This window comes from Natator depressus, chromosome 6 (assembly GCF_965152275.1).
Source record: "Natator depressus isolate rNatDep1 chromosome 6, rNatDep2.hap1, whole genome shotgun sequence".
In the NCBI taxonomy this organism is placed as follows: domain Eukaryota; kingdom Metazoa; phylum Chordata; order Testudines; family Cheloniidae; genus Natator; species Natator depressus.
The window spans coordinates 22,302,480-22,426,763 of NC_134239.1; the positions used below are offsets into that span (position 1 = coordinate 22,302,480).

Below are 124,284 nucleotides of genomic sequence, written 5' to 3' on the forward strand. Positions count from 1 at the left end.
TGTGCCATTTGTACGTGCCTTACTCCTTGAGTAGTTGGGACTTTTCAAAAAGAGTGAGGTACTAACTTGATATGGAAAAGAGTGCCCTGATTAGGCCCAGAGATGCTATTTATGCAGTTTATTTTTTCCAGTTGCCATGCAGTCCCATTCACAGGTGGTCAGATACCACATTGATGAATGCAGTAGAAGTGCCTAAACACAGAATTTTGTGCCTGGAAATCACACTGTTAGAAAAAGATCAATTCCACGCCTTGATAAACAGCTCCTCCAGGGGCTCTACGAAAGTGATCACTAGACCCTGGGACTGAGGTCCTGGTGGAAGTTATACTTCAATGCTTGGGCTCCTAAGTCTGATGCAGTAGCTGCTCTTTGGCCCTGGGTTCAGCATTTTTGTTTCTTTGCTCCATTCACAGCAAATCCTGAACAGCACCCTGGATGACATTGAGGTGTTTGTCGCTCGGCTTCAGAAAGCGGCAGAGGCATTCAAACAGCTGAACCAACGGAAGAAAGGGAAGAAGAACAAGAAGAAAGCGCCAGCAGGTATATTCCATCAACCAGCATAATAAGCAAGTGGGTAAACAAGAGGACTGAGTTAATGACTTGGGAGGAAATCTAAGCAGGAACAAATTGGTGTCTTCCTGAAGCCTTCAAGTTCAGGTTGAGTGACATAACAATACATTCAGCACCAGTCTATGACCCAGCTCAGTAAGCCCTTCCCTCTGGGAACCCATTCCTGGAGTACAGCAAAGATTGCAGCATAGAGAAAAGATGTTCGCATTGTCTTTATTATGTACGTGCTGCACTGCTAGGGCTCCTGAAATCCAATGGGCCAAATATCCCCTTGTCATTAAAGCCAATTCCTTTAATTCACTGGAAATTTGCAAGCATGCTTTGCTCAAATAATCTTTCTTCCCAACTTCTTTTCAGAGGGGGTACTGACTCTTAGAGCAAGACCTCCAACGGAGGCAGAGTTCATCGACTGCTTCCAGAAAATCAAGCTGGCTCTCAACCTCCTGGTAAGGTGCAAATGTATTTCATTCCCTTTCTGTGCTGCACGAAGAGTGCTGTAAACCTGTAAGACACAACTACTAGGCATGTACATTGGAAAAGAACTGTGATCTCTCAAAACCAACAGAAAATAATACTGAAGCACCTGCGTTATTTCCTCCTGGTTATTTTACTGCGGGGGTGGGGTGGGACATATTCGAGACTCCCACGTCATAGTCACTTGTTGACAAAATGCTGGTTAAGGCTTTTATATAATGTTTCCTGAGGCAGGTTTCTAAAGGTAAAAAGGTGGAAGGTCCAGGCACAAAAATATTGTTACCACTTTTGACCCGACCTTCTAGTCAAAGTTCAGCCCTGGAGGTTGTTCTGGTAGGGAGGAGAATTGAAGGATGGAGTCTGGTACCTTTGAGGCAATCGTGTTTATTTACATAGAATGCACAAAGTCTGGTTCCCTGAAAACAGTAGGAACCAAACAACAGGAGACAGTGTCCTTGCTCACAGCACCAGACTTCTTTCAGCTGGCACCCCCCCAACGGTGCCCTCGCTCTCTCTTGGCTTTTCCCAGGATTGTGCTACCAGCTGCTTGCTAGGCCGCTGTCTGTCTCGCTTCTCCATCCACACACACACCCCCTTACCCAAGGGCAATGACCTGTGGAGCCCACCGCCCAGATGGTCAGAGTTACTGAGCAGGCTCACGTACCCCCTTTAGTCTTAGGCAGGATGGCTCAGCTGTCTCTCAAAGCTATATTAAATGAGGGGTGGAGATCACAACAGTTTAAATGAGGTTTAACCCAGCTCTCATATTTGCAGGCCAACATTTGTGTGAGCACAATTATCACAGCTGTGCACGCAAATGGGCCATTAGACATCTAGATACTCATTTGGGCACAAGTCAGTATTTTTGCACATACACTTCCACTTGCTGCCTTTAAAAGAAATCTGACTAGTTATGCAATCTTTCTACTTCTCTGTTTCGATGGGGGGCAGGAAAGGAAAAAGGTTGTAAATAGGAAAGAAAGAACCATTGTGCTTGAACACGATTCACATCGGACACTTTATATACAGCGTTACTTTATATGAGCTCCTAAAATACTGGCCCACGTGAAGTCCATAGGTAAGTGAGCATGCCCATGCTTCTAATTCTTCCCCCCAAATGCTCTATATAGCTCTTACTTTCCATTTCTCCTCTGGATGAGTTGCCCTGTTACAAACAGTACAGCGAGGTACTACCAAGCGTGAAGATGTACCAAATGCTGTTGATTCTGCTTAACTATACATATTAGAAAAGCAGGGTAATGACTCTGTTTGAATGAGTTCTGTCATTTCACAGCACTCTAACCAAGCTTGCCCAATGAACCAGATCTAGCAAGATTCGTTTTAAGGAAGATAGTGGCAGAGAAACGACAGACTGTAAACAAGTCTAGGGCAACTAGCAGACCAACTCCAGACTTTTCTACTGCAACTGAATATTAACCCACCAGGAAATGAGCTGGCAGTGCCAGCAAACCCCACCACTCCTCCCCATAGTGACCATTACTCACAGGGAAGAGACCTGGGGCAAACTCTGATAGGATAACTACCACCAGAGGCCAGATTATGAACCCCACCACAAAGGCAGCATCCAGGGCGGCAAGAAGTGTCCTTAAAAACTGTCCTAAAGAGGTGGCCGAGGATTCACCTGGAGTGCAGGAATCCTTAGTTGGCATGGCTGGATTTACCCCAATCCTTCCTGATTCCCTCAGCCAACAGGGGCTGGGGAGGGGGCATGACCGGGGCAGAATTCTGTTCTAGCTGTCACAAGTTAAATCAGCCCCAAAGCTGCTGTTAACTTGATGCTGGAGGCCAGCCCACAATCAGGGGAGGTTTAGAGCCACCTTTGCTCCACCCCTGCCTATAGGATTAAACCACAAAGAGGAGGAGGAATTATGTAGTTTTCTCCAGAGGGTGAGGGTTCAGGTTAGGAAAATGGGATGTAATTAAGTGAAGCAAAATGTAGGCTGAATACCAGGGAAGAACACCAAGCTACAGGTTCTGTGAGACCGGGGAATGATCACCTAAGGGAAGTGGTGGAAGTACCATCTCTTGAGTCATTTTAAAAAGTGGTCTGGACTGGAGGATATTGTAGGGAACAGTCCTGCACCAGTTCTCTAGGAGTGACCTAGTAAGTCTTTCCCATTGCTAATTTTTCTGACTCTGATAGAAAGAATCACTCTGGCTCTTCAACTTTGCCTCGTTGGAGGAGAAGTGACACCAGAAGCACTGAGGTGTTCCAGTTAGAACGGAAACAGTTTGGGACCAGGGTCAGCTCTGTTAGGCATTTCTACAGTGCCTAGCACAGTGCGGCTAGAGTGTCTAGGTGTTACAGCACTACAAATAATTAATACTATAAAACCAACAGCTTTAAGACTAGAGCTGGCTGCGAGAGGATTTTTCCCTAAAAAAGTTTGTTTTCATCTAAACAAAAGGTTCATGTTAGCAACATTTCAGATTGTAATTAAAAAAACAAAACAAAAAATGTTTGGTTTGATAAATATGGGATTTTTGGCAAAAATTCCTATTTAATGGAAAAGCCTTTTTCTGTTGGAAAAAATTATTTCAGTGGAAGATTTACAACCAGCTTCTTTGGAAAGTTAATATGGTGACTTGCTTAGAACTTTGTCCTAGACAAAACTCAGCTGTTGCATGTTACAATTAGGAGTGGGGCACATTATTAATACATTCACACCGGGCCACATGAAAGTTTGAAATGTGTATGTAAAGGCGGCACAATGTTGATCTTAATTTCCCTTTAAATAGCTCTTGCCTCAGCATAAATCCATAAAGGCTGGGTCTACACACAGATTTTGTATGGGATAAACATGATAGGAGTGTGAATTTTAAAAAACCCAACAGAATGGTTATGCTGGTACAACTCACAGGATGGATGCAGTTATACCAGCATAAAGGTGCTGTCACAGATCAGGGCAGCTCTTCCTGTATTGCCCACTTGTGTTCCAGCCAGGGCACCCACTCCAGGGTCCTAGCTCTTCAGTCGTCACTTCTCTTGGGAGGACACCTGCATCTCTCGCCTCCTGACAGGGGTTTTTCCAGTCTACACAGTTCCCTGCCTAGACTGTGAATTCCCCAGCAAGTCAGACTGCCTAAGACAGCTTGGATCCATGCGTTGCGTTTTCCTCAGAGGCAATAAACAGAAATTGCCCACAATTATATGTTATGGCACAGCTCTTTCTAAGCAAGCCCAGTTATTCTTAAGGTGAAAGCATTACAGAGAAAACATATTATGGACAATAAAAACCCTACACATGTGCTAATAAACTTACCAGAGCTCACCCCCAATTCCAGCAAGGGCTCTGGTAGGTAATCAGTCCTTCAAACCCCTCATAGGAGTTTTTCTGTGGCTACAAGTTTGTAACAGCCTTTCGTGCAGAACAAGCACACATATGTATAGGTTTGCCTTTCCTGTATACAGTGTGGGTCTTTGATCTTCAGAGCCCATGAATAGCTAATCAGTCAGACAATGGCTCTCTCTTCAGGGAGTAGCTTCAAAAGGTTGAGTCTGGAGGTGGGAATTTTCATTCACCTCCCTCCAGGTGTTTTCTAGGAAACCCACTTAACTGTCTTTGTTCCAAAAATTCTTTCATTTCTTGATTGTTTAAAATAGTCCTTTGAAACTCATAACACTTCCCAGAGTTTACACTGGCCATGTCTGCCTCTTAGAGAAGTTGCATACAATCCCACATCCACATATAAATTTTGCATTTACAATACATTGGAGTCCAAATCTACTGAAACTTAATTCAATAAGATCTCCCAAAGATATTGAAGGAAATTGCCATCTCTGTCACAGGTGCCTTAAACCGGTAGAGCTTATTCCTCTTCCCATATGGGAATAGTTATACTGATATAAAAGTGCCTTTATACCGGTATAACTTCATCCACACTAGGGGGTTTGTACCACCTTAACTATACTGTCATGGTTAGTTCCATACATCTTGTGGGTTTAGATGAGCCCTTAGTCATAGACACAAACTGCTGCCCTGAGGGAACATAAAGGGGAAGTAGCAACGACAATATTAATAAATTAAACTAGCCCAACAGAAACACAGCATTTGCGGAATCCCAGGTTGTGTAACTGCACACACCTTAGGAGGGGTCACTTCACTTAGTAGGCTTATGTACATCAATTCTTTTTTACATTTTCTTCTCCACATTAATATTTAAAACACACACCATCAGCCCAACGTTACTTAGAACCTACGTAGCACTTCCCCAGCAGGAATCCGTCCTTGCATCACGCTTGGGAATTGGGCAGCTCCATTTTGCATATGGAATCACTGAAGCAGAGAGGTTAAGTGATTTACCCAAGACCACAGAGTGGGATTCGGTGCTAGAGCTGGGACTAAATGCAGCCAGCCGTTCCTGGCTCCTAGGGCTGTGCTCAGATGACCTCACCTGTCTCTCACAACAGGATGCATGCGGCGGAAATAATTAAGGCACAAAAATAAGGATTTTAGCACATGCAGAGCCGCAGTACCTTGTAGTTCCAGTGAGAGATCTAATTTTCCATTGTAGCAATGCCAACAATTTGTGACAGAGAGAGAAAATAAAGGAGGCATAGACTGAAGTGGTGTCACTACATCTCCCACTGATTGCTGTAAAAAATATACTTGATTATCATAATATAATCCGAGGCATTTGTTCTTCCTTTGCAACACAGCCCATTTCAAAAGGCAGAGCATTTAAGCCTTGACTATGCCTGGGATTCTGCAATCAGTGGCCAACAACTGCTCTAGATACATTGGTACAAACCCCCAAATATACACAAGGCCTTCGGCCCTGTCTACACTACAGTGGTGCAGCTGTGCCACTGTAGCATAGATGCTTCCCACATCGATGGAAGGGGTTTTTCCATCACTGTAGTAAATCCACCTCTCCAAGAAGAGGTAGCTAGGTTGATAGAAGAATTTTTTTCCGTCAAGTTAGCTGCATGTCTACAGTGGGATTTAGGTCAACTTAATGATGTCACACGCAGCCTTGAACAATGCAGCTAGGTCGACCTAAGTTTTAGGTGCAACCCAGGCCTCACTGAAGAATTTTCCCTGTTGGTAATATGCTGAATACATTTGCTGGGCACCTAGCTCACAATGGGGTCAATGTCTAAATACCCCTGAAGTTCTAGACCCTTCTCTCTACCCAGAGCTTTATGGTCCAGGTTTTCAAAAATGACCAATGCTTTTGGGTTCCCAACTCAAAACACCTTGAAAGGTTTTGATTTTCAGAGGGCAGATGCTTGGCACTTTCTGAAAAATCAGGCCTCTTTATCATGTCTCAAAATGGACACCAAAGGAAAAAAAGAAAAAAGAACTGAGACACCCAAAATCATTGTGTCACTTGGGCTAGGTCTCATGATTGGAAGCTAACCATTTATTTTTTTTAGTTCTCAGTCTCCTACCGTAAGGGAAAGTACCAGAAAACAGTAATCTCTCTGTATCACAGAAGACAGGAACCAAAAGCCAGGATTAATCTGGGATTCTTCTCTTTTCAGGCCAAACTGAGAAAGCATATCCAGAACCCAAGTGCTTCAGAACTAGTGCATTTCCTGTTTGGGCCCCTGGAACTGGTAACCCTTTAAATACAATTCTTATTTTTACTAATGTGCCTGTATAAAAGGCAGCACCAGCAGAGAATAAGAGAGACAGAAAGATACTGGACATGATCCAGCTAAGGGCAGGTGCTGTACAAGTGCAAGGTAAGAAGGGAGCACAGAAGCTGATCCTGCATTAGTGATCAGCATTGTAGCAACGCCAATCGTGGGCATGTAGCTCCCCAAATTATCCCAGAATACTAGCAGGTGCAACTGTAACCAATGTTTGGGGCATGTTGTGTGTTCCCCACAGTCTAGTACAGTTCCTGCTGACAAGATTTAGTCCTTTAGTTCAAACTGTAGAGTCTTGTGTTCTTAGCATTGGCAGTCCCTGATCATAACCAAGATGGCAGCCATTGCAGAAAGTCAGAGGGGCAGTACATAGCCAAGCACCTCACTTGTTAGATTAGGACAGCTCTGAAACCCCATTTCCTCAGACACCCACCACCTATTTTTATCCGGGGCACTTGCAGGGAGCATATGGGAATTCAGACTACTGTGCAAAACTGCACGACGAATTCACAGCCAAACCTTGAAACAGCGTAACACTCATCTGGGTTCAGGTTTAATTACAAACTTGAATGTGGCTCAAACTATTCACTAGGGTTGCAAGCCTTTTCAGACTTAGGGCCTACAGTAGTGAGAACAGGAGTACTTGTGGCACCTTAGAGACTAACCAATCTATTTGAGCATAAGCTTTCATGAGCTACAGCTCACTTCGTATGCATCCGATGAAGTGAGCTGTAGCTCACAAAAGCTTATGCTCAAATAAATTGGTTAGGTTCTAAGGTGCCACAAGTACTCCTTTTCTTTTTGTGAATACAGACTAACACGGCTGTTACTCTGAAAGTAGTGAGAACAAAATATGGTTTCAATTTGGAGTGGCCCTGGGCCCCAGTTTCAAGCAAATATTACTCAATATTTGCCCTGAAATACTATGAGAGATTCCCAGTTTCAATGAGAAGCTCAGAGAAATTGATTTTCAGTTTGAGATTGTGGGATTTGTTCATGAAGTGAAAGTTTGTAACTGGCATTGTGTGTATGTGACCTAGATCGTCCATAGCTGTGGAGGCCCTGAACTCGCAAGGTCTATCCTCAGCCCGCTTCTCTCTAAAGACACCATAGATTTCCTGAGAGGACACCTGACACCAAAAGAGATGACGCTCTGGGAGTCCATGGGCGAGACGTGGACCAGATCCAGGTGAGAGTTAGTCTGGGCAAAGGGACAATCAGCAGATTTCCAAGTTCTAAGAACAATTCAGAGCAGCATTTCACTTCTGTAGCCCGTTCAGGGGGGCTGAGCATGAGGGCAGGATTTCATCCAATAGGTTGAAAAACTAGGGGCCTGATTCACTGTTGTTCTGCACCTGTGTGGCTATTTATACCCTCTGCACGGATGTAAGAAATGTCAGCGGGTGCAGGACAATGGGGACTTGGGTCCTAGAAATGTATCATTTGAGGATCTCACTCTGCATATAATTTTTCCCTCCCATCTTCTAAGAGCGGAATGGCCTAGAGAGGCTGTTGTCCCAACCTACATCCCAAAGTTCCGCAATGGATGGGAGCCGCCCCAGGAAATCTTCCGCGGAGCCCCATGGGAAATAGACATTGGACATTTACAAGAAGAGGTAGGTCTCATGACGCAAGTCATCTTCCTTTTCTACCAACTTACTCGGCCAGCAGGCCAGATCCTCTGCTATCCCAGTTTACACCAGCTACAGATCTGGTCCTGTATTTCGAAGCTGTCAGGGACAAATGCCAGGTTCACAGCAAGAGCCTTGCTGTTTTTCCGCTGGGTTGATGCAGACGTGATATCTACTGACTTTCTTGAGATGAGGCAATGGGCTTTATTCTCCACTCCATTACTGCAGTGAAATGCCATTGAATTCAATGGAGTTCACCAGTTTTATGCTGGTGTGAGCGGGGAATCAGGTGCAAAGAGTCAGTGGGTTGGTTGGGTTAGAACCCAGGTTCCGAGCTCTCTGTTGCCAGTACTAAATCTCATAGGGCAGGTCTGCACTGCAAAAAAAACCTAACACCCAAAAACCTGCAGCAGTAAACCTCAGAGCCTGGCTCTATAGATTCAGGGTTACACTCTGGTGCTAAAACTGGCAGTGCAGATGTTCCAACTCGGGCTCCGAGACCCACCCTCATTGCTGGGTTTCAGAACTCAAGCAGGAACATCTAGTGCTATTTTTATAGCTGTAGTGCAAGCCTGAGTCTGTAGACCTGGGCTCTGAGATGCACAACAGTGGGTGTTTTTTTGCAGTGTAGACTTACCCATAGCATATACACTGTACAGAGCAGAGGCCAGAAATCCAGAAATCTAGTTACCATCTACAGCATCCTGGCCTCTTCAGCAGTAGCCCAAAAATCACACCATACTTCAGGGGTGGTGGTGCCATCAGGGGCTTCCCAAATATACAAAATATCCTTTGACCTAACTGAGCTACAATGGAGTTTGAGATGGAGTCTGAAATACAGTAAAGGGGTCGATCAAGAGCGGAATTTATGTTTACTAATCTGAAGAAACTATAGAAACTCGGAAACACATTCATGGATTTTAAGGCCAGAAGGGAACACTGTGATCAGCCAGCCTGACCTGTATGACACAGACTTTAGCATTTCACTCAGCAGAGGGAATTATTCTTCCCAATCCCTACAATGTAAGCAAGCCACAAACAAGCAAAATAACTTGTGCTTCAACTAGAGGATCTGTTTTTGAAAGACAGCCCATCTTGATTTAAAGACTCCAGGCGATGATAAGTTTACAACTACCACCTTCCTGTATCCGATGCAGATTTACGCTCTCTCAGTAACACTATGACTCCATTTTACCTTTCCAGCTGTCATCAGCCAATGGATATCCCTATCGTAACTCATCAATAAAACGTGGCCAGACGCCTGAACAAACACAAGCAGTGGATGCTTTTAAACAAGGTGTTACTCAACATGTAAATAGGTAATGTACTAGTCCCGGTGCTTAGCACAATGGAGCCGTGATCCTTGATTGGTGGCTCCAGGCATTATCACAATACAAAACTAAATACTAAGATATTTGTCCTCCCACCCCCCACCCCCCTTTGGTATGTCTTTGCTATCATTAATTCATGCTAGTTGTCTACATCCAGAGATGTCAAAGACCAGTCAAATAATTATTCATGCATGTACTGCCTGCCTGAAAAGCATTTTAATCAGCACATATGCAAGGAAATGGGTTACCTCCAAGTGTATTTCATCTTTGGAAGAATTATCAGCTGATTTTGTCAGTGTCAATATGCTTTTATTTTCAGACCATCATGCTGACATTAAGAAGTTGGTGGAGGTTCTGTTTCCCTGCAAATTATCCTGTGTTTGGGATACTCTGTTGCAATGTTTGTTCAAGTGGAACAGTTGTATGGCTACAGAAGTTAGGTTGCTCCTTTATGTTCATTCCCCCTAGTATTACATGTTTAGGGAAACACACTTTAAGGATAGAATACATGCTAAAACCTACAGCTGGTCAAGAGTTTTCTGCTGAGATTTTTGTTGTTGAACAATGCAGTATTTTGCAAAAAAAAAAGTGTGATTTCAACAACATTTTTGATTTTTAATGAAAAATTCTAAATAAAAAAATGTTTCGGTTTGTCAAAAAGCAAAATGAAAATTCCCATTTTAAACAAAATTGTTTCAGATTCCTCCTCCCTCCTCAACAAATTGAAACTTTCCCCAAAATATTCTAAATGAAGTAGTTTTGTTAAAAAAAAAAAAAAAATTCAACCAGCTCTATATAACAGCTAGGCATTTATCATTATTATTATTACCAAAACATCTTATTCTAGTATCTATTGTGATTTAAAAAACTGTCATGGAGATGAGGATGGGCCAACTCCAGAGCTGAAACCCCCAGATCCAAACTCCCGAAAGCTCAGACGTGAATCAGATCTAAACTTCAGGATTCAGAATTCTTTCTAATGAGCCAAAGCAGAAAGCCAGATGTGATATCCCCCTCTCCCTTCTCCTGTGCCCCCCCCCCAGCCCACACGCAGGAGTTTGGGAAAATTCAAATGCCATCAACTATGTTAGCCAGTTCCAGTTAACTGGAAATCAATGAACACATTATAAACTCTGGTGTAGACTGAGGCCAGGACTACACTGCAGATCTATATCAGTATAACTACCTCGCTCGGGGGTTTGAAAAATCCACATTCCCGAACAATGCAGTTATACCGAACTAGCCCCCCATGTACACAGCACTTATGTTGACGGGAAAGCTTCTCCCATCGACATTGCTACCGTCTCTCGAGGAGGTGGATTAACTACGCCAATGGGAGAAACTCTCCCATCACCATAGGAGCATCTTCTCGTAAGTGCTACAGCAGTGCAGCTGCACTGCTGTAGCACTGCGTATGAAGACAAGCCCATATTCTTGAAAAGCATGTGGCCCACTGCATTCCACCTTTGATAGCCAGAATGGGGAGTTCTTTGGTAGGAATTACAAATCAGTTAAGTATATGAATAATTTTTATTTTGCAGTGTTTTATCGATGTAACATCAATTTGCAGCAGCCACAGTTATAAAAGAAATCTCTCTCAAAAAGTTTTGGTGCATGAAGAATTTATTCTTACAGACATTTAGTTCTTTTATCAGTAAATTCCCACAAGCAGGTTTTGCTGTCCTTATGTTTCTCGTTTTACCAGCTTATCCACCTTTCAGATAGGATTATATTTAGCAGCATCCATGACACAGCTGTAGTCATACAGGCCTTGATTCCAGTTAAGCACATGCTTAAGTACTTTCCGGAATCAGGGCCAGGTCTACACTAAAAAGGGTTTGCTGGTATAATCCTCCTAGTGTAAACACAGCTTGTTCTGGCAAAAAAAGTTTTATGCAAATACCCTGAGCAAAATAAGCTATACAAGCAAAAGCACTACGGTTTTTGCTAGTATAAAAGTGTGTGCGTGTGTGTGTCACACACACACAAACACCACCCCTCTGCCTGCTTAGCTGGCACTGCTATACCAGCAAAAGTTCTAGTGTAGACCTGGTCTTAGTAATGGTGGGCAAAAAACCTGCTGCAGGTTCCTCTGCAGTTAAACTCCTCAAGTGCCAGCCCTTCCCCTGGTGACTCACTTTGCTGCTGGCATGCTACAAAAATACAATTCAGACATTCCTCCCTCTCCCTGCCTTCAGGGCAACTGCTGGGAAAGGTTACCACTCCCTTTCCTGTCTAGTAGATTCAGGCTGCCAGTGAATGGATTCCAAACCACAGCCAGCACCATAGACTTGCTATTGACGTACTGTACAAGGCTATAATTATTATGACAATTTATTGCCTGGAACACAAGTTCTCCCAAGCCAGGAAGACTAGAGGCAACATCTTATGGCAGACCTCACAGCTGGTTCTCTGTAGGCCACTGCTCACATAAAATGGAGCATATATTAATATATGTTTAAGAGCCATCATCTTTTGTACTTGGCATAGACCACCCAGTTGCCAGTTTTTGGGTGGGGAGAGGGTGGTTTAGGACATACTAGAATAATAAGAATTAAAAAAATCATGACACTGAGGATGTGTTTCCATAACAACGTGCTGGTTATAAGCCAATCAAAAGTTAGGATTGTGGGGGAAACACACCTTTTGGGGAAGAACTATTACTAGACACTCCAAAACCACACAATGTGCTGGGGGTCAATATCTAGACAAACAGCTCAAGAATGTGAGTGTGTGTATTCCAGGGATGCAAAGCTAAAATAATATTTGGACGACATTAGCAAGGTTGGGCCAGATTCTCAACTGGCATTCATCAATGGAGCTACACCTCCTTCACTATATATCAGCATAGCTCCACCAGAGGAGAATTTGGCCTGCTCATTTTACACTCGCTATAAAGACAGAAAGCTCCCAGCCATCTGCATTGCATAGCCACACAGACCTGAAGATCCATAGAGAAAACATCTCCCTGGTTCTAGTTTACACCATTTAAACATGGTAGCTTCCCCTTCCCCAAGATAAGGAGCCTGCTTCTCTCTTGAGAAGTCATTTACCCCGTGCAGAGTGGTAGTGTTTCACAACCATTTTGCACCTGCGTAAATGGCTACCCAGGGTGCCAAGGCACAATAGAATCAGGCCCATGAAGTCTGCTCAGATTTATGGCATGAACAGCTGACATGCTCTGGTTAGCTGGCTACTATAACTTTGTTTCAGTACAGTAAATTCAAGGGTTTTCTGTGTCTCACAAAATTGTCTTAGTCCTCATTTCAGCATAGAAACTACTAAATGGAGAACAAATCTGTCTTTTTGTATGGTCTGCTTACATCAACCTCACAGCTATGCTCTGGTCATTGGTTGAAGAGCCTGCACTTTGCATTTGTGTAGGACTTTTTACTGTAATGTGATGAAAATCTTTTCACTTCCTGGTCACAAGGAAAGGGGACTTGTCCAGGGCCTTTGCCCCATTAACAATCTGCAGTCTCTTTAGCTGCATGCTAACATAGTTACTACAAATACCAGTTCCTCCAGCACTGGCTTTACTGACATGGCTGTCAAAAGGAGCCCTGATTATAACCTCATTTTGTCTCTTGAAGGAATTTCGAGGCACAAGGGATGGCCCTGCCGAAGAAATATGCCAAAATCCGCTACGATTTCACTGCTCGAAATGCCAATGAACTCTCAGTGCTGAAGGATGAAATCCTGGAGGTAAATTAATAAACTCAGGAGCAAATCTTTGTAGTCCCTGCTTTCTAGAGAGGGAAAGATGATGCACCAAGAAAGAGACTGAAAAATCCCAAATAGTTTTCCTCTGGAAGTTCTGAATGGCAACATGAAATTTCATTCGGATAGTAAGCTTTAAATCTGAGTAAGAAAAGGAAGGCTGGTACTTTTCCAGTGCCTTAGCACATGGGCTAAGCTGAGATTCGAGACCACACTCTGGTTGAAAAAAATAGCAGCAAAGAAAACCATATTATAATACAGTGTCTGACAACATACTGAGCCCAATTTCCAAGCAGAGGGCTCAGTCTTGCAGCACTGAGCACTCTGGCCTGAATACAGCAAAGCACTTAAACCTTTGCTTAATATGCTCACCTTTAAGCATGTGAGTAGCCCCACTAAAATTCATTGTTTGGTGCAAGAAGGGTCTTTCTGCCTTAAATTTCAGTATGATGGTGAACTCGGGGACTATTTTCCACTAAAATGTGATACAGAATTTTTAACCAACACCAGTCTTTCTCATTGTAATACACTTTGCTGTCACAAAATACATGATATGACTTTAGTCTACATGTTAAGGCTACATTGGATTAAGAGACAGACTTCTGTTAAATATGTATCTGGAATAATTGTACGGTTGCATCACATTGGGTTCGCAAATCTGTAGAGTAGGAAACCTGACATTTGGTTTGTCAAATATAATTATATTAAAATCTTAATGCAAATAAACACTGAAGCCCAGGCATGTGTTTCCGAAATCTTTGGGTTAAGGACAGCTTTCACACACCATTTTTAATCGGAGTTCAAAATAGAAAAAGCCTGTAAGAAGAGACAGGTGATGATGCCAAGAGGAAGATATTCTGCTACCAATATACCATCTTTTCCATGTCCTGTTTATGGAATGGATGGGCTGTCATTAGGTTATATGAAAATCCTGCAAGCACTTTTTCCACCTCTGGCAGGATTCACTGTTGAAGAGTTTTGGGGGGTTTTTTTAAATGCAGAAGCAAGGCAAGCATTTCTAGACATGATCTCTCTCATCAACTAAAGCTTTAAAAAACAACATGCAAATTAAGCGAGAGCTAAGGGTTCCTAAGGACACTAGATACATTTTTCCTCAGAGCTGTTGCCCAATAGGCCACTATTACGATTGTTTTATCAATCCTTTTCAGGGAGTGTTTATTAAGGCGACATTGGAATGTAATGTTACACGAAGCTGTTGCAGTTTCCTTGCCTGCATTACAAAGCTCCCATATAATTGTGTGTTTTTTCCACTGCAAGCCCATGCAAAAATGTGAAATTTTTGTTACCTTGCACGTGTCATGAATGCCTGATGGGCTCAATGGCTGAATTACATTTTCTCCCTCACAGGTGTTGGAAGATAATAAGCAGTGGTGGAAACTGCTAAACCGGAGTGGGCAGGCTGGTTATGTCCCCTATAACATCCTGGACGTGGTGAAACTGGAAGATTATGAACAGCTCTATAGTCAGGTGATGTTTCATCGGTGATCAGCTGCGGTGCATAATCAGCCTCTGCTTATGGCCAGCTTCAGTAGGCATTAAAAAAAAGGGGTGGGGGGATACTTGTAGACCTTTTAAGACACCATCTCCCAGACTGTATAGATTTTCATGAGTTGTGCTGTCCTCACACCTAAGTGTTATTAGGGAGTCAATGCCCTACGTAGACACCTCACAGCTGGTGTAGGGGGTGGAGTGATGAAGTAAAGCTCCATAATGAAGACCCAATTAGGCTTTCAGCAGAAAGCTCTGTGAAAACAGCTGCTGGGCACTTGGAGGAGATACAGCTCCACACCCAGTTGCTAGAGGATAAGGTCATCGCTTGAGATGGGATTTTCTGCTTTATGTACAGTCCTGTAGTTTCTTTGTTTTCATAGATGTGCCCTACACCAGAGGTTCTCAGTCTTTTTCTTTCTAAGCTCCCCCTCCGCCCCAACATGCTATAAAAACTCCACAGCCCACCTGTGACACAATAAACTGGTTTTCTGCCTATAAAAGCCAGGGTCGGTGTTCAGGGGTAGCAAGCAGGTTATTTGCCTGCCCCCACAAAGCTACATGGCTCAGGCTTCAGCTTCCATCCTGGGTGGCGGGGCTCAGGGACCTGGGCTTCAGCCCCATGCGGTGGGGCTTCAGCTTTCTGCCCTGGGCCCCAGTGAGTCTAATGCTGGCCCTGCTTGGAGGCCCCCCATAAACCCCAGGCCCCTAGTTAAGAACCACTGCCCCACACCACCAAGAAAGACCTCAGAGAAGCCATACTTGCTTACCAAAAGGCCTGAGTCATCATTGCTCTGCGCTATGTTGTCACTGACTCCACTGCAATGCGGGAGTAAACACTACCAGCTCTGACTCATTGGCATTTCACAACCACTGTGCACTGGTTGAAATCCCTGTGCAAGCTGCAGGGCAATAGAAATCAGGCCTTTGGTTTTGTTCCTGAGCCAGCTAGCCCCCTCCACCAGCTTGCAGGCATTTGGCACATCTCTAGCCTTCCATTCAAGGATCTCAAAGTAATGTAGAGCTGTTAATGAACTAGCCCTTGTAGTGTTCCTGGGAGGGTGGGTCATTATCATGATCACCATAGGCATAATGACATATGAGGAAACAGGCACAAAACCCCAGATTCACAGAGGGATTTAGGCACCCAATCTCACTGAAATCGGTGGGAGTTAGGTGCCTAAATACCATTAAGGATCTGGGCCAAGGTGATTAAGGGTCTGATGTCACGGGGACTAAGACCCTGCAGCTCCCATTGATTTGACCTGGAGTGGTGGGTGCTCAGCACTTCTGAGAATCAGGTCTTAAGGCCCCAATCCTGCAAACACTTACGCAGGTGCTTAACTTTACTACTGTGAGTAGTCCCATGGAAAGGAAGAGGTCACTCACCAAGTCAGTGACAGAGCTGCAAATAACATCTAGCTCTCCAACGTCCTAGTCCTATGGTTTAACCATGAGATTACATCACCCCCGTCAAGATAGCCTCATGGTCATCTGTTCTCTTTTCTGTTATTACTAATTATGAATTAACTTTTATACTGTGGTAACCACTAGAAAGCAACCATGTCAGGGCTCCGTTGTGCTAGGCACTGTATAAATACATAGTAAAATGACAATCCCTGTCCCAAAGAGTTTACAACATTGAACAGGTGGGTGACACAAGCAAGCGAGTCAGGGTTGATGGAAATAGGATAATAAAGAGAATAGGAGACATGCAATTCTTAGCCAGTCGGTAGTCACAAATTGCCACCTGCCTACCTCATCTAATCGCATCTCTTACAAGTGGGTGGCAGTCGAATTTCACAATTTTAAGCATAATGACTTTTTGTTCTGTGATTATATGGCCAAGCCATTGAAAACTTCATGTACTGATGAAAGGCTCTTGCCAAGCTAGTGTAAATGACGAATTATTGATCTAAAATGGCAGTGAAACGTCACCTACAGGCAGGTAGGCAGAAAATAAATTCAGTATTGTCAGCCCCAGGTATTCAAAAACTCTGGAGTGCAAGAGGAGAAAGACTGGAGTGGAGTGAGATTGATTTAAAAAGTATGAGCCATTAAAGATATCATACAATTCCTTTGCCGTATGGATTCTGAGCCTTAGGGGCCACTCATGTCACATTTTCTGGCTTTTCAACACAGTCATAAGTGCAGGAGGCTAACCTTTCATTTAAAAAAACTGAGATCCTCACAAAACCACTTGACAGCTGGAGTGGGGACTTTCAGAAAATTCCTCATTACTGCAAAGTTCCTGATAAAATCCTGGGAGCTGGCAGTGCTGTAAATTAGTATCTTTTAAAAAGCCCTGTGGCAAGTCATTAAGCAATGAGCTTTGGACTTTGCAGGACCAACAGTGTATGATCACATTTAGCTTGGCATGATTTCAACAACACAACGGTGAGGCCTTCATGCAACCTGAGGTGGCAACAGCATGTGAATATTCATGCCTCAGCTAATGGAGACCCTTGATTCAATTTCACTGGATGGTGTAAAACACAGAATTAAATGGCAGCTGGTCAAGTACAGTTTCTCATCATTACATGTTAACTTCAGTAGAGCTAGACCAGTTTACAGAACAACTGAGGACGTGCCCCACTGCGCTCTAATCTACTACGGTTGTGGGGAGACAAATATTTAATAATGCTGAAAAAATATTTTACTTAATATAATCCCTTTTATTTTTTATTCTAACCAGAAGTACAAAGGAGACTTGAGTCCGAGAGGAATTGGCCCTGCCAGCCCTACTCACAGGATTCCTGGTAGCTATGCTGGTGATAAATGGGGAAGTGAAATGTTAGCCGGGAACTCTCCTCACAATGCCAAAGAACGTAGGTGCATAGTACCAGGGTTCTTACCGTTCACCACAACTCAGACATGCGATATTGTTTCACAATACACAGTCCAAAGAACTTGGCACTGCAGTTCTGGAACTTAGATTTAAACTGAGAAGCTTCTACTAGAGTGTTCTTTCCTTTGTTTGTATTGGGTGCTAGTGGATTTCTTCTTTATTTCCTTTTCTAAAAACTGTTCATCTGTTAGTTTCCTTAGTCACTGTGTATATGGGCCTAAATCTATGTACCTAAATCCATATTTAAGTACCTAAATATGACATAGGCAGCAGAAAAAGGGGAAAGATCTTCACCCCCCACTCAGGCCTCTTTATGCCATATAAAAGGGCCAGTGCAGCACACAGGGGCTGTAAGAACTGTGGTTCTGGCCAGGGGAGGATTCCCCCAGTGCAGTCACTATGGAAGACAGCCAGGAAGCTGCTTTCCGAGACTCCCTGTGCAAACCCTGGTCTAGGGGGCATGCCAGGGCTGGGGCCATAAGAGGCACAATGAGGCAGGGTCGCAGCACTGTTGAGATTCTGGGCTATGCTCCACAGAGCAGCCCTGAGGAAGCTGCTGCAACTTACACAGGCCCGCAGGACTGCGCAAACTGCATTGTGGGCCCCACAGCAGCCCAGAATCAGGAGCAGCTTAAAAACACCTTAACCTCTCCTCCCCATGAGCTGCAAGGTGTGTGCTGCACCAATCTCACTCCCCCTGTGTTTAGCTGCCTACTAAGTGGCTATTCAGGCACCTACTACTATATGTTGCAGCAACCATGTCTTCCCCCACAATTTTTTCTTTAGCTTTTCTTTTATCTATTCTCTACTGTACAAAACCTGTAGTACTCAGCACACTCCAATGCATTGTGTGGGTGGTTATTGCAAAATAAACAACCCCTTATCTTCTTTAATTGTCATATATTTATAATGTCTTCACTTTAGAAGTGTGCTAGACTTCTGGCTCCAAAAGAAATCACCCAGTTCTTTGGGTCACCAAGCACTTTTCAGTAATAGTTTCCCAACCAGCTCTGACTTTAGTAAAGATCCAGCCAGCTAAAAGTAAGGCGGTCTATAGGTATGTGTTCATTTTTCTCACACCTTACAAATCATGGTTTGGTTAATAGTGCCCCTTAGAATACACGTTTATTAAATGAAATTTAATCATGCCCCATAAAGTTTGCCGTTGTGCACCATGATAGAGAAGGGTTTCTTTACCAACTGGAAATTATACAGCTTTAATAGTTATAATCATCTTGTGAACTAGAAATCCCATTGCAACAATTCATTTCACTGAGAACTGAATACACAACCATTCAATCATTACCCCATGTAAAAAAAAAAAAAAAAAAGAGACAGATCCCTCAGATATTAGTTAGAGACAGGTAAGACACAGGAGGAGGGATTTACCCTGTGTCCATATGTCAGTACTGTCCAGTCCTGATATGGTGGCTAGTAACTACATAACACAATGCCGTCTCTGCTATCTGTCTCCTTGCTCTCAGGATCACCAACAACTATTCCAAGATTCTCCAATTAGCCCTGCAGGAGTTGCTTTAGAACTTAGGCTAGAATCTTGCATTGCAGGACTCAGGGACACAATACCTGCACCCAAGTGCACTCACTCATCTTAGGAGCAAGTCACCCCAGGACTGATTCTCACCTAGCTTTCTGAAAACTAAAATCAGCCTAAAACTCTGCTACAGGGACTTGTGTCTGGCTGTTATTTTGCATTCCCTCCATCGGAAGAGGTATTGTGGAAATACAGCATTTAAAAGCATGAAAGGAGGTTTTCAGACCTCAAAAGCTGAAAAAGGAATTTGAAAAGATGGGCGCTAGCTTTGGGGCCTGTGGGACATGAGAGAATCCTACAGTTTGTTCAGCATGTTGCTACTGAAGTGATGGCACATTAAATGTTTCCTTTACACTTTGTTCCTGAAGCAGGTTTCATGGTCAAAATGTCATGTCCCACCCATCCCGCAAAGCACTTAAGCACCATCTTTAAAGTTATCCAAATGATTAAGCTTCCCTGATTTCCTCTCGAGCGTGTTTTTTTACAGAGTTAATAGAGCTGCAGAGTCAAATTCTGCCTTTACTTACACCTTATGTAACCTCACTGATTTTCACTGGTTGTGACTTAAGACAGAATTTCATCTCCGGTCTCTAATTTGTCACCTGAAAGTGTGCTCCATTTTCCAGAACTTATCCATCATATGGATGAGGTGAACGATGAGCTGCTGAAGAAGATCACTAATATTAAAGTTCAGCCACCCCAGAGAAACTTTAAGGTGGAGAAGACTCAGCAAGTTGCTGTGCCCCTGATGTTTGAATCAAGCGCTGAAGAGGTCAAAGCGTGGCTGGAAGCAAATTCCTTCAGCAAAGGGTAAATCTGCACAGCTGCTATGTGAGATGCTGAACTTTCATTGAAACGGAGGCAGCTTTTGACATTTTTATTGGATTACAGGATGTTTATATTTGTTTAATTTATAAAACCTGTGAGCAGGTGACATTTCTACCCTGCTCTTAACACAGTATGCACAGCAAGTACAGAGTCCGAACTACTCCTAGGGCTTTTGGTTTACTGACAAAGAGACAATCAATGTAACACAAATACCAGCCGGTGTCTTCTCTCTAGGTGTGGCTACTCCTACAGTTCCTCCCTGAAGACTGTTCAATCTCTACACCACCTCTTGAGGGGAGCACTCCCACCTGCCTTATATCCAAGATAGAGCGAGCAAGCAGGACCCAGTGGTCAGCAGAACCCAGTTAGCATCTCCCAGTAGGATCAACCCTGGATGACAGGGTTAATTCACAGAAAAACACCTTACTGCTGAGAATCCCCAAGCACTTTGCAAAAGTAGTTATTTCACAGATGGGAACACTGGGGCACCGAAAGGCTAAGGGCCAGATTTTTAAAGGTGTTTAGATGCATAGAGACAGTGAGGCACCTGGTGGGATACTGAAAAAGTTCAGGTGCCTAACTCTGTTTAATATCAGTAGGAGTTGGTAGCTTAGGCACTTCTTGAAAATCTCACTAAATCCTATCTATATCTTTAGGCACCTAAGTACCTTTAAAAATCTGGCCCTAAGTGACTTGCTCAAGACTGCAGAGAGAGTCAATATGAGAATTAGGGTTAGAACTGGATCCCATGTCTGGGCTGTAATTCCTAAACACCTCTTACCTAGAGATTATAATTAAGTATAATAACTAAATATGGGCTGCTAACTTTTCTTAATAATATTAAATATATATGGAGACAGAGCCTAATCTCATATGTTGACTGCTCATTGAGTGGACACTGCCATAAGAGGGCAAACCTTCATAGACTTCTCACTCCATTTTTCTCCTTCTTCTGACCCATTTGTATCATATGCCTTTCATTACTTGTGTTTTTCTAGGACCGTGGAACATCTTGGCATACTTACAGGGGCCCAGCTTTTCTCTCTGAATAAGGAGGAATTGAAGAAAGTGTGTAACGAAGGAGCCAGGGTATACAGTAAAATTACAGTGCAAAAATCTCTCCTGGAGGTAAGAAGTTTTCACAAAATCCTATTAGTATGGAAGCCAGTAGCACAAAATACTAGCAAGCTCTATTAAACAGGCATTTTAAGAAACACAGTTATATTAACCATGATAAGAGTCCTGCTGAACACTTGTTTTAGCATAAAAACCAATAGAAATCTTGTGAAAACTACAATTTAGAAACATTGGGCCAGATCCTCAGCTGGTGCAAATCAACCTAGTTAATGGAAAGATCTGGCCTATTAACTTATTCCCTATCTCCTTGAAAGCAGCTCCACCTTGACAGCATTCTATATTGCTTATTTAGGTTAAACTGTAAGCAGTTTTGAAGTTCAAACTCTTTATGTTTTGTTGCCATTCCAGAAATGTGGAGGGGATTCAGAGCTTCAAGAAATTATGAAACGTCGCCATGAGAGGAGTGATTCTGCTCTTTAAAATTCTATCTGCTTTTTTCAACTATTTATCATAGTAGTGCAGAAAAAGGGAATAACAGCACCGATCCCCGATCAAAATGAAAGAGACTACAGAGACCATCACCTACCAGTGTAACTGCCATCAAACTGACAATTCCTGGAACACTGTTGATAAGGAGGATACTCATTCACCAATATGCTATCATGCTGAGAGAGAAGTTTTAGTATTGCATGAAATATTATTTTTATATCTATATATTTTATACAGAAATTTTATGTGTATGCAGTCCAGAGCATGAGCAGGATCTGAATTCATGGGATTCTAAATGTATGAGGCAAGGCTGGATTCAAGTTAAACCACACCCAGAACCTTATAATATACTGCTATATGGCTCTCCATTGATCTGATAAAGCTCTAAAAAGAAGGCTAGAAATAATTCTCCCAACAAAGGACTGCTTGAATTGCTTAGAGTTTCTGTACCATAAACACTAGAGCTTTTTCCCCCCTTGTTTCCTTCTTGTCTGTGACAGAGACACTAAGCAACAGTATCCTGGGTTTCCCTGTTCATGAAGGCCCAGCAGCAGTTAAGTTTCCTCTCTCTGTTCTACCCCTGGGCTCCTCCCAAGCCTTAAACATTTTAAAACAAGGGCTGGGCCTGTCTGTGCCTGAAGATGAAATTACAATAGTGTGTGTTTCAGAGTAACAGCCGTGTTAGTCTGTATTTGCAAAAAGAAAAGGGGTACTTGTGGCACCTTAGAGACTAACCAATTTATTTGAGCATAAGCTTTTGTGAGCTACAGTTCACTTCATCGGATGCATACTGTGGAAAGTACAGAAGATCTTTTTATACACACAAACCATGAAAAAAAAATGGGTGTTTACCACTACAAAAGCTGTTACCAACAGGAGAGTGGGTTTGTGGGGGTGGTGGGGAGAAAATCTGGATTTGTGCTGGAAATGGCCCAGCTTGATTATCATACACATTGTAAGGAGAGTGATCACTTTAGATAAGCTATTACCAGCAGGAGAGTGGGGTGGGGGGAGAGAAAACCTTTTGTAGTGGTAAACACCCATTTTTTTCATGGTTTGTGTGTATAAAAAGATCTTCTGTACTTTCCACAGTATGCATCCGATGAAGTGAGCTGTAGCACACGAAAGCTTATGCTCAAATAAATTGGTTAGTCTCTAAGGTGCCACAAGTACTCCTTTTCTTTTTACAATAGTGTGTGTAACAGATTTTAGGGTTGGAGCAACCTGTTTAAATATATATACAATGCTACTGCTTTCTTTGAGGGGCAGGGAGTGTTTTAATTAACCAATAAAGAGCAGTGAGTAATACCCTGAAATTATTTGAATTTGCCAATTGGGAAGCAATGTGCAGCTATATTCACCCACACAATGGCTACCAGTGGATGGGGCCTAGTGCGACTATGCAGCAGTTTGACTTGGCATTGATCCCGACTGGCAAACCACAGTATTGTCAAACCCAAGACTTCAACAATCAGAAGATAAACCCATAAAACTTACTCCCAATCTGAAACACACAAACACACAAGCAACCATTCCCTATGCATGTAGCCCTGGGCCCTGCTTTAATAATATAACAGTGTTGCAGCAGTTAGCAATCTGACACAAATAGTGAACATACAGGAAATTAAATGGAAATTGGGATGGCCATTTGACACACAATTAAAAAAAATCTTTGGAAAAAAGTCTGAAAAATTACTTACCGTAATTTAGCAAATACATTTATTAGTACTTTACTTCCTGTTTTTTCTAATGTTGTTAAATATCTAGATTGCACTGACAGGGTTCAAGATTATGTATATATAAATGATGAAGACAAGGTCCCTGCCCAAAGTAACATATAATCAAGTAATTGTGAAGTGATAATTTATTAACATATTTTTAAAATCAGAACAAGTATAAAATATATTTCCTGGATTTTAGCATGCACAGTGAAATTGGCACGTTTCCAGTGATTCCAGTGCCAACAGAACATATACACCTTTTCTTGACTTTTTCCACCAACCTTACAGAGTGCGAAGGACAAATAAATTTACAGGTACTGCTCATTGTCTGAGATGGTAGTAATAAAACTGGAGTAGCTTTGATCTGTTCTCTCCTTTATCCATGTTCACTTTGGTTAATGTCAATGGAAATTCTGGCCCTGATCTTGCAAAGACTTACTTGTGTTTACTTTACATGGAGTTTACACACATTGACTTCAGTGGGAGTACTCACTGTGCACTAAGTTAAGCACACGCATAAGCCTTTGGAGGAAGGGGGCCCAGGCTTGTATATTTAATCAAATATAGCATGATTCATCATACTGAACTGTATGCACCTGTAAATGGAGGAATAGGTGCGGGAGTTGGTTTCTATATTAAAAAATACCGATGCATTATTTGTTTTTTCTAAAACATCTCTGAATGGATGATTTTTTTAAAAATAAAGCCTTAGACAAGGCCATCATTAGCACCAGTGAAGCTAAAATGATGACTGAGCAACAGTTAGAGAAAATCATCAATGCAGACAAGGCACTAGACTGTGAGGATAATATTCTTTCCCACATCAGCACTTACTTACCAAGGTAGCTGGAATTTGAAAAGGGCACTGATTTGGCTCAGGGAGGAATGAAGGAGATCAATCTTCTGGAGAACCATCAGCTTTTGATTGGGGTAGAGTGAAATCAAGCATTAATACTGGAAAATGATAACAGTGGTACAAGGATGGCGGGTTAAACGAATTCTAAAAAAACAAAAATAAACCAAAAGATGAGCTAAGAAGCATAACACACCATTTTTGTCTTTATGTATAAAGGAAACAAAATCGCCCACGATTACGACTATTTGGATTTATATTAGCAGTCCATTCAACAGTTCTGTAAAGAATTGTTGCCAAAGCTGAGAGCATCTATTAAAATATACGCTTTACTAAACCACATCATAGGTTTAGTATCCATATGAATGAGCTATGCATCTGATATATTTGTACTGTCTGCAGATAAAACTATAATGTACATGAATGTGATTCAACTAAGGATAATGATATAACCATGCACTGTTTAAGATTTATTAAAATAGTTAAATTATAACACTTTCTTGCTCTTAATTGGATATGAGCGAAAACAAGAGAATTTGGGAGCAGGTGGCTGGTTTTTCAAATGTTTTGTTGCAGCGAGCCTGTCGATGTACAGCAACAGTAGAGCTTTAGGGAGCCTATTTCTTCTTGTTTGTCAGCAAGTAATGTTCAAAAGCGAGACCACTTCAGCATAATGATCATTCAAAATTAAAAATGGCGCAAAACCTAGTTCTGAAAGAGCCCAAACTCTGGGAAAATTAGGCTCTGGATCCAAACTTCGCATTCTTTGATACTTTGAGGGAGGAACCTCTTTCACCTCTGGAAGAGGCAATTTGGAGAGTATAGCTGTATTTGTAAGTGCAGAGCTTCAAATGTACTGCATTTCATACAAGCAGGCTGACACTAATGATGCCCAAACCTAGAGGAGCATGGCAGCCAACGGAGGTATCCCTGTACTGAGCCTGCAGATTCTGACAAAGAGGTTCTGGTCAATTAGGAGTATAAGTTTCCTACCAATAATCGTGAAATTTGAGAATCCCAAAACACTAATGTTTCTTTCACTAATGACAGGTTTCAGAGTAACAGCCGTGTTAGTCTGTACTCGCAAAAAGAAAAGGAGTACTTGTGGCACCTTAGAGACTAACCAATTTATTTGTATGCATCCGATGAAGTGAGCTGTAGCTCACGAAAGCTTATGCTCACATAAATTGGTTAGTCTCTAAGGTGCCACAAGTACTCCTTTTCTTTCACTAATGTTTTCTGTCTTGGACAAGGAGTGGGGGGTTTATGCAGCAGAGTATTCTGACACATCAAGCAGATTATGGGAAATCACTGTCACAGATGAGGCATTACAAGATAAAATCAAGGGAAAGGTATTATCAAAGTATCTAAGATAAGCTCCATAGCTGCATCCGATGAAGTGAGCTGTAGCTCACAAAAGCTTATGCTCAAATAAATTTGTTAGTCTCTAAGGTGCCACAAGTCCTCCTTTTCTTTTTGTGAATACAGACTAATATGGCTGCTACTCTGAAACCTCCATAGCTAAGGCTATGTTTTAGTCATGGGTATTTTGAGTAAAAGTCATGGACCGGTCACAGGCAGTAAACAAAAATTCACGGCCCATGACCTGTCCATGACTTGTACTATATACCCCTAACTAAAACTTGAGTGCTTGGGGGCAGCCTGGGGGCACCACAGGTGCTCGGGGGGGAGGGGGGCGGGCGGGCGGCCTGGGACCCCCACTGGTGCTAGGGAGGGCAGCGCACAGCCCAGGACCCCTGCTGCTGCTGGGGAGGGAGGGGTTTGGCAGGCTTCCTACCCAGCTCTGGATGGCTCCCCAAAAGCAGCAATGTGTCCCTAGGCTCCTAGGTGGAGGCATGGCCAGGGGACTCCGCACGCTGCCCCTGCAACTCCCATTGGCTGGGAACAGCAGCCAATGGGAACTGTTGGGCAGCACCTGCGGGAAGAGGCAGCGCACAGAGCCACCTGGCCACGCCTCTGCCTAGGTGCCAAAGGACATGTTGCCACTTCTGGGGCAACCCCCCCCCCCCCCCGAGGTAAGCGCTGCTTGGAGCCCTCACCCGTGCCCCAACCCCCTGCCCTGAGGCCCCCCCCACCAACTCCTGCTGCTGCTTGCGGGGGGGAGGCGCGATGGCCTGAGACTGCCCCAGCAGCAGCTAGTGTGGCTGGCCCAGGGGCTGCCCGAGCTGCTCAGGTAGCCCCGGGCCAGCCGCTGCAGAAGTCACGGAATCCATTACCTCCATGACATGGTTTGCCTGTTCAAAGGCCAGTCGACAGGCTGTGGAACATTCCCAACACCCTTTTTTATTCAACTATTCAAGCAACACAGCACTGTGAACAGGTCCTTTAATCATCTAACAGAGAGTAGCAACATGTCTAAAAATGGGCAAATTTTGTTAAAATTAGTGGGCACACAGATGCTAAGAATAGCTGCCACTTTGTCTGGAGGGATGCAAAACTCCCAGAGTGATCCAGTGCACAGTACCAAGGGATCCACAAGCAGGGCAAATACATCCCTGCCTACAGTTGTGAAGGGGGAAAATGGGCATGTTGAATGTCTTGGGCCAGCAGGTACAGCCTGAATCTCGCTTCATAGGTACTAAACAAATAAATGCAGCCCACATACATCGTACACCTATCTTCTTGTTCAATATGCAGCCTGCTCCAGCATGAGGGGGAAAAAAAAAAGCAACTACATCTGCATTGTGGCGATGCTCCAAACGCACAGAGCCAGACAGAAAGGGCAAGCTGTAAAAGGGGCAGACGCCTTAAACAGACCTTCCCTACAATCTGCCTCCTTTCACCATGCCAGTTCACTCAGTGCCTGAAGTTACCACACAGGTGAAGTTGGCTTGGGCAGTTGAGTGCACCTGTTATTAACAGCACAAAGAAAAAGAGTACTTGTGGCACCTTGGAGACTAACCAATTTATCTGAGCATAAGCTTTCCTGAGCTACAGCTCACTTCATCGGATGCATAAAGTGGAAAATGCAGTGAAGATGTTTTATACACACAGACCATGAAAAAACGGGTGTTTATCACTTCAAAAGGTTTTCTCTCCCCCCACCCCACTCTCCTGCTGGTAATAGCTTATCTAAAGTGATCACTCTCCTTACAATGTGTATGATAATCAAGGTGGGCCATTTCCAGGACAAATCCAGGGTTTAACAAGAACATCTGAGGAACAGTGGTGGTGGTAGGAAAAAACAAGGGGAAATAGGTTACCTTGCATAATGACTTAGCCACTCCCAGTCTCTATTCAAGCCTAAGTTAATAACATTCATAAACCAGTCGGAGAACACTTCAATCTCTCTGGTCATGCGATTACAGACATGAAAGTTGCGATATTACAACAGAAAAACTTCAAAACCAGACTCCAGCGAGAGACTGCTGAATTGGAATTTATTTGCAAATTGGATACAATTAACTGAGGCTTGAATAGAGACTGGGAGTGGCTAAGTCATTATGCAGGGTAACCTATTTCCCCTTGTTTTTTCCTACCCCCCGCCCCCCTTCCTCAGACGTTCTTGTTAAATCCTGGATTTGTGCTGGAAATGGCCCACCTTGATTATCATACACATTGTAAGGAGAGTGATCACTTTAGATAAGCTATTACCAGCAGGAGAGTGGGGTGGGGGGAGAGAAAACCTTTTGAAGTGATAAACACCCATTTTTTCATGGTCTGTGTGTATAAAACATCCTCACTGCATTTTCCACTTTATGCATCCGATGAAGTGAGCTGTAGCTCACGAAAGCTTATGCTCAAATAAATTGGTTAGTCTCTAAGGTGCCACAAGTACTCCTTTTCTTTTTGCGAATACAGACTAACACAGCTGCTACTCTGAAACCTATTAACAGCATAGTAACTCTGGGTCTTTATTCTTTCTCCATACATCCCCTAAAGCATTAGCTACCCACTAACATGGGCATACCAGCATTCTCCCAGCAACAGGGCAGGGGTGCTATCTTCCCCAACGAAGGGGCATCTTGTCCTGTCCTATAAAAGGGCATCCAAACACCCTGGTACCACGGAAGGGAGGAGTACCACCTTTCCCTCCACATCAATGGGAAGCCAAACTCCCCATTTCTCTATGGAGAGAAGCATCTGCTTTCACACCTCAGTAAAACAGAGAGGGTTTGTAACACTCACCATCACCTGCCTTTAGTGTAAGTCCTGTCCATGACTGCGGTGGATCAGCTTCCTGAAATCACAAGCCTCTGGCAGTACAAGCACTGCCTTCCAGGCCTCCCTCTTGCTGCACAGGTAGCGATAAGCACACCCCAGCCAGCGATAAGTACACCCCAGCCCCCAAGTCCTTGGAGCATTCCTGGCAGCATCCAGCCCCTTATCCACTGAACACTCACAAAATTGCCAGCCCTGCTGTTCCCAAAGGAACAGTGCAGAGCAGTTTGTAAGATTCAACTCGGGATCACCACTTTGCTTAACACCACAGCACAGTGTTATATTTATAATGAAAAGAAAGAATAAGTTTATTGTCAAAGAATAGCGATCCAAGTGATTGCAGGAATACTGGAAACAAAGGATTACCTCTACAACAAAGTCATAACACGCTTTCTAGAGACTAACAAGCGATCCTCCTGGCTAAAGGATCTGATTTCACGCACAGTTCTTTCCAAAATTTTCCACCAACGCTGGCTGAGACCCCCCCTTCTTTCATGAAGTAAACTTACTGACTGTTTACTTCCCAGGGCCGTGGGTTACAAGCTTTTTTCATTTGCAGACCCCCCCCCCCCTAAATTTTTTTTTCAGATAGAGGTGCAGAGCCCGTTGGAAATCTTAGACATTGACTGCGGGATCCACAGGTTGAAAACCACTGTCGGAGGCGAAGGACGCCAGGGTGTCTTCTTTGTCCCCCCCCACTACATGAAACCTTCTGACGCCCATCTCAAGCTCGGGTTCCCCCCCCCCGGTTAGTTCTTCCTGTTCCCTCTTTGAAGTTTCCACAGCCCTTCATCCGCGCCCAGGTCGGCCTGGCGAGCAGAGCCCCATTGCGAAACACGCAATCCTGAATGTCCACCTCAACAGCCCGCCAGGGGAACCTTCCTCGTCTGACAGGAAACCTGCTTCCCCGCGTCCCCGCTGACCGGGGCCTAGCCCCAGCCCAACAACAAGGGACTTTTCGGAGCAGCTCCGCCATTGCTCGCGCCCCAGCCGCAGGCCCAGAGGAGCCAGAGCTACCCAGGCCCTGCGCGCCGCTGTGACCGGCTGCTCCTCCTCCCCTGGGGGGCGGGGTGTCTCTCCCCGCGCTCCACCCCCACAGCAGGGGAGAAGTTCCCCCTCCCCCCCGGGATGAGATGATCAGTCACCAAGCTCCTGCTCAGCCGCCTTCAGGAAGTATTAACTCCCACACGCCATCTACTCACCCAATCAGAGGCCTTCTTCTCCCACCCCCGTCCTGATTGGCTAGCTCCCTCTCGCCTCGCTGTTGATTGACTGTCGCCTCCTCCCCCCACGGCCGTGATTGGCTGTCAGGGAAGGAGGCGCGCGCCGCCGCAGGAGTCGCTTTTGCCCACCGCGCCGGTCTCGCGCTTCGTGGGTCCCGCCTCCTACCCCTGGCGCTGCTGTTGTGCGTCTGCTGCTGCGGCGAGCGCGCGCGGGGCGGCCCCTCGGCAGGTATATAAAGGGTCTCTGGGCCAGCGCCCCTAACGGATTATGTCAGTGTCTCCCGTGAAGCGGCCGAAGATGGAGTCGGCGCTGGAGCAGCTCAAGCAGCACACCACGGTGGTCGCGGACACCGGCGACTTCCACGGTGAGGTCACCCCCCCCACGAGGCATGAGGGGCCCGTTACCCCCGTTAGGGCAGGGGGCGGTCCCAGTCCCCGTCCCCGTCCCCGTCCCCCGTGGCTGCTTCCCTCCCGCCACTTACATGGACAATGGGCGAGGCCGCCCCCCCACCGGTCACGCGCACGCGCAGGGGGTGTGGGGGAGGGGAGCCCGGAGTTCTGGCGGGCTCGGCTCTGGTGAGGTGGCTGCTCCAGGGGTCTGAGCGCTGGGCGGGACATGCGGGCTCCCCGGCTCGCTGTAACCCCTGGGTGCCGCCGCCCTTCCCGCAGCAGGCGGCTGGGGGCCCGGTCCTTCCTCTGCGGCCGCGGGCGGCTGCCGCCTGCCCTGTAAGGGCCGAGCCCTCCGGCTCATTCCCTCCCCCGTTCCCCGCGGGGGGGGGGGCTTTGCCACTCAGCTCGTGGGGTCCAGCAGCAGGGCAAGGGATACCTCCCGGCGTGGGGGTGGGGAAGCTGCTTGTAAGGGGAAGCAAGGTCTGGCCACTTGCTACTAACAGCCTCTTCCTTGCAGTGACTTCCTGTTTGGTGAAGTGTAACCATGCTAGCGAGCTTTGGGGTCTTCGTGGGGGGGCTCAGTGTTTCCCACATACACGAACATCCTCACCTGTTAACTGAGAAAAACATAAATGAAACACTGTGAACGTTCACCATGGGAGATAATCTGTAGTGGGAAATATTCATTCCCTGATGGAAGGGAAGAGTTAGGATAGGCTATATCTACACTACCACTTATGGCAGCAGAAGGTATGTTGCTCAGGGGTCTGAATATCCCACTTCACTGAGCAACATAAGTTACACCCGCATAAGTGGTAGTGTGCACAGTGCTATGTAAGCGGGAGCGCTTCTACCTCTGGCATAGCTACTACAGTACTGCTACTTTTTTGGGGTGGATTAATTATGTCACTGGGAGCAGCTACACAAGAGATCTTACAGTACTGGTACAGCAGTGCCACTGGGAGCTCTCTAGAGTAGACAGCCTAAGTATTTTGGTTTAAGGTAGAGGTGGGCAAACTACGGCCTGTGGGCCACATCTGGCCTGCTGGACCATCCTGCCTGGCTCTCGAGCTCCTGGCTGGGGAGGTTAGCCCCCGGCTCCTCCTCTGCTGTCTGTCGCAGCCCCCCCCCAGCCTCAGCTCACTGTGCTGCCAGCGCTCTGGGTGGTGGTGCTGCAAGCTCCTGCCAGGTGGCGTGGCTGCCAGTCCTGCTGCTCTGAGCGGTGTGGGGGGGGTTGGATCAGGGGCAAGAGGTCCTAGGTGGGGGGCAGCAGTCAGGGGACAGGGAGCAGGGGGTGGTTGGATGGGGCAGAGGTTGTGGGGGGGGGCAGTCAGGGGATGAGGAACAGGGGAGGTTGGCTAGGTGTGGGAGTCCCGGGGTGCCTGTCAAGGGGCAGGGGTGTGGATAGGGGTCTAGGCAGTCAGGGACAGGGGGGGTTGAATGGGGGTGGGGTCCTGGGAGGGGGCCGTCAGGGGAAGGGGCCAGGTTGTTTGGGGAGGCAGAGCCTTCCTTACCTGGCCCTCCATACAGTTTCGGAACCCCCATGTGGCCCGCAGACCAGGGCTGGGCAAACTTTTTGGCCTAAGTTGTAATCTACTTGGAGAACATAACCTTGTAATAAAAAGAAACCCCTTTGTTAAACTTGGCTAAGAGTTATTTGCCTAAAGCTGTTTTGTCACTTGTGTGCTGTTATGAAAGATTGAAATGTCCCAGTTGCTTAATGTGGGATTGCACCTATTGAGGGGTGGTGAGTCTGCAGATGGAGAGGATAAGTGCCTTCTGCAAATTGTGGTCAGTCTTGCAGGACACAGTGGGATCCTATGGTTATATGGAAGTGCAATTTGCTAGTACAGAGAAGAGTTGGACTCAACTCAAGAACACTGAGTAAAACTATATAAATGCATCAGGAACTGAAAAGACTTCACAACAGGAGAGAGGCTGGTATTGTGGTGAAGGCCCATGAGCAGGAATCACACATACATAATACCATCTTTTCTACACACTTCCTTTGTGACTCACTTGGGAAGTCAGCTGTCCTATGATTCAGTTGCTTCAGGTATAAAATGAGGATAATATCTGTCTCATTCTGATTAGTTTTGTAAAATAATTCTAGCTCTCTGGATGGAAGGGACCATAGAAATCCAAAGTAGTAATATGAAATTGTTAGCCTGGCATGTGTGGGTACATGTGTGTTACTGGAAGTGTGGCCTCACTGCAATAACCTGTGTAATGCGCTTATAAACAAATGTATAAGTATGACCTACCAGCACTGACTTTTGAACTGAGATCTTGAAAAATTGTTTGCATTATTAAAATCTAAGGATGGTTGTTTCAAAGTGTATGAAACTATTGTAGCCCTACTCTTCTAGTTACTGTTATTACCAGAACTCTTGAGTGCACCTATCTTTATATTGATAATGGAAACAAGTGAAGGGCTCTGAGCTAGCATTTATTACCATCAACAAGTAGTTAATTTTTATATGTACCATAAATCTTGTTTAAATTATCCATTTGGGAAACTAATGGCCCTTGGTACTTTTAACACCCTGATTCTGATTCAAATATTTCATCCTGATCAAATCAGGGTTTGGTAAATTCACTGGAAATAAATTTTACTCAGATGGTTTTGTTTTTTTAATGGCTTGTATAGTTTTCTCATGGTGAAGCAAAAAATTTGAGAGGCAGAGAGGAGTTAAAGAGGAATTTTGTTTACTTTAGCATGAAAGAGTAAGCCCTTTTGTTAACTTAAAGGGTGGGGCTAGATTTTTTTTTCTGTACAAGACATCTTAAACACAAATGACTTTATACAATACTCTTTAAATCCATGTTAGTCTGTATTCGCAAAAAGAAGAGGATGACTAGTGGCACCTTAGACTAACCAATTTATTTGAGCATAAGCTTTCGTGAGCTACAGCTCACTTCATCGGATGCATTCAGTGGAAGTGAGCTGTAGCTCACAAAAGCTTATGCTCAAATAAATTGGTTAGTCTCTAAGGTGCCACTAGTACTCCTTTTCTTTAAATCCTGTAGCAATACACAGTGTGCTCAATACACTTAAAATTGAGGATTTGCTTCACCAGCTTCAGTGAACTATAATGCAGGCTCAGTTAACTTAGTCTTGAATTATGTTTTAGTTTTGTGTCCAAAGGCTTTTAGTAATGGGAGTCTTCTATTTAGTGACTTCTGTTAAGACCAAGAGTATAGTACAGTAGTTTTGGTACAGTACTTGGGCTTCATCTAAGATCCAGAAAAAAGTGGGGAACAGTTGCTGGGGTTCAGTATTGGTGACCCAAAATCAAAAAGACAAAGTAAAAATAGTTTAAATGAGTTTTTTTTTTTTTAAGGCATTAGAGTAGGTTCTACAAACCTGTTAACTCCTGATATGGCATGCTGGCTTCTGAGCATCTTAATTGACCCCAAGAGTAGGCCTTGTATGGTAGAGAGGACCATAGGGCAAAAGAGTATAGAAAGAGCAGCCACAGCAAGGTTCCTGCAGCATGAACTCAGTTGTGCTGAAGGTAGCTGAGAGAGCAGACCTTGCTGATGGGAATGGTTACTAAAGGTAAATAAATACAAGCAGTGAACAGTGGATACAAGTACCAGCAGGGAGCAATAGAGGTTTAAGTGGAACAACAGGATCATAAGAATTTTCGGGGGAAGGCAACTACTGTGGAAACCACAGGAATTTTAAGGGAGAATTTCTCAGGCTCTGATTTGGCCAGGACACAAGTCCACACTCTGATCCTTGGGCAGACGTGATCATCAAGAGCCACATGAGAGCTTTAACTCCCCCAATATCTTGGTTTTAGCTAATTGGACAACAAAATTTAATGCATGTAAAATTTTGAACCAACTTGTGTTTTGTGCAAGCCACAGTCCTCACAGGAGGTGTCCAGCTGCTATGGGGACAAAGGGATTAACTCTCCTGAGCATTGGCTACCTTTCAAGTCAGTCTCATAACTTTTGTACAAAGAAGAATTAGTTCTTATAATGGTGCTGTGTCCTGAACCCAGATGTAACCCATTTATTTTGTCGATACATGAATTATTCATATATTAAATAACTTGCATAATGTGTCGATTTCTGAATCTTCAGCACTATCAAGTATGGCTAGTGGTGACCCTTAACAGAACTTCTAGGACCTCATGTCTGAGCGTATGGGAATTTAAAACATTGACTCTGTAGCCTTGTCTACAGTATGAAATACCTATTATCTGTTAGCAACAGGTGCTGAGCACTGTCTAGCTGCAAATTTTAACCATGCACTTTAAAACCGTTCTGAACATAGTTTGTGCTGGCTACATTTGCGGTTAGTGCTTGGGACTGGTTCAGCTGCAGCTGTTGACACCAGTCACCAGCATTGTGTTTTTTCAAGTGTTGACAAATAAATATTTATTGCCCTATATAGTAGGGAAAATTGCTGGTGTAAGGAGCAAAGGACCAGTCTAGTCCTGACCAGTGTGTTTCCACTGAAACATTGGGCCAGGTGCCTCTTGTCTCCATCTGCAGAAAAGTGATGTTCCCAGCAAAAGCGAAGAACACCTGATAAATTATTAAACTGTTAGTTTCAGTCTGCTGCTCTTGTTGGTGCAGCAGTATGGGCCGGGCCAGACCAGCATGTTCTTATTCTTCTGCACATTTCTCCAGCCAGTCAACATTAAACAGATGCTGTAGCAGTGAGCAGGATTCAGAATCCCTAGTTAAACCTTTGCTGAAAACTTGTTCTGGAAGGCTGAAATGTAGCCCCTTACTATAGGGAGCTAACTTTTGAACTCTACCTTCAACTGTGACATCATAATTAGTGACTGGAAAGTGCTGAATGACACTATGCTTCTAGAGGGAGGGGATACTGTAAAAGTCAGTCCTTATATACCCACATGACATCAGAAGTCATACATTTGCTTTTTATCTTTAGCATAATTGAGTTTTGCAGACTTCAGTAACACATGACATGCAGTATATATGTTAGTCCTAGAAGATACTTTACACAGATGTGTATTGCAAATGAGCTTTATCAGTACTTACCCATCTTGGAGTTGCATTGTGTTGTCAGATAAAACATGGAGGGTGAATGAAAACTTATTCTTTCCAGTTTATCTGAAGGACCTATGTTTAAGATGAACGTGTCCAGAGAACCAGGATCTTTACTTAAAGGAAGCTGCTAGGAAAGTGTAGCTTTCTGTACAGTGTATTCAAACATGATCTGTCAAAATTAAGTAGAATTTTCTAAAATGAAATCTCCCTCCTGGAGTGCAAAGTATTCAGAAAAATGAATTGGTAATTTTTCATAATTTTGACACTTAGCTCTTTCAAAATACCTTATGTCCTCTACAGTGATCTCTGCTTATAAAACTATTTGCTGAGTCAAACATTGCATGCCAGGCTGCTCAGCTACTCAGACATGTTAGAACCAGACAGAGTACAGTAAGAACCACTTTGTGGTAAACATTTAGTGTCACCTGAAACGGGTTCTCAACTTTTCTTTGAGGTCTCCCCCCCCCCCCCCCCAAACATGCTGTTAAACTCCATGGCCCACCTGTGTCACAAACTGCTTTTCTGCATATAAAAGCCAGGGACAGCATTAGGGGGTAGCTATCAGGCCAATTGCCTGGGGTCCTCGTACCACAGGAGCCCCCTCAAAGCTACATTGCTCAGGCTTTGGCTTCAGCCTTGGGTGGCAGGGCTCAGGGCCCTGGCTTCAATCCCAGGCTTTGGCTTTCTGCCCTGGGCACCAGTGAGTCTAATGCTGGCCCTGCTTGGTGGCCCCCCGAAACCTGCTCGCAGCAGTGATGGACACAATAAGGACCTATATAAGATAGATGAGTAACTTCTACAGAATCTTGACCAATGGTTTGTTCCTCTTTGGAAACATTAGAGCTTAAGTACTAAATAAAACTTGCTTGATCTTGTCATTATAGCTTTCAGTCACCACTTTGTCCTGTGGGTCTCAAACTTTTTGTATTGGTGACCCCTTTCACAGAACAAGCCTCTGAGTTTGAGAGCCTCTGGTATAGACCCTTTTGGCACCATTCCCCGGACTTGCAGACAGCCTCTTACTGCACCATTCCTGCCTCAAGAAAACACTTAACTCTGATACAGATTTTATTGCTTAAGAGGCATGTTAACTGATCCTACTACTGTAACATAATACTTCATTGGTCAGGCTGGGTAACCTGTTTTAAACTAGGAATCTTTATTTTTGTAGCAATTGATCAGTACAAGCCTCTGGATGCCACTACAAATCCATCCTTGATACTAGCTGCTGCTCAAATGCCAGCTTACCAGGAATTAGTAGAGGATGCTATTGAGTATGGAAAAAAACTTGGTGGGTAAGTAAGACCATTAATTTAATTAGGCTTAGTTATGATAGCTGATGCCTTATGTAACTATTTGCAATAGCATCCATAGTATTCTGTGGCCTTTTTATAACTTAAGCAAACATGAGTTTTGCTCCTTAAAACTCGCAGTCTAGAAGACTGGCTAACAAAGTGTGGGTGAAGGGATGCAGTTTACAAATCAGCGAAGATGGTGACAGGCCACATGTGATAGGTGTATAATCCAGTGTGAGGTTTTGTCCTTAGCACTGTAAAGACTATCCCCGATGAGTAGTTTCTGGTAAACATTATGCGTATATCTACCTAGCAAAGAAAAACCCATGGCTTACCTGTGCCAGTTAACTCTGGCTCCTGGGGCTCAGGTTATGGAGTTGTTTCATTGCTGTGTAGACTTCTAGGCTCAGGCTGGAGCCCAAGGGCTCCAGGAACCTGAAAGGTGAGGGGGACGCACAGGGTCCTGAAGGCCAGGCTCCAGCCTGAGCTGAGAAGCCTACATAGCAATGAAACAACCCTGCAGTGTGAGCCTGTTGGCTGGCATGGGCCAGCCGTGGGTGTCTAGATGCTGTGCAAACATACTCTATGAAGCGAAGTGAGTCTTTTCTAATTCAGATCCCTTTTGAAGTAGCTTTGTGAGCTTGCTCAGGAAAAGCATTCCATGAATAGGCAGCATCATGAAGGAAAGCACAGATGTTTATGGGAGGAAGAAATGGCGTATGGACTCTGGTAGTATTGGTGAAACATAGATGGGACAAAAGACCAGAGTGGATAAATAGGGAATGGGAGAATTACTCAGTGATTTTAAATGCTTGAACTGAATGTGGAGGGAGCCAAAGATTTAGGATACTAGCTGCAGTCTTTCATACATTTCACTCATTAAATTTTCATTCTTTCAGGTCAGAAGATGAACAGGTCCAAAATGCAAGCGACAAACTTTTTGTGGTGTTTGGGGCAGAAATACTGAAGAGGATACCAGGTCGTGTGTCCACAGAAGTAGATGCAAGGTTTGTAGGCATGTTGTATGCAATTTGTAACCAAGATGTTCCTAATCTTCTGATCTTGTAATAGTGAAATGTTCAGAGTTTAAATTACTACCTTTTCTGTTTTAATTGAACTGTGAAGTCAATTTGCCTATCTAGGTTTTTACTGTATGCTAGACTAAACTAAGTGTGAAATAGGGTTACTCTTCAAGGCAGTTGTAAATAGGATTCACCTTCAGCATAGTTAAGGCACAGAGCACATTCTCAATCTGTCTACCATTCTTCTGACTTAAAGAAATTCAGGCTTTCAATTTACTTGATTTAAACTTAAGAGTTGAGTTGTATCTTTTCTTTGCCCTTCTCCCACCAAAACTTACAAAATGTCACACTGGTTTTGCTTTAACAGCACCTGGGGTAAGGCCTGTTAACTTCCTTGATTCTTTTCTACTTTTTCAGAATCTAAATTCTGTATGAAAATTAAAGCAATAACTTTTAATCTTTCCTTGAGAAACATCCTGGGGTTTTCTTGAGCTCTGGGCCCACTCAATCCTAGAGAATGTTTTACAATTTTTTAATGCTTTGGTAGCTTTTGAACTACAGCCCCAAGTAAAAAAAGCTATTATTGGGTGTTAAATTTTAATACAGGATGCAGGATAGTTCTTCGGATTATTATGGCTAAATTAGAGCCACTCTAATAGCCACTATCTCTCCATGTGAGAGCATGTATCAGTCTACCATTATCTGTTGGTGGAAGCTAGAAAGATGGATCTGGGATATAGACTTAAATGTTTGTAACTTGGTTCAATGCCTTTCTTGTTTCAAAGGTTGTCCTTTGATAAGGAAGGAATGATTAAGAGAGCTAAGCGCCTCATTGACCTTTATAAGGAAGCAGGAATTGGTAAAGATCGCATCCTCATAAAACTGTCATCGACATGGGAGGGGATTCAGGCAGGCAAGTAAGTGTCTGTAGCTGGTATTTACTTTAATGCTTCTAATGGCTGGTCATACATTTTAAAAAAAAAATCCTCTCAATGTGTTGGCTGTTTTGAGAACCATTCACTAACCATTCAGTTAGTGGGGTTAAATCTAACATGAGCAAGACTTTTTTTTTATTTGAGTTGTGGGACAAAGATACTCCTACTAGTGCTAGATCATTGCTTTAGAGCTCATTAATGTTATAGTTCAGTAACTAGTGACAGATTTATTTATGAAGTTTATTAAACTATTTGATTGTAGACTGAATGGAGTGGGAGGACAGACTCCATTCTAAGATGACCCTTTTTTTGCAGGGTTCTGGAAGAGGAGTATGGGATCCATTGCAACATGACCTTACTCTTCTCCTTTGCTCAGGCAGTGGCCTGTGCTGAAGCTGGGGTCACCCTAATTTCCCCATTTGTAGGCCGTATCCTGGATTGGCATGTTGCAAACACAGACAAGAAGACTTATGAGCCCTCAGAGGACCCAGGTAAGCTTGCCTTTGAATATAATTGAAAAAGTTCACTACAAGTTATCTTTTTAAATCTTCTCTTATGAACACTACTCTAGAAAATACAGTATTTGGGTACTAAAATTTACAATGAAGAATCTTTGCATTTTAAAACATTGTCTTGAAAATCACCAGTGTTTTCTTCATAGGGGTGAAGAGTGTCACTAAAATCTATAATTACTACAAAAAGTTTGGCTACAAAACTATTGTGATGGGTGCTTCATTCCGAAACACTGGGGAGATTAAAGCGCTGACAGGCTGTGACTATCTTACCATTTCACCTAAGCTTCTGGGAGAGCTCAGTAAAGAGAACACCAAGCTAACTCCCACACTCAGTGCTAAAGATGGTAAGTTAGTTTTCTTTCCTTGTATAATACAGATTTGTTCCATAATCCTGAGACTCCTCTTTACTACTGAACATAGCTGATATATGGAAGAAGCCAGCTTTGGTAAGTGGTAGTACATAGCTTCAGCTTAAACTTAGTGCTTCTTGCCTCCATCCAAACTTTTTTAAAGGGGTAAGACTTTGCTGATCTACCTAAGAGATACAGTAATTGCCTTGTACTGTCTTCATGACCACAGTGGCCATCAGCAGTCCTTGTGGCACTGCTGTTGAGGGAATCCAGTATTCTCCACACCTTTGATCTAGTATGTAACCAGTTATATTCCATTTATTTACTATCTTGGGTCCTTTTGAATGCATTAGCCAGTAACTAACCCAGATTCAAGTCAAGAAGACAGATTCAGTTTAAACAGTGATACTTCTATTAAATATCAATGGGGTGGGAGGGAGAAAACACCTCTAATTTGTATCCTGGGACTTGACAGTTTTTACAAAATCCTTTAGAGCAAGAAACTTAGCTGAACACTAATTTTGCAAGAATGTAAGTCCTCTAAAGGACTTCAGATAAGGCTAGAAGAGATCATACACCTATACAACAGTCAACATTTGCAACAAGAGTTTTTAAAAACTGGTCTCTTTTGAAATGGTACTAAAGTGTTGCAACTTGTTTGGTTTAGCAATGTTTCGCTGTGGTGGTTCTTGCATGTGGTCCTGGTAGCTGTACCATTTTTTCCTTCCTCTTACATTTATAAACAAATGTTAAATTACAAAATTCAGAATGGGAATTATGCACAGCTGCAATCATGAGCTCTATTACTTAAGACTGTAAGCAGTTGGCAGGCTTGTTATCAATTGAGCTTTTGTTAGGCATCTGCTGAATAATCAGAACCAATTGTTTGCTTGAGTCCTTGCTCACTCCTACAGAATGTTTTGTGTAATTTTTTTGTACTGTGGGCTGAAAGTTTAGTGCCATTTAGGAGCCAGATATAAACAAAAACACCAATGCCTTAGCCTAAAATTTAGACTAACTGGATAACTTCCCCTAAGGTAGCAGTTCAGAATCAACCATATCTGCACTTATTCCCCCAAATGTGGTCACACTAAGTCTGACCACCTTGTCAGCAGTGTTTGGAAAAACCTTTTAAACTTCAGCTAATGTGGAGGGGGCTACATAAGGGAGTTAAAGGAGCATTTTATTTTTGGATCACAATCTTTTGTATTTGAATTAGACTATTTTATAGATTATCTATTACAACTCCCTTTGTATAGCTCAGACATCTAACCTTGAGAAGATCCACATGGATGAGAAGACATTCCGCTGGGAACATAATGAAGACCAAATGGCTGTGGAGAAATTATCAGATGGGATCAGGAAATTTGCTGCTGATGCAGTTAAATTGGAGAGAATGTTAAAGGTAATTGCTGAATTCTATGCTGCACTTGTATATACCTATATTCCAGACCCCTCAGAATGACACCAGCTGACCCACACATGAGGTGTGATGCTGTCTTGATTTAAAGCAGTGTTTATTCTGGTAGCTAGGCTTGTATACAAACCATATTTATCACAATTTGCATTAGGTCACCATTCCTATGTGCAAAGATGGTTAGCTGCCTAGATAGCATATGAAATGCATACTGGGAGTCTTTTTTTCCAGTGTATATGTAATTGTCTTGTTGTTGTGCCTCCTGTGAACGCTGACTAATGCAAGATGTAAACCAACATGAATGTTATCCCAAGTGCAAAGCAGTATTTATCTAGTAGCTAACCAAGACTGCACTACAGCTAGATGTGAGTCAGCGGGTGACATTGAAGAGTTGGTATGGCTGTCAAATTCCTGACATAGAATCTGAAAATTAAGTTTCCACCTCAAATCAGTAATCTATATCAGTATTGGTGTCTGAGGCACACTAAAATTCAGTACTTTCATAGTGATTAGGTCCAACTTTGGCAGTAAAACACAGGATGCATGGGGGAAAATGTTGAGTAAGGTGCCATTTTTATAGTCAACTATTTTAAAATGCCAGTTGAAATAATTAGGTGAATTAATAGTATCTTGACTGTACTAACTCTGCATGTATATTTTCATATCAGTTGTAGACACTGCTCATGTTGACTGCATAATTACTATGGTACTGGCTTAGTCTGGTGTCAAAGCACTGCAGTTTCCAGACTTATCTAGGACTCCTATTGGAAATACTAACTGCAGATTCTTTTTTTTCCTAGGAACGAATGTTCAGTACTAAAAATGGAAAGTAGACAAACCAAAGTTCCTGCTGGATTGTGATGGCTGAATGAGTGGGATTATTAAAAATGGATGTACAAATACCTGTAAAGTCTTATGCTATGTGTGGAGAGTTTTCTGTATTCCATGCTTTTTTTTTAATCAATTTGCAAAGGGACAGACTTCAATTTGTAGCAATTTTGGCAATGTATTAAAATAGTTTGTGTAAAGTTTCACTATTGTGCACTTGTTTAGATCAGTGTTTACATATTGCTGTACTCCTTGCCACCTCTTTTCAGCTTAATTCTAGTGAAAGTGGGTGACTTATCTCAACAAGTAGCTAACTGTTCTTAAACCCTTAAATGTACCTCCAGATGATACTAGGGAAACAAACTATTTTATCCTGGAGATACTTACACAGCCTCCAAAACCACAGTACATATGTGAGTGTCTTTCCATTAAAATAACTAATCAAACTAACTTCTCCAGGCTAGGAAGATTTGTCAAGCTTTTTAATCTATTATGAGTATGGGTGTGATTTTACTGAAAGAAAGCTAAAGACTTTTGTATTCTGGAAGTGGGGTGAAGTTGTCACTTGTAGCTGTGTTTCCTGAATCCCAGGCCAGGAGCCTGTCCAAATACCTCATTTATTGTAAGTGGACTTAATACATTTCTTGGTTTGTTTCTTTTAGATGTTGTGGCTGTAAAAGCATGGAATAGCAACTTATGAATTGTGTAGCAGTTGAGCCCATGGGTTTTCCTCACTCCTTTCACTGATCTAGAAGCATAAAGTAACAGTTCTGAGGTGCTACCCCATTTTATAGCTGAAGAATAAGGTTAAGACTTGCTCAGACCTACGCAATGATTTAGCAGTTGAGCTAGGTATAGAAGGTTAGAGTCCTGCCTTGGTCATACTTCACTTCTGAAGTAAGAGCAAGTATTTTATTCCCTGGGGGTAGTTTGAGATTACCAGTGTTCACTTGCATTGTGTGTGTGCATGCCCTAGCTCTAGCAAACATTTGAGGCAGCCTGTCCAGTGGTTTGGGACCCTCATTTTACAGGGCCAGGACACACACCACCATAGGAGTGCAGATTTCAGACCTTTTCCCCACTTGGTGTTAAATCTTTCTTACCAGTGGCTTTACAAGACTTGCTATTTTCAGTTGACTCCACTACCCCACCCCATTTCCTTATGTATTGGACTAATTGTTGCTCAAAGAGACAAGCTTTTGAGCTTACACAGAACTCTAATTTACACCAGTAAAGGAACTAGAAGACAGAAGCCTGCAGAAAGAAAGCCAGTATTTGATGGTACAAGGCCCTGAAAGTCCATTAAATCAAAGTTGCCAAGCTTGATTTCTTATATAATGCACATTCAAACATTTTCCTAAGGAGGATGGATATTGGGGAAGGAAGGAAAGAGGAGAGGGACAGTAGTGTCAGGAAAACTCCTCACAAGGTAAATGGCAGAAATGTTTTGTCTAATGAGCCAGACAACCCCCATTCTGCTGCAGAGCTTCTATACCTGTTCCTAACAGCTAGATAATGCTGCCTGGCTGTAGAATTCAGAGACAGTCCAGTGTTGCTGGAGACTCCAAGCTTAAACCCTACCATTCCCTTCAGGCTCAGACTAGAAGTTCTGCAGCAAACAGCAGAACAAGTTGGTGGTTCTTTTTCTCCTGCTGCCTTTGGTTTTGTGCAGTAGTAACTTGGTTTCAGCTTCTAGCTCCCTTGCTTCAGCTGAGGCCTCTAATCTCTGGTTCCTGTGGTGCAGCTTCCCCATACTCTACCACACTGTACCTTAAGCCTGACCTGACAGGAACACCTTCTGGTGCAGAAGAGGTCTACCCCTATAGATACCATGTCAAACCTACTGAACTGCCACTCGGGAGGCCAGCCACTATTCCTCTGCAATGGTAGACTGAGACCAACTAGTTTCATGTATGTACTAAAGGCATTGCTGCTTTGGTTGTGAGACAAAAAAAAAGTTGGAAAATTTCTACTTGTCCTGAGAATACTGCTCCAGTACAAAGATTCTAGCACAAATGTTTAATCATATTCTACCACTTAATGACCAAAAATCAGACAAAATAATCAGTCCATGCTGCATAAAGCCTAAAACATTTAAAGGCATTTTATGGAGGTACATCAACACTTTGACTTGACACTCAAAATCCCTGCAACTCTAAACAATCAAGCAGCTGAAATTATTGAACCATCACTCCAACCTGGTCACTTTACATTAACTTGAAATTCTGGAACAAACTACTCCATTGTTATTGCCTAGTAAGTGACCAGTTCCAACTAGTCCCATCTCAACAAGGTGCCTTTTTCCATTCTGAACAGCTCCCTGTTATAGCTTCCTCCCCTTCCAAAAAATGAAGCCTTTGTAGCATGAGAGCATATACTCCCATTCCTCTAAAGAAAGGGCTATTCCTCCTAAAACACTTGTTAAACTCAGTGAGTTCTCTTTCTCTGGTGCAGAATGCTCAGGGGAGCTCAATCAGTGCTTGGCTGCTTCTGTCCTTTTTGCTGTATTTTCTTTTCTGGTTCATAATTCAATCTGCCTCCTGTCTTATTAGTTTATAGGGGTCCAATTATATGTCAGGAGGATGTGGCCCTAGGTTGACACAATTAACAGTTTCCTGATTAAACTGATGTTAACTCAGTAAATTATATCTGAACTTTCAGCCTCCTAAAAAGCAGCACTAAACTTGTACATCAAGAACATCTGCTCTGTTACACCCATGCATTCACATTGAACAGTACAAGGAAAAAAACCCAACAAGTAACAGGACTAGTCATCATTGTCAGTAGGTAACTGTGCAGAAGGTTGGTGACCTAATTTAGCTAAGGCCAGAGGGGGGGAATGCTCCTCTTATGTTGGTGTTAGCACAATTCTGCTAGAGAAGAAAATGCTCAAGCACCCCAACAGCACAAGACAGAAGGGGCCAAATTCTTCCCTTGAATGTGTACATGTAACTCACTAACTTTACTGGGCCCTGAGAGCAGAATTTGGTTCAGCAAGCCTTATCTGCATTCAGGTGCTAGCACCATGGAAGAAGGCGGCTGACTGGTAATTTTCACTTTCCCTTGCATTCTGTAATTCAGTCACACTCAGAATCATAGAGCCTTTGCTGATCTCCATTAATGTTTTTAGAGGCAGCTCCAATTCCCACTGAAACCTAATAGTAACTTAACTTAAAATGAATTTGGATGCAGAGAATGGGTAGTCAAGTGTTCAAACAGTGTCCCTGGGGGTGCTCCACTTCAGGTGCATCTGTGCCTTTGATCAGAGACTTTTCAGTAAGCGGTGTCTGCTCAGCCTAGGCATCCACATGCCCATACTGAGGATATATAGAGCTGCATGGGAAAACTGCATTCCTTCTCAGCTGCCCTTCAGCATGAGACGGAGGATCAAGTATCCCAGCTTCATTCTAGGCATAAGATACAGCAAGGCAAGCTTAACTTTCTGTGGATAAATAGCCCCCAGAGGTCAAAAGCCAGCACCTTAAAAAGAGAAAAACCAAGCCCCTGAAAGGCAAAATCCTACTGGTTTTCCCAACTGAAGGCCTAGCCAAGCTTTTAAAGGAGAGTTTGCAGACTGCCTGTAGTTAAACAGTAAAAATACATGTAGGACTCTCATCATGCAGGCATTAGGGTTGCAGGCTGTACTCGGAATCAGGACAGTCCCATAGATTTCAGAATGGCAGACACCTGCAAGCAAGAGCCAAGGCCCAGGAATTTAGCTCTCCCACAGGGCAGTAAGCAGCACTGCACTAAGAAGCTTCCCTAGCCCCAGAACCATTGCCAATCTCTGCCAAAGACATTCCCCTCCCTCCCTTGGATGACCTTGGGCAAGCCACTTAATTTTTGTTTCCGGTGTAAAACCGATTGTTTTTCTGTCTTGTCTCTTCAGAACATGAGCTCTTTGGGGTCTCTGTAGAGCACCTAGCTAGCACAATAGGGTCCTGGTCCATAACTCAGGCTCCTAAACAGTACCACAATACAACAATAGAAATACTTCTGGAAATGGAGGTCACTGCAGCAAGGTCTTTCAAAGAAAACAGGACAGTGAGGTTTTCCTTAGAGTCAAGACACGCTTACAACTTTCACGCCTTTTCTGAACCAGCCCACACCTCAAGAGGCACCAAGCTTGAACCAACTGCCTACCAAAGCCAGGGCAGGGCAGGTCAAAAAGCAGACAACTTTCTGAGTGCTAGCACAGGTTTTAGGCATCTGCAAACCTGTGGAGTGTTTATCCTCTGCTAAGAAGTGAGCTGAATCTAAATTATAGTGAGGGAGAGTCTTCAGAAAACAACTCTGTAGGTTCTCTGGTTTTTGACTTCAGTTCTAGAATATACATTGAGGGGGTAATGCTCAGTTCCTACTAAGCTACTTTGTAAACTCTGAAATTCCAAAACATGCAGCCTTAGTCTACATGTTAAGTGAAGTATACAGTAAGTTATGATTTCTTCCAACAAGAGACAGAGGCCTTTGTTCAGTGAGGATAAACTACTATTGTGTAAAAAGAAAAGGAGTACTAGTGGCACCTTGGAGACTAACCAATTTATTTGAGCATAAGCTTTCGTGAGTATTTTCCACTGAATGCATCCGATGAAGTGAGCTGTAGCTCACGAAAGCTTATGCTCAAATAAATTGATTAGTCTCTAAGGTGCCACTAATGCTCCTTTTCTTTTTGCGAATACAGACTAACACGGCTGCTACTCTGAAACCTACTATTGTGTGTGATCGCTGTCATCCAACGGCTGCATTGCACCATACATGAGAGCTGCAGGCATGTCCGAGCTGGCAAGGGGTACAGCTGCAAAGGGACTAGCCAAATTAACTGGAGACCTCTTAGAGCACATAAAGCAAGAGCAGGGATGTAACTATGAGATTTTTAAGAATGTGGTTCTATATATTACTGTCAATTAACAGAACCGAGAGTATGGGGCAGGAACCAGATCCTTGGCTTCTAGTCTGATTATCTGTTTTGCTCTACCTTGTTAAGAGCTGGATCCAGGAAGCCATTTACAGGACATAACAAGCAGCCCGCTGAACATACTAATTAGTTAAAATGCTACGTATTAACAATACTACAACAAACATGGCTATGACAAACGCTTCCATAATATACACCAGTGGTTCTCGAACTTTTGTGCTGGTGACCCCTTTCACATAGGAAGCCTCTGCGTGTGATCCCCCCTTATAAATTAAAAACACGTTTTAATATATTTAACACCATTATAAATGCTGGAGGCAAAGCAGGATTTGGGGTGGAGACTGACAGCTCGCAATCCCCCATGTAATAATCTCACGACCCCCAGTTTGAGAACCCCTGTTATACTCTATCTACTCCCACGTCTCTGTACAGGGGGCATGGCAGGGATGTGTCCAAGGCAAGGTTGGCGTATACCGTGACTCCAGCTGATCCTTGGCTGTTCTTAGATCGAGGACCATTTCGGCCTCAGTGATGCTAGGATTGGTGTAGAAAAGTGGTTTACAGTAACCTCCCTACCCTATTTTGCTCCCGCTGCCCCATTTAACCCCCCCCCTTCCACCCACCAACCCACACACACTTACTTTTCTTCTTAGCAGTGAGCTCAGCAAAACTGACGATTTGGCCGCAGATGTTAAAAGCTAGATGTGTGCGAATAGATAGCCATGGTTGTGCTTTTCCTCTTGCTTCCTCCTGAGAGCCACCAGTGTTTGCTGTGGGGGGGTCTTATTTACATAAAGCAAAGCAGTGGCAATACAAGCCATTAGTAGCAAACCAGAAATCCCATGCTGTGGAGGGGGGTGGGGGGGCGTTTAGAATTTGGGAGTAGTGGTTTAAGGACTTGACATTATGGTGCTGTTATTCCTCTATGTTCCTTCTACAAATCTAAACGATGGGAACTAATGGCACCACAGCAGTAAGACACCATCAGTTCCTACCAATGGGCAAAGTGGAACACTATCACAATGCAATCTGACCTGCCTTAACACCCTTGAACGCAGTGGGAGGTTTGGCTATGCAAGGCATACAAGATAAGGCCTTCTTGTTACCTCTGAAGTCACTAAGGATGGAGACATTGCTGCACTGGAAGAGACCATTGGTCCAGCTAATCTAGTATCCTGTCTCCAGTAATGTTCTGTATAAAGCACATGGACATTTTTGCAGCAGTATCAAGGAGAGAAGAAAGAGTTCCCTTCTGAGCCCTCCACAAGCAATCAGCTTTCCTCCTCTGGTAAGAAGCTTTTATTCATGCCCATAAAACAGGGTAATCCATCTCTGAACCTAGCTCACCATGGGCCTGATCTGAACCCCACTGATGTTAACAGGAATCGTACCACTGATTACACTGAGCTGGGGATCAGGCCCTGTTTGGTGTTCCTGTCCCAGTGGGTTCCACAGGTTACTTATATGGTTTTAAAGAAACGTATAAATGAATTTAAAATGGGATTGAGCCCTGGAGCCTGACAGCCTCTAGCTGCAGAAGAGGTACAGCATGAACAGCTGCAATGCAAGTTTCCTGGCCCTGCCACAACAATGCTCTTCGTTCTTGACCATCTCTAGGGACAAAAGGGTAGTCCTTTCTCCACATCCACCCCATGCTTTGGTTCTCTGCTGCCAGGACTAGCTAGCATCATGGTTTGTATGGCATCTTACCACCGAGAACAGGACTAAAATCACCCATGTGTTTCATCTAGACCAGAGTCGTCATGTAGGATCAACATTTGGTCATTGTCAAACTGGGCCAGAGTTCAAGTAATCGAGAGAGAAATCCTGTTACCCATAAACTTTAGCAATCTGGTCCCCTCCCTCTTTCTTCCCTGTTCACAGTGTATTGCATTTCTATTTCATTGACCATCCTTGCATTGTAGGACAGGGTAAACAGGAGCACCGAATGGCCTTGGTAACATTCCCTGGGCTCAGCTGGTGAAAACTGGTAGAACTCCATTGAAGTGAATGTAGTGATTACAATTTAAACTTGCTGAACACTGGGTCCGTTTATCGAATCACATGCAGTTCTTCAGAATGAGAAGGGTTAATGTAATTGTAAAGTAGGATGGGGGATTCACATGGACATGACTAAGTCCTTCTTTCAAACAGAATTAGGAAAATAGACATTGAACAGAAAAATCTCAAGTGACAAATCTGACCTGCAGCCTGCAGATGGACCGCTGCTGTCCTTTCAAACAGTGTGAGGAATGTTTTTTCCATTACAATTAATTTAGCTTTTTCAAAGTCACCGTATCATATGGCAGGCAATCAAATGACCATGACAGCTAACCCCTACATGCCTGTTATGAAGCTAAACATGAGCTGTGATGTTTGGCCCTAGACCCACATTTCCAGCATCTGGGTTGGGCTCATCTCTAGTCAATTCTTTTCTTTTTCCCTACAAAACTCCAGGCCCTCTTCTACTAGTGTGGATTTCTGGAAGCTGCTCTCAGATTTGCTATATACTTATTCCAATGTACCACGTGCACTGTGGACTTGGCACTGTAAGGGAATAAACACCATGGACTGTGTCCTCTCTCTGCCTCCTCCCTCCTTTGAAGTACCAGGGCACATGAAAGCCACCGCTGCATGAGCTACATACAGCACACACACAAAAATCTTTAGCCTGCCTTTTGATAATGACCATAGACAGCACTAGGACTCTTCCGTTGAGCCCTGGTGCAGCCTGGGGCTGTCTGGATCGTCTCTCATTTACAAGTAAACAAAATCATAAGTTGAGCTTGGCTGGCATCCAGTCTCCTTTCCCCACTTCCCACAGCTGCGTGCACCACCTCTGCTCCAATCAGAACTCGAAAGCCTCCATGTGCTGGAGCTGAGCTCGAGCCCTTAAATAGCTCTGTGATGAGGAAACAGCTGTTAAGGTCCATGGATCAGAGATGCTGCCATAAGCTCACCTGCCAGACCCCTTTCTCTCCTCCTGCTTTCACAGCAGTGGTACTCTTCACCAGAGGCATTTGGTCCCTGTCGTTTTCATCTGGGAGCTGTATGCTCGATATCTCTGGCCAGCACGCGAACAGCACAGAGCATGGAGATTCTGGGAAGGTGTGAGTCCTTTTCCCTCTGGATAACTGTGTTGTCCTTTGGAAGGGTTCTCTCCGTGGATTTCTCTTACCTGGGATCCTCCCTGAGCCTGCAGTCCTCCTTCCAGGAGGACAACACAACACAGGTGGGTTTCTCCTCATTTAGTGCATTTTGCGTCTTTTGTTACTAAACGGAAGCCCAGTGTGGGTTCCCTGGACTTTATACTATGATGTTACTATTTAACTGGCTGCCTAATCAAACCCTGTGTTTTGCTGGTACATAGAACTTTAGGGTGGGATTTTCAATAGCACCCAAAATGACTTAGGAGCTCAAGTTCCATTGAGATTTCATCCCCTTTGATACACATTGCCAGGGTCTGGATTTCAAAAGCCCCATCCGTAATTGTAATCGTTATGCAGCGAATACTGTGCTACAAAGTATGTAATGTCAGCTGATGTCTTCCATTCCCAGAGCACGGGTGGCAGGAGCAGGCTGCACACCTGGTAAGACTGCAGTTTTTAGGCAAATGATGCAATAGATTTAAAAGACCCAGCCCCGGGAAGACTAATTACAGAGCTGCATTGTGCTGCTCCCACAGCTCTGAAGTGTTTTGAGTCGGAAGAATGTAGCAACTACTTAGGAATCCAGACTCAAGAGTCTCCCAGCCCGTCTGGGCTGACCATATGAGGAAACTCAAGGAGAACCCTCTGCTCCTGGCGCCCAACCCCAGAGCACAGACTCGGCTGGGCTGGGGTACTGTCACCACAATGTAGTGCTGTGATGTAATGATGAGCGCGCCATGGCAGGGCTCAAATCTGCTTTGCCAAATTTTGCAGCTAGATCCAGAACTTAATCAAATTCTCCCAGCCCTAAAAAAGAGCATGTGGATTAGGTCCCATCTTCCCAAGGCTCTCTCACACAGTCCTGGCATGCCCCAATTTGTCTTTAGCCAGCTCTCGTTACTACAGGCTTCTTTTGTTGAGCCAACGGAGTCTTTGTCTTCTTTATTTACCCATCAGTCTAGTTACCGATCCTAAAGGAGTCCCTCTGTTCCACTTCTACACCTTGTCTTATACTCGTGTACAGCGCTGTTTACAGGGGGAAAAAAAATGGGCTCACCTCAACCCTCCAGAATTTCACCCAGCTACACGCCCACATGTCACATAAGCCCCTAGAAAGAAACATCTGGGAACATTGAACAGGATGGAAGCATTCCTGACTGATTTATATTCTCATAAGTGTTTTTTTATTCTCTTCTTCCAGTCTGGAAGAGACACAGCCACCATCCTGTCTGTGTTAAAGGGCTCACAAGACCAGGAGGGGTCATTTTAAAGCAGAAAAGAGCTGAACACCAAAACTATTTAAGAGTTACAAGCTCTAGGCCAGACGTAAATGGGTCTCTGTGAAGCAAAGCCATTTTCCAACAGCTGAGCATCCAACCCTATGTTTTAAATAGTGCAGGGCTCTGTCACATCTCCTGCTGCAGTGGGTATATTAACTGATGCCTGTGCTTATGAAGCACAGAAACCAAGAGAAATCACATTATGCATGAAGCACCAGTGAATATACTGGACCAGATCCTCAGCCTCGGTGCCCACGGGGCTTGTGGAGGGGATGGGGTAAGTGTGTGACCAGAGGGGATTATTCATAGTTGCAGGATGATTTTGCAGAACATGTATCAACCTTTCCAGTAGCACATGGCATGACTTTAAAGCAGTGATCCCCAAACTTTTGAGGTTCGTGCCCCCCTCACCTTTCCCCATCCCCCGGAGCTGGGGCCAGGAATGGGGCCACAGCTTGGGGGGGATACAGACAGGAGCAAGGGGGATGGGTCTGCGGTTGGCAGCCGGGCCTGCGGCCAGGTATGGATCTGCTCCCGGCCTTTCCCCCAGCCCCAGCCCTGGGCCGGAAACGGAGCTGTGGCCTGCGGCTGTGGCTGGGGGCTGGCACGGGGCCAGGAGCAGAGCCACACCAAGGCTGGGGACTGGGCCAGGCGCAGGGCTGGGAGTCGGAGGCGCGGCTGGGGGAGGGACCAGAGCAGAACTGGGGGCGGAGAAGGGCTGGGTGGTGCTCCTTCCCTGCTGTACCCCCCCCCCGATGTTCCTCCTTGCCCCCCTAGGGGGTGCGCCCCACACTTTGGGGCCTCTGCTTTAAAGATCTCATGAACATTTGACTGTATAGTGTGCGCCAGATCTCCAAAAGGTAGAAGCCCATTTGCATGGGCAATTGCATTTGCTACCACAAGTGCAGGCGTGCACTGGGCACCAGCCCGTGCCAACAGCCAGATGGGCATCTTGCAGGCCAAATGCCTGTGCGTTTGCCCCAGCTGCAACCAGTTATTGATATTTGCACATGCCAGTCTCTGCCCTCTGGCTTGGAAAATTCAGCCCTGAATCTACAATCTGCTGCTAGCCAAAATTCAGCTACATGGCAGCTAAAGCAGATCTCTGAATTCATAGCTGGCTAATTGCACATAGGGGAGGGATCCCACTCTGCAAACATTCCTCTGAGATTGGAAGCAAAGGAATGAAGTGTTGTAAGAGTCTCTCATGCTGCCAGGGGATGCGGTATTAATTGTTCACATGCCATTGTCAGGTACTTTTATATTACCGAGGGATTGCTTCTCCTTGTTCCAGTACCGAAGATGGGATTTGCAGGGCTATGAACTGCACTTCCAGGATCCCCGCCGCAGGTTTTCAGAACTCCACAGTCCCGTGCCAGCTAGAGGGAGAGGCGGCCATCTTCCCTGCTTCCCCAAGATCCTTCCCCATGAGGTAAGGTGGGTGGTGTTTGTTAACCTCTTCAGTGAATGTGGCCCTGGTGAAAAGTGCTTGGTTGACAGGCACAGAGCATGGAAGCTCCAGCTGCCTCACGCACTGCCCCACCGCCATGCCTCAGCCAGACCTGCAGGCAACCCTTCGAGGGTTGGAAAAGCCAAATCCAGCTGTTCACTTCTCTGCTCAGACTGCAAACAAGGGGGGTGATTGTGGTGGGGAGGTGGGTTTGCGATGCTAGCCAGGAATAGCCTTTGCCTTCCTTGCAGAGGATGTGGGGGGAGATAGCCACATCAGAGCTATTTTTGGGGCAGCGAGCCTGAAGTATTGTCCGAAATTGATGTGTCAGTAGAAGAGGTTTTGGAACAAACTGATTAATTTAACAGTAATAAGTCACCAGGACCAGCTGGTATTCACCCAAGAGTTCTGAAAGAACTCAGATATGAAATTGCAGAACTACTAACTGTGGTATGTAACTTAAATCAGCCTCTGTACCAGATGATTGGAGGATAGCTAATGTACCACCAATTTTTTTTAAAAAAAGGGTCCAAAGGAGATCTTGACAATTACAGGCCAGTAAGCCTAACTTTAGTATCAGGCAAATTGATTGAAACTATAGTACAGAACAGAATTATCAGACACATACATGAACATGATATGTCGAGGGAAGAGTCAACGCGGCTTTTGAAAAGGGAAATCATGTCTCACCAATCTATTAGAATTCTTTGAGGGAGTCAAAAAGCACATGGATGTGGGTGATCCAGTTGCTATAGTGTATTTGGATTTTCAGAAAGACTTTGAAAAGGTCCCTCACCAAAGACTCTTAAGGAAACTAGGTAGCCATGGGATAAGAGGGAAGGCCCTCTTAGGAATCAGTAACTGGTTGAAAGACAGGAAACAAAGGAAAGGAATAAATGGAGAGGTGAACAGCATGGTCCCCCAAGAATCTGTGCTGTTCAACATATTAATTAATGATCTGGAAAAGGGGGTCAATGGTGAAGTGGCAAAGCTTGCAGATGATGCAAAGTTATTCAAGATAGTGAAGTTCAAAGCAGACTGAGTTACAGAGGGATCTCATACAACTGGGCTACCAGGCAACAACATAGCAGATGAAATTCAACACTGAAAAGCGCAAAGTAATGCACATTGGAAAAAATAATTCCAATTATACATATACAATGATGGGTTCTAAATTAGCTGTTATCACCCAAGAAAGATCTTGGGATCACTGTAGATCAGTGGTGGGCAATGCAGCCCATCAGGGTAATCTGCTGGCGGGCTGTGAGACAATATTTACATTGATCGTCTGCAGGCACGGCTGCCCGCAGCTCCCAGTGGCCATGGTTCGCCGTTCCCGGCCAACGGGAGCTGCGGGCGGCCATGCCTGTGCACTGTCAATGTAAATACTGTCTCACGGCCCACCAGCAGATCACCCTGATGGGCCGCAGGTTACCCACCACTGCTGTAGATAGTTCTCTGAAAACTTCCACTCAATGCATAGCATCAGTAGTAAAAAAGGCAAACAGTTTGGCAGGAACTATTAGAGGGGGTAGAAAATACTATATAAATCCATGGTGCCCAAAGCCCACACCTTGAATAATGTGTTTTGAGCCCCACCTCAAAAGGATATAGTGGAACTAGAAAAGGTTCAGTGAAGGGCAACAAAGATGATCAAGGGTATAGTACCGCTCCCTCAGTCTCTCCTGTTGAAGCCATTCCACTTTGAATAAATAATGTAAAGAGTCATTGGAGCAGGGGACTGGATTGTGCATCTCCCACGCTGCAGGTGAGTGCTCTGATCAGCAGGCTACAGAGTCCTTCTCAAGCTTGCTCTCTCTCTCTCTGTGTGGTCCAATCATTCTGTCACTCAGTGGAAAAGCTTCAACAGTCGAGGGAGGCTATATCAGAATACCTCAGAGGTTAGAGCACCCGCCTGAGAGGCGGGAGACTTTTGTTCAAATCCCTTCTCCCCCTCAGGTGGAGGGGGGACTTGAACTAGGGGTCTCTCACATCCTAAGTGAGTACCCTAACCACTGGGCTAAAAGTTACAAGGGAGGGCCTCCCCTGGGCCCACTGCACCTGTCTGGCTTCTTGCAAAAACAGGCCCCTATCTCCAAGTGAGGGTTTGCAGCTGAGAATCCCAAGTAGAGGGAGGTGCCTCCTGGCAGTCAGGACTTAGGTACCTATCTCCGTGAGAGGGACAGGGCTCTTTCCATTGGTTATCTTAGGCAAGGATCACCCTAGTATGCTGGCTTTTATCAATCACATTCTATCGGTCCCCTGTCATTGCATAGGGAGCCTGGGCGCCTAACCCCCTTTGTGAATCCCAGTGATTTTCCAGGGGCTGAAAAGTTTGGCATGGCGACGCTGATCATCACCACACCTCAGTGTCTTTATGAGTCTAGCCCCTCTCCATTCCTAAGTTCCTCATCAGTTAAATGGAAGTGATAATACTCCCTTTCTCCCACCATCCGTCTTGCCTATTTAAACGGTAAGCCCTTCTCCTACTAGGTGCATGTACAGAGCCAAGCACAACGGGGCTCTGATCTCAGCTGGGGCCTGGAGGTGCTATTGTAATACAAACAGCAGTGCACAGCATTCTACTATAGTGATATCAAGCACTATGCCTCCTCCCTCCTTCCCCAAACTACCTTCTTCTGGTGCATCAGGCACTGCTCCCCACTCTCAGAATGGCAAATCCTATATCCCCGGAGACACCGAATTGCGGCATAGTGACCACAAGGCAACAAAGGTCACTACTGCACCTTTCACTTACAGGGTCTCTTGGACAACTGACAATATGATCAGCCAATGGGGTTCCCATGAAACTCTGCCACTCTACTCCCACAGAGTGACAGCTAACTGCAGCCACAAGGGGCATTATACTGATTAGCTGTTCCAAGGCAGGCCCATTGTCATTTGCATATTTGTCACAAGGCATGATGGGTACTGTTGGCTGTTCAGATTCACTGTGTTTCTTGTCCTGACTTTTTATTTTAGCTACTCTGGAAGGGTTTGGCACTTGGACCACCTCTGTTTAACGTCGCTCGTATTTGAAGTAAAGTTTAAGTCAAGGTCCCTAGTAACTGTCTTAATGAGGACTAGCTGAAGCAGACAGCTTCTCTGGAAATTGGTGTGAGGGACTCCCAGGCAGGGATTAATGCCAATTGTGTATCACTTCCTCTCGGTACAACGGTGTGGCAGGATTAAAGAGCGAGGTGGGGTGATTTGCATGTAACGGGGTTCCGACAGCGCGGACCAGATCCTCCACCGGTTTCAGTCATCCTGCCTCTGCTAAAGTCAGTGGAGCTGCACAGACTTAGAGCAACTGGGGAGCTAGCCCTAGGCTTCCCCCCACCCCCTCCCCTTCGGTCATCTTCAAATCAGGAGTTGGTACCTTCCTGGAAGATGGGCTTTAGCCAAATAAGTGACTGGGCTCAGTACAGGAGTGGCAGGGTGAAGTTCTCTGGCCTGCGTTGCACAGAAGGCCAGACAAGGTGGACTGATAGTCCTTTCTGGCCTTAGAATCTATGAGAAATACAGAAGCAACAAAAAAAAATGTACCTTAGAAGGATATCGTTGACTATTGCTCTAACCCTGGGTGACATCTTAGCATTCTCATCTTCACACCCCAGACTCCCAGCTGCTTTCCAAATGTCCAAGACCAAAATTAACCATTTCCAGTTCAGAATCACCTGCTCTCTCCAATCCAGTGTCAGAGCACTTGCTCCCCTCCGCCCCCCAGGAAACACCCTGAAAGGCTCCTAACGCCGGACAAATCTAAATGGCTTACTAACTGCCTCCAGCCCTCAGACAGGTAATTCCAGCCCCCAGACAAGGGTTTCCAGATCCTCAGTGTTAAAGGAGTGTGAGACACCCAAAACAACAGTGCTCAAGTTGTGGTCAACAGCCACTTTGCCAGTGCCCTAGCAGTGCAAGGGTCCAGCGTCTGCAAGTCACTATTGACCAACAGCATGCCGGGACCCACATGAAGCAAGCTCATGATCTCAGGCCAGGCCTTCAGCAACATTGCCCTCGCATCAAGGAGCCCCAGCCCCACTACCACAGCTGGCTCTAATGAGCAGCCTTAGCTCGGATGCCAAGAATCAGCAAGAATCTAGAGACTGAACCAGCCACCCAGGGAAGCGATGGGCTGGCAGGCAAGGGATACAGTGAGGGAGAACTGGAGACAGCACAGCTCCCCCTCCACTCCCTGGCTTGGATCCCCAGCACACCCCCCAGTCTCCCACCCACCCCTGCTTCTTTGGGTGTGGCCAAGGGCACTCCCTCTCCTGCTCCAACCTCCTTTAGCACCCCTGGGACACGATGACAGGGTACCATTGGGAGATGCTTGCCCTGCTGTTGCCCATGCTGTTGCCTGTTCTGGGACTCAGCAGACATCCTCCTCCAGAGCTGGCCTCTTTCACCAGCAATAATAATAATGTAAAGCTATTATATGATAAGGCTACTCTAAAGCAATAACGCAGACAGACTCCCTAGCTAATTGATAGCAGACGATGCTAAATAAAGAAATAAAATTATAAAAAATGATCCTCCTCTAAATAGATATCGCCTCTAATACGGATGAAGTCTAAGTAATGGCCATTTAATAGCCCTGGGCCCAAAGCACTTCCTGGTGGCTAATGGCCGCCTGGAAGTCAGGATAGCTTGAAATGAAACGAAGTACCACTCAGCCCATCACATATTAATTCCCCAGGAAATGTCTTGCGCTGAGACCAGTATTTCTAATGCAGTTATGTGCTAGGGGCCTGATGCTGTGAAGTGCTAAGCACTCCATGCAAAGTGCTGGGTTCCCAACCCCCAGTGAGCGCTGAGGGCTCTTAGGCCGAGATTTTTAAAAGGTATTTGGACATTTCTCCATTCAGCGTTGCACGGCGTAAGGTCCAGATCCTCGGATCTAAGAGACTTAGATGGCAAAGTCCAATTTTTCAAAAGCAGAGCAAAGCCTAAATACCTTTAAATATCTGGGCCTTAGCAGCTTGCAGGATCAGGCCCTAGTATCGTAGGAAGAAAATGGGCATAGCTGAGTATTTTTAAAGTAGCACTGAACTGAGTGCTCAGCTGATTTTAATCCTCTCTCTAGGGAACTCAAACAACAAAACAAAAACATCACATCCCTTTTCATTTGTCAAAAGATCCCTAGTTTCTTTTCCTTTCATTTACAACGAAGCTGAAATTAACATAGCCAATCTGTTGTGGAGCCAGCATATGCCGCAGCCATCTCACCTCAAAACAACTCAGTTTGTACCCCATCCTGTTAACTTCTGCTGTTCCCAGAACTGCCCTGTTAGTTCACTGCTGCTGAAGAGGCCGCAGAGAAAGATGGGTTTTTGTAGGACCCATCACAAAAGCAGCTCGCACCATCTCAGCAGTGAGACATGGGAATGCAATAAGAAAAGAAACCATAGTGAGTCTGGAGAACTCACTACACTCAAACAATATTAAAGTAGGTCAAATCTCCTTTTCAAAGGAAGGGTCAAATTTTGCACATATTTTAACCCACTGAAGTCAGTAGGGTTGTAGAGAATTTGCCCTAACAGGAAATGGAAACATCGTTGAACTAGATTTTACATTGGTTTTCTCGAATGTAGACAGCTTTTCCAGGGGTTCAATGATGAGGAGGAGGAGGAGTTTGGACACAGTAGTAGTTGGAAAAAATCACTTCTCAGGAATGGCCAAGTCAAACTCTTGTTTGATTTACAGCTAATCATGCAGATGCTTTCAAATATTCCCTCTTGTGCATTCCCGTGTGTTCCTCTAGACTCTCCAGCTGCTGCTGGTCCCAGACTGTGCTCCATCCCAATGAGGATAACAACTCCAGTGTCCAGTTTGAGATGGTGATGACTTATACCCTGGGTGCTCGCTCTGATACAGGATCGACAAACACCTCTCCGCAGACTCCGCTTCTGCCTCCTCTCAGGTAACTCCCTTCCATTCAGTACACAGCATGTCAGCTACAAGAGGTAATAAGAAGAGTAGAGTCCAGCTAATGAATGCTGTACTCAGCTGTGCCCTGTGACAGAAAAGGCAGTTTCCTGCCATATCCCTGGAAATAACTTATGGAATTAAGTTGAGGCCTCTTTGGGGTCCATTGTACTAAAAGCAAAGTTTATGTATCATTATGGGCCAGGATTGCATGTAAGCTCTCTAGGCAGGAGATGGGATATAAGGCCTGGATGTTCAAAGGACTGTATTGAACAGTGTGCCAGGCACGAGTGGACTTTTGGGATAATGCGTGTGAAATGGATTTTCTACGAAATATCTAGGGTGAGGTTAATGCAATCCCCCACCTTCTGTTATGGAAAATTCAGTCTTTTGAAGCTATGCCCTGAGGTGTGGGCCTTTGTCTGCTGATCCCGTTACATCAAGCCAAGATCAGAGGCCCAAGCTGTATAAAGGAAAATCATGGATAGTTCAGCCTATTCTGTTCTGAATCTGAGACAGTTATGAACTTGTACCACAGCGAAAACTCTGCTGTGGGTATTGAAGGACTGATATGTACCCAAGCCCAAGGTTGGAGTTGGGGTGATCTCTGGTAAGCTTTTTTGGCATCCATATTTATTGTTTTTAGTACGTTTTCTCTGTATGCTTTCACCTTAAGAATAAATATGCTTGCTTAGAAAGAGCTGTGTGGTTATTCAGAACTACTGGCAACTACACTGTTCATAGCCATTGGAGAGAAACCAAAGCACAGACACTAGTCTACTCAGGCAGCCTGACTTGCTGGGGATACCAGTGTAGGCAGGGAACTGCGTAGCCTGGAAAACCCTCAGTCAAGAGGGGAGAGGCAAGTCTCTGCCCAAGAGAGATGACAGCTGAGGAGCAGGGAGCCTGGAGTGGGTGCCTTTGGTAGACCATGGAGGGGGAATACAGGTGCAGTTGCACTGAACTGTGACACGCCCCTTCCTATGACACTAACACAGAGTAGGGTTAGAAATTCTGATCTCAGCACAGGACACTGGCAGCAGCATTAATCATGACAAGCTGCCAATACTCCACAAAGCTCTCACATTTGTGTAGTAGCATTAGGGTGTGTATCCTCTGTAGGCTGAAGCACTAGTGGCAAGATTTCACACACATGCACACACACACGGCAGATATGTCAGCACTGGAGACTAGGGAGCAGTATTTAGCCAGTAGAGGGAGACATGACATACCTGATCAAACCTGATATTTCACCCCACAGAAGGCACCAGTGCTCATAGTGAGGCAGGGTGGCCTAGTCGATAGAGCACTGGACTGGTACTCAGGAGACCTGGGTTCTATTTCCAGCTCTGTCACTAGCCTGCTGCATGACCTTGAGCAAGTCACTTCACCTCCCTGTGCCTCGGTTTTCCCAACTGTAAAATGTAGGCAGACAGGCTGGCACATAAACCTAGAATGTTGATAGCTCATATTCATATAATACTTTCCATTTCAAAGGATCCCAAAGAGCTTTACTGAGTTTTTCTATAAACTATACACAGAGCTATCATGCCAGTCACCCTGAAATGCAGCCACTTCTGGGGGAGGGAGTTGAAGTGGCAAGTATTTAACAGTGCACATCAACATCACACATTCAAGCACACGTAACTACAGCTAGTCAGATAACGGGGACCATTTTTGAAAAAGGGTCATTGAAAGTGTTCACTTTCAAAAAACCAAACCCAAAAACCCAACACAAGCAGCCATGCAAGAAAGAAAGGGCTCAATGGAGAACTAAATACAAAAGCAGCTAGAGAGAGTTCTTCAAAACCATGGTGTTTGTTTTCACAGAGTTCCCCAAAACTGTGCTACATTGTATAATCTGAGTGTCTCAGACCAAGATGGGGATGTAGTGAGGTGCCGATATGGGCGTCGAGAGGAGCTTGCCTGTGCTTTCTGCAAGAAGTACCCTTTTCTGCATTTGGATGAGGCAAGTATGTAGGTCCTGTGCTCTCACACCCAGCAGCAGAAGCAACCAGGCAATAGTGGGACCAGTTACGTCATATACTTATAACAGAATTTGCAGTGGTCAGTAGTGAGATGTCATTACAGCCTTACACAAATGCAGCTGAAACCTTGTTTAACCAGTAGTAAAAGCCCACAGTAGTTAGTAATAGGCAAGCAACAAAAACCACAGAGGTTTGTCTCAGCTTAGACAATATAAATGGTCAACTCCAACTCCTCTTACTAACAGACAAGCCGTCCATCTTGAGAGGAGTCAAGAATGTGCAGGGTGAGCAGGATTTACCTGAAGTTTGAATACTCATTGTAACAAGTTCCCTTACCTTCGTTCATTGCTGCCTCAGTTTCCCTCTGCCAGCACCTTGGTTTGTCTTATAGGCTGCTATCTTCAGTGCACTTGGAGCAGGGAGGTGACCTAGCTAAGTCACAAAGTCCACCCCATCTGAGATGGGGCAAGAAGTCCACCAAAAAGCAATCTTCTGCCCAGCCTCTTGCTGTTCCCCAGACCTTCCCAGTCCTGTTGACTCAGGACAGGACGAAAAAGGGCTTCTTCCCACCAATACAGGAAACCCCAGCCTAGGCCACTACCTACAGGCATCCACTCAGGCCTCAACCCCACACTGCATAATACTGCCCCTATCTCTTCCTCCAGCCCCCTGGGTCCTTCTGAAATCAGCCTAGAAGACCCTCCCAGCCATTTCCCAGGCTTCCTGCAGTGCTGCTAACTCTCACAGTATTTGGTGGTTTTTCGGAAGCCCCAGCCCCCTGGAATCATGTGATTAGGGGAGACTCTCAGTTTTCTTTTTTTTTTTTTTTTTAAAAAAGGGTAAATTTCTAGCCTTCGTAGCTGTGCAGAAGCGCTCGGTAATGTGAAGGAAGCACCCTGCAGGCTCACAAGCCAGAAGGCAAATTAACAGCACCCCAGAATTATCACTTTTAAACCAATCTCAGGCTTTTTGAATGTTTGGGGTTAGCAATGCTGCCTAGACTCTATGGCAAGCCCAACCACTGACCCTACTTCACCCCTACACATACTGAGGGTGAAAGGAAGGCATCTACTTTTATAGCAGGCCCTGCCTCTAGCCTGCAGTCACATGACCCCAGTCCATGAGCCTGCCTAATCAACTTGCTGGCTTTGAACAGTGGCATCACCTGGGGACTCCATCCCAAGTCCCATGAGAAAACCAAACACTGGTGGAGCTCCCGCTCTTAAAAGGCCAGCTCCTGCTGTCACACTTAGCCAAAACATTATCATTACTGCCTTAGGCACAGTAGCACTGAAAGGCCTCAGCCTATGTCAGGGCCCCATGCTGCTGGGTGCTGTACACACACAGAGTAAGAGACAGCCCCTGCTCCAAAGTGTGTGATCTAAATAGACAAGCCAAGCAAAGGAAGCCTTGTCATCATCCCCATTTTACACCTGGGGAGCTGAGGTGCCGAGAGATTAAGGGCCAGGTTTTTAGAGGTGTTTAGGTGCCCAATGGTGCCGATAGGTGGGATTTTCAAAATGCTCAGCAGTGGAGTGCCGTGACATTTCAGGAAGGCATGCAATGCTACATTTGCATGCCCTAGCAGGGGCGCTGGAACCATTTGTATAGTGGGGGAGCTGAGAGCCATTGAACCCAACTGTAAACCCTGTATATAATGGAAACTACTTCAAGCCACAGGGTGCAGCAGCACCCCCCACACACACTCCTAGTTACAGCACCTACATGCTTTATTGGGGGTCCAAAATAGCATTCTCCATGCGCTATGACCTCACATGAATGGTGCATGGGATGGGAAGTCATGCTGAGCAGAGGACACCATTTTGTTCTACAATGCACTTTGGGGGGCCAGACAGGATTGTCCTCAGCGCTGCCAGTTGGACCCCGTTTTTGGGGAAATGTAGGGCATGCCCTGCACACAGAGACAGCACACAACCACTGCCGAGTCACTTGAAATCACTGTTGAAAACCTTACTAGGCATCCGTCTACAACTTTAGATGACTAAGTACTTTTGACAAATCTGGCTCTAAGAGACTTGTCCAAGGTCATTCTGGGAGTCCGGTGACAGAGCCAGGAATTGAACCCCAATTTTGTGGGTCCTACCACAGTGCCTTAACCATACTCAGTTCTCCTGGGTCCTTCCTTAACTTTGTTTAAATCTCAAAAGAGGCTTGGTTTGAGATTTCAGAGCAGATCCCGTTTAGTTTTCTTTCTGAGCCTGTTCACTCCTTCTAACAGCAATAGGTATTGTTCCTGTTGGAACACACCAAATGCATGTTGGTCTTCTCCATCTCTCAGCTGGATGAGTCCACGTTCTTAACGGAGACAACATCTCAATGTGGCAGCTCATTTGGCAAGTCTAGGAGGCACCCCTGTAAACATCTGGAGAGCAGAAATATGTCCCAGAGATCTCCATGCCAATTCTGGCAAAGTGTGGTGAAAATGTAAAGCTGGAACTGGGGAAGATTTTCTTGGTATATTCATTCAAGTGACAAGTACCAAGCAGAAGCAGGTGGCTGTGTCTTCCTACCTACAACACGTGCAGTACCTACTACAACAAGGCCCTGATCTTGACAGGGGCCTTTGAGTGTTTTTGCAAAACAAAATTAAAAACAAAAACAAAAAATACAATAATAATCTGATAACCTAATATTTTAGTTTTTTATCTACATGCACATTTTAAAATGCTATTTTAATTGCAGTTCTCAGGCAGTTAAATATTTGATAGTAATATGATTAAAAAAAAAAAAGCCCATCAGGAAATAGCACTAGCCTTTTAATATACTCAACAAAAAGTAGTCAAGTCCTTTGCTTAGGAGTTCCTGCCTGAGGCGCTCCTATTATTATTATTATTATTATTAATTTTTTATTACAGTGCACCGAATAGCCCCAGCCATGGAGCAGGACCCCATTGTGATAGGCCCTGTACAAATAGAACACAAAGATTCTTCCCACCCCAAAGCATTTACTCTAATGCCAGCTGCACAGCACCCAACATCTAACCACTCCATCAGGTTCTCACCTGTCCGAATTCACACTGGGAGCCTTGTTTTTGGGCCTCCTGCTCTAGTCCGCATGTCTTTGAATTGGGCTCCATTGCAGAGCTGAACACAAGGCGCTGAAGCCACAGTGCTCCTGCTCCAATCCATCGTGTAGATTGTGAAATATGGGTTTGAGACAGTGAGCTGAGATTGACATCGAAGGGATAAAATTGAGGCCCTGTAACCTGCACAGCTTCTGACTGATCTTTCTTTTGGCTTCAGGACGGATGTACCCTTATGTACGATGGAATGGGCTCCGAAGGCACCTACCCGGTGGAGCTGATGGTGGAGGATTTCCCCAGGAAAACGGTGGTCCTGAAATTTGAGGATGGGATGCATGAGATTCATCCATACAATGCTTCAGGACAGGGCTGGAACGAAGCCCTAAGTTCTGTCCCACTTCAGTTCACCTTAACAGGTAACAGTGCCAGTCCCAAGTATGTGCACTATAAGGACTGAAGTGTCAGCCCAGGGAACTTCTTCCCCAATTAACTTCCATGACTTATCAAAATTGTGAAAAAAATAAATATTTATACGCCATTCCTGTGTCTATCTATTGGGAATTTTCTCAGACAAACATTGACTTATTGGGAAATCTTATACGGAAGCAGAATTTGTCTCCCTAACGATTGGTTCCTTCTGCCTACCTCACAATGTGATGTCACACCGTCTTTGTATGACATCAGAACTATTAGCAGAGCTGTGGTATCAAAATTTTACATTCATGGTATCTTAGTTATTGTAGTAATCGGTTATGATGTCATCACCTTCTACCTATGACATTATATGTTACTATTAACACCTGATGGTGCATTGTCACAGGTTTGCCCACTTCAGTTTTCTAAACAAGAGGAGAAAATGTATATGTGTATGTGTGGGGAGTGGGGGGGAATCAAAATGTGCCATTCATCCCACAAACTAGTTTAATGATTGGAGGAACAAACATCAAATCAGTTACTGGATCTTCGGGAGATCAACTGTGTACTAAAATAACTGAAATAGAAATAAAACTATTTCTGTTATAACTTGGAGCAATAGCTCAGCATTCCTGTTAGTCTATATCCTCTGTCAGAGGTATCCTCTGGTGTTAATCCTGAATTATATTCAGATGAGCCAGGATGCTCATCAGGATGGAGAATGAAAGGAGGACACTGGAGATGGCTGTATTACTGTAGGTAGGGGATCCCAGGTCCTCAAAGGCGTTTAGGTGCCTAACTCCATTGATATAAAAAGAAAAGGAGGACTTGTGGCACCTTAGAGACTAACAAATGTATTTGAGCATAAGCTCTTGTGAGCTACAGCTCACCTCATCGGATGCATTCAGTGGAAAATACAGTGGGGAGATTTATATACACAGAGAACATGAAACAATGGGTGTTACCATACACACTGTAACAAGAGAGTGATCACTTAAGGTGAGCTATTACCGGCAGGAGAGCAGGGGAGAAAATACCTTTTGTAGTGATAATCAAGGTGGGCCATTTCCAGCAGTTGACAAGAACGTCTGAGGAACAGTGGGGGAGGAAATAAACATGGGGAAATAGTTTTACTTTGTGTAATGACACATCCACTCCCAATCTTTATTCAAGCCTAAGTTAATTGTATCCAGTTTGCAAATTAATTCCAATTCAGCAGTCTCTCGTTGGAGTCTGTTTTTGAAGTTTTTTTGTTGAAGAATTGCCACTTTTAGGTCTGTAATCGAGTGACCAAAGAGATTGAAGCGTTCTCCGACTGGTTTTTGAATGTTATTATTCTTGACGTCTGATTTGTGTCCATTTATTCTTTTACGTAGAGACTGTCCAGTTTGACCAATGTACATGGCAGAGGGGCATTGCTGGAACATGATGGCATATATCACATCGGTAGATGTGCAGGTGAATGAGCCTCTGATAGTGTGGCTGATGTGATTAGGCCCTATGATGGTGTCCCCTGAATAGATATGTGGACACAGTTGGCAACGGGCTTTGTTGCAAGGATAGGTTCCTGGGTTAGTGGTTCTGTTGTGTGGTGTGTGGTTGCTGGTGAGTATTTGCTTCAGGCTGGGGGGCTGTCTGTAAGCAAGGACTGGCCTGTCTCCCAAGATCTGTGAGAGTGATGGGTCGTCCTTCAGGATAGCTGGTAGATCCTTGATGATGCGTTGGAGAGGTTTTAGTTGGGGGCTGAAGGTGATGGCTAGTGGCGTTCTGTTATTTTCTTTGTTGGGCCTGTCCTGTAGTAGCTGACTTCTGGGTACTCTTCTGGCTCTGTCAATCTGTTTCTTCACTTCAGCAGGTGGGTATTGTAGTTGTAAGAACGCTTGATAGAGATCTTGTAGGTGTTTGTCTCTGTCTGAGGGGTTGGAGCAAATGCGGTTGTAACGTAGAGCTTGACTGTAGACAATGGATCGTGTGGTGTGGTCTGGATGAAAGCTGGAGGCATGTAGGTAGGCATAGCGGTCAGTAGGTTTCCGGTATAGGGTGGCGTTTATGCGACCATCGCTTATTAGCACCGTAGTGTCCAGGAAGTGGATCGCTTGTGTGGACTGGTCCAGGCTGAGGTTGATGGTGGGATAGAAATTGTTGAAATCATGGTGGAATTCCTCCAGGGCTTCTTTTCCATGGGTCGTCCCCCCCGCGCTGTTCCTCAGACGGTTCTTGTCAACTGCTGGAAATGGCCCACCTTGATTATCACTACAAAATGTATTCCCTCCCCCCCTCCCCCCCCCCGGCTCTCCTGCTGGTAATAGCTCACCTTACCTGATCACTCTCATTACAGTGTGTATGGTAACACCCATTGTTTCATGTTCTCTGCATATATAAATCTCCCCACTGTATTTTCCACTGAATGCATCGGATGAAGTGAGCTGTAGCTCACAAAAGCTTATGCTCAAACAAATTGGTTAGTCTCTAAGGTGCCACAAGTCCTCCTTTTCTTTTTGCAGATACAGATTAACATGGCTGCTACTCTGAAAGCTCCCATGATATAGTAAGGGAATATACCTTTGAGGATGGGGGTTGGGAAGACGTAGATGTCCTCCCCTATAAGCGATCACAGGTATTATTGGGATGTGTGTGTGTAGGGAGGGGGATAAAAAGGGTCTCAGTAGACGAAAGGAACTGGCTTTAAGACAACATGCTCCTGTTTTGTTTCCCAGTGGAGAAGCCAGTAGATGACTGTGCCTTTGGAATTAGAAGGCCAATATTTATCAGCCCAACCCCAAGCGATGGGGACAGGATCAGCGTGCTGCCCTATGAGGACGTTTCCTTCACAGTCATGGCTGTCAGCGCAGGAGAAAGGTGACTGAAATGGAAGAGAGGCTGCACAGTTACACTGAACCCCACAACAGGACCAAGGCCTACCAAGCCCAGAGAACACAATGCCAGCCCTTGCAGGCTTCATCATTGCTAACATGATGCTCATTCAGAGCTTGATCCTGCAAGGCACTGAGTGTCCTTAAGTCCAACTGGCTCAGCAGGCACCAGAACCTTACAGGATCTGCAGCCACAATCAGCAAACCAATGTGTGTGGCAGGTCTGCACCAGAATTTCGTGTTGTGAGTTAACGCATGTTAAAGCATGGCTCAGACTGGGGAAAACTGCGCTGCAGCCACCTGTTCTGTGGGTAGTAGAGGAGGACTTCATTCTCCAAGGCTAGCAACTTGGTACCTTCCACAGCACCAGTTGTTCTGCAATGAGAGGATAAATAAATGTCATGCACTTATGCGCCAACTTGATTTCTGGTTTGTAATGCCTGTAGGACAACATGCAGTATCAGTTCAATATCTGATGTCTACTTAATACAGGGACTATATTGTGCCCTGGCCGACAATTTAGAAGGATGATCTAATTGGCCTTTTCCTTCTCTAACCATTACTGATCCAATACACTGACAATAAATTGATCACCTTTGTATTTCCTATCTGTTGAGCATAGACAGACGTTATGCAACTGTAGGGCCTGATCCAAAGCCCATTGGTCAATGGGAGTCTCTCCACTGACTTCAGGGGGCTTTAGATCAGGCCCTAAATTTCCTGGGTACGTTTCTTGTGGCGTGTTGCCCAGACTATTAGATCTTCATCAGGCCCGTTAGTAACACGCTCTTAGAGCTCTCTCTTTCTTGTTCTGCATCTGCTGTGGCAGCGATTGGATTGCATATAACGGCATGTCTTACCCTGGGGGATTATAGGTGCTGTGTGGGCAGAGGTGGGGCAGTGGATCAGCCAGCGTTGACTGCAGTGGAAGCTCTCATTCTTTTTTTATTCCTTTCTGCAGAGGAGTGTTGGGCTCTGTAACTTTGCCCTGAATGCCTTGGAAAGGCCACTCAAAATTATATTCTCTAGCACTTATTGAAAAGCAAACCATACCTTACCCAGTGCCTGGGCTGCAAGATAAACTAGGCACACCTGGTATTTTATGCCCACGATAGTGACCTGTAGGATATCGGCAGTACCAGTGCAGACAGGTCTTGCACAGCATTATTCATGACCCTGCACAGAAGGTACAGGTGTGCAGCTGAATTAATAAATCCAGCCTGATGGCAATCAATACTGCATCTATGTCATTATCTGCTGTGCTGACATGATCTGCCCTCTCAGCTCAGTGCCAGGCTCACATTTGGATGATCCTCAGGGCTTGAAACGCAATCCCTTGATTTTTTCCTGCAGGATGGCGGACTTGCAGGTTCTGGGTCCTTATGGGCTGCACACATTGGGTCCGTGGATGGCAGACGATCTCTGCACTGTGTCTGTGAATATCACCTGGGAGAGCACGAACCCTGTGAGATTGCGCCAGGTTCCTGTATGTTTTGTGACCAGCACATTGTCTGGGTGAGAACTGCCAAAGGCCATTGTGAGCACAGCTGTTCTGCAATAATTTCAGGGTAACTAGGGTGGCTTAAGGTCTGACCTGCTCTGCTTGGCATGTGACTTTATCCTCTTTGCTTCTTCTTTGGTGTCTAGATTACAGTCTGAGCTCAGATGCATTTGGATTGTGCAGAGTGAGTATCTGAGAAGGGTTGTTTTCTGTCATCTCTCATATTTTCCTGTCAGTCTGTGTGATAATTGCAAATCCCTCATCATTAGGGCAGCAGTCTGGGTCAGTTCTACATGCAGAAATGCAGATTTCACAGGAAGCACGGTATACCCTGAGCTTGCTGCAGCTTGAGCCCATTTCAATCATAAGACACCGCTGGATGTTCAGTGTGATGTTACATTGCAGGGATGAATGGGAGCTTTCTCCCCTGGGTCAGTGTAAAATCACATTCCTTAGCTCCAGGTGACTTGTCACTCCTGTGAACTCCTTTCCCCTAGTGCCCTCACCACCTCACTGCAGGTTGCACGTTTGTCTAGGACAGCAGGAGATCTGTATAACCTTCAAGCTGATTCACCATAAAACTAGGAACTCATCAAAATAAACTAAACTGCTGACCTGGCCCCTTACCCACAAGGGTTGTGAGTGAGTGACTAGCCCAGATATGCTGGCTCTAGGTTTTGTGCACAGAAAGAGGTGCGGGTGGCAGGCAGGCAGGCAGACATACGTAACCCACGGGAGAGGGCGTATTTAGCAATTTAGCTGGGTAGGTCAGGGTTGGGGGGGCTTGCCATTAAGGCGACGCATGCAGGCTAACTGTGTCAGCGGGGGGGGGCGGGGGAGTGTCAGCGGGGCTGGGTACATGTTATTATAGGGCACTGGGGTAGGGAAGCCAAGGCTTCTGGCACCGGCTGAAGGTTTGAAAGGTGGGCATAAGAAGAGCGTAGGCAGTTGACTTCATGGCTAGTGAGCCTGCCCTCCTCTTCCCTGTGGTTCTGGAGAGTGGGACTTAATGCAGCACCAGCCATAGCACATGGCAAGGGCCAGCTGTGTCTGCAACCCCCTGCTCACTAACTGAGTTTAATATTAATTGCAAATGAATACCTATTGCATACTATTGTCAAAGGGGGTTCTTTAATAGGTTTTTCATCTTCCTCTCTTGCAGAAGCTGCTGATTACCCACAGGGCACAGGTAAATAAAAGTAGCATTTAACATGCTAGGAATTAGTAGAGAGAAGTTTACTTGCAACCCCTAACACTTTGCTTCTGCATTTCATCTTTTATTAATCAAGTATGGCATTGGCTGACTATAAATGTAGAGGTTTGTGTGGTGCTAGAGCGCCAGCTTGTGGGGTGTTTGAAAAATCCCAGTCTGCCTTTCCTATAGATGCTCCAGGCCACAGACAGCTGCTTTGTCTATTTAAAAGCAGTAATCCAAAATCAGAGGTCTCACCTTTCTCTCATGTTTGCAGAAAGCTCAGATTTTGCTAGATTGTGCCCAGCCCTGTGTTGATGTGGAAGGAAGGAAGGAAGGAAGACGGTGCAGGAAACCTCCCCCTATTGCATTCCGAGGAAAGGGGCTGGGCACAATCCATTGAGGGAATAGAGTTGCTGGTACATGGTATTGGTTTCAGTCCCATTAGCCTTTCTGGGAAGAGGCCACCTACCACAGCAGTGCTGGGGGAAAGGCAGAACTGCCAGGATACAAGACTAGAGGGCCCACTGCTGATTCAATATGGCTATTCTTATTTTACGTTCTGTTCCCAAGGAAGAAGATCACTAGCCCATCCCCAGGACAAAGTGTAATAGCCCAAACCTCCAAGCACCTTCATACAGCTGCCATTAAAAAGAAAACAAACAAAAAACCCAGCAGAGAAATATTTCTTCCTTTCCTGAAAATGTGGAATGTCTCCAAAAACGACACTGGGCCGAGGTTAGCCAGTCATTAATGTCGAAGAACCAGTGCAGAGAGTCAAGAAAGGGGGAGACTGAGAGAATCATGCAAAAGTTTCCCTCTGTTTAATAGTATTGAAGTAGATTAAATGGCCCACATCCTCAGTTAGTGTGAATTAGCATGGTTCCATTGACTTCAGCAAAACGACACTGATTTCCAGCAGCTGAGGTGTGGCCCATTGCATCGCCTTCAGAACAATTAAAGAATGAAACTTTAGCAGAATCTAAGGTCCTCCACTATTTAGTGCACCACTGTTCCCATTTTTAAAAAATTGTGAATGCATATTGACAGCAGAAGAACGCAGTGGATCTCATAAATGAGAACTGCTACGCCCTCCTCCTTTTTTCAGCAGTGGACTTTCTCCCTTTTGAAAGCTTTTTCTCTCCTTGTTTGGCACCTCCTTTTCTCAGTTCTGCTGTGTCTTGAGGATCGAATGCAGCTCTCTGTTCCCCGATCTAGTTTAGGAGACGTGCAGGAAAGCAATCTTCAGAAGAATAACCCTGAATGCCTGATCAGCAGCAACAGCACGCACCTTCTAGTCAAGATCCCACTTGATGTGTGTGGAACCAGGGTGAAGGTACTGATTGCCAGAGCACTCTGCTGGGGGTTTACAGTTGTCTGATATCTGTGTTCACCATGGATGAGTAGCTCAGGGTGGGGAGAGGATTTGGTGGAATACAGCAATAGTCCATGGGTGCATGGAGTTAAGTCTGCTACACTGGTACCAAACAAAGCTTCTGCAGCAGCAGAAGCACTGGCCACGGCCAAGCCAGTAAGCACTGGAGAGACAAAGCGCATAACCAGCAAAACGACATATGTCAGACCCCCCAGCTGCTGGCTGGATTGCACGAGGTTCTGTATGTGTGTGTACGTACACACACACACACACACACACACACACACACACACACACACACACAGAGGCAGTCCCTGTCCTAAAGAACATACAGTCTAAATAGACAAGACAGACAAAATCTGAAAGAACTGGAGTAGTATTATTCCTATTATACAAGGAGCAGGGGGGACTAGGGCACAGAGTTTAAATGACTTGCCCAAGGTCACACAGAAAACTTGTGGCAGAGCCCAGAACTCCAGATTGAATCCTAGCCCAGTGCCGTAGCCATGAGACCATCCTTCCTCTGAAACCCTCTACACCATGAATGCAGTTGAGATTTCTGTAAACGCTAATGGGAATTCCCTGGGGAAATCGTTCCTGCATCAGAGAAAGTGTTCCCCCAAGTCTTTGGAACATTAACATTCGACCCCTCACTCTTACTCTGACATCTCTGTCCCTTCCTGTTTTTGCAGGAAGATCCACCTTTCTTCATCTTCACCAACAAAATAATTGGTCGACACCAAGGAGCATTGTCCAGTCCATTCAAGAAAACCCTGGCCATCCCAGTGAGCTGCAAATACACCAAACAGGAGGAGGGAGCTGGCAGCACCTACTGCCCATTTGTGGGCCCCACAGATAAAGGCTTTGGCAACTTCAGCTTTGATATTAGATTCAGCACACAGACTGCTGGTGGGATGAGGTCATTAGAACAGGGGGCTTCCATTAATGCCAGTGTCAATGACCAATTATTTATCAGCGTGTCAGCCAAGAGCGACCTGGCTGATGCCCAGCTGGTGGTGCAATCCTGTCAGGTGCTAGGCAACCAGGACTCTTCCAATGGCATCTTCATCATACAAAAAGGGTAAGAGCCTTTCACCTCCACATCACTAGTTCAAATCCAGCCTAAGTCACTAAGTGCCTTCATGACCATCTCCGAGGTCTATCAGTGGCCTTTGTGAGAAGAGTTGATTGTCTCAGTCCATTTCCATCTGTACCACCAACAACCACCTTCACTATTGGCACTGTCAGGCTCAGTAGAGGTGCTAAGGACTGACAGGGCCAGGCAGACAGCACTCCTCCCCTCTTGCCCTAATATTGGTCCTCTCATGACATATGAAGCCTGTACTCCCATTGGCACAGGGGATGTATCAGGGCAGTATGGGTGTGACTAGAGTGTATCTGCAGCTGGCAGATGGTCCCTGGCAGTCTGTAACCAGATGGTGAAGGTTAGAGCAAGCCAGTACTGTGGCCAGAATGCAACAAGCTAGAGCAGGGGTGGGCAAACTTTTTGGCATGAGGGCCACATCGGGGTGCGAAACTGTATGGAGGGCCGGGTAGGGAAGGCTATGCCTCCCCAAACAGCCTGGTCCCCGCCCCCTCCCACCTCCTGACAGCCCCTCTCAAAACCCCCAACCCATCCAACCCACCCCCTGCTTCTTGTCCCCTGTCTGCCCCCTCCCTGGACCCCCCGCCCCTAACCGCCCCTCTGGGACCCCACCCCCATCCAACCCCCCTGCTCCCTGTCCCCTGACTGCCCCCTCCTGGGACCCCCCACCCCTAACCACCCCTGTGGGACCGCACCCCCTATCCAACCCCCCCTGCTCCCTGTCTGCCCCCCCGACCCCATCCACACCCCCACCCCCGACAGGCCTCCCATGACCCCACCCCCCTATCCAACCACCCGTTCCCCATCCCCTGACTGCCCCCCCAAACCTCCGCCCTATCCAACCGCCCCCTGCTCTCTGTCTCCTAACTGCCCCACCCCCCCAGGACCTCCTGCCCCTTATCAACCCCCACCCACCCCTTACCATGCCGCTCAGAGCAGCAGGAGCTCAAAGCCCCACTGCCCGGCGGCGTGACTGCAGGGGAGGGGGAGACAGCAAGGGAGGGGCCGGCCAGGAGCTCCCTGGCTAGCCTCCCTGGCCAGGAGCTCAAGGGCCAAGCAGGACGGTCCCGCGGGCCACAGTTTGCCCACCTCTGAGCTAGAGAATACAGCTCCCTGGCTGGCGGACACTCCTCTTAGCTGCACAGCACAGAATCTGGGCTGAATTTTTAACAGCATTCCCTGCATATGTATATAGAAATAGAAAAGTCAAGACTGATTAATCCCTGGTTTGAGGTACCAATTGTTAATGACCACGCTGGTCGCAAAGTTATTCATGGTAGTTTTTCCTTGCAGATGCTTGAATTACAAGGCAGCCAAAGAAGTGATTCCGGAAGATTCCAAGGACAAAGTGTACAGCCTCAGGCTCTCCTCAGTAGCCGACACCGTTCCTGAGGTGATTCACCACTTTGCTCCTTCTTATATGACTACAGCTGACAGCTCAGTACTGCCACACCCCTGGGCTCTTGGGAGATATTGGGATGAGAACCCAGGGTGTTCCACAGGCCTTGATACTGGGCAAATAGGGTATAAACGCTCCTCCAGAATGGACATATTAGAAACATGAAGGACACACCTTCTCCCATCCACCTCCTACAAATTAATACAGAGATAGTTCCCTCACTGACACAGAGAAAAAGAATACACATCCATGCCTCTTCCTACATACCCAGAGAGCTCCCACAGGCACACAGCCATACATGCATGGCGCTAATGTAAGTTCTCACACCCCATACACTTCTGAAAAATGTGTGACCTGGTTTCTAGCTTCCTCCTCCCACAGAGCATGTAAAACATGAAAGAAACTCTCCTCCATCCAGCTCCTGAAAATTAACTCCTCTATGCCTACAAGTCACTCCCCACCCTGCACATGCACAGAAATACAGGCACAAACAGTGCCGCTCAGAAACATCTGCAGCAGAGCTGGTTGAAAAACGGGACAACCTTTTCACAAAAATGGTCTTTGTTTCATACACACCCAAAATACAGGAATATGCAGGAGAGTGAGCAACACAAATGGCAAAACTGCAGTGTGTATCCAAGGGGAAAATTCTGCCACAGAACCATGAATAGTCAAAATTCCCAGGCTGTGGTAGAGGAGGCTTGGAGCTACATTGCTGACTGAGAGTTGGCGTAGGCTGCTAGGACTTAAAGCCAGCTGTCCTTGTTTCTAGGTGTTTGTAACTTGTGACGTGAAGCTGTGTCGCAGCTTGAGCAGGTCCAGGCTATGCCCTTCAGGGTGCAGGTCCTTCAAAAGCAATGATTCGCCATGGAAGATACTAGAAACAAAGATCCATCGGATCACTGCTGGGCCAATCCGGATCACCAAGGGCTCTTCCAGTGGTAAGAGGTCATTCAATTTCTGAGGCATTTGTCTCTTAATAGGCTCTTCTAAAACAGGCTGCTAGAGGGAAGGCTGGGAGCAGTTGGTGTATTATCCCAAAGCACCAACCTCACCACTGAGAATATAGGACTGTAGAACTCATAGCCCTTATGTAACAGAAACAAGCAGCAGCTCGCTCTAGGAGTGCACCTGTTGCACAGGGTTTCAGGCCACCACAAAAACTTTGGTTTTTGAGGACTGCAACGATCGCCAAGAACATGATTTTACAAAAATGGCAGAGTGGGCTTATGCCCAGAATATAGAATAGTGGCATTTGGACCTGTCTAAGTTAGCAGTCACTCTACGTTTTGACTTCCAAGCTGTGCAATCTCTAGGCATTGCAATGTCCACAGTAATGGGGGACCCACAGGCAATAGTGCAGACAACCCCTCAAAATTGGAGGGAGCTTGCCACTTGTAAAATATTAGATATTCCTCATTTTAGTATTTTTTTTTTTTTAAAACAAAAATGGGATCATCCCGATGTCCATCAGTGTGTGAATCAGGTTTACACGGCAAAGAGTCCCCTGGATTGTTTTGGGCATTGCAGCATTATGATTTTGTGTTCATCGGTAGCATCACAATGTTGCATAATCTCATCAAGATACTAGATAAGTCCGTGATGCTGCAAGGTCAGAACGTGAAAATATAAAACTCAGAGGGGAGTGGGCTAGCTGACTCTATACCACTGAGCAGAGCAGTACCAAGTACCAAATACTCCCCATGTGCCCATATCAGTCATCTTATCTGACAAAAAGCTTCTACAAGCCATAGTAATCAATGCCGAGTACATCAGTACACAAGCTACAGGGGATGCTGTAGCCGGATTACAGTCCTGAAGCCTCCCGGTAGCACTATAGAGGTAAGGAAGGGATATATAGGGATCATTCCATCAATTACTGAAGAAAAGCCACCCCTTTCTTAGCCACCTGAGAAGCAGCAGCGGAGTTTGGTATGGCTCCAGAGTGTCGATGTAGTGAGATGGCAAAACTTACATGCCACCCACTACCAATGAAGCACAAACTGCCATATTAACATCCTTTTCCTTTAGCTGCTGCTTTGGATACTCCAGGTAAACCTGTACATCTTTAAATATAGAGAGATGTTAATACAAATAATGATATCCATTGGTGGGGTATGGAAGGCCTTATTGCACGTGCGTGAGGGCATGAGACAACCTTATTAGGGAAAATTCTAATTGGGCCAAAACAAAAAGGTGCCTCAACAACAGCAATGAACATCCATAAAAGGAGAGCAGCCTCTTCTCAAAAGAAAAGAGCTTCCACCTACACGAGAGCTTCAACCTACACCCTCTGACAGACCAGCTAGTTAGGGTTTAAAGTACCACCTAACTCAAGCTAGAGATTTTTGAGCGCGGACAGCTGTCAGGTTGGGAGCAACACTTGAGTTATACCTCAAGCTAACACTGGTGCCTCACTTTCATGAATACCACAATGCACCCCAAAATACCATTTGAACACTAGAGCTTGTTGGCAGCTTATTGGATTTTTGCCTCTTCATGTTTATTTTCGAGATAGAGACAGGGTATCAAAATAAACCAGTGGTTAGCACTTTGGTGTTTAGAAGATTTCACAGGGTGAAACAGCAGCTTCCAGCACTTAAAATCTCTGATGGTTCTCCCCTAGAGGCTCCTGAATACATTTATCAAATCTGCCTCCTCTCCCTCCTCCCTGCAGGTACCAACTACACTGCCTTAGTGGTTGGGATAGTGCTGGGCTGCACAGTGGTGTGTGTCGTCTTTCTGCTGGTGAAGAAGTCCTTTGTGGGGGTGCCATACAGGAATGTATCCCTAAGAATATGAGACTATCACTGCAAAGGGCATTTAAGGAAGTCAGATGGTTGGGAAGATTACTGCACTTGAAGGACAACTGAAAATTCTGAGAGAGAGCAACATCAAAGTTTGTGGGAATCTGATGCTGAGCAGATTGCTTATTGCAGCATTTCTGAGTTTGGTACAGGTACCACTTGTGGCACTAAGTCCACAATCAAGTGGTGTATGGGTGCTTCTAGGATCCACTATGACACTGATTAAAAAAAGAATGTGGAAAACACTGGATACTTGTGACTTTTAGATGTGGTTTGCTTAAGGACTTGTCTTCACTGCAACAGATAGCTTAAGTTATTCCTCTGAAGTTCGCCTAGCTCAAGTAAGTGCAACCACACTGTGAAACAACACTCAAGCTACACAGAAGATTGGATTAGCATCTAATGAATTGTGCTAACTTGAGTTGCATCCCCAATGCATTGCTAGCTTGAGCAACAGACACACTAGAGCTTCAAACTACACCCAACGGACCAGCTAGCTAGGGTTTAAAGTATCACCTAACAAGCTAGAGATTTGTGTATGTGGACAGCTGTCAGGTTGGGGGCAATACTTGAGTTATACCTCAAGCTAACACTGCCGTGAAGACAAACCTTCAGCCTTAACCGCTAAGAACTGATGACTTACAGGAAACGTCTTATATAAACAAGCTGCTCTCGAACTACAATCCAGGGCTTAGTGGTCTGGAGCACTTCCTGGTGGGCATGTAGTATTTTGAGTACCAAGTAGAACCAAGATTTAGCTGTTGGGAAGGAAGGTGCTTTATGAAAGATACTCTTTTCTGAAGTGATATGCTTAAGAAGAGTTGGAGAACCAATGGTGAAATTAACATGCAGGGCTACATAAGCTTATACAAAATACATGTAAGATTGGACCAAGGCAAGAAAGATCATCTTCAAAGCTGTTGGATTTTGCAGTGAGTTCAACAAGCACTTGCTCATTTTGGAAAGAAATCAGTGAGGCTCACTGATATCATTTATTTCTCTCTCTCACTCAAAAACCTTACAAGGCAGGCTTTTACAGAGAATATAGCTAGGTCTATTTTCATCCAGATTGATAAAGATTACAGTCATCCACTGACAATTTGATTTTTACTTGTAAATTGTTTTTCAGTAAGAGGATGAGAGCTAGGAACTCAGTGATGGATAAATCTTGCTAACATGGTTTTCCTCCCATCCCTATTGGTCCACCCTGCATGTTGTGTAGGGACTCAGGTATTATGAGTTGATCAGTTTGGGGATTTTCCCCCTTTTCTCCATGAGAACATTTTAAAAAAATCAGAAGTTTTAAAAAACATCAACATACATATCAAGGGATCCATGATTGTATCAAAATGCAGAGAGAGAAAGAGAGAGTTATCAGCTGCAGAAAATATAAAACCAAGATACTCCAAGCCACAGGCTCGCAAAGGAAAGAGTGGGCAACTGCTTTGTCCATCACATATTCCATTTTTCAAGCGATGTGAATTCAGCTGTGCCACAGTGAGACAATTACACTAGCATGTGCTGCATCTACAGATTCCAGAGTCCCACCCTGACAGCATGAGCTACTTCATGTATACAGTATTGTCAGCCCTAGGGCCAACAGGTCGCCTAAAGGCAAGCCCATGTGGATGAGAATCAGGGTCAGGGTATTTTCTAGCTGTAGTCTGTTTATTGATAAAATGTACACAGGGTTCAGTTTCTTTGATGAGTGGTACGAACAAACCACACACAGACAGCACTCTTTTACAGAAATCTCAAGTGAGCCACTCCAGCCCTGTACCAAGTTGCTGGCCTTCTGTTTCTCTTCACTCATTCCAACTGCTCACTCCCAGCCCCACCTCCACAGACAACAAGAATCTAACCTGAGTTCAGGGCTCCAGAAAATCTGTTAGCTCCAAACCTCTCAGCTGTAGCATCATGGGCTGGCCTTTGAGCCTGGACCATAAGCCCCACAATATTTCTCAATGACCCTCCGTCTGATTACCTGCTTGTATCCACCATTTCTATGAGGAACTTCTCAGGCCTTGTCTTCACGATGAAAAGGTGCATTCTTAATTTGAGTTAGCTAACTCAAGGTAAAATCCTCGAGAAGACAAGACTCTTTGTAATTATTATTTGTATTACCACAGTGCCTAGGAGCCCTAATTATAGATCAGGACCCCATTGTGCCAGGTGCTGTACAAAGAGAACAAAAAGACAGTCTCTCCCCACAAAGAGTTTACTAGCAAAATATAAGGCAAGAGACCACAAATGGGTAGAGAGACAGATGGGGGAGTATGAGGAAACAATGAGGCTATTCTGGTCAGTATGACAGGCAGGGGTATCAGCACACAAGTGGCCTACCCATTGTCAAGTCTTTTGTAAGCACCATGGTAAAGGACAGCTTTAAGGAGGGATTTGAGGGAGGATAATCAGTAACTTTGTGGATGTTTATGGGGAGTTCTTCCCAAGTGTGAAGGCCAGCATGGAAGAAAGCAGAAGGTGCATCTGAAAAATTGTAGTAAGTGGACAACGGAGCTTGGCATCATTGGCTAATCAAAGGAGTTGACATCTTGATTGTGATTAAAAGTGGATAGGTCTAGGGATAGGCCTTGAAAGTGAAGACAAGCAACTTCCGTTTCCTGTGATAGAGGGGGGACGGAGAGGCAACGGAGAGCTGAAGAGAGAGGAGTGACACAGTCAAAGCAACAGGCTAGGAAAATGATTTTTACAGCAGCATTCTTTAACGTGACCTTCTTAGGTGGAAACTACAGACTGCCTTGTCTTTGCTAGCATTTTATCTCAAGTTAGTCAACTCAAGTTAACACACCTTTTACTGTCGTGTGAAGACACAGCTTCATATCTCAACAATTCTTAATGACAAGCCATTACAGTATCTTAAGTCAATTGCTTCATGGAGTCAATATCTCTCCCTCAATTATTGAAACCTCCTGCTCCACGAGGGGGGAATCACACACCTCCAGTTCCCACAAATCACAGCTGGTAAGATCAGCTTCCTTACCCCTCCCTGTCATCCTGTCACCACCTCTTGTAATCCTTCCCTGGCCTCCCCTCCTCCACCATTTCAAATACGAAGTTCTTTAATCAAGGCTCGGCATTAACCTACCCCTTTTTATGCAGCCACCTCTCTCTAATTCTAGAGCTCTCCGTTCCACCAATGCCAGCCTCAGTGCTCCATTTGTTTACTCCCACGACCAGTTCTCTGCCATGTCACCCTGTGCAGAGCACACTTCCTCAGCTGCTCTGTAAGGCCACTACACTCTATTTAAATTCTTCCTGAAGAGGCACTTCTAACGTACCACCTACAAGAAATAATCCAATTAAAAAGGGTTTAGGCAGAGGGGGCAGACTGGGAGAGTTTATAATTAAAATATAACCTGGGACTGTATTAAAGCATAGGGTAAAATTTTCAAAAGCACCAAAGTCCCATTTTCAAAAGTGACTTAGGCACTTGGGTGCCCCAGTGCCCAAAGCCTGGTCTATCCAGTCTTTGTAGTGGCATAACTATTCCAGTTAAGGGAGCGATTTTTTTTTAACTGATATAGTTTCCTGTGATTCCAGTTTACCGGTACAACCTCGAGTTATACCAGTGGAGTTATACCAGTATAAAAGTGCCTTATACCAGGAGAGCTTAAGCTATTCTCATACAGAAACAGCTATATTGGTATAAAGCTCCTCTATACTGGTCCGACTATCTCCACACTAGAGAGCAGTACAACTTGTGGGTGTAGAGAAGCCCTGAGTCACTTTTTGAAAATGAACTTCAACTCTTAAGTGACTTGGGAGCTTTTGATAATTTTACCCATGGCCAATTCCCAGTTTGACCATTTCTCTCACCCTTCAGCGTCATGTTAAATTGCAAACTCCTTGTGGCAGGGACAGTGCCTTCCTATATGTTTATATAGGGCCTAACATATTGGGAGACCAGTGTAGTACAAATGATAAATCAGAGAAAAGAGAACAGGAATTTTAAACAATTGATACAAGCATCTGGCAATGTTAGAGGGTGAAAGCTAAATGACTCATGATCCAGAAATGTACTTCCTGCAGGGTGACAATGCATTTATGAAATATAATGTCCGTATGAAAGAACCCCATCAGGGCTGTGTATTCACTGGGCATATTCCACACCTGTAGTAGCCAGAATTCTCTCATTATGGCCAGAATTCTAAAGCCACTTGATAACTAACCCCATACCAGATCCAAAGAAGCAATAAAATGGCTATGGAAGATTTCAGTTTTCTTCACCCCACAAAGGGCCAGTTACAGTGTTAGTAGATGTCTCAACTACCATTGCAGTGGAATCATAAAAGATTCTTTGTTCAGGTGAGGCACTGCCTTGGCCAAAGGAAGTATCTGCTACATTTGCAGAGCTGCTACAATGTCTGCAGCTGTGTTTTACTATGCCATTAAGCCAAAAGAAAACTGGATTTTAAGAGGCATTACCAGTCTAATTTTAAACTGAGAAAAAGAAGGAAATACACACTGAAGGTTATTATGTAGTATCCACCTCTCAATTTGGTGAAGTCCAAGTGTAAGAACAAGACCCACTCTAAGAAATAAGAAAAAAAACAGCAGAAATGTTCAGAATGTGAGAGCCTTTTCTTTAGAGTGACACTGGCACGGTTTTATGACATTTTACAACATTAAAAGTACACTTGCCATTTGTGAAGCACAGGGACAAACTTAAGTCTCCACTGAGGGAAACTTGACACACATAATAAAGGTCTGCTTGGATGCGAGAGCTGAGATGCCTACTAGGCATACTTCTCAATCTGCCAAGACCCAAACACAGAACAATACTCTGCATAACACAATGTGTGGCAGATTCAAAAAGGGACAAAAATTATTCAGACAGGAAACTTAAAATGTCATGGGATTTTTTTTTTTAGCGACACTCTTTCCACAACCTCAGTTTCATGATTATTCATGTCTGATGTAAATACACTTTCAACAATAAAATGAGGCGGATGCCAAATTTGTGTGGAACATGATTAACTTTGGGACTAAATGAGTGACAGCTGAGAGATGCTCCAACAGCTGGGCACATAACAATGACTTAACCTTTCATTTTTTTCTCTGTGCCGGTACTTCAACTTTGTTTGCATTTAACTAATTTCAAAATGAAGGGAGTGTTAAACATGACAGTAGTTTTGGTGCCAAGAACATAACATATATATGCATTTGAGAAGCAAATTCAAGAGACGTATTGAGGTTTTGAAAACATTTTCCAATAGTTCTTTGATTACGAAAACTGTAACTTTGAGACTATCAGCCAGTCCAGGGGCGAGGGGACCGGACAGCGTGTCATGAGACAGAAGCTGATTAAAAGTGACATCAGCTCTCTGTGCTCTGGCATGTGTGAGGGAGAGGAGGGGATAGATGGCACTAACTTTCGTAACAATGTTCACCCCAACGTACTTTAGTAATGCAATGATACAGGAGCCCCATTTCTATATAAATCAAATATATTTCACCGTCTGAAATCACTGCAATGTTCTCTCAGTCCAGGATTTCTTCCAAGATTTAAAAAAGTCTGAGGCAAACATTATCTACAACTTCCTTTGTAGAGTTACCTTTACCCCCTTTTCCATCCTGTTACCCCTTTCATTGCTCCACTCAGCAGAAACAAGTGTCCTTGCACTTTTATCCAGTGACCAAAGAACAGGAAGGCTCCTCCCAAAGCTAACATGCTCTCTGGACATGTTTTGTAAGACAGCCTGACATTCTTTCCACCCCAGTGTAGACACTCACTAGTGACAGGAGGGGTTCTTCCATCACTGTAGTAGTAAATCCACCTCCCTGAGAGGCGGTAGCGAGGTTGATGGAAGAATTCTTCCGTCAACCTAGCACTGTCTACACTGGGCCGTCCATCAGCTTAACTACATCCCTCAAGGGGTGTGAATTTTTCACACCCCTGAGCAATGTAGATGGGTCAACCTTTCTAGTGTAGACCAGCCCTGAGTTTAAACTGGTCACATTGTATGAAAACTATATTTTTTAAAAACAGCGTCAGCATCAGTTGTTCACTATTTGTCACTATAATTTCTAAAGCTGTCACTTGCTCGTCCACCATGCACATTAGGGTGAGGGTTTCCTTTCAAAATCACTTACTTGCTTTGCTATTAGAAATCAGGTCACTAACAATCAGCCAATGTTCTTTTTTCATCAGACAGTGCAAACAGACATTATGCATCACCTATCAGGCCACTTCTTGCTAGGGCACGAAATGCCTACTTACCTGTTTTGCAATAAAAATGGCTCCAATATGGGGACTATTTAGATCAGAAAGAAAAAGGGCACAAGAGGGAATAATGAAAAATAAGGAAGACACCTCTTCATCTAGTCCCATCAAAAATATTAGGTAGTACATTTAACATTACATATTTTTTACAGTGATTAACCTGGAAAACTTCCTTGTACAGGTGCATACAAGGTTTAGTAGATAGTCACAAGAGGCAAAAGAAATACATAAGCAGTTACAACAGAAAGTGTTATGATGGAGAGTTACCTTTTTAATACTTTGAGCTCATCTAGCATCTTCAATCCAAGGGTCACCAAACACATTGCCAATTAGGAATCAAGCCTCAGCACTCCCATGAGATGGCAACAAGTCCCTTGTTCCAGATGGGGAACGGAGATGTTAATAAGTTTGCACAAAATCAGGTAGGAAGCCCAAGGCACAGCTTGAAATAGAACCAATTTATTACCCAAATCCAATCAAAAACTATTTTGAATTAAATTATGTTTCACTTTCTGCTTTCAAAACCACAAGTTATTGCCATCACACTTGTAGTTCAAACTGCCATTGGGGAAAAAAATAGTATTTGGGACTCTAATTTTGGGTGAAATCAGCCTTGGTGAAATTACAAGTCTTCTCTCCTGGCCCCTAAATTTTTCAATTCAGAAAAATAAAAGCAGAAAAGATTGGCAGTCTTGAGAGCAACTTTCAGTTTCCTGCCCTTGGAGAACTAGATTTCTCTCAACTGCTTTTAAATGGGGGTGGGGGAATGAAGGAAGAGGCAGGAATATGGACTATCAAGGTGGGAACATTCTAGAGAGAGATGGGAGGCAGCGTAGGCTGGCGCAGTATTTCTCAAACTTGTTTGATCGCGCCCTTCTTTGTGTCTGTAGTAGTTTATGCTCCCTCCTCTCACCACACAAGTATACAATACACACATCGATTAAAAAAACCCACCACCACCACACCTAACATGCAGCTCTCGTTTAAATATTAAAAGCATTAAGGCTTTGATCCAAACAGAGCCAACGATCCATTGTAATAAGAGCAAAAGCAAAACAGCGATTGTGGTCAATGCTTACAATGAAACGTGCATGCCATGTTGTAGCAAACAGATTAACATACAGATGGCAACGACTTTGTATAATACAAGGTTAACAAAATCCATCAATATGCACAGCGCCATCTGAGGAACTATGATGTCTGGAGGAATCAGCTTTGCTAGTTATTCACTGCTGTGGGTAAAATGTGCACAGTAAATTTTTTTCCCCACGAAAGCTGCTCATGCAAACCCCCGTCCTAGGGGCCCGCCTCCCAGTTTTAGAACCTCTGGTCTAGTGGATAGGGCTTTGTCTGTTTTGTCTATTTAGACTGTAAATTCTTTGGGGCAGAACCTATCTCTTGCTCTGTGAGAGTATGTCACCCGGCACAGTGGGGCCCCAATCTCAGTCCTGGTCTATTCTGCAGAGTTAGGTAGACGCAAAACAGCTGACGATGACCTATGTAAACATCTACACTAAAATTTCGCTCCCACAGACGTAACTGGCCTGCTACATCAACTTAACTCGACCTTCACGAGAGGCGTAGAGTCAATGTTGATGTAGTTAGGCTGACACAGTGTGAGTGTAGACACTGTGTTGCTTACATCGACTGTTGCTGGCTTTCAGAAGCCATCCCACACGGATAGTTCAATTGGTGCAAGTGCTGCTGGTGAGGACATGCACCGCTGACATAAGTAGCAAAGTGTAAACATGCACAAGTGATATAATTACTACAACGACTGTATGCTGATGTAATTTAGGTCGGCTTAATTTTGTAGTCTAGACATGGCCTCTGTCTGAGCCTCTACATGCTACTGAAATAGATGTTCCACATCATTTCACTGGATGGTCCACTGAAACTGCAGCTGAGACGTACGTTCTGGCAGCAGAGAAAAAACTAAAAGAAAATCCTTGACAGAAACTGACAGGGATGAAGATTTAACCAACATTTCCATCACAAGTGCAAATCTGAAAACAGGGATTCAGTTTATAACACAGCCAGAAATCCTAGAAACCCCATGGCAAATTGTTTAAGCTCACACAGCAATTTTGAGAGGAAGTAGAGCTAATAAACATTTCCCCTCAGAAAAGGGAACAAGGCTGGTCTGCTAGATGACTATGATTACAGCATCTGATGCTCCCTTTAAGGTAAAGCATAACTAGGAGAAACTTTATGAGTTCGGCTCCCTAGAGAATACTGCAGAAAAGGGTGGTCTCAATTTCAGTCATGAAAAAAAAAAAAAAAAAAGCCACCCATGAATGCATCCACCTTCCGGCAACAGCTTTCGCATAGTTAGGACTAAGGTGGAGGGAAAGCCCTTCTTTGTGGTCTGACTGTCCCCTTTCATTTTTTAAATGGATGGAAAGGAACAAATGATATGCTCAATATGAAATGCAAAGAGAATGAGTCATTGATCTGCTAAGAAACTACATACAGGATGAAATCTATTTGGTCCAAGTAAATTCATTTTTACTTCTGTAATAAAATTATTTCCAAGAACAGACAATTGCACTGTATTTGCCAGAGATCAATATTTCTAACAATCCAAACAATACAAATTCATAATACATGCTGCACACAACAGTACTGCAAAGGACTTTTTAGAGGGTCCTTTAAAACAACCTTTGAGCAGATTTTTTACAGAAGTGCACAATGAGAAAAGAGCACATTATGTCAATGGTATCGCCAAGGTGAGCTGCTTCAGACTCAGTTGTTCAGCTGCACTCATGCAGGATTTATCTAAGCATTTTCCTTTATATCTCAAATTTGTCACACTTTCAAAAATCCATTTAGAGAGTCTGGAGCCAACTTTATGACTCATTGGACAGAGGGCTAGAATAGATTTCAAACTGCAATTCAATACAGCATTAATTGTGGAGTTTGAGATCTGAACCACAGGCACCAGCTGATAAATGAATGGACCTAAATTGAGAGTATTCCAGAACTGTTTTGCTATGGAGCTGAATTACCAGGTTCCCAACTAAGGGCTGACATTATATCGCCCTAGATTGGGGTCTCCGCCCTTTAGCACAAGGAGAAGTGTTGGTATTATAAATATAAATGCTCTTTTTAGGATGTTTTCCCATGTAAAATGTAGAAACTTCTTTTTTCAAGGGCAGGGGGGAGAAATTCTGAAAGAAAAGTTTCACTACCAGAAAGTGAAGTGAGACTATTTCAGGATCATCTTTAAGGAGTGATACACGTAAATGCTTTCTTGTTCACAAGCTTTATCCACTCTGCACGTACATTGGTACTGCCTCTTCATGATCACAGAGTCAACAGAAGTGCTGATGGCCCTCTCCATCCGCAAGACATCCCATTCACAGACAAGAAAGTCTTCAGTCTCTCTGGCTCTTCATCCATCCCAGCTACAAGGAGGCCTGCTCCTTCATTTCCTGCTGAATGAAACACATCCAACAGCAAGACATGGCTAGCTAGCTCACAGCTGGAAAGGAACTTCTCACCAATATTCACCTAATCCCACTCAGATTTTTCTTATTTGCCGTCTTTCATATTGGCAAATCCAAGAAACAAATTAAACCACCAACCTAACAAGAACAAATATCTGAAATCTGTTCATTCCTACTATACAAAATATATGGAGTTGCCCAAATACTAACTTATCATAGCTCAAAGTGTACTAAGTGTGACAGATATTGCAATCCCATGCAGTATTTTGCAGGACATTGTAGTAAATTTACAAATCGTTTATGCATGATTGTGTTCTACTCCTACAGAAACTAAGAACAGTGGGTGGTGATTTAGTGGAGTCACTGAGACTAAACTGTAGAAAAGTACTGCCCCCATGGTGGTTTGCACATACTGGTTCATGATGAGTTTTCCAGAGACTAAGAGACAAAGAAATGGCTTTTGGTATAAAAGGATGAGCTTGAACCAACACTGGGTTTCTTTCTGATTCAGCAAATGGACAGGAGCTTCTCTCTGTGGGAACCCCCAACCCTTGTGAAAGGATTGGAATGATTTTGGTCTACAAGGGTCCCTGGGTGACTCCTGGTATGTTTAAATCTGTGTATTGTTTTTATTATGTTTTGACTGTAATGCTTTTACCTTAATAATAAAGGTGCTTGCTTAGCAAGAGCTGAGTGGTAATTTCTAATTGCTGTCAATACACTGTTCATAGCCCTCAGAGAGAGAAAGCAAAGCACAGGTGTTGGCTTTTAGACATACTGGCTAGCTCGTGATATCACAGTGTCAGGCGGGGGAGCTATGCAGCCTTAAAACCCCCTGGTCAGAAGGCAGTGGTACAAGGGTTCCTGCCCAGACACAAGTGGCAGCTGGAAATGCGATACCCAACTGGGAACTCCTGGAGCAGACCATGGGGGGTGGGGGTGGGGGGAGAAGAATACAGGTGATGTTCCCCTGAAACTGTGACACTAAGAATATACACATAAAAGATTAATTTATCCTAATGAAAAGACTGAGTGATCCCAAATTCCATATTTCCCTTTATCAGTCTGTGTGTGTAGCTGTGCATTTCAAACCCAATAATTTTAAGTCAAAAATGCTGTTAGTAAAATTAAAAGACACAAGAGACAAAACATGTAGTTAAGCAAATTGCAATTTAAAAAGACTCGTACTTCTCCTGTTATATCAGAAAAATGGTCTTCTTTGTGGCACTATTCAGAGTTATTCCTGAAACGTAAATATTTCTGGTCAAAGAATCCATTCCCATGGTGCTTTACGCATATTTCCTCACCTGCCATTGCAGAGAAGAATAAGGTTCTGGACAGCTACAACAGTGGAATTCTCATTCTGTCCTGTAACAAGGTGCCTGTCCAGAACTACGTGTACAGCATCTGGCTTGCTGGCTGAATCAGAGAAAAATATTCAAATACTGATGTCAGTGGACACTGCTTCATAGTTTCGATTTCACACATCCAATGAGACTGCAGTACAGAGGTTAACTATTTCAAATAGACATAGTGTTTGGTGACTAACTGATATGCTGAGCTGTTTACAAGGTAGAGATAAACCTGACCCTACCATCAAAGCTTCCTGAGGATTTCAACAAGAATTCCCTGCATGGAATGATTGTCAGATTGGCCCTTTATTTGTACCAGTCCTCTATCAAGTTCCCTATGTATTTCATGAGGCTATCCTGGGAAACAAATTCTGAAGTGCATTTCTTTAACTTCCATTCACCCATGCAATGCATTATAAATACCCCTCATCTAAGAAACCAAGGTTAGCAATCACTGCCTTACAAAGAGCCTGCAATGATACAGATTTTCTGTCCAGTGAAAATACCCTGATATACTGGTATTCACTAGTAACATGTTGGTATTTCACCAACCACTTTGGTCTTTTGTCCTTGATCAAACTTTTTAAAGTACTATTTTATGAAATTCCATTAACCTGTCATTCTTTTTCTGTATTCCACCCCCTACCTGACAACTGATGATGATAATCCAAATGCGTGGATAGGAATAAATGGCTTATCTCAGAACATACTCCTCCTGCTGCTCAATCCACTCAGTAAAAGCTTCAGCCAAATCTGTATGACATCACAAGTAATCACCATGGAAGTGACTGTGACATCAGATGCTGGAATATCATTACTGAACTAATCTGGAAGAGGCAGCTAATTAGAAAGGGGAAAGCTGCTATTTAAACACACAAAAAGCTTGATTAGCAGCAGTAATGGAAAAGAAAAATAACCAAATTGTACATGGCAGTTCAAAGAGACATTGGCATCTCTTTTTTTCTTGTTAAAGAGTGCACGCAGTGTTTGTTCTTTAAGGGTCTGTCACTGTTTCCATTATAAATCCCTTTTGTACAATTTCTAACTCAGCTGTTTCAACTGCATCAGCCCAAAGCCTGGCAGTTTTGTTTACAAATAAACCCAGTGGCTTAAATATTGTGGCTTTCTCAATTATTTTTCATGTATAGGGTTCAAAAAATTATACCGCTCTCTCTCCTGCTTCTTCCCTAGTTTCAGATACCAAAGGTGAATGTGACAGATACTTAATTGTAACAGAGGACTGGAACCTTCTACAGTGTATTATTTCATTCTCCCCATGGATCTTGGGTATAACAATAAATATTGCATATTCAGCAAAATGAAACACTCTTCTGAGCCTTCAGCAATAACAAAGCAGAACAACAGCATTCAAGATAGAGTGGCAGACTCAGCTCAGAATTTTTTGTGTTAATGCATTTTGGTGCTCACAAATTACAGAAGTTGAGGCTTTGCAACTGAAAGTCAAATTGTTACATTGCAATTCACAAAAACATATTACTTGGAAAAAAGACTAGTATTATTTAATGATCAAAACTGATTTTGTATTTTGTTCAAAGACAGCCCACAAGCAACAAATCAAAACAGCCAATAAACCAATTTTATACATAACTAAGCTTGAATAATGTAAACTGGACCCAAGATCAGAGGTGTGTTAATACGGCTGTGTAGGTGGATGCTATGGTACTAACTTTCCTGTGCAGTCACATAGGGCTCTGTCACAATCCAGCCTGCTAGATATTACTACTAACGTTGGTAAGTAATTTGGATTTTAAAACATTTTTAACTTTCCAGGGTCTTTAAGCATGTGTTGCATTGTAATTTAACAGAGTGTAACAGAGCACATTCTGTAATGGTCCTTCTCACATGTGTGGCAAAGGAATAAAAGCTATTTCACCACCACCAATCATTCATAAGACATGAAGGGCTAACAATCAGAAAGTGACGTACCACTAAAGGTAGCTCCAGAATCTTTCACAAAGTCCTCCACAATAATGGACAAACTGGCAAAACTGGGCTGCCTTATCAGCTCATACACAGAGGGCTGAAAAACAGGAGAATGAGATAAGTCTGCTTAGCTTTTACATAAGATAGATCCAAGCAAAACCAATGAGGAAAATATTCTGTCACAATCTATTCTTCTACCCACTTCCTTCTTCCAAAAATTTTAATAAAAACATGCAACTGACGTTATTTTTGGAGTACTTAAACCCCCCCCCCCAAAATATCCAATTGCCTACAGATATCCAAATTAGGGCGCAAACTGAAAATTCTCATGGGAGTCAATCTCAGTCTGCATAGGAAGGTTAAGCACACAAGTACCTCATAGTGGCACTAACAGTACATGACTAAGAAGTTGGGGCTTCTATTTTAGGATTTGGTGCTGGCACCATCTGAGAACCTCACACTTAATTAGAATAGCAAAGCAATGTCCCTAGAGGATGTGCTGGGTTTTTCTGCTCTTCTCCCTTTCTCCGATTCTGCAGTCTCTGCAAATCTTAAATAATGAGAGGTGAAAACAGTCTTCCAGTGTCAGGGAAGGAATAGAACATCATGCCCAGAAACCAGGAGAGAAGCTTCTGAGAAAACAATAGTTGACTGAGAACTGCATTATACCAATGCACCCTCATGCTCTGTAATTATAAATATAATTCCACTTAATTAAATTTCCAATCGATTACTTTCAAGTTGTTTTGCAATAATGGTAACAGCAAGCTCTCTCTGATAAAAGTTTGTTACTTGACCTCCATCAGCATTAAATCCAGCATAATCACCTACATGAAGAGATAAGCAAAGCTTTGTACCCACAAAGCATGATAAGTCGGAATGGAATTACAGACTCTGTTTTGTAAAAAGCTAGAAATGCTTGGGGCCATTTTATAGCTACAGTGAAATTCTCCACTAGGATGTTTAGCTGGGATTCTGTAATTCTGGCTAAAAGGCATTGAACACCACTTCATGATTTGTAACACCACAAAGCATGGTGCTGTTCCAACCTGACACATTGTACATTACATCTGCTTGCTTACTCACACGGGTGTTAGTTTTCCTATCGTTTTGTATCTTAATGGAACCCTCATGAGAATATTTTTGAAACCTAGAACTTCATAAAGTTAAAACAAATACACCACACTAACGAGAAGGTAACCCACTATGGGCAGGCAGGTATACTAACAATTCTCAAACCATGACATTGGGGGTCACAGAACCAATCCAAGACCTCAGTGCAAATGTGAGAAAAATTACCTTTCAAATAAAACACAGCCTGACCTTCAGTTCCTTCTTCACACTCAACCATTCATGCATACAAAATCATCACACATAAGACATTTTTTCTTAAATGAAAAACCTAGATTATTGGACAAGCCCTTTTGCCCTGTCCCATGAGCGATCTACCTTCTGTTAGCTACTGCTGTGGCACTTTTACCTGCAGTGCTGGCTAAAGAGATTTAAAAAGATAGCTCTCCACTGTGCTGCTTTTGGGGTCCGCCCATTCAACCATGATATAAAGGAACTTCCCACTTCTCCATTCACACAAGAGCATGATACTGACAACTAATTTAACAGCAGAAAATATATGCCTGGACCCAGTAAACAACATGCAAGAGATTAAGCCCGCTGAAATGTCACCTAGTCATGATCTCCATACCGCAGAGCCCAGTTACTTGGATTCCGTGCAGGACACGGTGTTTTTGTCTGATTGCACATTTCAGTGTACAACTGCATCATCAATTTAAACAAATCTGCATCTTTAATGACCATAACTAGGCCACAATGCACATATTACATTAAAAGTATCAGCATATGCTGTGATATCAAATATATATGCACAAGGAGTCTGTGTTACACCTTCTGTGGAAACCATAACTTTAAATTTCCTGACTCTGTGTGTAAATTTTCAACTACAAAAGTTGCATTAAGAATGTTTATTATGCATTTTATTGATAAACGAGTATAGATCCTGCATAAATCCGTGACAGTCTGTGGGTGATCTGAGACATTACAGCCTAACGGCACAACAGGATAAGAGATCAATAGCAGCAGCCTGAGTTTGAATTTCTTTTAGTTTGTACAAATAGCCCTTTTCTGAATTAGATTCCTTTAACATTTAAAAATCATTCATAGAAATAAAATTTACAAGCAGAGTTATGGCACCAAATTGAATAACCATAGTACCTAGGGACGTTTAAAGCCATGAACTATCAGCCAGACACACTATGGCAAATTTGTTTAGAGGTTTTATCACCTTCATTTGGTATTTATAAAATACTGAGACTGACAGCACTGACCAGAGCAAGGCTGAATTGCAGCAGAGCCCTCGTATGCAGTCTTGGGCCCCTACACAGCTCACCATCCTGGCCTACAGCACCCTTTGCCAATTGCAGTCCTTCAGCTCTTGAATAACACGTTGTTGAACTTCTCAGATTGATTATTTTGATTTGGACCAAAGTCTCTTAAGACCTAGGATGACGCCAAAATCCCTGGCACTAACACTAAATTACACTGCCCCATGCACAGTGAAATCCTCACTTTGGGAGAAGTTTGCTTCATGGCACCTACCCCTGTCAGGCTGTATCCCTGAAATACCCAGGATTTATCCTCATTTGTGGCACAGCATAAAGCAGCAACTCCATGTCCCACAGCACAAATAGGCTCTAAAAAACAAACAGAATTAAGAAATTAATTTAATTATAAATATCCTGAAAGTTACAACAGCCAAAATAATATCCTTTAAGTTACTGTATATTACCTTTCTGAAAATAATGTTATGAGGCATTGTTTGCATTGACTCTAGCTTTACTGTTTTCTCTGTGCACCAATTTACAAGATTAGGGCCCAATCCTTCAGAGTTACACCTGTGCTTAACACAGGTAGTTCCAACAGGACTATTCACACTCAAGTGCTTAAATTAAAGCACACATGCGATTCTTTGCAGGATCAGGATCTTATTGAAGAGGACTCTATAATACTGTGTAACTGGCTAAGAACTAAGAGTTCCATCTGACTGACAGGGAGCATCACTCCAGTTTTGGACGTTGGTAAGGCAGAGGAATTCTCTTCTCTCTCTCAAAAGATCTTATTTTTAATCTCTTTCCACAAGGAAGGTTTTGTTATTTTTTTAAAGTTCTGATGCTGCTGCACTCTTCCAGCTGTGTAAATAATTTGAAGTTTGCTAGCCACATCACCACTTCTTCCATTACAATGCCTACAAGTGTTCACTGCAAGATAAATAGACTTTTGTATGGACCAGCAATGAAGTAATGAATTACGTACAGACTCTGGATTTTATTAAAACAAAATAAAGATCCCCAATAGGGTTTACCTACTGTTCTCATTGCTGAAGTGCTGCAATATCCTAGCTAGGTATCCACTGTTTGCAAGGTCAGTCAAAGCCCCAGGACAGTTAGGAATCAACAGGGCATGGTATCTAGCACCTAGTCAGGAAGAGAGAATAATACAAGTTTGGACTATAAACATTAACGGGCAAAAGTATCTGAGCATGATTTCTTTTCAAAATTTGACAAAGCAAAAAATACTCCACAAAAGAAGTCAGTCACATACTACAATATGTAAAAAAACAAACCAAAGAAATTAAATAAAAATAAAATATCTATTATAAAATCCAGCACTCAGGAAGGAGAAAGCTATATTGTGGTATATAGGCCTACGAAGATCAGAAGCTTCTAAAGAGATATTCCTAACAAGCCAAAGATTTACCATTCTTCCTTCTACTATAGCAGAAGCCTTTTAATCAACCCCACAGTTAACAGTATGCCTAGTTTAGTATACCCTTTCTCCAGGAGCAAATGTATCTCGCCAAAATATTGGCTTTTTATCAGTCTAACATTTTGACTGCTTGCTCATGACATGCTAGGAAAAACATTAAGATGCAAAAAAAAACCCCACCCACCTCTGTTTAAGAGCGAGAATTTTTTAGCACAACTTTGATTCAATCAAGGGAAAGACATCTCAAGCCTAATGCTTCTTCCCAAAATCCACTAGGGAGTAGAGGCCCACTGCAATACCTAGACAGGCCCCATATCTTGGCTGAAATGCATGGCAAAATCCACGATAAGACAGACAAATTCAAGCTCCTGGTCCTCATTTCCTACAAGGCTCTGCCCCATCTCACTTCTTCCCTACATCAGTTCCTCAGTCTGACTTTACAGCCCCTCATGCTCCTTCCACAGTGTATGAGCTTCTCTTCTTATTGATCCTTTTGACTTCTTTGCCCACTCCTGACTTTACACCTTCTTTCATGAACAACCCTATCATTTAGCATACGATAAGCCTTTTCCCACTCTTCCTTAATAAATTTTCTTAAGACCCAGTTCATCTAGCTACAACACACTCAGTAATTTTCCTGTATTCTACTGGATTGCATCCACATGCCTTGCTATTGTAAGTGCTTGGGGGAAGGTACTCTGTTAGGCATATTCTGCCTGAACAGTGCTCAGTACACGTCAATAAAAACAGAAGAAAATACATTTTATAGTTGCATCTCGTCCTCTAGTTTTTGTCTCAGTGATTACTTACGCTGTCTGTTTGGAACAGATGATGCAGCTTCTCCAGGAAACTGTAAGGGGGAATAGCCTGAGCAATTAGGGTGGGAAGACAACAGTGATGCCCATTATGCAAACAGACAGACTCCAAAAACATTACTTTTTTTGCTCTCTTCTTCCCAAAGGTTTAACAGTCAGAAGCATTTGTTTTCACAATATAGAGGGGAAGACATGTAAGATACTCACCATCAATTGACTCCAACTTGGCAGGATTTGCATAAGATTTCATACGGAAGTCCTGTATCCAACGCATGTTGCTCTCATTCACATCAACAAAGTCAATTAACTTCCCCTAGTTGAATCATTGTTCAAAGACAGTGGTTAATCTCAGTGCACAGTTTTTTGTCTAGTTTGTTTCTAAGTGTGGAGTTTCTTTTTTTTACAGGGACTTTAGTGCTCATTGCAACCAAAAGTTCTCTCTTTGTCCACAGAAAAGGTATTTCTCTCTCCAAGATGACTTAATCCTGAAATCAAGAAGCCATATCTAACATGAGGTCTACACTCAGAGGTGAAAGTAGGCCAGTATTGTATACCGGTAAGAAGCAGATACCGGCCTGTATGCAGCCACGGCAGCGCTTTAACATCGCTGCCTCTTTTGCCCCTGTCAGCGGCCCTGCCGGTAGGGACCCTACCAGCAGGGCCACCAACGGGAGGTGGGGGGGGCAAAAGGGGCAGCTGCCCCAGGACCGGCGATTTAAAAGGGCCCAGGGCTCCCAGTCACCGCCGCTGCTACCGTGGCAGTGGCTGGAGCCCCGGGTGGCACAGCCTAGGCAGCACAGATGGGCTAGCTGGGCGAGGCTGACCCCCAGCCCTGCCCCTTCTGCCTGAGGCCCCACCCCTTCCATGGGCCCCATACTGGTAAGAATTTAATATTACTTTCACCCCTGTCTGAACTACCTTTGTTGGAACAGATGTGTCTGTCAGGAGTGCTATGCCAGCAAAAGCCTCTAGTGTAGACATGTTTTTGCCAGTATTTTTTATTTTGCTCAGGGTGGCTGAAATAAGCTATACTGGAAAAACCTGGTATACTGGCAAAGTATTATTAGTGTAGACCTGGCCTCTATTTGAGAAGAGGGTATTTCATCTTCCAGGGCCCAGTTAATCCCTGGCCTTTTAGAGGCACAAATTAGAGCACTGTTTAGTGCCAAACTGTGAGGCAGATTTATGTGACCTGTTAGAAATGAACTTGTTTCAGTAATAAAATGGTAACAATTTTCAGTCACTTCTATCCTGGACAGGATTTTAACTGGTGACAGAGACAAAGGCCTCTCCCAGTACTATGTCTGTATATTTGTCAATTTGACAAATTATGTGAATTTTTCCATGAAAAGTCTTTTTCACTCTATTCTGCCTATTACAGAACTAAAACTCTTCCATGAATTTCTACACAATTGGGTCTTTTTAATTTTTGTAGTGAGTCATGTTTATATGCTTTTAAAACTACTGGAAAATTATGTTTAAACTACAATTGTACATGTTGCATTTGTTTGTTGTGAGGAAGCCACAACAAGCAACTAGACTTAACTACTAATCTCTCAAGAGTGATGTCAGAAATTTGAATTCCAGTCTGTTAGAAACAGAGAAAATATCAAACATTTGTCAGATGGTAATTTTTAAGCTGTTAGCCTGCAGTAAATTTGAACTACTGACCCAGAGATGAGCAGATTTACTTCCTAGTATCAATCTCCTGACGTATGTAGTTATCCATTTTGATGTATTTTACGGTAAACCCATCTAGAAATTTCTGAAAAACTTGCTAATCAAAATAAGTTATATGAATACAAAATTTTTAAATAAGCCCAAAGGATATTACATAAGGCTCAACTATCCACTCCAGGTTTTGCTTGATGAGCAAGGTAAACATAGCACAGGGATGGAACAGTATTGGGGAAAGTGTCCCTTTAGTTTAATATTAATCAGTTCTGTGTTATTAGTTTTTATACATGCATTTAGAGATAGTTGGATCAGCACATTTTATTTTGGTTTAATTGTTTGTATCTGAGGCAATAAGACAAAAATCTCAGTGCAGAATGAAAGTGAGTCATTTTCTTACTAACTTTGCAGGAAAGCAACTTCTCATTGTTTGCAACTGAACGGAAGTGTTACATTGGTACTTTTTTGCCACACTAAATGTAAAAGTTGCTTATTTGTCCTTTTATAATCCATTTGAGTGGGTACTTTGCAATCAATCACATGCATGTTTGTTTTTTCAATAATTCACACAACTGAGCTAGGGAAATATTAGACTGAATATCAGAACTTAAGGCCTTGCTCCTGTGCAGGCATACACAATGTTTTTATTAAAGGTTTTAACACCTTAAATGAAAGTGAAGAATCTTTAATGAAGACGTCCTTTAACTTCAATGACTAACATGGTCAGAGTGTTAGCAAAAAACACAAAGGGTCAGATTTTCTGTAGGAATTCCAATCTCTCTGTGCCATCTAGAAAACAGCCAGATCTGACAACTGAGAATTCCTCTGTTGCACAGGAACTCTCAGCTGGTGCAAACCTGGTATACCTGCCTCCTATGCTAAACACAAACACACACACACACACACACTCACTCACTCCTGTCACCCCAGGATAGGGACAGAAGCAGAGGAGCATAGCCAGAGCTGGTTATCATAACCAGCTGGGTTAGTAAACACTGTGGACTGTTGCCAGGTGATGCAAGTTAGAGCTGCCGTTGCTCTAAGTTACACCAGGACAGGCACAGTTCAACCCTGAGAATCAGGGAGATGCAACAGGCTCCCTGAGGACTTCCCCTGGCTGTACCAAGCAGAAACTAGGTGCAGCAGAGAATCTGGGTCAAACAGTTTTTTAAAGTTTGATAAAAACCCCTTCCCATTTCTATTGCTCAGTTTTTACTATCTTGATTCTATGATGTCATCATTTTCCTAGTTCTCTAGTCAGAATCTTCCAGAGCAGGAAAGACCAAATGTCATACACAAAACAAGCAACAAAAGATTTTGTTGGGGTTTTTTGAAGGGATGAGAAGGGGAGAAGGAAGTTGACTTTTCAAACCTCCCTTATACAACATAAAGAAGCAAAAGAGAACACAATCTCCACGTTTTTTCCCTTTGTAAATCCCCTTTAAAATTCTTGCAGTATTTCAGGAAACATCGTTTAGAACAGCGGTGGACAAACTTTTTGGCTCAAGGGCCACATCTGGGTATGGAAATTGTATGGCAAGCCATGAATGCTTGTGAAATTGGGGGCTGGGGTGCGGAAGGGGGTGAGGGCTACAGTTAGCGATGCGGGCTCCGGGGTGGGGCTGGGGCGTACAGGAGGGTGCTCCGAGCTGGGGCAGAGGGGGTCGGAGGACAGGAGGGGGATCAGGGCTGGGGCAGAGGGTTGGAGCGCAGGAGGGAGTCAGGGGTGCAGGCTCCAGGTGGCGCTTACCTCAAGCAGCTCCCAGAAGCAGTGGCATGTCCCCCCTTGACTCCTACGCGGAGATGCGGCAAAGCAGCTCTGCGCACTGCCCCGTCCGCAGGTGCCACCCCTGCAGCTCCCATTGGCCGTGGTTCCCAGCCACTGGGAGCTGCGGGGGCAGCATTTGGGGCAGGGGCAGTGTGCAGAGCTCTCTGCCTGCCCCTACACATAGGCGCCACAGGGGGGACATGCCGCTGCTTTCAGCAGCCGCACAGAGAGGGGCAAGCCCCCAACCCCGCTCCGCGGCTGAAGCGGGGCAAGCCCTGGACTCTGCTCCCCGGCTGGAGCTCGAGGGCCAGATTAAAATGTCCAGAGGGCCGGATGCAGCCCCCGGGCCGTAGTTTCCCCACCCCTGCTTTAGAACATAAAAATCAAAAGGACTTTATAATTATTATTAAATAAGAACTGCAATACAGAATCTCTTCAAGTGTACCAGCATACAACCTTACACTTATGCATAGTTTACCTCTATGCACATGAGTATTCTCACTGAAGTTAAGCATGTATGTAAGAGTTTAAAGATCAAGGGCCTTCATCTGTAAAGATTATTAGAATTCTCTCAACGAAGGGTTACCATACGTTTTCATTATTACTACTTTATACATTAATGCAGGACTGGTTGTTTTCAGATCATCATAGTATGTACTGATGTCAATTCCTGTTCTCTCACACTTACCCCTGGAGTGGCAACTTGTAGATTAAAAGCAGCACTAGCCAGTGTAAAAGAATGAAGGAAGGATTGGGCAGACACACCTGGAAAATAGAGTTGGACAACTTAAAGAAAGAATCATCATGCCTTAAACCCAGCTACACTGTACATATTTCACCAACTAGCATTAAATGAATCTTCGGGTCACTTAAAAGCTCCCATGGCCTAGGGGCATTTTTAAAAACACAAGGAGAAATATTCACAAAGATAATGCATCATACTTTCACACTCTATATTTGATGTTAGTATTTTAACAACAGCATTAGAAAATGTAATGCTTTGAAAAACAGTAACAGTCCAGGCAGAGTCAGTGTTGAAGGAATTAGAGAGAGCAGCAAAATCCGAAGTCCCACACCAATGAAAAATTAGTTGAAACAGTCTCCAAAAAAGGAACAGCACTGACTGAGCCATCTTCAGAAATTTCTAAAAGAATGACTCCCTGGCATCTGACGTAGCAGGATAAAGAACTATGGGAAAGGATCATGCCTGTACACGTACTTCTAATTATAGAAATCTTAAGTTCTGCTCAGAGCAAGTTCTTGACAGTGAGGTATTTTTACAATCTGCATCAGCACAGTAGCTGAGCCTTTCACAAACTTTAATGAACTCAGGTAATGAATGAGTTCAGGTAATGAACTCACCTTCAGAGAGGTTCCAATAAGCTTCTTTCACAGACTAAAACAATGAGGAGTCCTTGTGGCACTTTAGAGACTAACAAAATTATTTGAGCATAAGCTTTCGTAGGCTAAAACCCACTTCATCAGATGCATGAAGTGAAAAATACAGTAGGTAGGTATAAATATACAGCACGTGAAAAGATGGGTGTTGCCTTACCAAGTGGGGGGTCAGTACCAACGAGGCCAATTGAATCAGGGTGGATCCGGTCATACAGCACGTCTGACCCAGCCGATTATTGAACCCATCTCATGAGCCTTATTTCAGCACCTGAACTACCAGACCAACCTTCCTCTGAAGCATTAGCGTCGTTCCTGTCTTTCTTCTGCTGGAAGCGATTCATACAAATCGCTCTCCAATCAGGCTGCGTGGGCAAGCTCAGTTTGCCAGCCAGGTCTACCACCCAGCATCTCCATTTACTCCTGGACAGCCTGGATCCCATCATGAACACAAGGTGGGGGGCTTGGGGGCTGGCCCAGACCCCGCCGCTGCCCCTGCCCCCAGCGCAGCGCGGGGACAGCGAGCGCCGCGGGCTCCCCCTGGGCAAGTACCCCACGGGCCACACTCGCCAGCGGCCTGAAGGCGCTTTCCGGGCTGGGAAGGAGGCGGCAGAGCCGGGCCCTGACCCCCCCGCCCCTCGCAGCAGGGCGCCCCTGCTCCGGCCGATCCCGCGGTCACCGCGGCCAAGGCGGGCGGGCCAGAGGCGGGTTCCGCGGCGGGGCTGAAGGAGGCCGGGGCAGAGCAAACCGGCGTCGGGGCGGCCCCCCCCCCTCCGCAGGGGCGGCCCAGCTCTCGGTCCCCTTCCGGGGCCGCGGCGCGGGGGCCCAGTGGGGCAGGGGCGGCCCGGGCCGTGACTCACCCCCGGAGGCCGCGCTGGCGATGATGAGGCAGGCGGGCTTGCCGGGCCGCTCCGACATGGCGCTGGCGGGGCCCGGCGGCTGCTGCTGCCTCCTCATGCGGACGGGCCCGGGCGACGGCCCGAGCGGCGGTTGCCGGGCCGCACAGCGCAGGCGCCGCAGCGGCGGCGCCCGTTAGGGGAGGGGGAGGGGCCTCGCTCGGCTCCGCACGGCTGTTCCCGCCCCCGTCAGCGCTTGGGCCCACGGGGCAGCGGGGCGGGGCCGACAGGGGGTGTCATTGGCCGGGGCGGGCGGAGGGGGGAGATAAGAGGGTGTCATTGGCAGGGTTTTGTGGGGCTTGGGCGGGGGGGAGCTGTGGCCATACAAAGGCGGGAGCCCCTTGCCATAGTGAGCCCCACTCACAATGGACGTGTCACAGCCGATCCTCACGCAACTGAACCTTTACACACACACACACACACACACACACACACACACACACACACACACACCACTACACAACTCTGGTTCAGCCCCAGAGCAGGGGAGCCTGTGCGCTCAGAGGTTGGGGTCCTGGGGGGGAACAAAAACCCAGTGAGCATGTAATTAATGAGGACAGTAGCCTAACGCAAACACGCTAGGGGACAAAATTAAGGCTGCACAACGATAATCTTAATTTTGGCAGGTTTCAGAGTAGCAGCTGTGTTAGTCTGTATCCGCAAAAAGAAAAGGAGGACTTGTGGCACCTTAGAGACTAACCAATTTATAAATTTGTTAGTCTGTAAGGTGCCACAAGTCCTCCTTTTCTTAATTTTGGCATTTCCCAACTTCAGGGGCTTGATTTTGCAACTTTAATGTTCTTTTTAAGTGGGGCTGTTCTTGTTTTGTTTGTTATGTAATTTCCTAGGTTTTAAAAAAGCGAAGTGAAAAAACAGTAACTCCATCCTGTAGAATCCACTCCCCATGGCTCCTTGTCCCAGTCTCCCCCCAGCTGCCCTTCCTGGGCCTCTTGTTCCAGTCCTTCCGCACCTCAACCCCACCTCTTAGTCCAGCTGCTCATCCCAAACCCCCACTGTACCCTGGCTCCTCATCCCACTCCCAGTATTGTGGTTCCAAATCCCAGTTCCAGTCCACCCCCTGGCTTCTCAGCCCAGTCTTCCCCTTAACACTAGGCCCAGCTCCTCTCCCCTCTGCATTCCTGTCAGACAGGGTGACCAGATAGCTTATGTGAAAAATCGGGACCGGGTGGGGGGTAATAGGCACCTATGTAAGAAAAAGCCCAGAATATCAGGACTGTCCCTATAAAATCGGGACATCTGGTCACCCTACTGTCAGACAACTTCCTCCTTCACTAAGTGGGGCGGGGGGCATCAGAAGGGGAAACATGCTCGAGAACAGGAAAGGCTGACTCTCAGTTCCTCTGCCCAGCACCACATCAACCTTTAGCTGCCAAGAGTAGCCATAGCAATTTGCAGCCACAATCCTGCTGAGCATCTACAGTCCTTGGTAGGAGCATGCTCATTCATTGTGTGGGGACGGATTTGTGCAGCCGCAAGCAGAGTCCGGTCATAGGTAGAAGCTGTAATGGGGAGTCTGGAGCATAGTCGGTGCAGATGGAATCTGCAGAGAATTTAGCAAACTCTAAAGTCTCTAGGAGGCAGGTACAAACTGAGATTTTGAGAGCTGCTTCACTTGGTCGAATTTTGGGCATACTTTCACAGGAATGGCAAAAAGTACATATCTGATACGAGCTACTCCCCTTCCCACATCCAGTTTCTACTTCAAAACATAAGAGGTGCTAGAGCTTCTCAGTGAAATGATTGTTAGGATTTTTTAACATGGACAAAACAAGGTATTTTCCCTAGCCTTTTCTTTGGAAACAGCTAAACTATTTTTGCTGAAAATTTCCAGAAATAAATTCAGCCCGAGGCAGACACCCAGCAGGAAAATTTCAGCCCAAACAGTTAAAATTTGGCAAAGTTATAAGTAATTTTAAGGAGGGTCTTAAAATAGAAAGTATCAGATAATCTTATCTATAGGCAGCACTACCTGCACCCCTGTAATAACATAGGCTTATATTTTCAAACATAGGTGCTTAAGGCTAGGCACCTAAATCCATATTTAGGCCTCTAAATAAGTGTCCTGGGGCCAGATTTTCTGAAGTACCAAGCATCCACAACTCCAGTTTAAGTCATTAGGAGCTATAGATGGTCAATTCCTCTGAAAATCAGGCCAATTATATAGGTGCCTAAATTTTAAATATGGATTTAGGTGCCTAACTTTAGGCATCAAGTTTTAAAATCCAAAGCTAAGATACTTTGCTAAAAGCCCTTTAAAAATGATCATTAACTCTGTATGTCTTCTCCCAGCATTGCTGATCACCAAGGTATTTGCATTCTCCATTTCAAAGCCTTAGAGGCAGGCTATCAGGGCAGTCCTTCTGGATTCCAACTTCAGGGGGGGCTACAAATCGACCTCCAGGGCGCTACATTGTTTGCCCCCCGCTTGTCCACTTTGTTTTTGTTTTTTGCTCATCTGCTTCACTCGGGGGGCACCAAAAACGTTTTCCACCTTGGGCAGCAAAACACCTAGGGCCAGCCTTGTTTCAAACCCTCTGGAGTTTTTCCCTTCTGCAACTGTGTGGAAGTTGTGGGTGCTTGGCCTCTTCAAAAATCAGAAACATTATTTAAATGTCTAAATACGGATTTAGACATCTACCTTAGACGCCCACATATGAAAGTATTTAACCTAAGTGTCTCACCGAAAGAGATACAGCTAGCAATTGAACCCACAAGTGTGGGATTCCCATTCCCTTGCTCTAACCTCAAGAGCAAAGTTCTTTCAGGATTGTGTACTTGAATTTGAAGAATCATTTGCTTTTAATTTGAAATTCTCCTGGTGCTGATATTCTCCAAACTCAGGTTTGGAAAGTCTGGAATAGTCCTGTTTAAATGGTGGACACCAAATCTGACTGAACTCAAATACCTTATTATGCATCATAAGGCACTAGCAACCATTACTCTATCATCTTTTATCATGTCAATCATGCAGTGCGTCTCACACACTCAGGCAAGGAGGAAACAATCTCACTTTCTTGACCCAAAGCTATTTTTCATTTATTGGAATTTGACTCGTATTTTATTCCTAATATATTCCAATGAACCTCTTGGAGGGGAGGGTGGCGGGACAGGGACAGAAAGGAACAGCCATTTTGCTCTCCCTGCATCCTTTAAGAAGCTGCAGCTGCTATCAACATTTCACAATAATGAGATTATAAAAGATCTCAGAGAACTAACCTATTAAGTTGCTATGGCAGCTGAAAGAGTGAAGACTGAAATTTATGGACCCAGGACTTGAGTGATTACATCGAGCCAATAAAACAAACATCAGAATTGTAAACTAAGTAAACAAATATTTGTCCTAGAACCATATTTCCCATTCTTCATATCTACTGCTGTATTGCCTCACTTGTGTACTGTATGCTTTTAATTTTTAATGACTTGTTAGTCTTTGAGGAAGATGTTCATTTATTGTAAAAATCTTTTTTTTTTTTTGGTGGCATATCTCACCAAAGAAAATCTAATTTCTATAAATCGTGTGCAGTAACAGTTTCCAGATTTGCATTTTTTTTCAGTATTATTTATGTTCATGCATTAGGCTTATTCTCGTCTATATTCCATGAGCAAATAAAAGCATCTGTGTCAATACACATCGGCTTAAAAGAAAAAGAGAGAGAGAGAGACAACATTATTTTCTTTTATTATTTTGTTTATTTGAGGAAGCCTGTTTTGTAATGTTATATATTATTTTCTGCTTCCAGTTGTAAAGCAGGATTCACTAACATGATGTAGCCACAGATACATTCTGTGACATCATAGGACTGATATGTGGTGTGTTTGCTTCTTTTCCTAAGAGGGTTATAACCCTTAAACACAAAACCTTAACAGTCCTCTCAACAGTATTAAGGCATAATAGCTTCTCAAAGGCATGAAATGTGCAACAGTCAGATGTGCTGAGCCTTTGATAGAAAAACAAGTTTCATGAAGTTGGTATACATGTTGCTTATTACGCGTATCTGTTGAAGATGGACCCTGAAAGCCTCATTGGAGTATGGTATTGATAGTGCTGTACAAAATACGAAAGTGGAAAGAATGCACAACTCTTTTTCTTACTTCTTATTTCCATTTTTTTAAGGTTTTGGGTGGGTGGAATATATCTTGATGCAACCTGAACTGCCACTAAATGTAATTTTTGTTTGCCAGTGGGACTTTGCAGGGAGTATCCTGGTGTCTGAATTCAGTTTACTCTTTCTTTGTGTTTCTTTACTTTATAATTTTGCAATCATTATTTAATTCCTAAATTATTGCATTACCTCCTTGATGGCCATATATATATCTTTCCACTAGGCTAGGGTTCCCAGCCCACCTAACTTTCTCACCTCTTCTCTCTCTCACATACTTCCTTATAGCTTAATTTTGTGGAGGCATTGAGGACCTGCATCTCTCATGGATTTTAGTTATAGTTGCAGGTGCTAAGCACTTCTGAAACAAAAGATCATTAATTCCTAACACACTGGCCTTTGAGCCCACTAGATATGTGGCCAGATCCCCAATCAGTATTGCTTCATTGACTTCCATCAATTTATACCAGTTGATGATCTGACCCTTGTGCATAAATCTTGCCTTGGGCTACAAGTGAAATGAGTTTGGTGGGTTTTATGCTAATTTCTAATTTGTGTCAATCTCACAACCAGCACACAGTTTGGTGAAATAGAGCCAGATAAGCTCTGGTTCTGCTAAGTTGCCCTCAGCTCAGCATGGACTGCAGGGGCAAAAATGGCTTTAAAGGGGACTTGCAGTCCCCTGATCCTGGGGCTGTCTGGTCACTGGGCAGGTCCCAGAGTAAAGGGCTGCTCTATGTTACACCCAGCTACTATAGCCTCAAGGAGCTGTTGGGAAAGACAGGAATTGCCAAAGCGTAGAGATGCCCTGGAGACTCCTTCCCCTCTACTCCAGACTGCTCACTGTGCCTGGATCTGAGACGGAGGTCATCTTCCACCAATTAAGCTGGCTTGACAGTTGCTTTGTGCATGGGTCGCAGGACAGAGTAGCCTTAATGGAGCAGACAATCTGGCACATTGTTTCTGCTCAGTTGATCCTTTGCTAATCTACTGATTTTAAAAATCAAAAATCAGAGTGCAAACTGATACATCAGATTGTGGCCTGACTAGATTTATCAATGAAATGAAGGTGGCCACAGTCCTAGATTCCCCTGCCTTTTTTCCTACTGATTAGTCATATATAGCCCTTCACCTGCCTAAAATACAGATGGTCCTGTAACGGTTTACATGGTGGGTATAAAAAAACAATTTGTTTGTGGTGTGATTGTAGCTGTGTTCATCCCAGCCCTGAAGAAGATCTCAAGCTCAAAAGCTTGTCTCTTTCACCAATAGAAGTTGGTCCAATAAGAGATATTATCTCACCCACCTAGTCTCTCTGAAAAAAAGACTCGTTCAGCATCTACGACAGGTTTCAGAGTAACAGCCGTGTTAGTCTGTATTTGCAAAAAGAAAAGGAGTACTTGTGGCACCTTAGAGACTTAGAGATTTGAGCATAAGCTTTCATCAAATAAATTGGTTAGTCTCTAAGGTGCCACAAGTACTCCTTTTCGTTCAGCATCTAGTTAGCCCCAGTTACTAAGAGGTTAAATCACACAGTGATGTCACAGTCTGTGATGTTCCATTGTTCACTGGGTGCCAATGCGTCAGTTTTATTGGCTCATATGACTGGCTGGTTCTGGAGATGATCTGCTGTTGATTTCTCTTTCCAATAAGCTCTAGGTCAACATTTAGATTTCTCTATGCTGGATTTGGCTGGTTAGTAACTGTGAGTAAAGCCATTCGGTAAGTATCTAGATGACTGTGAAACATACCTACTACTGTACCATGTCAGAGAGGCCATTCCTTTTATTGTGGTTTTGATGTTATGGCTTTATTTAACCAATTGGGTGCTGCCTCAACAGGCACATTGAGCAAAACACAGCTGCAGTGCAGCTCAGTACGTCACTTTCAGTATGTCATCCACTTTCAGTGTGTCATGTCACATTCTTCTGCCAAACAGTGGCTGGAGCTGGGGATAGCAGTGAAAGGGTTATTTCATGTAAGAAAATAATCATAAGGGTAGCATCTGGATTTCTAAAAGAAAGAACCTTTTAAATCATAATATTTTCATTTCAGAAAATAATCCAGCAGGACTAGAAATCTAGAAACATTAGACTCCATATCGTGTGGTAGTGTTGTGAGGCACAAGGTCAAAAGACAATTTCCTTCAGCACTCAAGAACTGAATGTATGTGTGTTTATTTATATCATATCTTTGCAACCGAGCACCCCATAATATTTAATTGTTTTTTAAAATAATTGTTCGTTTTGATTCAACTGGAAGAAGGAACAAAGTAAAAGGCATTTATTATTCAAGAGTTTACAAGAGCAGTAAGTACAGAGACAGGTCTAAGCCGCAAAGTTTAGAGCTGAGCCTGCCTCAGTTCATTATAAAGGTTTGGGGCCAGTCTGAATCCGAATTCACACTTTCCAAAAGTTCCAGGGTGAGTTCAGATCCCAGGTTTTGTCAACCTCTGAAAATAATGGGAATAAAACCAATTATATAGTATTTGCCCTACAGGATGAGCACATTGGTCTATTAAATCCAGTATCCTGCCTCTGGCAGTGCTCAATAGTTGATGCTTTAGCAGAAAGCCTCATTCTGCACTTATCCCATTAGCCACTGCCATTGTGTATCCAGAAAGGAGAGGTAAATAGGAAGGATTCCTTCCCATACTTTTAATTTCTGCTTAAATTTGCACTTCAACAAGTTATTCTTGCAAATATAGCCAGCAAGATAATAGCCATCTGCAATGCAATCTATCAGCCTTTCTCTGGGGGAGGCTGAGCACACTGTTAGTCATGCATCCGATGAAGTGAGCTGTAGCTCACGAAAGCTTATGCGCAAATAAATTTGTTAGTCTCTAAGGTGCCACAAATCCTCCTTTTCTTTTTGCGGATACAGACTAACACGGCTGCTACTCTGAAAACTGTTAGTCATATAGTCCAGTGATTAAAAGGAACAGTTGGAAAACATGACTCAGTGAAGTTATTAAGCTTTGTGTATTGTGTGTTATCCCCCACACAGGAGGTCAGTTTCAGCCCACACATAGAATGCATTTCGTGAGTTTCCCCACACTCCAGCGAGTAAAGAGGGATGAATTCTTTGAACAAGGTAAAACCATTAGTGCAAAACCTAAACTTCTTCAATAAGCTTTGGATCATTCAGGCCCCTTCTTGCTAACTATCTGATAGCACTGTGGTGAGGATTAATCTGATAAGGGGAATTCACCCGTTCAGAGGGCTAGAACAATGGTTATGTATCACTTAGTTTCTTGTGCCACAGTAGGGTGAATTTCACTCTTAGTATTTGTACGGTGTTTTGAAGATGTGAAGAACTAAACAAGTACGAAGTGTGACATTGCACTCCATAATGTTTTATGGAAATATGCTCATGAGTGTGAATATGATGTAACTGGAATATGCTTTGTGCAAAAGGTCTCTTGTACGGTATAACAATGGTTATAACCTACTGAATATATTCCTCCTATTTGTATGCATGTATCATCCTTGTATCTGAAGCTAGAAATATGAAGTATAACTCTGAGGTCCTATTGTAATTGTGCAAAGTGTGGGCCATTAATGGTGATTTAGAATCTTGATGGCTCCCATTGACAAGGACAATTGGTTGTAAATGGCTCTGTTTACTTGCAAACCTTCCTGTGTACCAGACCATGGGTAATGAAGAATGAGGTCTCACAGGACATGTGACCAGGTCACATGATATTGGAATCCATCTTAAATTTGGTACTTTTCCATTTAGAAGGAGGGGTGGGGACCCAGAGAGACAAAAGATTCCCGCCTTGTGCCAAAGCTATAAAAGGGAGTGGAGCAGAACAAAGAGCTCCCAGTCATGAGAAAGCCCCTGCTTTTCACCTAAGATACCTACTGGAATTAACAAGGACTGTGCCAGGGGAAAGGATTGGGCCCAAGCTAGGAAGGAGTCTAGTCTGTGAAAGGTTTCAGAGGGGTAGCCGTGTTAGTCTCTATCAGCAAAAACAACAAGTAGTTCTTGTGGCACCTTAGAGACTAACAAATTTATTTGAGCATAAGCTTTCATGGGCTATAACCCACTTCATCAGATGCACGGAGTGAAAAATACAGTAGGCAGGTATAAATATACAGCACATGAAAAGATGGGAGTTGCTTTACCAAGTGGGGGGTCAGTGCTAACGAGGCCTGATCCACCCTGATTGAATTGGCCTCTGTTAGCACTGACCCCCAACTTGGTAAGGCAACTCCCATCTTTTCATGTGCTGTATATTTATACCTGCCTACTGTATTTTTCACTCCGTGCATCTGATGAAGTGGGTTATAGCCCACGAAAGCTTATGCCCAAATAAATTTGTTAGTCTCTAAGGTGCCACAAGGACTCCTCGTTGTTTTAGTCTGCGAAAGAAGCTTATTGGAACATCTCTGAAGGTGAGATTTACCTGTAATCAGTTTCTTAATGTATTAGGATTAGACTTGCGTGTTTTGTTTTATTTTGCTTGGTAACTTACTTTGTTCTGTCTGTTATTACTTGGAACCACTTAAATCCTACTTTTTATACTTAATAAAATCACTTTTGTTTATTGATAAACCCAGAGCAAGTGATTAATACCTGGGAGAGCAAACAGTTGTGCATAGTGTTATATCAGTGTTATAGAGGGCGGACAATTTATGAATTTACCCTGTATAAGCTTTATAAAGAGTAAAACAGATTTATTTGGGGTTTGGATCCCATTGGAAACTGGGTGTCTGGGTGCTGGAGATAGGTGACCTGCTGAGCAGTTTTTGGTTAAAGTCTGCAGCTTTGGGTGCGTGGACCAGACCTGGGTCTGTGTTGCAGCAGGCTTGTGTGTCTGGCTCAACGAGGCAGGGTTGTGGAGTTCCAAGCTGCCAGGGAAAATGGGCTCAGAGGTAAATTCAGCACGTCAGGTGGCAGTCCCAAGGGGGTCTCTGTGACTGAACCCATCACACCAAGTATTATATTTTATGGCCTGAATTCTCAGTTATACTAAGGGCAAGTCTACACTACAAAATTAAGTTGACCTAAGTTACATCAGTGTACAGCTGCTGCATGAATTAAATTGCTTTTGCATGGCCACACTATGCTCCTTATCCTCCCTACCAGTGCTTGCATTGATTGGTGCAGAGAGCAGTGCACCATGGGTGGCTCTTCCACTGTGCAACTTGCCACCAGCTAACACAGGGTGTTTTGGGAAGGGTTTGCAATGCCTCATAGGGGGAAATGAGTCATGCAGGGGTGACTAGGAATATGGGTCAATGTTCCATGATGCAGTTTTCTCCGTCCTATAATTTTATCTGCATCCCATAATGTTTCGTGCCTCTTTTCAAAAGCCCCACAAACCCGCACATCCGCTATCCCGTGTAAGAAGCATGAATCTGGCACAGCTCTGCACTATTGTGATGAGTGTTGCGAGTGTGGCGCACCTGATCCTTCAGTATTTGCAGAGCCATCAGAGGAGTCACTGGGAACATAACAATTCCTTGGAGGCTAACTTGCTGTGGGACATAGAAAGAAACAATTCAAGGTGGTTGACATTCACGGAGCAGCTGCAGACAGTGGAGCATCGGTTCTGAGCCTAAGAAACAAGCACTGACTGGTGGGATTGCCTCATTATGCATGTATGGGATGATGAGCAGTGGCTGCAGAACTATTGGATGTGCAAATCTGCATTCCTGGATGCATGTGCAGAGCTTTCCCCAGCTCTCCAGTGCAGCTTTCCCCAGCTCTCCAGAATGACAGCTGCACTGACAGTGGAGAAGTGAGTGGCGATCGCTGTGTGGAAGCTTGCAGTGCCAGATTTGTACCGATCAGTCAGGAATCAGTTTGGAGTTGGGAAATCCACTGTGGGGGTTGCTGTGATGTAAGTGTGCTGGGCCATTAATCATGTCCTGCTATGAAGGACTGTGACTCTGGGCAATGTGCAGGACACAGTTGATGGTTTTGCAGTAATGAGGTTCCTGAACTGCAGTGTAGCAATAGATGACACTCATGTCCCTATTTTGGCACCAGATCACCTTGCCACAGAGTACATCAACTGAAAGAGCTACTTTTCTGTGGTTCTGCAAGCGCTGGGGATCACCGGGACGGTCATAGAAGGTGCATGAGTCACACATCTTTAAGAACACAGGCCTGTTCAGAAAGCTGCAAGAAGGGACTTTCTTTTCAGACCAAAGGATTACCACTGGGGGATGCTGAAATGCCTAGTGATCCTGGAAGACTCAGCCTACTCTTCACTCCTGTGGCTCATGAAGCCATACACCAGCCACCTTGCCAGCAGCAACTACACACTCAGCAGATGCAGAATGAGCCTCTGGCCATTTGAAAGGCCGCTGGTGCTGTCTACTCACGAGATGAGACCTCAGTAAAAAAAAGAGTCCCCATGGTTATAGTTGCCTGCTGTGTGCTTCATAATATCTGTGAAGCAAAGGAGGAAAGTTTCCACCGAGGTGGAGGTGAAATGGCTGTCTGCTGATTTTGAGCAGCCAGCTACCAGGGCTATAACGGTATGGTAGGTGGGAGAACAGCAAAATAAAGACAATGGATTTCAAGAAGGCAGACTTTAGCAAACTGGCTGGAATGCTGGAGTGGGGCCGAGCTGCGTGGTGTGGCCCCTGATCCCACTCCCCAGCAGGAGCTAGCGGGCCGGCTTAAAATGGCTTGTGGGCCGGATCCAGCCCACGGGCCATAGTTTGCCCACCCCTGCGCTGGCATCTCCTGCTGTACGTCTCTCCCCTTTTCCTGTGCTCTCTGCACTATCCCTGTCCATTCTGTCCACAAGGGTGAGCCTCCAAACCCTGTGCTCAGTAGCCCAAGCACCAAAAGACTTGTAGGATCTCTTGAAACATGTCATCCTGCATCCTCTTCCTTCTACCCCTTGTCTTGCTGAGCCCACTCTGCTGGTGTGGATGGAGAGCCCTCAAGGCCACATTTCCGTTGCAAGAGATACAATGCACAGTGGTGAATACATTCACAATCGTACAAGATACGTGGAAACTTGGTATACTGAACTCACTCTTCTTAAGCCACACAAGTTGCAAGCACCACATTCTCACTTCTCCTTGGGATTCATAGAGCACAGCTACAGTCCCAGTCATGGTGAATATGGCCCAGAGGGGAGATGGAGTGAGTTGGGACAATAATGGCGGGGTTAGTTCACAAGAACGAGTATCTGCAGATAGGGCAAATGAACTGAATACTGGCACCATTTTCCTCTGGCAGTGGTGACTTTAGCTGGTATTTCACTCCTGAGGGTAACAGCCCTTGCACACTTCTGGCTGCAGACCGGGGCTATATGCTGCTAGCATGAGTGGTGCAATGGTGCCTGCTGGAGTAATTGCTGAGTGGTGTGATAAAGAGTCCTACCACGGCAGAAGAAACGAGAAACCTTCAGCAGAGGATTGCAGACTACTTTCAGGAAACTTTCCTCAAGATCTCTATGGAGGATTCACAGGACATCCCAGTGTACATAAACAAACTGTTCTGCACGGCCCCCTGTGCCTAACTGTACAGGGGAATGAAAAGCAGATAACCAATAGAGGTAGAGTTGCTATTTCACTGCCTCTTCTAGTATGATTAAGAAAAAGAGTAAATGAACAGATGTGTCCCTGCAATATCAAAGCAAACTGCATACTTACTAGAGGCTCCTGCCCCTGCATCAGGCTCTCCCATGCTGCACTGTAGGGACTGGCTGGACTGCTCTGGAGTAAAAACACTGGGATCCCCCAGTTGCCTGGCCCCCCATACTCCTTCTCCTCCTTGTCCAATACCTCGTCCTTACTGTTCACGCCAGGGATCTGTGACTCTGGCTCCTCCGAAGTATCCACGGGGCTCTTGGGGGTGGTGGGGAGGTCTCTGCCGAGGATGGCTTGCTGCTCTTTGTAAAAGCAGCATGTCTGCTGCTCTGTTCCCTTGCCTTCTGGTATGCCTGCCACAGTTCCTTGGCTTTCGCATGGCACTGCTATGGGTCTCTCTTGTAGCTCTTTTACCCATGTCCCAAGCGATCTGCTCATACAGATCAATGTTTCTATGGCTGGATCAGAGCTTTGCCTGCACAGCTTCTTCTCCCCACGGACCCAGGAGATCCACCACCTCCTGTGTACTCCAGGCAGGTGCATGTCTGCAGCATAGAGCTGGCCTGGTCAGCTGGGTAATCGCTAGGTGAGTTCTCCATGCTGAGCAAACAGAAAACAGAATTGCAAAAATTCACGGGGCTTTAGAGAGGAGGGTCATAAACCTGTGTACCTGGCCACTGGGCAACAGGGTTCAAGATGGTGACCAGAGTGGTCACAGTGAAGCATTGTGGGATACCTCCTCGAGGCCACTAAAGTCAAAGTAAGTAACGCGGTGTCTACACTTATACTACGCGTTATGCCTCTTGTGGAGGTGGAGTTACTAAGTCTGTAACTCGCCCGCTATGCATTGGCAGGAGCAACATTTTAGTGTGGACACTTACAGAGTTAGGTCGACATAAGCTAACTTGAGTCAACTTAACTCTGTAGTGTAGACCAGGCTTAAGGCCCTTTACGCTGCCAGGGTGGTGTAAAGGGGCCTTAGTGTAACAAACTCAAACTCTATATAGCAAAATATATCTAGTTACTGGATGTGTTCATAGGTATATATGAGACAAATGTGGGAATTTTCTGAAATATTTTATGAGTTATCTGTATGACTGTACTTATCTAGGCATCACTATCTATTTGGGGGGAAATAATTCATTTTCTCCTTAGGACATGGGAGATCAGGCTAGGTACTTGAGACAGAGCACTAGGGGTATGTCTGTGCTGCAACTGAAAACCCTTTGTCTTTACCTTTGCTTCTCTATCCTAATCTCAGGACTTTCAGATTCTATGTGCCAGGTGACAAATAAATTGTTACCTTGTTTTGAAAAGGCTGCCTGGTGTAGCTGCAAATACTCACTGACAGCATTTTACCTTGAAGGAGTACAGTACAAACCTCCCGCAGGAATCTGGCTTGGCTGGATTCACTGCAGGGAGCCACAGGGAGAGACAGGGATTGCTCGTGCCCAAATGCCCAGTTCTGGAGATGTGAAGGCTGCAGGCCTGCCCTTGTGGACCCTTGGAATCCAGCACACTAAAAAGGTCACTCCTAAGAGACTGGTGACAAGCTGGGACATAGACTAGACCGTGTGAATCTGTTTCAAAATAATATATTGATGAGATTGTGTGGTAATTAGAGTCCAAGCTGTAATGCATATGTGCTGAGGGTTCTGGCTCAGCCCAACCTTGACCCTGCATTTATTGACTTTTGCCTGCTTAACAGTGCTTTCATGTAATCTTTTGTGTTGAACAATGTACACGGGGTGTATAGACAGTGTCAAGCTCTGCTGGGAGCACTCACTCCTTTAGGCCAAACAGTAATGGATTCAAGTCCCAAGTCAGGACAGAGCTCACACCCTGTGCTGGCCCTGCAGTGTGGGTAATAATGTGTAGGTGCTGGGGATGCCATCATTCAAAATGCTAAACCGAGTTCTGCAATCCCTCCGGTCACTAGCACAGGTTCTTGTAGCCAAGGTTGTGTCTGGGAGCCATGGCCAAGGGCATCATGGCAGCCCCGGCCAAGGGCATCATGGCAGCCCCACTTGCCTGCATGGTCACTATACTACTCATATCTAACTGATAGCTTTGGAAAGCATTTTGAGATGATTACAAGGCCATCCTTCCTCTACTTAAGAGAAGGCACTAAACTGGGACTAAGGGCATCAGGATTCAGCCTCCAGCTCTGTCATAGACTCCCTGTGTGACCTTGGGCAAGTCACTTAGGGCTTGTCTACACTACAAAATTAAGTTGACTTTATCTAATTCGACCTCAAGCCTCCGAATTAATTAAGTCGATTGTGCGTGGCCACACTATGCTCATTGTCTCGATGAAGTGCGTCCTCACTAGCAGCGCCTGTGTCAATGCACAAAGCAGTGCATTGTGGGTAGCTATCCCAAAGTGCAACTTGCCACAGTGTGTTTTGAGAAGTTTGTGCAATGCTTCATGGGACCAAAACATTGTCGCAGGGGAAAATGGGAACATTGCTTGACATCCTTTGATGCGCTGTGCTCCCTCCCTCTTATCAATGGCAAACAACCCAGTGGTTTTTGCGCCTTAAAACCGCCGTGCGTACGCCAAAAACCCATAAGCATGAAGCCTGCTCAGTTGTGCACTCTTGCTGTGAGCATTTCAAACACCTCGCGCCTTCTCTTGCAGTATTTCCAGAGCCGAAGTAGGTCCCGCCATGCAGAACATAGCGATGTCCCGCAAGCAGCCTTGCTGCAAGCCATTGAGAAAAAACAATTCACAGTTGCTGCTGGCCGTCACAGAGCAGCTGCACTCTGTTGAGCACTGTTTCTGGTCCCATGAAACAAGCACTGACTGGTGGGACCACATCGTTTTGCAGGTATGGGATGATAAACAGTGGCTGCAGAACTTTTGAATGCATAAGGCCACCTTCCAGGAACTTTGTGCAGAGCTTTCCCCTGACCTGCAGTTCAGCAACACAAAAATGAGAGCTGCTCTGACAGTGGAGAAGCGAGTGGCAATCGCTATTTGGAAGCTTGCAATGGCAGACAGTTACTGGTCATTACGGAATCAATTTGGAGTAGGTAAATCAACTGTGGGAACTACTGTGTTCCAAGTGTGCAGGGCCATTAATTGACTTCTGCTATGAAGAGTAGTGAGTCTGGGAAATGTGCAGGACATAGTGGATGGTTTTGCTGCAATGGGGTTCCCTAATTGCGGTGGGGCAATAGATGTCACACATTTCCCCATCTTGCCACCAGACCACCTTGCCGAAGAGTACATAAACTGAAAGGGATACTTTTCAATGGTGTTGCAAGCGCTGGTGGATCACAGGGGCCGTTTCACCAACATCAACGTAGGATGGTCGGGGAAGGCTCATGACACGTGCATCTTTAGGAACTCGGGTCTGTTCAAAAAGCTGCAATCTGGGACTTTCTTTCCAGACCACAAAATGAACATTGACGATGTTGAGATGCTTGTAGTTATTCTAGGGGACCCAGCCTACCCCTTGCTCTCATGGCTCATGAAGCCATACACTGGCTGTCTGGACAGCAGTAAAGAACGGTTCAAATATAGGCTCTGCAAGTGCAAAATGGTGGTTGAATGTGCTTTTGGTCGTTTAAAAGGGCGCTGGAGAAGTTTACTAACAAGGTTGGACCTTAGTGAAGAGAACATCCCCATGGCTATAGCTGCCTGCTGTGTGCTCCATAATATCTGTGAAAAAAAGGGGGGAACTTTTCCGCAGGGGTGGGCAGTTGAGAGAGATCACATAGCATCCATTTTTGAGCAGCCAGATACCAGGGCAATAAGTAGAGCACAGCAAGGGGTGCTGCGTATCCGCGAGGCTCTGAAAAGCCATTTCAATAATGAGTCACAGTAATGTGAGCTGCTTGTCTGCATTGTGCTTTCCCAAACCTTCACCTGCCTTGTATCACTGTCCTTGTAAAGCCAGCCCCCCCCAAGCCCACTGCTTCTACTCAATAAAGAACATTTATTTCTCGAATCCATTTACTTTATTTAACAAACTTAAGTAAAGAGGGAGAACAGAAAAAAAAGGTAACCTTGGAGAAAGGGGGTTATAAAGTTGGAACGGGAAAAACAGTTCAGCTGTGTAACATAACACCACATTCCAGACCATCAAAGATCTGTGAAGGTGCACCTTCTGTTCCTTGTACCCTTCCCCTGTGTTAAGTGGAAGGGATAATGGACTTTTCACCCACCCCTCATGGAACACTTTGGGGAGGCTGATTCTGCGCCAGGCGATGCTGGCTGGCTGTCCACCAGGGTCTGCAGAGGGACTCTACCCTCCTGCTTCTGTTCCTGCAGTTCAACCAGATGCCTCAACATGTCTGCTTGGTCCCTCATAATCCGAAGCATTTCATCCTGCGCTGCACGCTCTTGCTCATTGGAAGCTTTCCTGCTCTCCATGTCAACGTCTAACTTCTTGGACAGTGAAATCCTCCATGCTCTCAGCTCTGTGTCAGCTGTCCCAGAAGCCTTCATTATCTCGGTGAACATGTCCTCCCGCATTCTCTTTCTCCTCCTTCTAATCAGCGAAAGTCTGCTTTCAGGTGTTGACACACTGAAGGACACATTTCCAGCTGTCAGTCATGTGATATAAAATGTTTCCATAGTAAGGCCGTTTTCATTAAAAAAAAAAATCCTTATTACACTATGTGCAAGCCATAACATAATCAGAATCCGTAACTGTTCACTGCACCGTTTTGCTGTTCCAGCCATGGTGAGTGTGCCCCTGCCCCCCGGGTCATTGGTGACCACACTTTTAATTAAGTTTATGGCAGGCTCATGTTGGAAGCAGAGGTAGCTAGTCAAACAGTGGCCCTTCCCACGGGAAGCTGTTTACGAACGGGGTGTGGGGGGGAACGTTTTCACTCCCAAATTGCGGAATCTCACACATGGGGCCCGAGTTCCCTATCAGCCACTTTAAACAACTTGCCAACCCATGCCGAGCACAGTAAAGCCACGTTAGCGGCCATGTGGTTTGGCGATCCGGAATGTGTGTGGGGGTCTACATGCCCTTTTTTTTTTCTTGTAAGAGCACTTTTAATGAGAACTTCCCCCATTTCCCCTAGGGGACCCTATGTGATATCAGTCTCCTGAGGCTAACAGAGGTGGAAATGAAGGAGATGCTGCAAGCGTCTGGGTATAGACCTGGTCCTTATGCTGCTATGCTGTGTACCTCAATGATGCCAGCAGAATTAATTCAGGAGTTGTGTGGGAAAGTGTCCTACCACGGTGAAATAAATAAGACTGCCCTGCCCAGGAACCTTCTGCAAAGGATTGCAGAGTACCTCCATGAAAGTTTCCTCGAGATATCCATGGAGGATTCCCGGGCTATACAAGTCCACATAAACAGTCTTTTCCAGGGGCCATCCTCTGCGTAGCTGGAGCAGCCTCTTGTAAGCAGAGAGCCACAGCACCTCACTTTTTCTTCAGAGTAAACATACAATACCACCGAATGTGCGTGCCCGCTAAAGTTTAACTGGACTTTGATTGTAACTGTATACTCACCCGAGGTGCCTTCCCTGGCATCACGGTCAGCCACCGTGATGTCCTGCGACCCACAGGGATCCAGGGTTAAAAATATTTCCTAGATCTCGGGGAGAACAGATCCACTGCTTGTCAGTCTCCCATTCTCCTCCTCCTCCTCTTCCTCATCTACCATATCATCTTCCCTGTTGTCCCTAGACTCACACACCTGTGAGGTAGCCACGTTGCTTGTGGGGGAGCTAGTAGGGTCACCCCCGAGAATCGCATGCAGCTCGTTGTAGAACCAAGCCGGGGTTCAGCACCAGAACAAATGTTCGCCTCCCTTGCCTTCTGGTATGCTTGGCTAAGTTTTTATTTTCACACGGCACTGCAGTGTGTCCCTCATGTAGCCCTTCTCCCCCATTCCATGAGCGATCTTTGCACAGATGTCAGCCTTTCTTCTGCTGGATCGGAGCTCTGCCTGCACAGACTCTTCTCCCCACACACCAATGAGATCACCACCTCCTGTGCAGACCAGGCTGGAGCGCGTTTGGGGTGTGTAGTCTCCATGAGCAGCTGTGCTCAAGCTGGCATGTTCCCAATCCTGATCAAACAGGAAATGGGAAATAAAAAATTCCTGGGGTTTAGCAGGGGAGGGGCTGTTTCCTGTGTACCTGGCTACAGTGCAGCAGAGTTGAGAATGATCTCCAGAGCGGTCACAGATGAGCATTGTGGGACACCACCTGGAGGCCAATTAAATCGAATTACGCAACGCTGTGTCTGCATTACCTTGCAGTTGACCCATGAAAATCGAATTAAGTGCTACGCCTCTCGCAGAGGTGGATTACAGATGTCAACATTAGAGGTGACTTAGGTTGGCATAAAGGACCTGCTAGTGTAGACCCGTACATAAACATGTTGACTTAAGGTCGCTTCCTTCAACCTAACTTTTTAGTGTAGACCAGACCTTACTCTGTGTCTCAGTTCCCCAGCTATAAAATGGGAATAATGCTTCCTTTCTCCCACCCTTTGTCTCGTCAGTTTAGATTGCAAACTCTTCGGGGCCAGGATGGTCTGTTACTGTGTATGTGCACAGGGCTCAGCCCAATGGGGCCCTAGTTTTGGTTAGGGTCTTTAGGTAGTATTGTAATATAAATAATAATGGTGTACGACCAGATTCTGATCTCTCCCAGTATAAAGTTCACACATTTCTCCTGGCTTGAAAGAGGCATTTGGCCAGGCCTGGAAAGGAAGGGGATGAAGCGCAGGCAAATATGCTTTAAAAAGAACAAGTTTTGACACTAGCAATTTATTGCCGTATACTACACAGGTTGGGGTTTGTATTTACAGGTGTGTGGAAAGGCCAATCTGCAGCTAATCGTTTCCTTGTCTTTTTTGTTGTTGTTGTTTTCAGCTGGAAAGTACATTTTAGGTGCTGTTATTGCTGCATGCATTTTTTGGGGCTTGGTGTATGCGTTACTCATGTGGTTCTATAAATGGTAAGTGCCTAGTGTGCTACAAGTGTTACACATCATGCGATCAGTTTTAGCTGTGGAAATTTAAAAAAAGAGAGCTTTTAAAGTAAGTAATCAAAGAAACCAGAATGTTACTGTGCCAGGAATAATAGCATATTCAAAGACTTCCCTAGGAATTATTTTATGGTGTGGAAGAATATCCATTGTGTAATCACAATAATGTCCTTCCAACAGGGTGATAATACCAGTTAATTTACAGCTGTTGGGTGATTAGGAGCGATGAGGCTTGCTAGGTACCAGAGGTGCATGCATTAGGCAGCATCTACACCATACAGTCACTGTCCATCATACCATGTCTGATATATCCATGCTTAGGTATATAGCTCCTCTACTAGACAGGAGTGCTGCGTTTATTACTGCTGTGTTCCAAAATCATTATACACACGGCTTTAGCTCATAGAAAAGCCATCTTGAAATGACAAAGTAATGGATTTTATCCTGTATCCCTTGGCTGACGATGGACTTGATTTTGTAGCTACATTGAGAACTATGCTTTCTAATAGGATGAGCCCCTTTCAATGTCATGAAAAAATTACCTACATTTTTTGGTTTTTATAGCTAAGACATTTCCAGGGTAAACAACAGAATCCAGAACCTGCAGTCTACTCCAGGGGTGACGGCCACCATCTGGGCTGACACACTGGTGACTGAGCCAGGGACCTGCAGAGCTAAAAGGAGAGCTGCTATAGGTTGAGCTAACACTTGCTAGCTAAGAGCGCTAGCAGATCCATGTTCCCTGTGGATCAGGCACAGATGGGCTGAGGAGCACACAGCAGTATCTGTGACTTTACTAGTAGGGCAATTATTGAACCCAGTTCCCGAGCTGAACTGCCCTTGGCTCAGGACCTGGGTGGGGGTGGACGGGAGGGAATGCACAGAACATTTGCACTTCTTCTATTCTGGGCCTGGCTCGGGAACTGTGTGGCCCCTGGCACAACTCTGAGCAGTTTCTGGGCTACTCAAATGTGCACCTTGCTGCAGATGTCCCCAAAGGTCCTTTCTACTAGCCATGAATAGCAGGAGCACCATAGTACTCAGCCGACTCCCCAGGCAATGGGCTGGTGACCTAGAACAGCTAAACTTGGCGCTACACCACTCCAGGGTTTCCCCTACATCAATTCCAAATAGATTTACAGCTATCACTAGAGGTAGATTTAGCTGTGAGATTAGTACATTCTAAGGCTAGACTTTAAGGGTCAAATTATCCCTGATTTATATCCTATTAACCCCCTCTAAAGACAATGATATTGCAGTAAGGGCAAAAGCCATCAGTTTTAGGTCCATCCTTCACTTGGATCATTGTGGGCAGAGTTACTGTTACTTAGACTTTTAGGTACACAACTGTGCCTGAAAGTCAGGTGCTTAGATGCCCAAAGTGACCGTGATTGAATTCACCCCTGTTTATACCCCCCATCAGCTGGTGCAAAGGGGGTTGTTGGCTTTGGACTGCTTTGTTCTCCTCTGTGGAACTTTTCTACCGTGCAGAATGGAGTTGGTCTAATGATCTGTTAGAACACTGGTTTTCAACCTGAGGTTTGCGGACCCCAGGGGGTTCATGGACTATGTCTAAGAGGTCTGCAAAAGACTTAGACTGAAAACTGACTGAACTATTCAACTCAACTATATATACAGACAATACATTTCCAAAGGGGTCCGCACTGCCGTTTGAAATTGTTTAGGGGTCTGCAAATGAAAAAAGGTGGAGAACCGCTGTGTTAGAACACACTTCAGAAAAAGGAAGAGATGAAATTAGAGTCAACTAAATATTAAACAAAAAAAGGTGATAAACAACAAGGTGTGATATTAACGTTGGTTGTTGTTATTGTTTCTAACTCCTATTTAGGAAGTGTGAAAAAGAAGAAAAGAAAAGGAAGGATGAAAGCTGCGGGAGCTGAGTAACAGTTTATGGTTTCCTCAAAAAAACCCCCAAAACAAACAAACTACTTTTTCCTTGAATTATGATGATCCAAAGCCAGTAATTTAGTTACACTGTGAATAAACAGTGCAAATTTAGTGCTAGCTGAGTGTGGCAGTGTTGCCATCCTAGTTTGCTCCCTTCTGCAGGGGCTAGATCTGTGCTCACGTTCTCCACCAACTTGTGGCAGGGCTGGTCTCTGCAGCACCCCCCTCATGGCTCACCATGGCATTGTTCACCCTGTCTCAGTTTTCCCCACAGGGGAGGTATTACTGCATAGGAGAGTTTATCAGCACCACTCAACAAGGTACGGGTAACAAACTTTGACAATAGTACCAAGAGCAACACAAACAAAAGTGTTTTCTGCCCCTTCTGGACTCAGATGTCAGTTCCTTCCTTCCTTCCTTCTCCCACAGAGCACTGACTCTCAAGGCTTTTCCCCTGTAGGGGTCTCCCTTCTTCCAGGGCCAGTCACAGAAGTGAGTAAGCAAGCAAGCAAGCTAGCCTCTGTCCTCCTCCAGGCTACCTGCCTGGCAGTTACCCTTCTCAAGGGCCTACCAGAAGAGCTAACCAACCTTCTGCAGCGTCTCCACCTCCTGAGCTCACAGCTCTCTGTAGCTATACCATGACCCCTTCCTAATTGGGTCTACTAATTAAACAGGGCCATCTGATCCCTAGCTGATTGGGATCGACTGGAAAGGTAGCTGATCGATCATAGGTGTGGCTGGGCCCAACTCCCATTAAAGGACTAGCCAGCCTGTAACACAGATGTTCAGAACTTTGGTTTGGGTAGTCCTCAACCCATCCCTACTCCTGTGTTTTTAGGCCATCTCCTTCCCTCTACCAGTGCACAGCAGCCAGTCATGTATTCAGGAGAAGTACAGAGAGATCTTCAATCATATGTATGAAAAGCTATGTTCAGTGACACTGAGAAGTGTGGTACACTGAGGAAAGTCAATAGATGGAGGAGACAGAAGCAGCCTGAATTGAGAGAGAAGCGTTTTCTGCCCCGTATGTATCTTTGAGGAGAAATACCTGTGGAGAACACTTTTTAAAGAGATACCTATCCAGAATAGCTCAGCTCAGAATCTGATTTTCCAATGAGCCCTTGCTTTCTACTCAGTTTTGCATTAAGGACTGTATTTAGGATTAGTGCTGATTCAGTAGCCGGTAGCTAGCATCCTGCTCAGGTGTAAACCTCAGGCATAGACAAGGAAAATCGCAATTTCACCAGCTGAGCTGATTCTAGTTTCAGGCAGGGTAACTGGTGTAAACTAGCTTTACTTGCTTACACTTTCAGTTTGCATCAATGTAGCTACACTGATTGCTGGCCAGTGGTTGCTGAAACTCAAGTATAGACAAGGCTTGAGGTACAGGGAAGAAATTACCCTGAAGTCATACACCGGTGGAGCAACTGTCCAGATTAGATCCTAGTTGACCTCCTGCTTTCCAACCTTTCACTGTAGCATTGAGAACGTTTGTGGCCACCTCAACAAGACTAGACATCAGTGTCATTCTAAAGATGCAGACTCTGTCTGTTGAAATATTTGATTTTCCATGAGATTTCTAACTGCTCCAAGCCCTTGCATTTCACTTAGGAGCAGAATATGCAATTTGTTGACAAAATGTCAGTTTTAAGTGGAACACCCACCCAACTCCCAAAATAAAATTAAGCACGGTCCATGCAGCCAACCTCTCAGACAAAAGTCTGGGAAAACAGAGGAGCCTTGCAGTGTGCCCTGGAGGTCTTTTAAATAACAGATTTGGTCAGACCTTTAGGACTAGTGTGGCAGCAACTGAGACAGATCTGGAAATGAGCACAAAAGTGGTTTTCAGGCATCTTTATCTCCCATCCCAATTCTGGGGCCACTAGGCACTGGGCTGGTCCCAAGGTGCAATTTGGAGTAGCATAAGGTCTGCTCCAAGTTACACATCTTGTAACAGTCCCGCCAGAGCTGTTACAGCAGCTGGGAATTGACTGAACATAGAAGCTATGCAGCTTTTCCAAGGGAAAAATGGGGGCTGCTGTATCAGTCTTAACACCATCTTGAAATTTCCTCATGCTGGGGAAGTCCTTGAGTAGCCATTTAAGCTGGCTTGGTGACTGCTAATGTGCCAGTGGATCACCACAAAGTCACCAGAGCAGGGACCAAGATCTGGCCCATTTCCTCTGATGAAACAGCTTTGCTTTCTAAATGACAGCTCCTGTGAATTATATGAAAAACCCTGGAACCCTGTTTCTAGAATAAAGTGCTTAGTTAACGTGACTTTCCACAGCCAGGGATGGATCCCAGCTGGAACAGTGGCTCTGCGAAGTTGCACACTAATGGATGCTGCAGCAAGAACTATTTGCTCTAGAACCTTATCTACTCCTGTAGTTCATAAGAAGGCCTTGCATTTTCAAACATGGTTACGAGCGACATTGGTTTCAATTTGATTCTTGGGGGTTCCTTTATTAACGTTCAGCCACCAAGCTAAAGGGAGGATTTCTCGGTCTCAAATGGAGTTCACTTTCTCTATGGATATTGATAAATCACCCCTCCCAGAGAGGTCTTTTATTCCTTCTAAAACATACTTCTGAGCAGCACATTTCTTTAGCCTCTGCCACACGCTTTCCTGAGATCAAAGGCATTTTCAACAAAGGCACCAAGAGGAGGATTCCCCAGATCACTGTACGCCCCACTCCATATGCCTATACACTATCAGCACTCGGTGTATTGTGTATGCTCAATATAGCACACAGACTCAGCATATATATATTTCCGTAATAAACATACTCACTAGCATTCTCAGGGACAAACAAGAGCCCTCCTAGGAAAGGCACTCACCCGCAGTTTGTTCGCTAAGCGATGTTGCTTCTAAGAAAGCATTTTCGTTTAAATGAGAAAACAACTGAACAGATTCCCCAGACCTTCACTCCGCCTCCTCTCTGCAGGAGGCACAATCCTGGCTTACCCCAGGCTAAAGGGGATAATTTGTGCAGGAGTCTCTCCCCCATCCCATCTCCTCCAAACTATGAGCGAACCTTCTAAGTTGAAACACTGCCTCCCGCTACATTATCTTTACTTTTAACTCCTAGCTCCACTGAAGTCATGCTGCTTCAGTTACTCTGCAAGTAGCCATGTGAGGGCTGCATTTCTGTTTCCTCTTTGACAACGTTATCCCCCACCCTACTGCAGGTAGAAGGCTGGTCAAGCTGGATAATCAAAGGGCAAGTCACCTCCTCTTTGGCTAAGTGTCCATATTGGCTTATACTCTCTAACCAGGGATGGTGGGTAAAGCCAGGCCTCCCCCCACTCCAGTCAAACACCAGGTAAATGGCTTTTCATAAGCAAGGTTCAGCCTCACACAGGAAGAATGTGACTTAGTGGCAGACAAGCTTGTAAATAATAAAGGCTTCCTTATAGCTGAAGTTTTGGAGTGCTCAGCAAGGCTCCTCTTACATGTTGAATTTAATAAGGCTTCTCCAGCCAAAGATTATCCCTCGGCCTTTCACCTGGTCCCAGGGGAATCCAATACCTGATTTCCCTCTTGTAGACTTCTGCCCAAAAGCAATTAGATTTTTACAGAGGCTCCCGATCAAGGTTCTTTGGTGCCTCCTGATGCTGCCATGGATGATGTTAGTCTCATCAATAATGACTTAAGCTTCTGAAGTTCTCTCTTTGCTTCCTGTGGGCCAGATTGTGAACTCCTTGCTCCCGTTGGTGAGCAGCTGCTCCTGGGAGTATTCAGAGTGAAATCAAGGGGACGACCCAGGTTAGTAATTTTTCATCAGTGGTAGTAAGGTGAGAGAAGTGAAGGTGCCACAACCAAGCTTGAAGGAAATTCGATTATTTGCTCAGGAAAACTTCACGCTGCAGGTGGGTGAAAAGTCAAGATTTAACAGTGTCATAAATATAAAGGGAAGGGTAACCATCTTTCTGTATACAGCGCTATAAAATTCCTCTGGCCAGAGGCAACATCCTGTTACCTGTAAAGGGTTAAGAAGCTCAGGTAACCTGGCTGGCACCTGACCCAAAGGACCAATAAGGGGACAAGATACTTTCAAAGCTTGGGGAAGGCTTTTGTTTTGTGCTCTTTGTGTACATGGTTGTTCTCTCTTGGGACTGAGAGAGGCCAGACAGAAATCCATCTTCTCCAACCCATCCTAATCCAAGTCTCCAATATTGCAACCAGTATAGATAAGCCAGGCAAGGTGGATTAGTTTATCTTTTGTTTTATGTGAATTTTCCCTGTGCTAAGAGGGAGGTTTATTCCTGTTTTCTGTAACTTTAAGGTTTTGCCCAGAGGGGAATCCTCTGTGTTTTGAATCTGAATACCCTGTAAAGTATTTTCCATCCTGATTTTACAGAGATGATTTTTACCTTTTTTTTTTTTTTTAATAAAATCCCTCTTTTAAGAACCTGACTGATTTTTCCATTGTTCCAAGACCCAGGGGTTTGGGTCTTTGATGATTTTGTAACCAGTTGGTTAAGATATTATTCTCAAGCCTCCCCAGGAAAGGGGGTGTGTAGAGCTTGGGAGGATATTTTGAGGGAAGACGTCTCCAAGTGGTCT

The 124,284-nt window shown here is 44.5% G+C and overlaps 4 protein-coding genes across 9 annotated transcripts in view; 3 read left to right on the forward strand and 1 right to left on the reverse strand.

Moving 5' to 3' along the window:
• Positions 1-22,412, forward strand: part of EPS8L2 (EPS8 signaling adaptor L2) — a 108,433-nt gene extending 86,021 nt beyond the window's left edge. For 3 of the 4 annotated variants that reach the window (XM_074954767.1, XM_074954768.1, XM_074954769.1), the window contains exons 10-21: positions 414-540; positions 928-1,016; positions 6,554-6,628; positions 7,705-7,853; positions 8,154-8,280; positions 9,499-9,614; positions 13,220-13,331; positions 14,715-14,834; positions 17,551-17,683; positions 19,882-20,065; positions 21,082-21,211; positions 21,569-22,412. In XM_074954767.1, coding sequence (XP_074810868.1) covers positions 414-540; positions 928-1,016; positions 6,554-6,628; positions 7,705-7,853; positions 8,154-8,280; positions 9,499-9,614; positions 13,220-13,331; positions 14,715-14,834; positions 17,551-17,683; positions 19,882-20,065; positions 21,082-21,211; positions 21,569-21,640 — 1,434 coding nt within the window. In that variant the 3' untranslated portion in view covers positions 21,641-22,412. The remainder of the gene's footprint in view (positions 1-413; positions 541-927; positions 1,017-6,553; positions 6,629-7,704; positions 7,854-8,153; positions 8,281-9,498; positions 9,615-13,219; positions 13,332-14,714; positions 14,835-17,550; positions 17,684-19,881; positions 20,066-21,081; positions 21,212-21,568) is intronic. The other variant, XM_074954766.1, reaches the window with a different exon arrangement.
• A 7,341-nt stretch (positions 22,413-29,753) lies between these two features.
• On the forward strand, positions 29,754-41,800 carry TALDO1 (transaldolase 1). The gene is made up of 8 exons (XM_074956904.1): positions 29,754-29,993; positions 36,224-36,347; positions 37,247-37,354; positions 38,155-38,286; positions 38,620-38,795; positions 38,966-39,163; positions 40,429-40,574; positions 41,387-41,800. Exons 1-8 carry the CDS (start codon positions 29,897-29,899, stop codon positions 41,417-41,419), a joined length of 1,014 nt encoding a protein of 337 aa, XP_074813005.1. The 5' UTR covers positions 29,754-29,896; the 3' UTR covers positions 41,420-41,800.
• Positions 41,801-48,995: 7,195 nt separating this feature from the next.
• Positions 48,996-76,307, forward strand: LOC141988799 (uncharacterized). Of its 2 annotated transcripts, XM_074954771.1 has the most exons (14): positions 48,996-49,561; positions 52,012-52,190; positions 57,973-58,131; positions 59,967-60,105; positions 63,389-63,584; positions 66,300-66,441; positions 67,809-67,970; positions 68,103-68,140; positions 69,119-69,145; positions 70,318-70,484; positions 71,216-71,604; positions 72,922-73,021; positions 73,800-73,968; positions 75,705-76,307. In XM_074954771.1, the coding sequence occupies exons 1-14, from the start codon at positions 49,421-49,423 to the stop codon at positions 75,827-75,829; spliced, it is 2,133 nt and encodes a 710-aa protein (XP_074810872.1). In that variant the 5' UTR covers positions 48,996-49,420; the 3' UTR covers positions 75,830-76,307. The 2 variants fall into 2 exon arrangements, with proteins under 2 accessions (XP_074810872.1, XP_074810873.1); XM_074954772.1 differs by lacking the exons at positions 48,996-49,561; positions 52,012-52,190 and having other exon boundaries at positions 58,012-58,131; positions 59,967-60,109; positions 75,705-76,303.
• Positions 76,308-85,468: 9,161 nt separating this feature from the next.
• Positions 85,469-99,256, reverse strand: GATD1 (glutamine amidotransferase class 1 domain containing 1). 2 transcript variants are annotated; one of them, XM_074954782.1, is made up of 8 exons: positions 99,116-99,256; positions 97,549-97,625; positions 93,626-93,731; positions 92,204-92,311; positions 91,437-91,531; positions 88,827-88,920; positions 86,835-86,946; positions 85,469-85,512 (listed from the first exon to the last, which is right to left on the reverse strand). In XM_074954782.1, the coding sequence occupies exons 1-8, from the start codon at positions 99,210-99,212 to the stop codon at positions 85,506-85,508; spliced, it is 696 nt and encodes a 231-aa protein (XP_074810883.1). In that variant the 5' UTR covers positions 99,213-99,256; the 3' UTR covers positions 85,469-85,505. The 2 variants fall into 2 exon arrangements, with proteins under 2 accessions (XP_074810883.1, XP_074810882.1); XM_074954781.1 differs by having other exon boundaries at positions 85,469-85,515.
• Between the last annotated feature and the right edge of the window lie 25,028 nt (positions 99,257-124,284).

Excerpts from the sequence above, each read along its gene's own strand:
- TALDO1 (XM_074956904.1), top strand. The coding sequence starts at position 29,897 with ATGTCAGTGTCTCCCGTGAAGCGGCCGAAGATGGAGTCGGCGCTGGAG. Across the intron at positions 37,355-38,154 it reads TCCACAGAAGTAGATGCAAG|GTTGTCCTTTGATAAGGAAG; the intron begins GTTTGTAGGCAT and ends CTTGTTTCAAAG. Across the intron at positions 38,796-38,965 it reads TGAGCCCTCAGAGGACCCAG|GGGTGAAGAGTGTCACTAAA; the intron begins GTAAGCTTGCCT and ends TTTTCTTCATAG.
- LOC141988799 (XM_074954771.1), top strand. The coding sequence starts at position 49,421 with ATGGAGATTCTGGGAAGGTGTGAGTCCTTTTCCCTCTGGATAACTGTG. Across the intron at positions 60,106-63,388 it reads CTTTTCTGCATTTGGATGAG|GACGGATGTACCCTTATGTA; the intron begins GCAAGTATGTAG and ends TTTTGGCTTCAG. Across the intron at positions 73,022-73,799 it reads TAGCCGACACCGTTCCTGAG|GTGTTTGTAACTTGTGACGT; the intron begins GTGATTCACCAC and ends CCTTGTTTCTAG.
- GATD1 (XM_074954781.1), bottom strand. The coding sequence starts at position 99,212 with ATGAGGAGGCAGCAGCAGCCGCCGGGCCCCGCCAGCGCCATGTCGGAG. Across the intron at positions 92,312-93,625 it reads CAAGTTGGAGTCAATTGATG|GTGCTAGATACCATGCCCTG; the intron begins GTGAGTATCTTA and ends CTTCCTGACTAG. Across the intron at positions 88,921-91,436 it reads AGGGATACAGCCTGACAGGG|CCCTCTGTGTATGAGCTGAT; the intron begins GTAGGTGCCATG and ends CCTGTTTTTCAG.